Here is a 144,179-nt window from a genome sequence, read left to right as displayed (position 1 = left end):
CACAAGGCGCCACGCACCGTCGCCGGCGGAGAGGACGCTGTAGAGTCCCATGAAACGTTTTCGCAGTTGCGAATATGGAGAACTATCGGCTGAACAAGGGAATAACCACAATGTAAATTTCTGCCGGACTCGAACCCGGATATCCCGGTTATCGCGAGCGGTTGCCTTACGGTCTGGCTGTCCGAGCACAACTCACGGCAAGACCCAAATTTCTATCATGTGTCTACAAACTGTACACGTACATTCATTATGTATATTCCTGTAGAAGGTTCAAATAGTTCAAATGGCTCTAAGCACTAGGTCATCAGTACCCTAGACTAACTAACCTAAGGACATCACACACATCCATGCCCGAGAGAGGATTCGAACCTGCAACCGTAGCAGCAGGAATGAAGCGCCTAGAACCGCTCGGTCACAGAGGCCGGCGCTGTAGAGGGGAGACTATCCAAAGGAACTTAGCATCTTAATTCGCAATAACACAGGCACTGCAGTATCAAATGTATTAACAATCTAAGATGGCTGCCCAGGTTGTCTATTGTAACATTTATACAGTTTAGGAACAGCAGAGGGCCTATCACACTTCCATGGGGAAGATCAGATAGTACTTCTGCTTTACTCGATGACACGCCGTCAGTTACTACGAACTGTGACCAATCTGATTGGATATCACGAATCTAGTCGTTCAAATGAGACGATACTCCAAAGCCACACTATTACATTAGATTAATTGGTAAACTCTTACTTTGTTCACTAAACGAAAGTGCGGAATCGGTTGGGTGATGCGGGGGAGGGGACCATACAGCGAGGTCATCGGACCCGTCGGATGAGGGAAGGACTGTGAAGGAAATCGTCCGTTCCCTTTCAAAGGAACCATAGCGACATTTACCTAAAGTGATTTAGGAAAATCCCGGAAAACTTAAATCAGGATGGCCGGACGAGGGCTTGAACCGCCGTTCTCCCGAATGCGAGTCCTGTGTGCTAACCGCTGGGCCATCTCGCTCGGTGTGTATCGAATGGTGGTTGAGAGGAAGAACAGGTGCGAAACAATTCCTGCCTCTTCCATTCCGTGCCGTGATGCTAAATGAGCAACTGCTGATGTTACGTGAGACCACAATCTCTTCGGGTTTTTAGTCAGATCCAATAGTCAAATTTTCCTTTCTAGCTCACTGAACGCTTCACGCATTGCTCTCTTTTCACTCGGTTTGGCTTCGTTCACCTTTTCTTTGTCAACTAGACTGTATTCAGTTAAATCTACGAAGGTGCGCTGAAAAGTAATGCCTCCGAATGTCTTGGGGAAACCTCTTAAAGCGTTTTAATAAAACAATATTATACATCTTTATTCTTCGTGTCTACATCTTTATTTTACACGTAGTCACACTGGTGACGAACACATTTTTTCCAGCGTAGGACCAGTTTGTTGAAATCGTCACTGTAGAACGTTTGTCTTCGTTGGCGGAGTCATAACCTCACCTCTGCTTGCACAGCTTCATTATTATGAAACCGAAGTTCTCGAACATGTTCTTTAAGGTTTGGAACCAGATGAAAACAGGATGGGGCCAAGTCGGGACTGTATGGGGGACGATCAAAGACACTGACCCCAAAGCATCGGATTGTTGCAGATGTCGCAGCACTCGTCTGTGGTGTTATTGTCGTACTGGAGGAGAGGGTGCTCCATGTCTGGAAGAACTCTCCTAGTTGGAAACTCGATTACAGGACGTTGTTTCTCTCGAACCGACGTAATTACGTCAATACCGCCCTGTTACACGCAACAATTCTGAGCGGTAGATGGCTGCAAATATGTAGACTTGAATAATAAATTTTAACGTTAGTTTAATTTAAAAGCTTAAAGAGTTTTCGCATAAAAATTAGGAGACAGCACTTCTCAGCATGCTCTCGTATAGTGAAGCTCTCTTTAGTTCAGTAATGATAATCTAACAGAGTTGCTATAACACAGTGTATGTCTGGCCTCCCTATAACCTACCTCGGCACGTACAAACATCAAGAAAAGTTTTGCATCATCCCGGTTCCCAAAACTCCTGAAGACAGACATTGACTGTGGATATTGTATCACAGAGACAGTCCCTTTGACTGCTCAGAGATGTCACTGAACCCATGCATGAAAGATGCAAACAACCATGTATGAGCAGCGCCTATTGGACTGACGGGGTCCGGCAGCCGATCAATTCCACTCATTCCTCCAGGAAGGAGGTACACGGCTCGTGTTGTCTGTAGTTCAACCATGCCTAGACTGTTAATACCGCGGATCGCTCGCGTCCGCATTGTTAGTTGATGCCAGGAAGGGCTCGCAACAAGGGAAATGTCCAGGCGTCTCGGAGTGAACCAAAGCGATGTTGTTCCGTCATGGAGAAGATACAGAGAGACAGGAACTGTCGATAACATGCCTCGCTCACGCCGCCCAAGGGCTACTACTGCAATGGATTACCGCTATCTACGGACTATGGCTCGGAGGAACCCTGACAGCAACGCCACAATGTTGAATAATACTTTTCGTGCAGCCACAGTAGGTCGTGTTACGACTCAAACTATGCGCAAAAAGCTGCATGATGCCCAACTCCACTTCAAACGTCCATGGTGAGGTCCATCTTTGCAACCACGACACCATGCAGCGCGGTACACATGTACCCAACAACGTGCCGAAGGGACCGCTCAAGATTGGTGCCACGTTCTCTTCACCGATGAGTGTCGCATATGCCTTCAACCAGACAATCGTCGGAGACGTGTTTGGAGGCTACCCGGTCAGGTTGAACGCCTTAGAATCACTGCCCAGCGAGTGCAGCAAGGTGGAAGTTCCCTGCTGTTTTGGGGTGGCATTATGTAAGGCCGACGTACGCAGCTGGTGATCATGGAAGGCGCCGTAACGGCTGTATGATACGTGTATGCCGTCATCCGTCCGATAGTGCAACCATATTGACGAGGCATTCGTCTGCATGGACGACAATTCGCGCCCCCATTGTGCACACCTTGTGAGTGACTTCCTTTAGGATAACGACATCGCTCGACTAGAGTGGCCAGCATGTTCTCCAGACATGAACCCTATCGAACATGCCTGGGATAGACTGAAAAGGGCTGTTTATGGACGAATGACCCACCAACCACTCAGGCATCTAAGCCGAATCGCCGTTAAGGAATAGGACAATCTGGATCAACAGTGCCGTGATGACGTTGTGGATAGTATGCCAGGACGAATACAGGCATGCACCAATGCAAAAGGACGTACCACTGGGTATTAGAGGTACCTGTGTGTACAGCAATCTGGACCACCACCTCTAAAGGTCTCGCTGTATGGTGGTACAACATGCAATGTGTGGTTTTCATGAGAAATCAAAATGGAGGAAATAATGTTTATGTTGATCTCTATTCCAATTTTCTGTACGGGTTCCGGAACTCTCGGAACTGAGGTGATGCAAAACTTCTTGATGTGTGTATATGTCTACGACATATCGTACAATTCTTCTTAATTTTAGTCCTTTTGGCTTCACGTCTTCTTCCTCACAACATAACATTTCATGTCGACTACTCACAAAGTGTGTCACAGACGAAGTGGTCAATATTCAGGGATATGACAGGAATGATCATTCGAAACAAGAAGTCCTTTTGACATGGGCTCCAAAGTGCACACTTTAAGAGCTATGAGCATTTTTTTTTTCATCTTCACTACGGTGAAACACATCTCTTCTATTGAATAAGTGAACATAGTTCTAAAAGTATGCATTGAACACCTCACGTTTACTATAAAATATTTTCTTGTTTTACTCCATACCATACTACCTCCTTCCAAAATATGGAAGGCAAAGAGCTTGCAGTATAAGAGATTTGTTTCACAGAATCGAAGATGAAGTGCTCATGGCTCTTAAGGTGTGTATTTTAGAGCCTATGTTGACTAGGTTTTTTTTCTTCTAATGATCGTTCCTGTCACATCCCTACATCCCTCCTGGGAAACCCTTTATAATCTGCATTTTGTATTCTGTCACTCTTGACAGCAAAAATGTGCAAATCTGTTTCCCCACATTTCCTAACATCCTTTGTAACACTATCACTTCCTTGTGATGACTGATAGTGCGTTAACTGATTTAAAAAGCTCAGTTAGTTATTAGGAGCTGTGAGATTGCTTTAGGAGCAGAACTTCTCTTAAGATTTCGTTACTGGAATTCGTTGTGGCCATTTACAGGGCCGGCCGCGGTGGCCGTGCGGTTCCGGCGCTGCAGTCCGGAACCGCGGGGCTGCTACGGTCGCAGGTTCGAATCCTGCTTTAGGCATGGGTGTGTGTGATGTCCTTAGGTTAGTTAGGTTTAAGTAGTTCTAAGTTCTAGGGGACTTATGACCTAAGATGTTGAGTCCCATAGTGCTCAGAGCCATTTGAACCATTTACAGGTCGAATGCAAGAATCACCATAAAAAACCACTTACACGCCTTAGCATTTCTGCAGCGAGATCCGAACCGACGTCTACGGATCAGAAGTCAAACGTTTACTATTAATCCACTAGTTTTTTAGTTATTAGCCCCTCGTTTCACTCATCGTATCTCTCCTTCTCATGTACTTAGCTTCTCTGAAATAAACTGTAACATTTTACACGTAAAGGATTCTTCTGGCATGGTAATTACCTCGTATGCTCTCGTTTCTTTAAGATAAAATTATGTGCTGAGCTTGACTGAAATTCCCCTTTTTTGTCAGTAAAATATCACATTCGTAAATCCATCTTCTTTTTGTGCTAGGTAAAGAAGTCTTCTACTGCACAAGGAGCTACTAGAGAATAATTTTCGCTTTTATGTTTCTTCTTGTGTTGTCAACAACGATAGGATCCGTTATTTCTAGACAAACTTGCACATCTTGCAGTGCCGGTGAACAAACAACTGATAGCATCTACTCATGTACAGAAAACGGTGATAGGTGCCAGGTTCGCATACTGGTCACGAAAAAGATGTGGTTTCGAAGCCAGATATCTCAAGTGAAGAAATTCAATAACTAACATCTGATTGTACTTCGATTACGTGCTGAGTTTGCATCGCCGTCACAAAACATGCATAACGGCATTTCAGTCTTACATAAGTGTACACTTTGCTACTTGTGAATGAAACTACGATGGCTATTCGGAAAGTTCCGGTTGGTCGCGAAGTGGAAACCACTGTGAAAATCCGATGAAGTTTTGCACAGATGTGTTGGTTAGTGTGTCTAGTATGCACGGCGATCGCAGCACGTCGCTCTTTTCAATTTAGAGCGCGCAGTGAGCACGTAAAGATGCCTAGAGAATAGTGTCTCCCGCCAATTATAACGGCCGATTGGGAGATTTCACCCGATGCCATGCAGCCAACATAACATAACTGTCATGCATTTCGTTCTTCGTGACAATTCTCTGCCACACTATGCACCAGCAATGAAGACGTTCCTCCAGCTTTTTCGATTGGATGTGTTTGATCACCCACAAGTCGGAGCGGCGACGATGTAGAGGATTAGCTGCAAGATGTAGCTAACAATTGCAAATAAAACATTTTTTTTAAATTTTCGTTGTGTATCCATTTCACGATCGATCGAAGCCTGATTTCTTAATTGTCCTGTTATATTCAACATATTTCGGACTTAGTTAACAGACAAACGAAGGTCTCGATAGTATTCCCGGTTCAGTACAAAAATTTTAGTAATTTATTTCAAAATCAGATTTGCTAAGTTATACTGATGAAAACTTCGATACTTTATTTCTCTTTATAACCTATTCCGCAATGACGATCGTCGTCATATTCGTGTCTCGGTCTGACACTAAAGCTTCGCTTAGTTAAAAATAGCTACAGGTGCTGGGTTTGAATGTAGATTCAGGAAACAAAAATGTTCGTAATATCATTTAAAAGTCCGAACATGTGGACAGATAACAGATAACTTTTCATGAATTATGAGTTCAGTGAAATTACTCTTGACGTTTCCATAGAGGGTTTGCTGCTGTTCATCGCGCTTGTTCAAAACTTGCTACTCAGACAACCAATTAGGCAAAACCATTCGCCACAGGAACCGCGTTTAGCAAATGTAGGAAGACATCTTAGAGAGAGATGTTACATCGAATTGCTTTAGGACTTAAGGACTCCCGATAGTTTCTCAAAATTTCTTGTTCATAAAAGCAGTTAAGTTTACCTAAAGATTACTGCTTGATCTATATGTGACAGTGCTCATGTGCTTGAAATATCACTTATTCTAATGAATTTGTGTTTAAAAGTGTTAAATACTGTTTAATGTCTTGATAACGTGTTTTCTGTTATTTGCAGTATCGTGGCGTTAATTTGTATCGGGACTGATTGCCATAAAGAACAGTTTTCTACAGTGGTCTCTGTGTTATCCGCTTTGCACGAAAGGCTGTACCGCAAAGGGATTAGAGGACCTCCAAGACAACTATGTTTTGCGCGCTGCATACAACTCCGCTGGGACGAAAATCAGGTCCCCCGCTTACTTCTGAGAATGGTAGTAATTTAACATAAGGCAAAAACATCCAAAACATTTAATTTAAATGTCACTTGATTAATTTCTCGTCATTAAAGAGTTATGTTTGCCGTAAGGGAAGGAGTCATAATAAATATCTTAGTGTTTTTCAGGATTATGACTATGGTGATCAAGTAGAGGTGTTTCAAAATAGTGTACCCTTTCTCTTCTTTCAGGATCTGTTTCTTTATAAGTAAACAAAATGTACGCTGATAAGTTACCGATTGAAAGCAGTGAATGTACTTACGGATTGGATATTTAATATGAAATGGTATAGAGTAAAAGTATTTCAGATCTCCCATTTTAATGAAGTATCCTTGACCTTTGTGAACGTAATAGCACTGGTTTGAATCCGTAGTTGATTGATCAGCGTTGCTGACTGCCATGCAGAGGGGGGTTCGATCCCTAGCAGTACCAAGGACTTTTTCTTGGTGGAAGGAATGGAACGACGTGCTCTCAGCCTGGTGATGGCAGACTACGTGACAGAGTACTAGCCGCTATGGGCCACGAAAACAGACAATGCCCCCGAGAGCTCTGTTCTGATGCCAAGCCACTCCATACCGCATCAATAACGGAGAATGACACTGCGGGCGGTACCCATGTGCCCGCCAGTGTCTATAGACTGACTATATGTTAACACAACAGCACTAAAAGAGCCTTATGTATTTAACTAAACAACACGGACATTTTCAGCTGAAAGTATGTAATGAAGTTGTATGTTCCTCAGAGCAGTTTGGCAAGATTCTGGGGTGCTGGGTGCATTGTTGTGCTGAAGGTATAAGATACCCTCAGGTAGCTGTGAGGAAGCAAATCGAATCGAGTGGTACCTATACCGTTAGCAGAAGAAAGAAGGTTGAATTTTGTCCTACAAATAAAAGCACTGAACCCCCCCCCCCCCCCCCCAAACAGCAAGCACCCACGTCTCGTGTTGTTACCTGTATGCCATCTTTTTAGGGGTGGTTGCGGTACTCAGCTGTTTAATAGCAGATACCAACTTAAACACCTTTCAGCCGTCTAGTTTCCCACCTTATTTTATTTGGCAACGAGTTTCAGTGTTTTACTATGCAATTCTCAGGCCCCTGACCGACTTGAGATCAAAACAGGGGCAAGCAGTTCTGTTGTTAGTAGATTTTTGCTATAGTGATTACTTCTACCTTCACCTGCCGTCTATTAGATAAACGTTTCCAATAAGAGCTTTTGTTTCACATCTAATTCCCTTGCCGACAGGACATTAAGGCTTAATAATAATTTTTTTGTAGCTTCTCATCGACGTGTACCAAAATGTACCGTTACTCAACAGTGCTAGCTACACATTTTCATTCTTGCACAGCCTACTGGCTGTCTTCCCGCGAGAACGCTAATCTTAGTACCTTGCAACCTGATCTGACAAGAGGTCCACGTGTGTGAAGTGATTAGAGGTGGAGATCAAGAAGTGATGGGGAAGGGAACATCGAAGCATTTGTATTACGCTATTTATGAAACACAAATCTGGATGATCTAACGTGTAATTGAATTTCAATCTTCTCCAGTGGCGTAACTAGGGTATTAGGATATGGAAGTCCAAGAGCGCGCGTCCTATGCGCCCACTTTTTGGGGACGCGTTTTTGTGAAACGGGGCTGGAAAAAGACGCATAGAAGAGGGAAGGTGAAGTAGCACTAGTAATAGGATGGCCGTAAGATATCTAGGAGCAACTATCCAGAGCGACCTTAAGTGGAACGACCACATAAAACAAATTGTGGGAAAAACAGATGCCAGACTCAGATTCATAGGAAGAATCTTAAGGAATTGTAGCTCATCCATGAAGCAAGTTGCTTATAAGGCAGTTGCTCGACCGATTATTGAGTATTCCTCAAATTTCTGTGATCCCTACGAGGTGGGACTCATAGAAGAGTTAGAGAAGATCCAATGAAAATCGGTGTTATTCGTCACGGGATCGTCTGGCTGGCACCAGAGCGTTACGGAGATGCTCAAAAAATGCCAATGGCAAACGTTACAATAGAGACATTGTGAATAACGGAGAGATTTACTATTGAAATTTCGAGAGATCACTTTCCAGGAAGATTGAAATGGCTCTGAGCACTATGGGCCTTAACATCTGAGGTCATCAGTCCCCTAGAACTTAGAACTACTTAAACCTAACTAACCTAAGGACATCACACACATTCATGCCCGAGGCAGGATTCGAACCTGCAACGTAGCGGTCGCGCGGTTCCAGACTGCAGCGCCTAGAACCGCTTAGCTTCCAGAAAGAGTCGGACAGTATATTACATCCTCCAACATACGTCTTGCGTAATGATCATGAGGAGAAAATTTCAAGAAAATGGAATCAATATAGACGCTTACCGACGATCATTCTTCTCACTTACTATTCTCCAGAGGAACAGGGTTGGAGGCCTCAGTTCGTGGTCCAAAAAGTACCCTGCACCACACGTCATTAGGTAGCTTGCGGAGTATGATGTAGATGTAGATTTTTGTAACAGAGATGGTGTAAGATACAACAGAGCTTCAAAGTAAGTACTATTCACACTTAAATCGGTCTGTGACGCTTGCCAAGTGTCACAGTGTTGATTTTAGGTCTAAAATATCTGCAAAAATACGCCAAAAACTTATCTCATGTGTCACACACACACACACATTCGGCCACACAAAGACACACGGTGGAAGACAAACAGGCGAAACTCGTTTTTAGGAAGATGGGTTTTGATGATTTTATTTCATTGCGATATACCACTTAAACTGCATATTTTCTTAATATGTTACAAAAATTTTGCTATGTTTTCATTCAACACAACACAGCTAAAGACGGCGATGGAAGAAGACAGAGATAAAACGTAACTAAACACAATGGTGCAACCATACAGACGAAAATAAAATATCTCGAAAGTAAAATCTTTGCTGCCGAATAAACTTCTTTCTTATTATTTACTGACTATAAAACACATGCCGTTTGCTTATCGTTATGCACTAGTATTAATACAGATCTTTAATCCCGAATGGAAACTTAAACTGTGAGCTAAAATAATGTTGTATTATTTCTCAAAGTATACAATTGCTAGCACTCCATTGAGCCAGGTGCTTTTCATGTTTCCAATTGACTGGAACAGATAATGATACAGGGGGAAGCATGTTTCAAGAGCTTTACCATCTCCGAGATTTTCGATGGACAATTGCCATTTGAGATATCAAGAAAAATAATTTGTTGGTGATAGACATTCTGATCACATGATCAGAATTCCAATCACCAGCAAATCCTTTCCAAGCGTCGGAAGATGTATGGACGAATTGTAAAATAGCTGAAACTGCTTTTTCCAAGCATTAAGGTGTCTCCACTACTAACACGGTTTACCTCGCAAATTCTCATTGACTGCACTTGAAGCTGTAAGTTAGATCAGTAGCAGTACCCATATCTGTCCTACAATGTTAGAGGATGACTTATATGTATTCATCTGAATTTAATGAGCAATAGAAGCAGAGCAAAGTTTGTCTACTAACATGAAATTTATTTCAGTAGTGCTAATATCCAAGCTATGTATATTTTAATCTCGGACAACAATCAGTATCGACAGTAGTTCCATGTTTGTTTTCTGATAGAAATCCTTTCGGGAAATAATAGAATTTTATTTGGGGAAAAGTTTGAAATATTTCAAGTTACAACCTATACGCAATTTATTTGGATAAATATTATTGAACAGATGCAAAAATTCAGATCGTATGGATAATTTTGTCCCCGATTTTTTTGGATAAATGTTTTTGAACAGATGCAAAAATTCAGATCGTATGGACAATTTTGTGCCCGACCAAGACGCCTGCTCTGAGGCTACCCTCTGATTTCTTTTTAATGCTCACTAAAATATTACGACGTGATAGACTTTCTCTCTTTAATACTATTGTGATATTGTCTGGGAAGGGTAGGTGGAGGAGGAAGGGATGGGGATGGTGTCCAGAGCATAGCGTGTCTAGATTCAGGTTCTCGTATTTTTTTTAAAATCTCCCACCACCACTGCCACCTGCCATTTTTTAAACTTTCTGACCACGGCATCTTGCATTTTCGGCTGTTTCTAATAGCTGTGGAAACTTGAATTATGTGCCAGGCTGCCCATGGTACACCATTAAAGGTACAGTCTTGATTCCAGTGCACGTGAGAAACCATGCCTGCACTCCTGTCCTTATGCTGTTGTACATGTCAGAATCTGTTTCCAAGATAGCTTCTGTCCTGCCTTGAGAGGATGGGCTGATCTTCTCCTCATCTTAGTATATGACTTGTAGCTGTGCTGACCTCAACGGTGTAAGGACTCGTGGCCTTCTGTGACGGTAAGTCTCTTCCAACACCAACAAAAAAGACCTTGAGGGACCTTGACGAGAATCAGCTGTCGGCAGGAGTGCTCTGGCAGTGTGTGCAGGAAGTGGCCAATTGAACTTCCTGCATTCGGCTCCCGAAGCTAACTGGCAAGACGGCCTGAACGTAAAATAATTTCGTGCAGCGGGCTGGCGCTGGCGGCAGGATGTCGCTCGAGGCGCTTGAGTTAAGTTTTACGCTGCCCCTCCCGGATGTGGAGCTGCGCCGTGTACCTGTAATTCCGTTGTCAGTGCTCTATAAACTTAGTCTGTGGCGGGGAAGAGTTCGCAAGGTCAAGGTCATATCACATGCCATTTTATAAGATGAGTGCTGCAGTTTATTGGGAGAGCGCGGTGGGGCGGAACTGCATGAGCGATGTTGCGTATTTGTTGACTGACGTTTATAACCATGTTAATTACATCTCGTAGAGTATGGAGGACTTCAGGTTGATCAGTGTTGACTAAAGTATGTTCACATTTTATCAATTTCTCCGTCACGTATTACAATTTAGCCTCCTCGTTATGGAATGGTAACAGTTTGATTTCCGCTGGTTGCGGTGTATGCAGCAAATTATTCACACATTCAAATAAAACGCCTGATTGGAATTTCTGAATGTGGAATGGCGGTAATCTCACGACGGTGACTAAGAAAAAAATAAAGTGCCGTACCTCTTCCTCGGGAACTGGGCAGAAGGTAGAAATCCACACAGTAGAAAATAGTAGTCAATGCGAGACGCGAGTTCAGAGGCTGGTTGTGTAGTCACATCGGCGACAACAGACACGACTACCTAAAAATCTACATTCACAACAACTAACATGGAGTCGGAAATGCATGTCATTCAGTTTGTTGACAGAAACGATGTAGTTAATTACCTGCGTCCTATGTTAAGAGTGTTGATAGGCAGGTTTCGGCAGACAGTGATGACACTAATTTACAACCACTCGACGATCATTAACACGGGCGCACGAACGTTCAATGACGGAGTCATCGGATACAGGAACCTCTGATCAGTTACTTTTGAATCAAGCACTTTTTCTGTGAACTAATGGCTTTAAGAGGATACTCCTATCATGCGACTGTGAAAGTCTTTGACGGTAAACTCCAGATATCATAGAAAATCAGGATCAGTGTTTGTAATTCGAGCTGCTCGGGGCAGAATACAGTTTCCAATACCACTGGTTAATCAGTAATTTAATGTGAATTTTCCCATAAGCTGAATTGGGGCTCAAGCTAACAGATGCAGAGTTCAGTTTAGTAATTTCTTTGTGGTCATTGTGTAAATGGCTGAGAAGGACAATTTTCGAATTAGCTCAAGATTGGTGATTTTCCATCCAAATGAGATCTTCACAGGCAATGTTTCTATTCAGCACTACTGAAGCTTGGAATAACGGCAATGAATCTGCAATAAAAACAATGTAAATTCGGGGAGCATTAGTGTAAATAACGAGTTGTTAAGTATGTCGATATTTTTGTGTCAGAAGGCAAGTAAGCAATAGAAGTTCTCAGAATTGGACTGGCGACTGAAACTAGTACAGATTATAACAGTCAGCGACCAATTTACGGAATATGAGGCATGGATCGATATCATCGGATCACATGAAGAGGGAGAAAACTCTTCCGAAGCTTAACACACCTTTGTATTAGGGGAGGAGAAGAAGTATGCTTGACCCTTAATGCAGGAATAGGTTGAGGTGTCCAGTGGAGTCCACAAGAAGCCGATGTGAAATATGACATGATATTTGTTGAGTTATATCGTTAGTGTAGTGGACGAGAACTTGCGGAACAGATAAAGAGGTTGTAAGCCATTCCAAAGGATGTCCACGCTGTGTGTGTGTGTGTGTGTGTGTGTGTGTGTGTGTGTGTGTGTGTGTGTGTGTGTGTGTATGGGCCAGGTTGATATGTTGTGTTAATCGCGCACTATGTCAAACTCAGTGCATTTACGTAGAAACGTGGGAGCCCTAGAAAGCTGAGAATTCTAGTTTAAAATAACAAAGTAAGATTGGCAGCACGCGGCACAGCAATGAGTAAATGAATATCTACCCATAGGTAAGAAGCATTTTAAGTGCTTCTGAAGAAAGAGGCCTACATTGCAATACAACACAGTGATACGTGTTAAAAACAAAAAAAGTGGTTCAAATGGCTCTGAGCACTATGTTACTTAACATCTGAGGTCATCAATCCCCTAGAACTTAGAATTACTTAAATCTAACTAACGTAAGAAAATCACACACATCCATGCCCGAGGCAGGATTCGAACCTGCGACCGCAGCAGTCGCGCGGTTCCGGACTGAAGAGCCTACAACCGCTCTGTCACCGCGGCCGGCTGTTAAAAACATTGATCATGTGAAACGTTATCATAACAATAGGGGTGACTCAGCATACCCACTAGGTGTTGACTACATAGTCAAAGGCAATGTTTTATGCTTTGGATAGTTTGTGAGTAGTGGCCGCTTGCAATTATGAATGCTGGAGGCTCTGACACATAGCACCGTTGCCTGAATCTGTTTTTTATCCCACGAGTTGAGAAATTTATTACATCGCATGTAGCGCTCAGGTGACAAAAGTGCATCCTAATGACGAACTGACCGATACCAACGTACCTTGAAAAGAAATCCAAACCCAACAGCAGAGTTTGATGACCGCAGAAGGTCATGGTAGACATCGATACTCCACACGAGTAACACGAAGAGGAGATAGAGAGCAGAGAGAAATCTTGAATAATTTGTACTGGCAGTGCCATACGTAATTGAAATTAATCATTTCTGCAAGGTAGCAGGTGTCAACTTATGCCAACAGGATGGCTCAGCATGTCCATCAGGTGCGCCGGTCTGTGTGGCCGAGCGGTTCTAGGCGCTTTTTTCTGTAACCGCGGGACCGCTACGGTCGCAGGTTCGAATCCTGCCTCTGGCATGGATGTGTGTGATGTCCTTTGGTTAGTTAGGTTGAAGTAGTTCTACGTTCTAGGGGACTGATGACCTCAGAAGTTAAGTCCTATAGTGCTCAGAGCCATTTGAACCATTTGAACCATCAGGAACTCCAAGGAACAACTGCAAATATTATAAAATTATTGGTGAAAATATAAAGATAGAAAGTCGTTGGGAGGACCAGCACATAAAGTATAATGTTCGGATTTATCCTTCGGTCAACGTCATTTTTAAGTATATATGTGTGAATAAGATGTGATATCGGCAGTGACTTAAAGAAATGCAATTGTGTTATTCAAACTGTTACAGCTGCAGCAAAGATTTTCGTAACATGATTACGCCTCACATGGCGTCACGGTTGAAGATGGTAATAACTGTAATAAACTTAGGTTGACCGTAGTAAATGGTTCAAATGGCTCTAAACACTATGGGACATAACTTCTGAGGTCATCAGTTCCCTAGAACATAGAACTACTTAAACCTAACTAACCTAAGGACATGACACACACCCATGCCCGAGGCAGGATTCGAACCTGCGACCGTAATATCGAGGAACTGGTTGTACGACTGAAAATCTACTATTTGTCAATTCAGCGATTGATTTTTGGGGTATTCGTTCATGTACGAGTAGGTGCCATGCATCGTCGCTTCACTGATTAAGCTTTAAGAACATGGATAGTGTATATTGATAGGATGCTTCATGATGGGGGAAGGGTACATTAGGGTACCTAAGTCAGGAGCTGTAGATGCTCGCAACTAGTCACTCGGTCACTAATCGATGAAAATATTCTGTGAAACAAGTGTGGTGAACGTCATTGACAAACGCACAGTACGCCATTACTTGCTGCGATTCAAGCGTCAGTAATTATCTGGTATTGGTGTTGATACGATGTTCTATCGATAGTGACCTATATCACAGGTATCTCATCAACAGCACGATCGCTTCCGGTAAATCCGACAGCAATAGGCATATTTCCTTGGACCACGGTACGGGTTGTGGTCGAAGATGTTAACAGAAAAAAAGTGCTGTTGGTATCGAACACAGCTGATAAGGAAGTAATTATACAAATCTGCAGGGCAGAATGTAATAACTGTTCTAGAGACCACCGTAGTACGGGCGCCTCTAGACGCAATGCGAACGGCTGGCCCCAGGTGCATTGGAGCCGAGCTCAGGTGATAGGCAAGAAGGTTGCAACCAGGGTACAAGGTCCAGGCGCTACAGTCTTAGTCCGAGTTTCCAACGAGTAACTCACCTTGAATGAAAAAGGGAGAGAAACTGTTTGCCATAAGCGGAGAGTGTTGTGAGTGTCATTGTAGTGTTTCTGTATCGTGGTTGTGTAAATGTATGGTAAGTGATGACAAAATTCGAGTACACTTGATCCAGACAAATAAACTGAACGTTCCAATCTCAAGACAGGATAAGACCGTAGCAAATGCGAGAAGCAGGACACGGACTGCATGACGTGCAAGCACAAACACACCTTGTAAAAATGTCAGTATGTGGCAGCAAGTGTGTAGAACTTTACTGATCTCTGTTAAATTATCACGACAACAGTTTCGAAGCATTCACATCGTAACTGCGCCCACAACGAACTCGATTTATGTGTACTAGCCACATATTAACATGTTTAATCGTGCCTTGGGCCATGTGCAAACAGAGGTTGTAACGAAAGTATGTCATCTTGTATGTAAGTGTGTTGACTGAATCATAAGATGCAAATGTTGTGGTGGACGTAGTGCATTCTGTTAAATGGCTGAAATATTTCTCCAAACGGGAAACCAATCTAATATCTTTTGTCCAATGTGAAAGTCACGGCGCGTACAAACCTGTTTTTGCTCTCTTCTCCGGCCGTCTGCGGCACGTTTGATGTTGTTGAGCGCAATCTCAATTGTTTCATGGTGGCGTAGTCGACGAGATGTAGGAAAGGATACTAATTCTTTAATTTTGTTAGGTGGTTCAACATTTTTCAATATAACAGTCGGAGATAGCATAGTAGATTCATTTGGTATGGAGTTAATTACATCCTGGAATGAGAGTATGTGTGTATCCCAATCAATGGCAGTATATTCTACAAAGTTTACCAATTTCTTTCATCAATCGTTCAGAAGGGTCCGAAGAAGCGTGATACCTGGATATATAGATCGGAGAAATGTTTCTAGTTCGTAACATACGTGTCCATATCGCAGATCGAAATTGTGGTCCATTGTCGTAAATTACTTTCTATACATGCCCTACATGAAATAAAAAATGTTTTACAAATGAATTCGAAATAGATTTAGCAGTAGCTTTGCGCAACGGAGTGAAGGTAACAAATTTCGAAGTGAGTTCAACAGCGACAAAGATGTAGCAAAAACCTATATTAGTTCTGGGAATCGGTCCAAAAATGTCTACAGCGGCCATGTGTCTCAATTTAACAGCTGTAATGGGATGTAACGGATGAATATGTGAAGTCGTGTCTGATTTAGCTTTCTGGAAGATTTTACATGACGCTAAAACTCGTCGAATACGTTTCTCCATATTGGCGAAATAACAGTTCTGTCTCAGTATAAGAAAACATTTTCTGGCTCCATAATGTGCGTAACTCAAATGAGTATACCAAATTAATTTGTTAACAAGTTCGTCAGGAATGCATAATAACTAGTTGTTGCCGTCAGGGTGAGAGCGGCGAAACAGAATGTTATTGCGTACCGTGTAATGGTTTCTAATGGTAACGTTATTCGTATCTTGGAAAAGGTGTTTAATTTCTTTCCACACGTTGCCTTTGCTCTGCTATTGTGCTATGTCTCGTAATGACGATGAAATGAAATTTTCAAATTCGACTTGTTGAATATACATGACGCTAGAATTTGCTTGGCAGAAGTTGGTTGCGATGTCTTGCTGATTGTTGCTGAGAGAACGGGATAGTGCGTCTGCTACAATATTTTGTCTACTGGGAATGTGAACAACTGTAAAATCAAATTCCTGTAAATAAAGTTTCCATCTGCTTAACCTGTCGTGTGAAATTTTGCGCAAAGTAAAAACTGTATAGCTCTATGATATGTGTAAACGGTATGTCTTCCATAAAGAAAATGCCTAAATCTCGTAAATGCTCATACAACACATAATGTTTCAAGTTCTGTGACAGAGTAATTGCGTTCAAGAGGTGACAGAATGCGACTTGCAAAGGCGATGTTTTTAATTACTGTAGTACCGTCTTCTTCAATTTCCTGAAAAATGAGTACGCCTAAAGCTGTGTTAGAACTGTCGGTGGCAATGGAAAAATTTCTAGTGAGATCTGGGTGTGATAAAAGTGGTGCGTTCAACAAAGCTTGTTTCAGATTGACAAATTCAGACTGTGCTTGGCTATCCCAGGACCAAATAGTGTTTTTACCCGTCAGTTGGCATAATCTAGGGGTGTCTAAAGCAGAGTAATGAATAATTTACGGAAAAAGTTAATTAATCCCAAAAAGCTGCGTAGTTGTTTCTTCGTCGTTGGAACAGTAATGTCACGTAAAGCTTGAAGTTTTTCCGGGTCAGGCGCAATGCCTTCTGCTGAAATTACATGTCCAAGAAATTTTATGGAAGTTCTGCCAAAGTGCGATTTGTTAAGATTAACTGTGAGTCCTTGTGCACGAAAAGTTTGCAACAGTTGTTCCAGAATCAGACTATGTTCAGACAAGTTAGCTTCTGCAATAAGAATGTCGTCTACATACGTTGTGATTCTGTCTTTTAATTCTGTCGGAAGTATAGTATTCAAACCGCGAATAAATGCTGCTGAAGAAATTGTTAAACCGAACGGTAATTTGCAAAATTGATAACAGTCACCAAAACAGAGAAATGCTGTGTACTTTCTGCAGTTCGGATGGATCTGAATTTGCCAAAATCCCGATTTCAAATCTAATGTGGAATAAACAGCAGTTCCACGAAATTTCTGTAGAAGTTCTTCTAGTGTTTGAGGGCGGTCTGTTTCATTAATAATAATGTCATTGACATGACGCGAATCAAGTACGAGTCGAAGTGATCCATCCTTTTTCTTAACAATATGGAGCGGGTTTATGTACGGACTAACTGCCGGTTCAATAATACCTTGGTTCTCTGTGAATATACGGAATGGGATAATGTTTGGCTTTAAACGTGTCGTACTGTTTAACTTGAAATTCATACATGAAACCGTACATAGTACCAGGGATGTTGTCAAAAACTGGAGCTTGCTGTAAAAGAATATTGTGTAGTTGAGTACGTTCGACGTCTGTATTTGCACTGCTTTGTTTTACTTTATCACAAATCATCTGCATAACGACATAGTGTATTATAATTGTGTACGTACGTATCGGTGAACAATGTCGAATGACAGTCTATGTTACGCGATGTAGAAATGACCTCTGTTCGATTAATTGCCTTTTCGTCTGCAGATAAAGCGTGCTGAAATTCTAATGCCAGTTGTACATTTTCATCCTTTAACATTAAATAGGAATTTTGAAAGTCAATAACTGCGTCGTGTTGTACCAAAAAACTCGTGCCTAAAATAACGTCTGTTGTCAATAGGGGAACAATCCAAAAATTTGAGTGGAACGTATGACCTGCAATACAAAATGATAAGTGTGTCTGTAATTTTACATCTACTCCTTTACCAGATACTGCTCCTTTTACTTTAGTTTTGCCTAATGGTAACATAGGATAAATATTCTCTTTGTTACATTCATTGAAGGTTTCTTCATTTATGACTGACATGGGTGATCCAGAATCGATTACTGCTGAAAATTTGGATGATCCAATCTTTACTTCAACGACAGGGTGGGAAATGGTTTTTTGAATACCTGGTTTTTCCTGCAAAAGAGTGTCTCGGATGTCGTCAAAAGTAATGACGTTCTCGCGAATAACATTCTGCGTGTCAAAAGTAGTGCTTACATTGTTGGAAGATGCAACCTGTACTGTATCTAGTCAAATTCTTTCTGACGTGCTGTTATTTGCGGGAGGATGCCGTGGCATCTCGACTATTTGTACTGTTCGGTTATTTCTTCCTGACGTATTAGGTTCGGGATGATACCGACTGTCAGGTTCATTCATGCTAATCTGTTGTCGCGGATGATTCTGCTGCTGGTAAGACCGACTGTTACGCTGAAAACTGTGCTCATTACTTTTAGGTCTGTCATGATAATCGTTGCTATATGGCGCGTTGCGATACGAGTTGAAATGGTGTGTTTTCTGTACATAGTGATTTCCTTGTTGCTGTGCGTTACTATTTAGTGGAGCCGACGCTATACGTGTAGGCGGCGAAACATTAAAGCTTGGTTGACCTTCCAGACTACATTGTTGGTTTGGTATGCTAACCGGCTGCTTTTGATGCTGTTGCGGTGAAAACCCTATATTGTTCCCAAAATGTGTTTGCGATTGCTGATAATTTTGGATATACTGATGATTATAATTTTGTTTGTCATTAAAATTCTGGTGGTTATCATTTCTGGAGCGTATAATGAAAACTGTCACTTTCGGTAAAAACTTGTCATGTCAGGTTTTCCTTACTCATACCTAATCCTATATAGATCGATAGTTGAAGAGTTGTTTTGATAGATATAAAGGATAGTAAAAGAGTAGGCAGCAGTGCAGAAAACTAAAGCTGAAATAGAACTACTACGGCTCGGGGCCCTGTGCACGCTACGGCACATATTCATCGAAGTGTAATGAAACCCCTGAGGTCTCTTACGCGCTACAAATAAATTTTAGTTTCTGCGTTACAGGCAGTGCCGGTGAAAATTCAAAAGCAAATTGTTGTATCCAGTCCAAAGAGTGTGTCTGTGTTCTGTAATTCTTAAATAACTTAAACTTTCTCAGCGATATAGAGTGCTTGTAATTAAAATTATCGTCTCTGAATGTCTGAACTGGTTCAGGATTGTATGATAATCCGTTTGTCTGTGTCTCTTCGGATTCTAAGTCACGTAGTCTCTGTAAATTACCTAACTTACACTGGCTGTGTGAGTGTGACAAATGTTCGGAATGTGGCATATGCTGTGACGTGTTAGAGACTGAAACATTTTTCATTTCCGTCAATTTGGCAGTTCTGTTGTTCAAATTTCTTATCGACATCCGCATCCAGAGTGCGTGAAACTTCTACTAACATTAATTTAAACTAGTCGCGTAACTGTGTTACGTTTTCAGAACATTGTTTAGCTGATGCACTAATTTCATCTCTAAGTAAGTTCGTTGTGACTGCATGTGTATTACTTAATTCTTGTGCAACAGATCTAATTTCTTCACTACTGTTCGTAGCACAAGCCTTAATTTCCTCAGGTAATTATTCTTTAGTATAATGTCGTTGCACGGCAACGGCTGTAATCTGTTCACTAAGTTGTTTGTTCTGTTCATTAAGGTTGCCGTGTTTTTCATTCGACTGTTTGAAACTTTCATTAAGTAGTGTGTTCGATTCATTAAGTTGTTTATAATTGTTGTCTAGTTTTTCAGTAAATTGTTTGAAATTGTTGTTTAGTTTTTCATTCCACTGTTTGAGATTTTCATTACTTTGTTTGTACGATTCATTAAGTTGTAGCAGTAATGCGATAACTTGCTCCCAGCCAAAATTAGCGGTTCTATTCTCTGTACTGCGTGATGGTGTATCTGCATGTGTCACGTTATGTGTCAGCATTTGGTCATTGTCTGACTCGCGAAAAGGTTTGCTAATTGGATGAGCACTCTTGGTCACTACATCGGAATCAAACAAATCTGACGTATTTTGAGTACATTGTTCATCTTCGCTAGAAACATTTGTCTGTTCACTGTGTAAATTTTGCAAATCAGGTGTATCAAAATGGGCAGCGTTCACTGTAACGGAACGTGCCGCGTCATCAATTGTGGTTAAATTTTCAGAGGACACAATTGAATTTGTTTGCTCATCATTACGATTAAAATCACTACTAGTGGTCGGTACGCACTGATTATATGTAATTAGAGGATTATCACTATTACACTGAGTATAGCTAGTCTTACCGGTCAAATTATTCGAGTCGGCTTTTTCACTCATTGCACATCGCGATGTACTGTTAGCAGTTTTTCGCGGCATTTTCACAGATCAAAGCTAAGCACAAAATCAAACAAAGACAAAGCAAAATGGAACAAATACAATTACAACAAAGAGCAATAAATTGCCGATGATCTGTGAAAGAAAGAGCGACAAATTAGTAAATGCGTTGCGCAAGATGCTAATTACTTTTAATATTAAGTAAATAAGAGCAGATATATAACTGACTACTTCTCAGAAATTCACAAAAATACGATCCTGGCCGGTTGTCGAAAAGTGTAACCTCCCCACAAAATAAAATAATATGAATAATATTCTCATTTAGTGTAACCTCAAAACGGAAAAATTCCTAAACCTCTCAACAGTAAAAAATATAATTATGTCGTTCACATTCAGTATAACCTACCAACAGGAAAATTGCGTAACGTATCAATAATAAAATGTGAACAATCTCTCAATAATAAAAAATGTGACTCACTTATAACCTTTCAATAATCACTCTGAATTTAAACTGGTAAATTTAGGACGTCAACAGTGCTGCGTCATGGCCCTTAACATTCATTCTGAATAAATTGAAAAAAAAGTCTTACCTCAGTTAGGTCGCCGGATAACGCGTATATATCTGCTCCTATAAGAAATTTTTCTGGCGCAGCTAAGTGCAACGCTGGCCGATACATTTGTCTTATATAAAAGGAAAGAACTGATTTTTCTTTTCAATAATCGGGATGACCAAGGATCGGAGAAATTAGTAAATTCTTTAAATTGAAATGAATGATTGTCAAAAGTTACTTTTTATGAGAAAGATTATTACGAAGAGATTTTTTTAGAAACATTTACATGGATCTTGATGTAACAATACTACATATGCGCGAGGCTGCTTTTACCTTATACTACAACGCTCAGGCTCCGCCATCGCTGCACACGACCGGCCCAGCCAACACGATACACCAGACTGCTGGCAACTACTTACTGCTACTGCCACACAGTTCCTACTGCAGTCAACACTGCTCTTTGGTCTCAGATTCTCTTACAGCTTACATATCGCAGGCAGCACGTGAGCAATCCATCGAAATTACATAAGCTCGAGTGCGCTGGCAAAAAATTCTTTAATCATGGACCTCTTACATGCTGTCTTCTTTGAAGAAATTTTATTCGGTTAGGTAAAAATAAGCGTTTTAGTGCTTTGTGTTGGCTGTGCAGTTAATGTAGGTACTTGACGATCGCTGGCTTTCATCTGACGTGATACATGTGCCTTTTAATTTTCTGGAGTGTATGATGTGTTGTGTTGTTTGCATCGAAAAGCAGTGTTTCTTCCGTGACTAGATTTCGAATACCTTAGAGGTTTATATAGCTTTAAAGAAGGCAAAGAAAATATTAGACTGTATTGGTAATCTATACACTTGAACACAAACGATTTTATGTCTCACACTCTAACGACTGTGAAAAAGAAATTTCTGTTCTTATAAGCACGTAGGCTAGTGTTTGGTGGCGATTTACATTGTTATTATATGTGTATGGTTAGTTTCGAAAAAGAATACAATAAAGAACTATTTTACTTCCATAAAGAGATCGAAAAAGCTGGAAGTTAGTGATTCAACCCTAAACAGTGACGGGGAAACGTCAACAATGCCATGTGGAGATGCAAAAGAAGATCACAACAAAGGGCATTCAACCATGTGTAACGCTGGGATGGATGGCGTTCCGGAATGATAGAATTTGGAGAAAAACCAGGAATTTTGCAGTAAGTTCGAATGGTCGGTTTTTAAAAATTAAAAACTTGGCTACAAAATTTGTAAAGAATTTGGAGGCCTGGGAACTGAAAGCACATTACGAGGGATAAAAATTTGACGGTAGTGGGTTTCAGTTTCTGTTTGTGTAGCTGGTGGAATTGTAAAGAAATCTTAGCAACTGCTCTCTCTTCAGAACAAAATATTTTTAAAAACAGAGAGGTCAGCTCATCAGGCTGCAGTTAAAACGCTAAAACTGAAAAACTGAAAACTTCGGAAACTGAATTAATTAAAGATTTCTAAAAATAAAAGGAAGTAACTGTCAATGCCTTTTGAACATCTTACGAAGTACTTGAGAGAAACGAAGCCTTCCACGATTACGAAATGAGACACTTAAAGTAGTAAATGAGTTTTGCTATTTGGGGAGAAAAATAACTTTTGATGGTCGAAGTAGAGAGTATATAAAATGTAGACTGGCAATGACAAGGAAAGCGTTTCTGAAGAAGAGAAATTTGTTAACATGGAGTATAGATTTAAGTGTCAGGAAGTCGTTTCTCAAAGTATTTGTATGTAGTATAGCTATGTATGGAAGTGAAATGTGGACGATAAATAATTTAGACAAGAAGAGAATACAAGCTTTCGAAATGTGCTGCTACAGAAGAATGTTGATGATTAGATGGATCGATCACATAACTAATGAGGAGATATTGAATAGAATTGGAGATAAGAGAAATTTGTGGCATAACTTGACCAGAAGAAAGGATCGCTTGGCAGAGCATATTCTGAGGCATCAAGGGATCACCAATTTAGTATTGCAGGGCAGCACGGAGGGTACAAATCGCAGAGGGAGACCAAGAGGTGAATACACTAAACAGATTCAGAAGGATGTAGGTTGTAGTAGGTACGGGAAGATGAAGAAACGTGCACAGGATAGAGTAGCATGGAGAGCTGCATCAAACCAGTCTCTGGACTGAAGACTACAACAACAACAACAAGATTTCAAAACTGAAGGTGAGGTGCAGGAGATGAATGACGTTAACATGTGCAGCATTCTTCATTCAACTAACGGATGCATAAATATTGCTTCTCATACCGCAATAGAATCAGGAACAAAGTAGCAAAATATGATAGTGCATGATAATAGTGCGTGCCCTCCTAATATATTGAAGTACCACACTGTCAGCTGTCATCATTAATAGTGTACCTGAGGACGACACTTCCAGATGTGGATCAGACAGCCAGCGTGTTTTTTGGGAATTACTAATTTACAAGATGTCACTACTGAAGGTATGTTTAGTGCATTGGTGACTTGTCTCGGAACACTGGTGTACAATGATGAGTTTCTGAATCAGAATCTTGTTGCAATCTCATCATGGAGAAATGTAAGGTCCCCCTGAATAGTTCAGGCGTGCACTACACGCCGGAAGCAGCTACGAGGGTAGCGGAGTACGTGTGGAGTGCACATGGGTTTTTTTTAGGTTAGAGAATTCCCTCCCTAGGCCCGACAAGACGCCTCCTGAGACGCGGCAAGGCAGGAGTAGGCAAAATGCAACAGGGAATAACAATATTAATGTGCTATTTGTAAACTGCAGGAGCGTCTATAGAAAGGTACCGTTGAAAAAGAAAAATGAGAGCAGTTGCTCTCATTAATAAACGGTCACAACACCCATATAGTACTAGGGACAGAAAGTTGGCTGAAACCACATGTAAACAGTAATGAAATTCTAAACTCAGATTGGAATGTATACCGCAGAGACAGGCTGGACAGTGAAGGGGGAGGCGTGTTTATAGCGATAAGAAGTGCAATAGTATCGAAGGAAATTGACGGAGATTCGAATTGTGAAATGATTTGGGTGAAGGTCACGGTTAAAGCAGGCTCAGACATGGTACTTGGATGTCTCTATAGGCCCCCGGGCTCAGCAGCTGTTGTGGCTCAGCACCTGAAGGATAATTTGGAAAATATTTAGAATAGATTTCCTGACCATGTTATAGTTCTGGGTGGAGATTTTAATTTGCCAGATATGGACTGGGAGACTCAAACATAAATAGAGATATTAAGAAAGTTAGGAAGATTTTTCTGTTTATCAAAAGTGACAAAAAGCAGATTACAGAGTACCTGATGGCTCGACACAAAAGTTTTGTCGAAAGTACAGATAGCGTTGAGGATCAGTGGACGAAGTTCAAAACCATCGTACAATATGCGTTAGATGAGTATGTGCCAAGCAAGATCGTAAGAGATGGGAAAGAGCCACCGTGGTACAACAACCGAGTTAGAAAACTGCTGCGGAAGCAAAGGAAACTTCACAGCAAACATTAACATAGCCAAAGCCTTGCAGACAAACAAAAATTAGGCGAAGCGAAATGTAGTGTGAGGAGGGCTATGCGAGAGGATTTCAATGAATTCGAAAGTGAAGTTCTATGTAGTGACTTGGCAGAAAATCCTAAGAAACTTTGGTCCTATGTCAAAGCGGTAGGTGGATCAAAACAAAATGTCCAGACACTCTGTGACCAAAATGGTACTAAAACAGAGGATGACAGACTAAAGGCCGAAATACTAAATGTCTTCTTCCAAAGCTGTTTCACAGAGGAAGACTGCACTGTGCTTCTTTCTCTAGATTGTCGGACAGTTGACAAAATGAAAGATATCGAAATAGACGACAAAGGGACAGAGAAACAATTAACATCGCTCAAAAGAGGAAAGGCCGCTGGTCCTGATGGGATACCAGTTCGATTTTACACAGAGTACGCGAAGGAACTTGCTCACTTCTTGCAGCGGTGTACCGTAGGTCTCTAGAAGAGCGAAGCGTTCCAAAGGATTGGAAAAGGGCACAGGTCATCCCCGTTTTCAAGAAGGGACGTCGAACAGATGTGCAGAATTATAGACCTATATCTCTAACATCGATCAGTTGTAGAATTTTGGAACACGTATTATGTTCGAGTATAATGTCTTTTCTGGAGACTAGAAATCTACTCTGTAGGAATCTGCATGGGTTTCGAAAAAGACGGTCGTGAGAAACCCAGCTCGCGCTATTCGTCCACGAGACTCAGAGGGCCTTAGACACGGGTTCACAGGTAGATGCCGTGTTTCTTGACTTCCGCAAGGCGTTTGACACAGTTCCCCACAGTCGTTTAATGAACAAAGTAAGAGCATACGGACTATCAGATCAATTGTGTGATTGGATTTAGGAGTTCCTAGATAATAGAACGCAGCATGTCATTCTCAATGGAGAGAAGACTTCCGAAGTAAGAGTGATTTCAGGTGTGCCGCAGGGGAGTATCATAGGACCGTTGCTATTCACAATATACATAAATGACCTGGTGGATGACATCGGAAGTTCACTGAGGCTTTTTGCAGATGATGCTGTGGTGTATCGAGAGGTTGCAACAATGGAAAATTGTACTGAAATGCAGGAGGTTCTGCAGCGAATTGACACATGGTGCACGGAATGGCAATTGAATCTCAATGTAGACAAGTGTAATGGGATGCGAATACATAGAAAGATAGGTCCCTTATCATTTAGCTACAAAATAGCAGGTCAGCAACTGGAAGCAGTTAATTCCATAAATTATCTGGGAGTACGCATTAGGAGTGATTTAAAATGGAATGATCATATAAAGTTGATCGTCGGTAAAGCAGATGCCAGACTGAGATTCATTGGAAGAATCCTAAGGAAATGCAATCCGAGAACAAAGGAAGTAGGTTACAGTACCCTTGTTCGCCCACTGCTTGAATACTGCTCAGCAGTGTGGGGTCCGTACCACATAGGGTTGATAGAAGAGATAGAGATGATCCAACGGAGAGCAGCGCGCTTCGTTACAGGATCATTTAGTAATCGCGAAAGCGTTACGGAGATGATAGATAAACTCCAGTGGAAGACTCTGCAGGAGAGACGCTCAGTAGCCCGGTACGGGCTTTTGTTAAAAATTTCGAGAACATATCTTCACCGAAGAGTCAAGCAGTATATTGCTCCCTCCTACGTATATCTCGCGAAGAGACCTTGAGGATAAAATCAGAGAGATTAGAGCCCACACAGAAGCATACCGACAATCCTTCTTGCCACGTACAATACGAGACTGGAATAGAAGGGAGAACCGATAGAGGTACTCAGGGTACCCTCCGCCACACACCGTCAGGTAGCTTGCGGAGTATGGATGTAGATGTAGATGTAATGGGGCTGCAGGAACGCCAAGAAAGAAGGGTGTAATTATTTCTACTTTATTAAATTTTCTATCGTTTTGTTCTCTCATTGCGTCAATCACGGACTACAGATATCCATTGATTAAGTTGTGAGTAGTCGGCCGCTGCGGCCGAGCGGTTCTAGGCGCTTCAATTCTGAACCGCGCTGCTGATACGGTCGCACGTTCGAATTCTGCCTCGGGCTTGGATGTATGTAATGTCTTTAGGTTAGTTAGGGGACTGATGGCCTCAGATGTTAAGTCCCATAGTCATTACGGCCATTTGAACCATTTTTTAGTTGTGAGTAAATATTTCCCCTCACATGGAAACCACTTCAAATCTTTCATACATAAACATGTCATGGAACTGTAATCTCATGCAGAGGAACTTGAAACTGTAGACAAAAAAATTGAATTGCTTCTAACTTTTCAGCACTCTCAGCTGTGCAGAAAAAAAAGGTTTAGTGGAACATTTCAAAAGTGCCAAAGATGACACCAAAATAGTCAAAACACAACAAGTCAAGTATGTAAGACTAAACACGTAACACATTTCAATGTTAATTATTAACGTTTTTGTGTTTTCATGCTGTAGCTTGGGTACCCGTCATTCATTGTATCTAGCAGAGGGTGGTCGGCGGTCGAAATATCAAGGCATTAGACTACGGAATTACTGGTCCGTATTCGTTTCTTGTTCGTGCCTTTGTTTTCATTAGATGCTTTTTTTCACTGTATCTGATATTCTGATAATGGGAATACCTTCCTTTCCGTTTTTAAGTAAGACATCTGGAGTTTTCATCAATAATCAAATAAGAATATTTATAACATCATAAGTCAAGATCGCTTGCTGTGAAATAGTTGATTCCATGACCAGTTACGACAGTTACTAGCTGTTATGCTCAGATTCTCAGGTTATAAGTATATATAATTGCACGTCAGGCTCATTGACATTCTGAGAACATGCTCCAGTTACAATAATACAGTTCCACAGTGGTTTTTCATATATAGAAAACTTTTAAAGAAAGTATCCGTAGCACCAATAAGGGTGAGGAACAAAATAAGTACATCGGTAAAGATGATGCGTCGACGACAACTTAGGAAGTACATATACTGTATTGACAGTTATTTTCATTGTGATACATCACGAGCTAAGTAGACTTTCGTGAATTTTGATGCTCAACCGACTTGCTCGGTCAGAGTGCTAGCACCGAAATGTAACTCTTTGTCAACCGCGCGACCTTTACATTTTCTAACAGGTAAATAATTTCATCACACGACTTCAAAATTACGCGACATCACAGCAGAGCAGAGTATTACAAGATAGGGCGGATGCTATCGAAATTCATGCATTGGTCGACATCCAGTTGTCTACGCCTGTCTTTCATTATATGCTTTCGCACGCTTGGTACACGTCGAAATAGCTACCTGACAGATCTACTTTTGCCAACATGAATCAGATACGTTTTCCACGGACAATGTACCGGAAAACATGTCAATGCGGCGAGATTTAGTTTGTGTGATGTGCATGGTGGGTAAAATATTTATGTTTTGCCTGTTTCCGTGATGAGTTTCACCCCACTGATTGTGAGACCGCTCACGAATGGACGCTCAGTCGCGATTATGCAATAACATACTTTGTGTGTAGTTTTCTACTTAGTATCACAATGCAAAGAAGTCAGTACATTGTAACATGTATTTACTTGATTATTAATCACACCTCCCGAAGTTTACTTGGAGCCAAAGGCAAGGAGAGGTAATCCGATTATCAGAATATTATCAGAGACACCAAAATAAGTATTGAATGAAAAAATGCCACGAGCAAGAATCGAACACGTGCTAGCAACTTGGCAGTCTAACGCTTTCACCGCTCGACAGCCGAGCTCCCTCTGCTAGACACATTGAACAACCATTACCAAAGATACAGTATGGAAACACAAAAACTTTAATAATTCGCACGTTATTAACTTTGGAACCCATATTGCATTAATGAAAAATGTTTGCTTTTAGATGATTTTTTGATGCGTAGCACTGAAAATACGATTTTTCGTCATCAACTTTGACTTCGATTTTTCAAAAACTACGGATTGTCTAGCATAAAACCTGAAACACATGTCTATTTATTTTCATTACAGTAGTCCATGCAAAACTTGAGCAAGATCTGTGGCCCATATGACAGAAACTCTCCTAGTTAGTGTTGACTTGCAAGCTCGTGACATCACAATTGATGCAGCCCTTAAGAAATTTTGGCAGCAAATTGTGTTTCCTGAGAGAAAGACAAATCGAGATCCGTACTACACCGAAGCCTTGGAAGCAGAAGCACTGTTACAATTCACTGCGGTGAATCTCGAAAAAAGGAACACTAAATAAATGGAATCACATAGATGCTGCGACGTTCTATGAATCCTGGACAGGAGTATAGAGAACCGCCTTTTAAAATCAGCAGATATTGAAATTCCAGAAGTGGCTACAGTTTAGGACAGTGCCACTTGACCGGAATGTGTCTTACGGAGTAGCGAAAATAAGAAACTTGTGTAAACATTTTAAGTTCCATTTTAAGACAAATCTTAAGAGGTTTCCGTGAACAACTTGCTGAGAAGAAACGCCCAGTGTCTATCCTGTCCCTTGTTAACACTGTGGACAAAAAATGGTTCAAATGCCTCTACGTACTATGGGACTTAACATCTGAGGTCATCAGTTCCCTAGACTTAGAACTACTTAAATCTAACTAACCTAAAGACATCACACATATCCATGTCCGAGGCAGGCTTCGAACCTGCGACCGTAGCAACAGCGCGGTTTCGGACTGAAGTACCTAGAACCGCTCGGCCACAGCGGTCGGCTCACTATGAGCAGCATCCCAATTTCGACAAGTGAATGTGGAGTATGCTTCTCACAAATGAACTTTATCATGGCTCCAACAAGATCGTAATTACACCTTAATACAACAGCAAATCTTACGTTTTTCAAGTTGGTTGACCCTCCACTAAGAATTTGCAAACCTGTGGATTACGTGGACTCATGGTTCCTGAAAGGAAAATACGTGGCTGTTGTGGTCTTCAGTCCTGAGACTGGTTTGATGCAGCTCCTTACAGTAAAGCTGCAGGCCCCCGGGAAAAATTACGGCTGTAGTTTCCCCCTGCTTTCAGCCGTTCGCAGTACCAGCACAGCAAGGATGTTTTGGTTAGTGTTACAAGGCCAGATCAGTCAGTCATCCAGACTGTTGCCCCTGCAACTACTGAAAAGGCTGCTGCCCCTCTTCAGGAACCACACGTTTGTCTGGCCTCTCAACAGATACCCCTTCGTTGTGTTTGCACCTACGGTACGGCTATCTGTATCGCTGAGGCACGCAAGCCTCCCCACCAACGGCAAGGTCCATGGTTCCTGGGGAAGAGATACGTGGCAACCAATACGAAAAGCAAGGAGCAGGAGCATGACGATACCAGCAATCAGTCCCTTTTAACAGTGTGAAATTTACTGTTATCAGGCCAGCAAAATGACACTACCACTGTTCTTATATTTATATGTTCACTAGATTTTAAGATGTAAAATGATTAGAAATACTGAGTGCAATTACCATGTTCACGTAGCGTAGCAGGGGGCCTATAGTAAACTTGATAGCTGAGAGAACGTGTCCAGGTACTTACACAACAACAGACCACAAATTATAGGAGGGACCCTGGGTGGCAACACTGGGTCTGGTTCGTTTCTCTGTAGATTAAGTCGACTAGAGCAGGCTAGCCCCCTATGGGCTTGGCGCCGTGGCTATTATTCACTGTTTTACAAACACCAGACAGCACATGTGACCCACATATGCAACATCAGAGGCGTATTCGGTCATCACTCCACGGAAATGTTCTTCCAAAACGGGCCTGCATTTTCCAGCTAGTTCAACGATTACAAAATCAAAACACAAAACCCTAATGTGGGACTCAAGGAAACCAATTAAATGTGTGTGATATGTGTGTGATAACACGATCATCTGACCTACTAAAGCAGTCAAACCACGATTAACCTCTGTTCCATCTCCACTCTACGTATACCTGCTAGTACTACTGGCAGCTTCGAGTGACAAATTCCTAAGTAGGTGTTACGCTGTCCAGAAAAAACCTAGTTCTGCTACCCCATGGGTGCAGAATAAGCACAGTAGCGTCAAAATTAATGAGTATGCTTCTGGAGTATTAAGTCAGAAGACGACGCAATCAATATACGAAGTTTGTCGTTACGTAAATACGGGAAGGGTGTGGAATATGCATTCGCAGTATGGGTGTTCAACAGGTGTGTGTGTGTGAGTGTGTGTGTGTGTGTGTGTGTGTGTGTGTGTGTGTGTGTGTGTGTGTGTGTGTCTCATTCCATTCAGTGGAACCAACGGTAGACAGACACGTTAATACAAACTATATACGATTTTAACTAAAGTAGTTGGGAGTGTCAGCGCTCTTACTTGTGATAAATACGTATGAATTAACAGTCACGCTCGTAAAATACCATTTATTTAAAATGATTTGTACCGGTACACATATAACTTCATACTTTATTTGCACGTCATAAACATTTATTCATAAAGTAAGATCGATCTGGATGCAGCTGACGTAACGCAGCAAATTGGCAAGCTATTAAGCACTATACAGCCACTAGCCGGCCGAAGTGGCCGAGCGGTTCTAAGCGCTTCAGTCTGGAACCGCGCGACCGCTACGGTCGCAGGTTCGAATCCTGCCATGGGCATGGATGTGTGTGATGTCCTTAGGTTAGTTAGGTTTAAGTAGTTCTAACTTCTAGGGGACTGATGAACTCAGCTGTTAATTCCCATAGTGCTCAGAGACATTTGAGCCATTAGAACAACCAGTAGCAGCACGCAACTGCTCAGCACGTCACCAGCTCCAGCAAATGGGTAAAACATCACGCCTCTTCAGTTTAATCTTTGTACATTTTGAAGAAGATTGATTTCTCAAATTGCCATCTACTTTTATAATGTTTACAGTTCAATCAATCTGTAGATGGCCTACTGTACCGAAACAAGACATTGTAAATAAATGATCTTTCACGATTGTAACTGTTTCTTCATAAGTAACAAACTATTCTTCATCATCAAATTAATCCGCAAGTCAGATGGGAAGTCAAAGTAAAGCAGCAGCATTCATCTTACTCTACGGGCTGTTCGGAAATTCTGATTACAAGTTTCTACGGCTTGTAGAGGGGGGGGGGGGGGGGGGAGTACATAAAGTACATAATATTTTGAACAGGAACCCATGTACGGAAACGTCATCCAAAGACGCTACAATGCGTCAAAGTTATAGGCGCTGGCGCCTGTAAACCTATGTACATAGGGGGTGATTCTATGATGATGTTACAAACTTTCTAATATGATGGAGAAGGATAAATGTATCAATTGGAGGTAAGGGCCCGTGAAACGAACGAGTTGAGAGTTGTAAACAAAAACTAGTACACTTGCCTAGTACCGTGTAGGCCCCCCGCAAGAACGCAGAATTGCCGCAACACGACGTGGGGTGTGCTTGACTAACGTCTGAAGTAATGCTGGAGGGAATTTACACCATGAATCCTGCAGGACTGTCCATAAATCCGTAAGAGTGCAAGGGGTTCGAGATCTCTTCCGAACAGTACGTTCCAAGGCGTCCGAAATACGCTCAATAATGTACACGTCTGGGGAGTTCGGTGGCCAGCAAAAGTGTAATTTCAGAACAGTGTTTCTGGAGCCACCCTGTAGCAATTTTGGACGTGTCGGGTGTCGCATTGTCCTGCTAGTATTGCACAAGTGCGTCGGAATGCACAATGGACATGAATGGATGCAGGCAAGCAGACAGGATGCTTACGTACGTGTCACCTGTCAGAGTTGTATCGATACGTATCAAGGGTTCCATATCACTCCAACTGCACACCTCTCATACCATTGCAGAGCCTCCACCAGCTTGAACAGTCACCTGCCCACATGCACCGTTCATGGATTCATGAGGTTGTCCCCATACCTGTACGCGTCCATCTGCTCGACACAATTTGAAACGAGACTCGTCTGACCAGGCAACATGTTTCCATCATCAATAGTCCAATGTTGGTATTGATGGAGCCACGCGAGGCGTAAAGCTTGGTGTCATGCAGTCACACCAGTGGGCCTTTGGCTCCGAAAGCACATTTTGATGTTTCGTTGATTAGTTCCCACACTGACACCTGTTGATGACCCAGCATTGAAACATGCAGAAACTTTCGGAAAGGTGCACTTCTGTCACGTTGAACGATTGCCTATAGTCGTCGTTGGTCCCGTTCGTGCAGGACCTTTTCCCGGCCATAGCAATGTCGCAGATTTCATGTTTTACCGGATTCCTGTTATCCACAGTACACTCGTGAAATGGTCGTATGGAAAAATCCGCACTTCATCTTCATCGCTACCTCGGAGATGCCATGTCCCATCGCTCGTGAGCCGACACCACGTCCAGACACTTAAATTTTGATAACCTGCGATTGTAGCAGCAGTAGCTGATTTAACAGTTGCGCCAGACACGTGTAGTATTTGAATACGCATGACTACACCAGTTTCTTTGGAGCTTCAGTGTATGTACTGCTACTGTTGTTGCTAAGATTATAGGGTAGGAGACTACCTGCGGTGGTAGTATTGACCAAAATGTGTGACAGCTCTCTTGGACGGCGGCGCGTGTCACACCACCAGCTACACACAACAGCCGATAGGGTGCCGGCATTCCAGTCCCTGGTGGGTTGATGGTTCGACCATCTGAGGCCAACGGGAGCATTCAAGTGTGGCAGCTCACCTGGACGGCGGAGCGTATCACACCGCCGGGCTACTTGCAGCAACAGATGGGGCGCCGTCGTCCCAGTCCACAGTGGGTCGTTGGTTCGACCCTCTGAGGCCCCTGTGGGACCCGCAGACAGCCAGGGAGGGCCACTCCTCGGCTCGCAACCATGGACAGTCGTCTCGGCTCCCGATAAACGCCAGACACTTCCCAACGCGATGGCTGCAGATACGGACTCCGGATAGTGGGTGCTTCTTGGTCCCCACGATCTCAGCCACGCCAGCAAGGAGGACGCAGCTGGCCGCCTGCGACTTACACCGAGCAGCGCTGAGTTGGCTGCTGGTGCAGCTATCCTGACGTCCTTGGAACTCAGCGGACCGACCAAGGCCGGCAAGACAGTGTTTCGTTACACAGGCCGCTGGGGTGCTTCCTCAGCACTGCACGGCCTGTGACGCAGTCTGAGATGAATAGAGCACTGCAGTGGAAGCAAATAAACCGTTTGGAAAGTTCTCACCGAGTTTTAATACGGCACCTCCTGGCACCCATCCACTACATTCGGTGTCTTCACTCCACATTTGGCGCCTGATACCACAACAAAAACAAGAAAAAATGTCCAGGAAACATGAGCACTAAAATGCATATCTTAACAGCTATGAACACTTGTTCAATAGAGGAGATGTGTTTCGCACCACTGGAGATGTACAAGTGCTCATACCTCTTAAGGTATGCATTTTAGGGCCAATGTTTAGCCGACAATTTGTCCTTCTTTTTGTCCATACTACCATCTCTGGAAGTTGCCTGTCCTACGGTCGTAGCAGAAACAGTACCAGTACATATACTGCACTGTCAGAGGTGTCAGAACGATTTTTTCTCATAACTTTCGGTTTGTCCATTTCCGGTACAGAGACCCAGAGTTTCCATCTCCATCAACCTATTGAGTTTGTAACATTGTCACAGAATCACCATGTGAACACATTGTAAGTAGGCTGTTTAGGTTTTTTTATTGGTAACGCCACCGCCACGTAGCGCTCTGTATGAAAATCACTGGCTGTGCCGTGTGCAGTCTGTGGCTGGTTTGCATTGTTGTCTGCCATTGTAGTGTTGGGCAGCGGCAGCTGGACGCTAACAGCGCGTAGCGTTGCGCAGTTGGAGCTGAGCCGCCAGCAGTGGTGGACGTGGGTAGAGAGATGGCGGAGTTTTGAAATTTGTAAGAATTGGTGTCACGAACTGATATACACTCCTGGAAATTGAAATAAGAACACCGTGAATTCATTGTCCCAGGAAGGGGAAACTTTATTGACACATTCCTGGGTTCAGATACATCACATGATCACACTGACAGAACCACAGGCACATAGACACAGGCAACAGAGCATGCACAATGTCGGCACTAGTACAGTGTATATCCACCTTTCGCAGCAATGCAGGCTGCTATTCTCCCATGGAGACGATCGTAGAGATGTTGGATGTAGTCCTGTGGAACGGCTTGCCATGCTATTTCCACCTGGCGCCTCAGTTGGACCAGCGTTCGTGCTGGACGTGCTGACCGCGTGAGACGACGCTTCATCCAGTCCCAAACATGCTCAATGGGGGACAGATCCGGAGATCTTGCTGGCCAGAGTAGTTGACTTACACCTTCTAGAGCACGTTGGGTGGCACGGGATACATGCGGACGTGCATTGTCCTGTTGGAACAGCAAGTTCCCTTGCCGGTCTAGGAATGGCAGAACGATGGGTTCGATGACGGTTTGGATGTACCGTGCACTATTCAGTGTCCCCTCGACGATCACCAGAGGTGTACGGCCAGTGTAGAAGATCGCTCCCCACACCATGATGCCGAGTGTTGGCCCTGTGTGCCTCGGTCGTATGCAGTCCTGATTGTGGCGCTCACCTGCACGGCGCCAAACACACATACGACCATCATTGGCACCAAGGCAGAAGCGACTCTCATCGCTGAAGACGACACGTCTCCATTCGTCCCTCCATTCACGCCTGTCGCGACACCACTGGAGGCGGGCTGCACGATGTTTGGGCGTGAGCGGAAGACGGCCTAACGGTGTGCGGGACCGTAGCCCAGCTTCATGGAGACGGTTGCGAATGGTCCTCGCCGATACCCCAGGAGCAACAGTGTCCCTAATTTGCTGGGAAGTGGCGGTGCGGTCCCCTACGGCACTGCGTAGGATCCTACGGTCTTGGCGTGCATCTGTGCGTCGCTGCGGTCCGGTCCCAGGTCGACGGGCACGTGCACCTTCCGCTGACCACTGGCGACAACATCGATGTACTGTGGAGACCTCACGCCCCACGTGTGGAGCAATTCGGCGGTACGTCCACCTGGCCTCCCGCATGCCCACTATACGCCCTCGCTCAAAGTCCGTCAACTGCACATACGGTTCACGTCCACGCTGTCGCGGCATGCTACCAGTGTTAAAGACTGCGATGGAGCTCCGTATGCCACGGCAAACTGGCTGACACTGACGGGGGCGGTGCACAAATGCTGCGCAACTAGCGCCATTCGACGGCCTACACCGCGGTTCCTGGTGTGTCCGCTGTGCCGTGCGTGTGATCATTGCTTGTACAACCCTCTCGCAGTGTCCAGAGCAAGTATGGTGGGTCTGACACACCGGTGTCAATGTGTTCTTTTTTCCATTTCCAGGAGTGTATATATTATGACTATTAAGGTAAATACATTGTTTGTTCTATATTAAAATCTTTCATTTGTTGCATTAATTGCAACAATAATGTATTAGTGTCTGGAATCTTTTTTTCTATGCTTTTTGGCAGTGCATTTTCACCAGCAACATTTACATTTTGACAGGCAGAAAATGTGTCTTTACTCATTTGAGAAAACTGTGAGGACCCATAACCTAAGTCTACAATATTTGCAATTTTGTGTTCTGTCATTTCGGATTTCTGAGGCGAGCTGTTGCCGACTGATCGATCGATAATTGTTTCCTGTTCACTACTTGTTTCATTGTCTACACCATTATTTGCCGCCCGCTCCATTTCCCTATGCACAATTAACAAATTACTACTTCGAATGTCTGTTAATTCACTACACATTGGTGCTGATAAGCGACGCTCGTCGTCACTATTATTTCTCAGTTTACTTTGGAGGCTAGTGTTAAGTTTTTCACACGCCGTTATTGTCACAATATTTCACGCGATAACACATAAAAGCACAATTTGAAGAGCAAAAAATAAGAGAACACATTAACATTGCACTGAAAATAATATCTAGTTAATTGCAAGCGAAGCTGCGAAATACTTGGTGCAAATCTACATGCATGCCACAACTGTTTTACTGTACAACAATGAAAGACTGCAACTACAAAGGAAGTTCTCTCTATGATTACGCGCTAGCAATAAACAAAGGCTACACTAACTACACAAACTACAAGAAAAAATCAGAAGATTCCAGTGAGGTATCCTTGGCTAAGGGTCGACATATGAAACGTCCCCTTAGAAAAATTATTGAATGACTGTGCTTAAACTGACACACAACATTTTTGGCGCAACGCAATCTGACTTCCAAAAATCCCTACGAAAGAATGGCCCTGACTAACATTAACCTATACGTTTCACAGATCACTTACCTCACAAAAATCTTCGTTACTCAAGCTATTGCAATACAGCGAGCGCCACTACTGCCAGCTAAATAAAAGATTCAAACTACAGAAGGCACTATCTACTGATAGGCATAGTTAGCAAATGAAAGATTTTAATACAGAACAAACAATGTATTTACCTTAATAGTCATAATATATATATCAGTTCGTGACACCAATTCTTACAAATTTCAAAACTCCGCCATCTCTCTCCCCACGTCCACCACTGCTGGCGGCTCACCTCCAACTGCGCAACGCTACGCGCTGTTAGCATCTAGCTGCCGCTGCCCAACACTACAATGGCAGACAACAATGCAAACCAGCCACTGACTGCACACGGCACTGCCAGTGATTTTCATACAGAGCGCTACGTGGCGGCGGCGTTACCAATAAAAAAACCTAAACACCCTACTTACAACATAAATTGACAGGCGCCAGTGCCTGTAACTTTGACTCTCTGTAATGCCGTCAGATGGCGTTTCCGGCCATGGGATATTATTCAAAATATTATCTACTCACTCCCCTCCACAAGTACCACAAGTGCCGGGTGATCAAAAAGTCAGTATAAATTTGAAAACTGAATAAATCACGGAATAATGTATACAGAGAGGTACAAGTTGACACACATTCTTGGAATGGCATGGGGTTTGATTAGAACCAAAAAAATACAAAAGTTCACAAAATGTCCGACAGATGGCGCTCCATCTGATCAGAATAGCAATAATTAGCATGACAAAGTAAGACAAAGCAAAGATAATGTTCTTTACAGGAAATGCTCAATATGTCCACCATCGTTCTTCAACTATAGCTTTAGTCGAGGAATAATGTTGTGAGCAGCACTGTAAAGCATGCCCGGAGTTATGGTGAGGCATTGGCGTCGGATGTTGTCTTTCAGAATCCCTAGTGATGTCGGTCGATCACGTTACACTTGCGATCTCAGGTAATCCCGAAGCCAATAATCGCACAGACTGAGGTCTGGGGACCTGGTAGGCCAAGCACACGATGTTCACCAAACGACGCGCGCTAGAGATCTTTCACACGTCTAGCAATACTGGGTGGAGCGCCATCCTGCATAAACATCGTAAGTTCCAGCAGGTGTTTATCAGCCAGGCTGAGGATGATGCGATTCTGTAACATATCGGCGTACCACTCACCTGTCACGGTAGCAGTTTTGCTGTCCAGCTCCATCTTTCGGACATTTTGTGAACTCTTTTTTTCTAATAAAACCCCATATCATTCAAAGCATGTGTGTCAATTTTTACCTCTCTATCTACATTGTTCCGTGGTTTATTAAGTTTTCAAATTTATACTGACTTTTTGATCACCCGGTATGTAACGGGTATTTCCGAAGACCCTTTATAAGATGACTATGGACATCTACTCTGATTGACAACGTGTAAAGAATCTTCATCACAATCTTATATGTCAGTCAACAACTTTCTCGGGTGTGGTCCTGCTGACTAACTGTCAAAGAGCAGACTCTGTGCAGCTAAACCGCACCGTAATGGCGCACACAATACGGAGTGTTCCAATACCTAGCGAATGCTTGCGTATTACTTCCAAGAGCGACCAGCAGCCCCATCCGAGAAAAAACGACACCATAAACGATATAACCCTACGGCAAGGAAACGGCCTCCATGAGAGATTGTCGGCAACCCCTGCGTCGTTATATAAGGTATATTGTTGAGGAATCCATCTTGAAATAAAGAAATTCTCGCTTCCAGATGCCGGTGATAACGAAACTGACAGGTGAGAAACATGTGTCTACTATCGGTGCGTACTGGTACCCGTTGGTGCAGGGGTCGAGAGGGGAGGGTTGAGAAGGCATTAGCCCCGCCCCCAATGATGGCCGCTGCTGCGCAATAAAATAAATTAATAAAAAAGATAGCTTGAAAATTCCGTATCGGAAAATGCTAACACGGTTGAAAGTTATCATTTCAAGCAAACTGCGTAATTTATGTACTGCGTACGCGGAAATTCTTTCCATGGCACCGGCCAATGCGTTTATTCTGTCACACTGAACGTAATTACGGAGTAGCTTTAAATGAGATTGTTCCTTTAATGTTGATAGAACTGAGCGACGTGTATGCAGCGTGTGCAAGGCATGTGAAAAGCTGGCATGTGAAACCATTGCTATCACGGATAATTGTTTTACTCTGATTACAGCTAAATGAATACAACTAAATAGATATGTTTAGGGTATCACATTTGGATCTGTTCAACTTCATTTTGGAAGATCTAATACCCATAAAAAAATGGCTCTGAGCCTAATGGGACTTAACATCTATGGTCATCAGTCCCCTAGAACTTATAACTACTTATACCTAACTAACCTAAGGACATCACACACATCCCTGCCCGAGGCAGGATTCGAACCTGCGACCGTAGCAGTAGCGCGGTTCCGGACTGAGCGCCTAGAACCGCTAGATCACCGCGGCCGGCTCTAATACCCATCCCCAGAATTTATTTTGAGATTTATAGAATTAAAGTACGCTTTAGTTGCTAGTAAGAATAAGCCACGGTGAACACAAGACGTCGGATTGTTGGGTCGGGATGGTTTGTTTGGGGGAAGAACCAGACAGCAAGGTCATCGGTCTCGTCGGATTAGGGAAGGACGGGGAAGGAAGTCGGCCGTGTCCTTTCAAAGGAACCATCCCGGCATTTGCCTGGAGCGATTTAGGAAAATCACGGAAAAACTAAATCAAGATGGCCGGACGCGGGATTGAACCGTCGTCCTCCCGTATGCGAGTCCAGTGTGCTACCCATGCCGAATAAGACCAGGATATACTAACGTAGAAGTACTATGGGGTTGACATACTAAAATTAAGGTTACAGTTGTGGGAAGTGGTGTCCTCACGTGATAACGAAAAAATGAATACGTTGTGACCGGGCCAGTCAGTCATTGGGTCAGACCCACGTCAAACAAATGCATGGCACTAGAACAAAAGCGCCAACTTTGGGGAGGATTCCGGACACAAACAAAATCAATAATACTGTAAATAAGTAAGTAACTGAACTCACGCATAGGACCAGCAGCCGTAGCTCCCGCCTGGATAGTAGGACACGGAAGCAACAAGTGCGGACGGTTCTGACGCCAGCTGACCGCGGCGCCAGAAGCGACTGACGTAGGAGCCAACAACGTAAGGAACTGAAGCAAAGAGCCGCAAAAGAGCGGGAAACTGGGCTTGACTGGATCACAACAAACAAACGTGGAGAATCGGCAGAAATACCTACAAGCCAACGTTACAGAGTACATCAGATTCAAGAGATGTAAGATAAAACTACAAATAAAACCATGGGTACAGATGATACGTAGAGATAATTTTAAAAGTTGAGGTGAGGAGTGGTGGGATTAGTACCCATGCACAGACTCGTGGTCACACAGCAAAAACATCTTAGTATAAAAACGTTAGTAAGGCTCAAAATGATAAACACAACAGGAATAACAATGATTGACTGGCCCGACCGCTACACATTCCCGTTCTGAAAATCACGTAAGTACACCGCTTTCCACAACTGTAGCTTTCATTTTAGTATGCCAAGTCAACAGTACTCGTAAGTTAGTAACCTATCGTACTGTTCACAGTTGATGGCACCTGAAGATGAAGTTTTAAGCATCGAAACCAGTCGTTCAACAAATTAAGAAAATAATTACTAGCAACTGGAGCGGATTGTCTTTTCTATAAATATGTTCCTCAGTTCCGTATGTTCATGTGATAAAATACTTTGGCCCATAATTCAGGTATGGTACTAGGTTACAACAGGAAAATATGGAACTGCAGGAAGAGGATCAAACACAGAAAACGGCTGCAAACACGCGTGTGAAGCCCACAGGAGAGGCAGTCAACAATATGACGTCTATTTAGGCACTAGGGCGCTAAATACATAAAATGACATATAGAACTTTCTACAAGTGTTGCAGTAAGCGGGCGGATAACTTCTGCGCACTTTCCCCGCATATGCAAACTTGATAAAGGCAGGAAATGAAATACATATAATAAAATTCATACAACTGCATACAAGCTCAATGGCGTAGCCAATCGGCGTCCTGGGCAACAATACTTTATTGGTGCCTCCTCCCCCAACCCTCCTCGGCACCCAGAGTACGAGACAACACTTTATTGGCGTCCCCCCCCCACCAGCCCCAGAAACCCACATTGTAATATATTGAATATAGTCTAATAATAAATTTTTCGGAAAATATTGTTTGTTTGATCAATGTACATGACCCTGTTCTAGAGAGATCAGGTAGGAGATCAGGTAGATCAGGACTCTCAACAGTACAATAAATAGTTTTCAAATTATTGTTGTTCCATCACGGCTCAAACTGAGGCGGCTAAGGGTATTATAATTGTAACTGTACACTGGCAGTTAGCAAAACAGCTACCGATGGGAGAGTGTGGAAAGCAGTTTATCCTGCACCTCCAAAAACAGTGAAGCTGTGTATCCCGAGTGTAAATTTCTGCTAAAATCATGCCAAGGGAACGAGAGAGAGAGAGTGTAGAATAGATTACAAAAGAAGAGTATACTAGAAAGAACTGTTGCAATCGGCTCGGAATCTCGTTGTTTGTGAGGCACGCCTCACCAATTGCGAGTCTCTGGAAGCTCTTGATTATGTGCGATAACCGTAGCTGTATTGGTAATATACTGCTCCTAATCACGTAACCATAGCGTGTGAGGGTGTCGAGACTAGACAGCGTATCTAGGCCGTGCCTGTGGTGGCGGAATCTTTTGCGTCTTCCATGGCGCTGTTCTAGCAGTCGTTGGCTTGACTCAGGCCGATCTGTAAGAAATGCAGGCTGCGGCGGCACGACATTCCCTTGATAAGGTTTTACCCTTTCAAAACTATCACACTACGATCTGGTAGCTGTATTGCTACTTGGAAAGCGGAAGTCAAACGTATCCACGCAAATTCTACATTTACATCTACATCAACATCTACGTGATTACTCTGCTATTCACAATAAAGTGCCTGGCAGAGCGTTCAATGAACAACCCTCATGCTGTCTCTCTACCATTCCACTCTCGAATGACACGCGGGAAAAACGAGCGCTTAAATTTTTCCGTGCGAGCCCTGATTTCTGTTAGTTTATCGTGGTGATAATTTCTCCCTATGTAGGTGGGTGCCAACAGAATGTTTTCGCAATCGGAGGATACAACTGGTGATTGAAATTTGCATGGGGGCGTAATTATAAAAATGAAAATATAATTCTAGTAGTTGTGTATCCGGTTACGAAGTCTCATAACCGGTTGCCCCTGAGTAGTATTAGTATGCAATCTGACTGCATAAAATAACAATAAAAAATGAAAGGTAATTTTCGTTAACACAATTGATTAATTAAGTCCGCTGCAACTATAAAAGCTACGAAACAACAAAGCACAAGTGTAACTGTTCTGTGTGTGGTAGTGTGGTTCAACGTACATGTATCTGGCACGGTTCTTCCTCAGTACGACAAGAAAATTTAAACACCATTTATAATAAGCTAATTGAAAAACCACAAATAATATAATTGCCCATAGAAACCAGAATTACAAGTCTAATACATGAACACGAGCCAGATGCTTTGTTGACTGAACCTGTGACCAAGAGGCATTGTTATTTAGGAAATTTGAAATAATTTTTTTTTACCTTCGTATATATTGACGAAAAATACACTGTGATCATTGCAACATCTTCCATCTATACATTACACCAACCGAACAGTATCTGCTGTCTCGCCCAACAGAACAACTGCACACGACATCCTCTCAACAAGCACTGCCCACGGCAACCTCTGAACTACAACTTCCCTCGACATTCTCTGAACAACTACTGCCCACGACAACCTCTGAATTACAACTGCCCCAGTGGAAGCGGCGGAATAATACTCTTTGGCGCACTCTCTGGCGCTGTGACTCTGTGTAGCCACCTTTCAAATTTCATGGCCGGCCGGTGTGGCCGAGCGGTTCTAGACGCTTCAGTTTGGAACCGCGCGACCGCTACGGTCGCACATTCGAATCCTGCCCCCGGCAACGATGTGTGTGATGTCCTTAGGTTAGTTAGGTTTAAGTAGTTCTAAGTTCTAGGGGACTGATGACCTCAGATGTTAAGTCCTATAGTGCTCAGAGCCATTTGAACCATTTGAAATTTCATGAAGAGATCCCGTCGCAACGAAAAAAGCCTTTGTTTTAATGATTGCCACTCCAATTCACGTGTCATGTCTGTGGCACTATCTCCTCTATTTCGCGATAATACAAAACGAGCTGCCCTTCTTTGTACTTTTTCGATATCATCTGTCAGTCTCACCTGATGCGGATCCCACACCGCACAGCACTACTCCAGAATATGGCGGACAAGTGTAGTGTAAGCAGCCTCTTTGGTAGACCTGTTGCACCTTCTAAGTGTTCTGCCAATGAATCCCAATCCCACAATGTTATCTATGTGATCATTCCAGTTTAGGTTATTTGTAATTGTAATCCTTAAGTATTTAGTTGAATTTACAGCCCTCAGATTTGTGTAACTTATCGCGTAATCAAAATTTAGCTGATTTATTGTAGTACTCATATGAATAATTTCGCACTTTTCTTTATTCAGTGTCAATTTCCACTTTTCGCACCATACAGATATCTTATCTAAATCATTTTCCAATTCTTTTTGATCATCTGATGACTTTACAAGACGGTAAATGACAGCATCATCTGCAAACAATCTAACACGGCTACTCAGATTGTTTCCTATATCGTTAATATTGATCAGGAACAATAGAGGGCCTATAACAGTTCCTTGAGAAACGCCGGATATTACTTCTGTTTTACTCGATGACTTTCCGTCTATTACTACGAACTGTGACCTTTCTGATAGGAAATCATGAATCCAGTCGCACAACTGAGACTATACTCCGTAGTCACGCAGTGTGATTAGAAGACGCTTGTGAGGAACGGTGTCGAAAGCTTTCTGGAAATATAAAAATATGGAATGAATTTGACATCCTCTGTCGATACCACTTATTACTTCATGAGTATAAAGAGCTAGTTGTGTTTCAGAAGAACAGTATTTTCTGAATTCGTGCTGACTATATGTCAATAAATCGTTTTCTTCAAGGTACTTCATAATGTTCGAAAACCCTACTGCAAATCGAAGTTAGTGATATAGGCCTGTAATTCAGCGGATTTACTCCTATTTCCCTTTTTGGGTATTGGTGTGACTTGAGCAATTTTCCACTCTTTAGGTACGTATCTTTCTGTGAGCGAGTGGTTGTATATATTTGTTAAGAATTGAGCTATTTTATCATCATACTCTGAGAGGAACCTGACTGGTATACAATCTGGAACGGAGGCCTTGACTTTATTAAGTGATTTAAGCTGCTTTGTTACACCGACGATATCTACTTCTATGTTTCTCATCTTGGCAGTTGTTCTTGATTGGAATTCAGGAATATTTACTTCGTCTTCTTTGGTGAAGGAGTTTCGGAAAACCGTGTCTAATAACTCTGCTTTAGTGGCACTGTCATCAGTGACTTCACCGTTGTTGCCGCGCAGCGAAGGTATTCATTCTGTGTTGCCACTGGTGTGCTTTATGTATGACCAGAATCTTTTTGGGTTTTCTGCCAGATTTCGAGACAAAATTTCGTTGTGGAAATTATTGAAAGCATCTCGCATTGAAGGACGCGCCATATTTGGAACTGTTGTAAAACTTTGCCAATCTTGGGGATTTTGCGTTCTTTTAATTTGGCATGCTTTTTTTGTATAAAAATGGATGTACGTATGTAACCAGATATGTACACATTTCGCTTTTAACCTGCCCCTGCTTGCCAGTTAGGCAGGTAGACAAGCTGTTGCTCCTTATCAGCTACTTAGTATACTTCTTGGGCTGGTAATGCTTGTCCTCTTTCCTTAACCCTCTTTCTGGAAACGGATTCCTCATTCTCAGCTGCTTCTTGCGTGCTGGCGAGTGTAGTTGCCTTCGGTATCGTTACATCTCGGTTTCTAGAATTATCTAAACACAAAGAAATTCATACGTTATCTCCCATGGATTCTGCTCTGCACAGGCTTCGTTTCACATGTACTTGCATTTTATCGAGGACGTCATCCGGACTGATTGGGCCAATAACAATATGGTCCATATAGTCTCCTGCATTTTGGCAGTCAACGTGATAAGTTCTCTGGTACCGCCAGTTATTTCCACAGAGATGACTGCTTTCAACACCAACACACGTGGTGTGTCAGAATTTCGGGGAATGGGCCCCTTCCCCCAATTATTTTCACATCTGTGAGGTGCTGTCACCACCAAACTGGTGAATTGCTTCACCGAATTTGACAGTGTGCGACGAACAACCAGTAACGCCCTGAAATTGAGGCAGGAAATCATTTGTCAGTATGACGTCGAAATCAAACTGACTCTGCCTTATCGTTTCTACCTCAAATTGATATTAACTTTCAGCTGAACTGTACAATCTCCTGTAGGATTTATAATTTCATTACCCAACCCACTAACACAACATTAAGGCATTTTCAATTGCCACTTGTCGCCAGGAGAAAGAAACGATAAACATCATCTGGGCAACTGTATCCATTAAAATTCGGTCTGGTTTTCCTCGTATTTGTCCTCTGATAATCGTGTTCGCCACCTCCTTCAATAATTTAACGGGTTAATTGACTTTACTGGGGACAGGATTGACTGGTTGAGCCTACCCCCTGTCATTTTCCTGATTATAACACACATTTCCCCGGCCACGGGGTTGACAGCCACAACCACAACCACTTTTCGGTTCTACTGGCAGTGCATTACTAAATGCATAAGCCGTCGTCAATTAGGACAATAAGGCATGTGTCGTATGCATCTATGACAAATCGATTCATTAGTAAACACGTGGTACGGATCTCTGGTAAACCCTGGGGTGGCAACTAAACGTCCAGGTTCTTCATTTAATAATACCTTGTTGTCGTGGGACTAGGGCCTCCCGTCGGGTGGACCGTTCGCCGAGTGCAAGTCTTTCGATTCGAGGCCACTTCGGGCACTTGCACGTCGATGGGAACGAAATAATGAGGATTAGGACAACATAACACCCAGTCCCTGAGCGGAGAAAATCTCCGACCCAGCCGGGAATCGAACACGGGCCCTTAGGATTTACATTCTATCGCGCTGACCACTCAGCTACCGAGGGCGGACACCTGGTGGTCTGCTTAATGGAGTGAAGTAGGAGAGGCGACCTAAGCCTCTCCACCAATTTACGAATTGATGCTACGGACGAAAACATCTACCCCACACGCCTCAGCTTCTTGGACAAGTAAATCATTGTCGATTATATCTTTAGTAGAATTGCATTTTACCAAAATTATGATTTGGTAGTGAAACGTCCCCTTAGAAAAATTATACATGACTGTGCTTAAACTGACACACAATATTTTTTTTAGCGCAACACAGTCTGACTATCAGTAATCCCTACAAGAGAATGGCCCTGACTAACATTAACCTATACCTATCACAAATCACTTACCTCACTAAAATCTTCGTTACTCGAACTACTGAAATACAGCGAGCACCACTAATGCCAGCTAAATAAAAGATTCAAATTACAGAAGGCACTAACTACTGATAGGCATAGTTAGCAAATGAAAGATTTTAATAGAGAACAAACAATGTATTTACCTCAATAGTCATAATATATACAGCAGTTCATGACATCCAGTCTTACAAATTTCAAAGTTCCGCCATCTCTCTCCCCACATCCATCACTGCTGGCGGTTCACCTCCAACTGCGCAACGCTACGCGCTGTTCACATCCATCTGCCCAACATTACAATGGCGAGTATTACAACAATGCCAACCAGCCACTGACTGCACACAGCACAGCCAGCGAATTTCATACAGAGCGCTACGTGGCGTTACCAACATAAAAAACCTAAACAGCCTACTCACATAGCCCCCATGCTCCCCACAAAAAAATTTTACAAATTGTTTTGGGCACTGGCCAATACAGATTTGAAAAAAAAAATTCATAATTACAGTAAGAAAGATATCAAATGCACACACATATTAATACAATGTTGGTCAAAAGCTAAAATTTTCTCACAGTCCATAAAGACAGTTCTGATCATTCATCACAGTAAACCTGTCGTTTGTTTTCTAAAAGTGTAGGCAGTAAAAGACAATGCACACGGAAGTAGTGGATTTCCATACAGTCTTGAAGAAGTAGTGTTGTCCTTCCATCTGAAAGACAGTGCTGACTCTTGACATGCTGACAGGTAATGGGCCACAACAGAGCAAACCCACTGCAGAGTCAGTAGAAGTTTTGAAGAATATTGGTAGGTAGGTCATCACAGAACAGACCACTGTAGTCTTGTTAGAGATTACAGTATTGGTGGGCCACCAGAGGGGCAGACCCACTGCAGTCCTTGTAAAAATAATGGTGTTGGTGAGTCATCAAAGGTGTATACCCACTGTAGTCTTTGTATAGATGGACAGCAACCATCCGTTGCGACTGTGCAGGTGCACAATCACCTTAGAAGAGTCTCGTGGACAATATAGCAAGTCCATTGACCACCACTTGTGCACTCAAAATTTTTTTTTGAAATGTCCTTTGAACCAGCAATGCTGTTATCCAGTCCCTTGCTGAATTATTAAAACACGTGCAAATACTATCAGCCCCTACTTCTCACATATTGTCCATATACTATGACCAACAGAAACGTGTGCAGTAAAATGTAACTTACAAGTAACTTAATTTGATGAACTGGTGTCAATTACAATTTTATAACATAAGAATACAATAACAAAGGTACAAAATACATCATTAAAACATAATAATACAGATAACATTTGTAGTAATACAGGCTTTAAAAAAGAATCGAACTAACATATACACCAGTGTTACAGGAATTATGACATAAGTAAATACATAAAAGCTCAGAATAACTTTTGAAACATCAACTTCACACATGAGCATTAAAATAAAGCAGAATAAATAATGTCTGAGCATCATTCAAGGTAAATAACATATTACCAGAAAAATTCTACAACATAAATCTTATTAGCTAAAGACATACAGACAGGAAAATCACAAATTCACATAGTGTAATAACACAAAAATACAGGATAGGGTTTGTTTTCAGTGTAACATTTGGTACTGCAGTCCAACCCAAAACTCCATTCCATAGATCTTTCATCCTATTTCAACATTTGTTTCCACCAAAAATATCCTATCCAAGCATGCTTTCTGTATTTATATGTTCACATATTTCTTACCTCATTATTTATTTTCCTGTATCTTACCTCATCATTTATTTCCAAGAAAATCCTACCTTTAACTGCTTTCTGTACTTTTTTCGTATAACTTCTCAATGCATTTCTTCCAATTCATCGCAACTCATTCTCTTATATAGTCTACCCCCTCTTAAGCTAACTTAAATGTACTGAGCTCAGATGCTGAACTAAGGGATGAGGCAATGCAGCAGCACAAAACAAATAATACAAACAGCAATGGAAAAAATGGAAATTGTCAAAGCAAGCAGCAGCAAATGCAGTAACTTATATCTAAACATGACAATACTCAAGCAGAAAAAATATTACAGTAAAAATGGCCATGTGTAATACCTATGTCACATCTTAATAGTAGGGTGATACATCACGAGAACTTACGCTAGCAGATAAGTTACCAAATCGTAAAAAAATTATTTATGCAATTCCTGTGAAGGGAAATGTCTATTTATGTGCCCTTGTTTTCTTGGAAGTAGATCATAAATTTATTATTGACTGGATCTGTAGGCATAAAATAAGTATATTAGTACATCTATTAAATTTTATTTTAACCAATGCTGCAGTGCAGCTAGAAACTAGATATTAAACAAAATTAATAAATAAATACATAAAGCAAGCCATATGGCATTCCTCTCAACTAGCAAGACAATAGCCGTGAAATGTTTCTCATCGTTTCATTAGGCATTTTAGTAAATATCATAAATTAAGAGCCCCACAGTATAATCATATGTTTTCAAGTTTGAGCGTGTCGTATTTGTGATGCTTTCTACAAAGGAATGTCAATAGTGAGGATAATGGCCTCTATTTTTTTCTCCACCTGTGTCTCTGAAAGGCACACACTAATGCTTTTTTCCAGGCAACTGTCGCGCAGCTGGGTGCCCATGACGCATTACGTGCAGGTGGTCACCTAACGTTCTTACAGAAATATTTACGACACCAGTTTGCACTACAGTGACAGTCTCATACAAAAATTTCACAGGTCGAGAATTTGTGTTTCAAATCTGTAGAAACAAAATCCTGTAAATATAACAGTGTTCAAAAAAATTTCGCCAACATAGTAATACATTCACGCATATACACACATTTCATAACTCTTAAAGTACGATTCTCGGTTTCCAAGATCTTTTTCCAGAAATCAGAGTCCCTAACCACTACTCATTGTTCCTTTACTTATTATACATATACATATTCGTCGACACTTCTTCAATATTTCATCATAAGAAATACGTAGCATAATAACATTTCTGATATACGGTTGCATCATCTTATTGATAATAAACATATCTCAACAGTATAATACACATCGCCGTCGTAATAATATGATAACATCTCAGTCAATTCTCAAGATCGTCGTAGCTTCCTCCAATAATTTCAAAACCTAAAAAAAATTCTCTGCTCATGTCAAAAGTGTCATCTACCTCAAACGTACTTTAAAAATCATGATCCGATACCAAATACATCATTCAAAGCACTCATAGTATCAGAATGGTTCCGAAAAAATATGAACATTTCACAAAGTACAGACAAAATACAATTTCATAAGTGTGAAGTTATCCAACTGCGTAATTACGTAAACATCTGTCACTGATGTAGTAAAATAAATATTTGTCTCTGTCAGTTAAATGATCAGATAGCTGTGTAATTCCGTGTTAGAGAAATATGGTACTGATATGTAAAGTTGTATAAGCAAATACCATGCTAGCTAGGGCTCCTTGTGCTTGCCATACACATGGTACACAAAGTAAGCGTGTACCCCCATGAGGATTAATGTAATTATACCCTCAGGTGTTACAGATTACAGCAATGGAATGAAATGTATCACGGAAAACCTTGGTATCATTGTACTACAAATATCTTTAAAAATAAATGTCTTAAGTACAAAATTAAACACTCAAATACGTGTACTGTAGCTCTAAACTGTGCGTCTTGTTGTAAGATAATCTCTGTGGAAGTGTCGTAGTTATCGTCCTCCGAAAGCTACGTTCTTCAGAAGTCAATGTACTTACCTCATGATAAACAAAAGTGAAATGCTTTGCGTATAGATATCTTAGTTATTACGCTTATTGCCGTGATGAAGAAAGTACTGTGCTGTAACGTATTGTTGTGCTACGGAAAAGGCTGTCTCCTTGTAGCTATACCACAGAAGTTACTACTAAAACATGTTTTAGTTTCCAGAAGAATTCAGAATAACTGTGCAGATATAAAACAGAAACACCGCAAAAGCAACATTGCAAATGGTCACTCATTAGTAGCGTCGTGATAAAACCGTGTAGCTATCAAAGAAACCAAATATTAAGTCACCGTTAAGCTCACCAAATGTACTTCAAATAAAGAGTATCTTTCCAAGTACCAAAATGTTGCATTAAAATCTTATTAGCAGTACATGTTCTAAGTATGTAAGCCTGACAGCGTTACGTAATCGTGCAACTAACAAGCAAGAATGTACAAATAACAACACTGTGTCGTCTGTTCACTATAGCAATGCATTCTTAATTTCTGTTTAAATAAGTTCTCTTGGTTCTTGGCTGGTTATTTAACTTCAAACATTGTTGCATGGTAACAGTTTCTAAGTCTGACAAAGCATACTAGTAACGTGAAGTGAAAATTTTTTAGGCAAAGACTAAGTTATAAAGCAGATTATCTTTCAATAAACGGTTTTGCATGTGAAATTTGGTGCAATCTTTTACCCTTTATAGTGCGCAGACTTTCAGTTTCAAAGCAATTATCATGTGGTATACGTCGCTAAAGAATGCTAAAATTGTTCTCAAGGTTAGCGTCTATGTTATTTTTCTCTGAGCCAGCCGGCGCACGTGGCTGTCTGCGGTGCGAGTCATTGTCTGTTTCTTTGTCGTCGCGCGTCGTTATTGGGATTAGGAGACCTAACTTCTACAAATTAACCTTGTCGAGAGTGCCCTGATCTGTAGGAATCCCGCCAGTTCTGATGCAATTCAGGTCTGTCGTTATGATTATATCGTCTGTCGTCATGTCGATAGTTCCTGTAGTTTCTTTCTTGTCGGTTAAGTGGTGGAGAATTTCTCCCTGAATTATCACTGTACTGTGGACCGTTACGTCTGAAGTTATTGTGTCTCCCGTGATAATAATTGTTCTGGTTGCCATATTGTCTGTTTCTATGATTGTCTCTGTCATATTCATTACTACGGAAATGCGATCTTTCTCTGTAACTATTACACTGCCATTGGTTGTCATACGGGTGGTGTCTGTTTTGGTCACGATTTGTGTTGTGAGAATAGCCTCCGTGTCCAGTTATTATTTCTTTCATCGCGGAATTGCGACGGATGTGACCTGTAATTGTTGTGTTCCTGTTTTCGCGTTCCGCGATTGTCAGTGTCAATTTCTAATTCTTGTAAGAGCCCCTGAAAAGCTTCAATGTCGTCTTTGCAACATCCTGCCAAAATAATATGTCGTAAATGTTCAGGTAATTTGATTAAACAAATGCGGATGAGTTCTGAGGGGCTGTATGGGTTTGACAGGTACTGATTCTTGTGCAACATGTCTTCAAAATGTTTCACAAGATTGGAGAATTCTGATTGTTCGAAATGTTTCATCATTATGATGCTATGTTTTACTTGGTCTTGTGTAGCTTGATACCATTATGCTGAGAGGAAGGAATGATAAAATTCTCCTTCACTGTGGCAATCGTGAATGACCGATCGCATTCTTACAGCTGGTTCATTCTCTAAATAGCCACACATAAATTCTAATCTGTGCTCTAATGACCAGTTGGGAGGAAAACAATGAGAGAATTGATGAATCCATGCTCGTGGATGAATGTTGTTGCCAGAATTCTTAAATGTTTTGAATTTACGTGTAGTAATAAACAGCTTATAGTCAAAATCATCATGTCGGCGAGTCGCATATCGGTCATTGTTACATCGTTTCGGCGGTTCCATTTCAAAATTCGGTTCACCTTGCCAATTTCTTTCATAATTTCCGAAATGTGCTATGTTATTATTTAGCTGCTGTTCCGTATTTCTATGTCCGTCTTCCCGAATTGGAGCGCGAGTGTCCTCTAAAATATGTAATTCTTGTATTACCTGTGTCCACTGATCTTGTACTTCCCGGATTTCTCTTTGGTGTTGCGTATTAATTTGATTCTGATTTTCTTTGAACTTCCTAATTTGTTCGCAGTCTTCTGTGTCATTAAAGACTACCGGTTTTGTGTCATTCAGATTATCATCTACCTTTGTAGATAAGTTAGTGAATTGATCTGAAAGTTCGGCTACTTTATCCGATAATGAAATTATTTCCTCTGAGTGTTTTTCTGAACCAAGTTTCAGAGTGTCCATTTGTGTTGAAATCGTATCTACTGTGTCCTTTAAGTTTTCCTGAGTTTTTGCAAGTAGCGTAACCGAATCGGTAGATGCAAGTGAGTCAATTTCAGCTTGCAAGGTGTCGTGATTTTCATGAGCAATAGTTTGCAGTTCTTTTATGGCTGCTTCGTGATTCTGTAATGCATTTTCAAGACTCGAAAAAGTATGTTGGAAATGCTCACAAATTTGTGTTTTTACGTGATTACAGACTTTTTGACATTTCGATTCGATTTTAAGTAACTCATCAGTTAAACCTTCACGTGTTTGTTCAAGTATGCTATCTAACTTTCGAAGATTTTCTTCCACTGTGTCTAACTTTTGAAGATTTTGTTCCATTGCGTCTAACTGTTGCTGTGTTTGTCTCTGATTTTGTTTCATTTGTCGCATTAATTGCAATAATAATGTATTTGTGTCTGGAATCTGTTCCTCTATGCTTTTCGGCAGTGAATTTGCACCGGCAACATTCACATTTTGGCCAGCCGAAAATGTGTCTTGACTCATTTGAGAAAACGGTGAGAACCCAAAACTTGAGTCTACAGTATTTGCAATATTGTGTTCTGTCATTCCCGATTCCTGAGGCGAGCTGTTGCCGACCGATCGATCGATAATGCTTCCCTGTTCACTACCTGTTTCACTGTCTACACCATTATTTGACGGCCACTCCATTTCCCTATGCACAGTTACCAAATTACCACTTTGAATGTCTGTTAATTCATTACACAGTGGTGCTGTCGTCACTGTTATTTCTCAGTTTACTTTGGAGCCTAGTGTTACGTTTTTCACACGCCACTATTGTCACAATATTTCACACGATAACACAGAAAAGCACAATTTGAAGAGCAAAAATAAGAGAACACATTAATATAGCGCTGAAAATAATATCTAGTTAATTGCAAGCGCAGCTGCGAAATACTTGGTGCAAATCTACATGCATGCAACAACTGTTTTACTGTACAACAATGAAAGAGTGCAACTACAAAGGAGATTATCTCTACAACTACACGCTAGCAATAAACAAAAGCTACCCTAATTACACAAACTACAAGAAAAAATCTGAAGATTCCAGTGAGGTATCCTCGGCTAAGGGTCGACATATGAAACGTCCCCTTAGAAAAATTATACATGACTGTGCTTAAACTAACACACAATATTTTTTTTTAGCGCAACACAGTCTGACTATCAGTAATCCCTACAAGAGAATGGCCCTGACTAACATTAACCTATACCTATCACAAATCACTTACCTCACTAAAATCTTCGTTACTCGAACTACTGCAATACAGCGAGCGTCACTATTGCCAGCTAAATAAAAGATTCAAACTACTGAAGGCACTAACTACTGATAGGCATAGTTAGCGAATGAAAGATTTTAATAGAGAACAAACAATGTATTCACCTCAATAGTCATAATATATATAGCAGTTCATGACATCCAGTCTTACAAATTTCAAAACTCCGCCATCTCTCTCCGCACATCCACCACTGCTGGCGGTTCACCTCCAACTGCGCAACGCTACGCGCTGTTCACATCCAGCTGCCCAACACTACAATGGCGAGTATTACAACAATGCCAACCAACCAGTGACTGCACACAGCACAGCCAGTGATTTTCACACAGAGCGCTACGTGGCGTTACCAATATAAAAAAACCTAAACAGCCTACTTACAGTAGTTTTGGTACAACAAATAAATAACGTAGTAAATGGTAGGATCATAGGCAATATTGGTAGAATTAATAGGGAAATAAACATAAATGAAAGTGTAAGAGAGGGACGGGGAGCCGATGACTTGCCTTTGTTTTTCTGTTTGTTTTGCACATAATTAAAAGGTCACATCATACAGTGTTAGTCCATTGTGTATTTATTCCCTTACAGAAAATAAATTGCATTTTATAAGTAACTTCTGCCCATTTAAGTAACCAAAGAATTTTTTTTGTTGCAAGTCCAGTTTAAATCAACAAACGTAAAATATAGACAATTTTTTGTTGTTATTTTGTACTCAATAGAACGTTGTTCATCATGACCAAGGTCAAGAGCTTCCTGTTATTACTGACAAACGCGAAAGCTGTTTACGGAAAATCTCATCTTGTATAAGTTAGCCGAAATACTGAAGCGATGTTTGACTTCTTTTTATTTTTCGGTTTTTTATTTTACCTCTTGCTCAGGAAATTGATTTTTTTAGAGCTTTACGATAAATATGTAGTGTTTTCTTTATTTTTATTACAACATCCTTTGTTTCACGTTACAGATCAACAATTATCGAATAAAACCTAAATTAAACATTGACAATTTCGGTTTTGCTATAAACTGACCTTTGTATGAGGTTGGAAATTTTGTCACAGTAACAACTAACACTACACTTGGCAGAATACATCACTGTTAAACCTTTTGCCGGGATTCAAATCTGTCAGCGTACTTTAAAGTGCCAACACATACTACAATGATGCATGCATCACTGGTTAACTTCAACGCACATTTAACCAAGTACAAATGAGACCCACAACGTGCATATTCTGCAGAATCATTTCCACATTTTTTTGTGGGTTGTCCCAAGAAGAAGGGAGTAAAATTGACAGAAGAAAAACTGCTGGCGATAGCGGACAGGGTAGATGAGGCAGTGGCTAAGCTATTTTCGGTTCCTGTGCCTTCACCTAGGGTAGCATGAACATTGAAAACTGTTTTGGGTCGGGCTGTCCTACCTGCTAGGCTTCGAAATTCAGCATTTTTCTGTTCGAAACACATATTTTTCACCAAAGCATCATTATGACTTCGATGCAAGGAATCAATAAGGTCTTCATCCTTGTTCTCCAAGGCGTTTCCATCCCGAGGACGGGTTTTTGGAGGCATGGTTATAACAAATGCGATCTATAGTAAATTATACTGTCTCAAAATACACTATATGATCAAAAGTATCCGGGCACCCCCAAAAACATACGTTTTTCATATTGGGTGCATTGTGCTGCCACCTACTGCCGGATAATCCGTATCAGCGACCTCAGTAGTCATTAGACATCGTGAGAGAGCAGAATGGGGTGCTTCGCGGAACTCATGCATATAGAACGAGGTCAGGTGATTGGGTGCCACTTGTGTCATACGTCTGTACGCGAGATTTCCACACTCCTAAGCATCCCTAGGTCCACTGTTTCCGATGTGGTAGTGAAGTGGAAACGTGAAGTGGCACGTACAGCACAAGGGCGCAAAGACCGACCTCGTCTGTTGACTGATAGAGACCGCCGGCATTTGAAGTGTCGTAACATGTATCAGGCAGACATCTATCCAGACCATCACACAGGCATTCCAAACTGCATCAGGATCCACTGTAAGTACTGTGGCAGTTAGGTGGATTGCGCTCATAAGCCACACATCACGCCGGTAGATGCCAAACGATGCCACGCTTCGTGTAAGAAGGGTAAATATTGGACGATTGAACAGTGGAAAAATGTTGTGTGAAGTTATGAATCACTGTAAACAATATGGCGATCCTATGACGGGGTGTGGGTATGGCTAATGCCCGGTGAACGCCATCTGCGGCGTGTGTAGTGCCAACAGTAAAAATCCGTGGCGGTGGAGTTATGGTGTATTCGTGTTTTTCATTGAGGGGCTTGCACCCGTTGTTGTTTTGTGTGGCAGTATTACAGCACAGGCATAAATTGATGTTTTTAGCACTTTACCACTGTTGAAGAGCAATTCGGGGATGGCGATTGCATCTTTCAACACGATCGAGCACCTGTTCATAATGCACGGCCTGTGGCGGAGTGGTTGCACGACAGTAATATCCCTGCAATGTACTGCCCTGCACAGAGTCCTTACCTGAAACTTATAGAACACCTTTGGGATGTTTTGGAATGCCGACTTCGTGCCAGGCCTCACCGACCGACATCGATACGTCTCCTCAGTGCAGCACTCCGTGAGGAATGGGCTGCCATTCCCCAAGAAACCTTCCAGCACCTGACTGAACATATGCTTGCGAGAGTGGAAGCTGTCACCAAGGCTAAGGGTGGGCCAAGACCATACTGAATTCCAGCATTACCGATGGACGGTTCCACGAAGTTGTAAGTTATTTTCAGACAGGTGTCCGAATACTTCTGATCACATAGTGTAGCTCAGAAAGTAAAACAACCCAATTGGGCAACGATTTCCTAGTCTTGAGAGTGATAGGCTTGGCTCTGAGCTCTATGGGACTCAACATCTGAGGTCATCAGTCCCCTAGAACTTAGAACTACTTAAACCTAACCAACCTAAAGACATCACACACATCCATGCCCGAGGAATGATTCAAACCTGCGACCGTAGCAGTCATGCGGTTCCGGACTGAAGTGCCTAGAACCGCACGGCCACCGCGGCCGACTATAGTGATAGGCAGTACTTATATTCTCTGGCACATCGGCTACAGGATGCAAAAGTAGAGACACATAAACGGTATCACAGGAAGACGGCAGTGACGACGGCGGTGGTGGCAGCCCCATGTAGCAATAGGGCGGACAGCGCGCGGACGGAGCGGCACGGATACGGCAGCGAGGTAAGGACAAGGTGCGGGTCCAGTCCGGGCACTTCACGACAATCGCAGCAAAGACGGCAAGCGCAATCCGGCGAAGGGCACTTCGCAGGCAGGTAGCGGCCGCTCACAAGTAGGACAGGACCCTAGCAGTGGCAGGCCGAGGACTGTAGAGGAAGCAGCCCAACCCCAGATAGCCTGCACACGGTGAGATGGTGCACCCACGCACACACGTGTGAAGTGAGCTGAATGTGTAATGTTGGAGATCTGTGGCCCAGCGAAAACACAGTCCGCTCGATTCGCAACCCACTGCGTTCACGTAAGATACTGGTGGCAATTAGTCACAAAAGGACTGCTATTTCAGACCAGATGATGAGACATATCCAACGAATATGACGCCAGAAACGTGCAAGTAGGAATGATGGGAGATCAAATAATCTTCAATAGGTTGATAGTCAAAAATCTAACCCCTCAGAGATTTATTTCCGAAAAAGAGCTTACATTTAAGCTCAGAGATGGGATGAGGTGACCACAGGGATCCAAAGTACATCTCACCAAAGCTTAATTCATTGCATGAGGGAACAGAATATGGGCGTGTTAACAGGACAAGCGCCAGCGGACAACATTAAAGCCACGCCTCCGTGAAGTCCTTTGCACGACCGCATCTGAAGCACCGCGTCACGCCTTTTACGGCACCCCATTGGCCGAGGAGGTTGAGGAAAATTCGTTGAAGGCGCCCCCGTCCCACCACCCCTCACTGTGAGAACACTAACAAGTCAACATCCCACACGCTGAAGGCGTGAGATCGTGGGCGGTTCCCCAGTGTCGAAACTAGTTATCATGACTCAATAAAGAGTGATTATTTTCGATGTTTGGCTAACAATTTATGACGTGTGTCCTCTCCAATTCGGGGGTGTCCATACACTAGTATGTGTATAGCTGAAACGTCTTCCCGCTATTCACACCTCTTCGGCTAGTTTTATGTATCAGGTCACTGGTAATTCAAAGAGAGTTGGCTGAAAACATTTCTTTGAGCAACTGACTGACGTAGCACTCGTATTATAGGTACCAGTGCCTTCACAGAGGTAGGTAAGAGGGCGAACATATCACAGACTTACCATTGCAGCCCTTTCTCTTGTGAAGAATGCTTTAATGTTTCTCCGGGAGGAAGGAAAATTTGGGACAGTAAATACTGTGCATAAGCCTGGATTGGAGATAGGGAAGCCACAGAAAATCTAAAGGTGGATGGCAGGTGGGACATTTGAACTGCCGTCCTCTCGACTCTCCTCCAGTGTCTCACCATTGCGCCAGTCCTGGACTGTGTGGCTGGTCCCGTCGGAGGTTCGAGTCCTCCCTCGGGCATGGGTGTGTGTGTTTGTCCTTAGGATAATTTAGGTTAAGTAGTGTGTAAGCCTAGGGACTGATGACCTTAGCAGTTAAGTCCCATACGATTTCACACACATTTCTGAATGTTGAATGCGCCTGATCGCTTGGTAGCTTTTCCTAACCAGACACATTTCAGGCGAACGATAAAGTAGGGACTGACTAGTGAAATTCTATTGCTCAGAATCTGCCTAAAACTGGAGAGGATGTTGAGACTTAAAAATGCGAAGATAGTACTAAAATAGAATGGACATATTTTCGTTGTCTACCTGTACGTTATGCAGTCGTGGTAAGCAAGCTGGTGGTAAGCAGTAATAGCAGCTTGCACGTATACGTTGTGACACTGATTACTAGTATTACTTTTATCGACGTCTAAATGGCATCAAAAACAGTTTTTGTATTTCGTGTTTAGCAGATGGAAACGCACAGAGACCACTTGTTTGTATGCAGTGTAAAGCCACCACTCTCTTTCGGCGTTATGGAATGAACTGGAGTTCTACTATGGCTGTTGCAAAAGGGGAGTGGGAACCCGCAGACGCAGAACTGACCAAAACACCATTACGTCAGATGCAGCAATACGAGACTCACGAGAAAGACAGACCGTGGGGGGTTCCTCACAGCACGTGAGGTAGGCTCGTGTTATGAGTGGCAGCAGCCGCGTCCGGCGGGCAGTGAACAACTCTTTCAGACGAGTTTAATAATTCTTGATAGTGTGCTTTGATGCTCGATAGAACGCGTCAAAATTAATGTTTTTACTGGGTACCTTTAAATATCGAGTCCCCGTAGGCCCTCTATAGAAGCCGAGCATTTGCCAAATGTGTTGGACAAGCCAGCCAGTGTGACGTCACAAGTTCGTGCCGGGCCTGTATATCTCGTTGACCCCACAGCAATACCATCAGCCTTGTCACACTGCAAGCCAGAAGCTAGTGCTGGCAATACTGACAACACAGCAGAAAGCCGGAGTGACTAAGACAACTACGCCTTCTAGCCGCCACTTTGTGTTGTTGCACAACAAGTAGGCACTGAACCTTCATTTCTAGCCAACGGTGTCTCAGTCAGCCAGCACCATCACTGTACACTTCTGGTCGCAAGAGCGGATACCACTGCTGTGGCCTGTCTTCCTCTAGAAGAATGATGGCGGGCTTACGTGTCTACCGGCAGGCCCTGCCCTGAGTTGGGGCAGTGCCAAGACAGAGCACGTGCTGCCGCGGGCGTCAAGCGTCAGCATTCCGGTGCAGCCGTCGGGAGCCCGCTGGGCGCTTCTTGCATTTGCTGCTGTCAGCACGTGCCAAGCGGCCGTTATAGCTAAGGCACGACGTTACGAGTGCTGTTCTTGTTTTCTAATAAAATGTGACTGTTGAAAAGTCACAGTTCTAAGCAAAGAAGGGAAAGCAGAAAGGTGGAAGGAGTATATAGAGGGTCTATACAACGGTGATGTACTAGAGGACAATATTATGTAAATGGAAGAGGATGTAGATGAAAATGAAATGGGAGATATGATACCGCGTGAAGAGTTTGACAGAGCACTGAAAGACCTGAGTCGAAACAAGGCCCCGGGATTGGACAACATTCCATTCGAACTACTGACAGCCTTGAGAGAGCCAGTCCTGACAAAACTCTACCATCCGGTGAACAAGATGTGTGAGACAGGCGAAATTCCCTCAGACTTCAAAAAGAATATAATAATTCCAATACCAAAGAAAGCAGGTGTTAACAGATGTGAAAGTTACCGAAATATCAGTTTAATAAGTCACAGCTGCAAAATACTAATCCGAATTCCTTACAGACGAATGCAAAAACTGGTAGAAGCCGACCTCGGGGAAGATCAGTTTTGATTCCGTAGAAATGTTGGAACACGTGAGGCAGTGCTGACCCTAAGACGTATCTTAGAAGAAAGATTAAGGAAAGGCAAACCTACGTTTTTAGCATTTGTAGACTTAGAGAACGCTTTTGACAATGTTGACTGGAATACTCTCTTTCAAATTCTGAAGGTGGCAGGGGTAAAATACAGGGAGCGAAAGGCTATTTATAATTTGTACAGAAACCAGATGACAGTTAGAAGAGTCGAGGGACACGAAAGGGAAGAAGTCATTGGGAAGGGAGTGAGACAGGGTTGTAGCGTCTCCCCGATGCTATTTAATCTGTATATTGAGCAATAAGTAAAGGAAACAAAAGAAAAGTTCGGAGTAGTTATTAAAATCCACGGAGAAGAAATAAAAACTTTTAGGTTCGCCGATGACATTGTAATTCTGTCAGAGACAGCGAAGGACTTGGAAGAGCAGTTGAATGGAATGGACAGTGTCTTGAAAGGACGATATAAGATGAACATCAACACAAGCAAAACGAGGATAATGGAATGTAGTAGAATTAAGTCAGGTGATGCTGAGGGAATTAGATTAGGAAATGAGACACTTAAAGTAGTAAAGGAGTTTTGCTATTTTGGGAGCAATATAAATGATGATGGTCGAAATAGAGAGGATATAAAATGTAGACTGTCAATGGCAACGAAAGCGTTTCTGAAGAAGAGAAATTTGTTAACATCGAGTATAGATTTAAGTGTTAGGAAGTCGTTTCTGAAAGTATTTGTATGGAGTGTAATCATGTATGGAAGTGAAACATGGACGATAAATAGTCTCGACAAGAAGAGAATAGAGGCTTTCGAAATGTGGTGCTACAGAAGAATGCTGAAGATTAGATGGGTAGATCATATAACTAATGAGGAGGTATTTAATAGAATTGGGGAGAAGAGGAGTTTGTGCCACAACTTGAGTAGAAGAAGGGATCGGTTGGTAGGACATGTTCTGAGGCATCAAGGCATCACCAATTTAGTACTGGAGGGCAGCGTGGAGGGTAAAAATCGTAGAGGGAGACCAAGAGATGAATACACTAAGCAGGTTCAGAAGGATGTAGGCTACAGTAGGTACTGGGAGATGAAGAAGCTTGCACAGGATAGAGCAGCATGGAGAGCTTCATCAAACCAGTCTCAGGACTGAAGGCCACTACAACAACAACAACAACAATGTTTTCTTGAGCCACCAGTTATGAATCCGACAGGGATTCGGGCTCATCGCTTAGCACGGACGTGGCGATGTCAGAGGTACTAAATCCTTCGGCACACAGGACGAGTTAGCTAACGTTGACGTGGCGTTCTACGAGTTTTCTGATTTCACTTCCTGCTATTTCACGTTTAAGAGCCATTTCGCAACGTGAAACAAAAAATTAGTTCCGCAGTATTTCGGCGACGTGTCACATAAGGTAGAACCAATAGGAAACAAGAACGCTCCGTATTTCAGAAGCAGAAACCGTCAGGCCCACAGAAATCAAGACGCAATATTGGATTTGTCGTGTTCCGTAGGAGTGAGTCTCATGTTATACTTAGCACCCCATGAATATATGGTTTTTGTAAGTACCAGCATATTGACTGTCTCGAGAACGAATCGTTATTAGTACGACTGGTTATAATAAAACGACCGGAAACGTCATATTGCTGGTTATAATATTTTCATATTTAGTTATTATTGCGTTATATATCTTGTGTTATGAGAGCAGTTTTAAGGCAACTGCACGTTGAAGATAAATGAAAAACGTATTTTTCTTGTTAGGATTTGTTATAATTTTCGGCTATCAATGCCTGTTGAAGATAATGAGATCAAATACAAAGCCATCTGTCGTAAAGTTACAACACACGTTATTCAGTAAAGGCACCACATAATGGAATGGAGGCTCGGTCAGTAGAGGGTTCCTATCCAGCTACACATATATTTTTTTCACCTTTACGTTTTCTGAAAGGTTATGGGACATTGTTATTAAATTAAAAAAATTGTCAGAAGGGGATTTGTTCGATATGGTGACCTTCATAAGGTAAAGTCCTTGCTGACTGGAGAGATGTCTAGCTTTTTCTTCTTATTGCATGTCCACAGATATGGAAGTTTTTATTTGTGTATACCACAGATGGAACACTATGACTTGTATCTAGGCAATGGAGGTAATCTGCATTTTAGTAAAACTAAAATAGTAGTGTTAAGCGCATCCATCTTCGTGAACAAACTGTATTGTTTGCGAGCCAAATAAAGACAACTGCCTCTGAGGGGCACAAAGAGCGCAAAATCACGTTAATCAGCACGTGCCGTATGTTGATGGCGCTGTGTCTCGTGACGTAGGATATTCCGTCTGCATGCACGTCGATGTTACCTGATTGGTCCCGTGTGCCAACTGCTTACCACTGCTAGAGGCGGCGGCGGGCCGCCGTAAAGGGAGCCATCGCCGAGACCTGGGCGTAACGTGGCGCTACCCGGTGGCGACTCTTTCCCGCTGACCCTGTGGCTCGGCACATTCCTTACTGTACTTGGTAGCTGTTCGTATCACGCCCCTGCACAGCCAGGTTACTTCGTTTCCGGTCTCGACTGGTTAATGATTTGGAAGTATTGTGTCGCTACTATGACTTCACTCCTCCCGGGTTTGTTAGTGCTTTCTCTATTGAGAACTTTTTGGAACATGCCTTTAGTTCGATTTACCCACTGGAGCAAGTGACGATAAACAATTTCTGCCCACGACACGCAGGATAGCAAAAGCAGCGTTCAACACCGTGACAACACACCGCCTCAATTCAGCTCTGGCGGCGGAAAGGCAACCCAGCCCCGGCCTCTACAGTGGACAAAAGACTAATTGGCCTTTGTTCGGAAACAGCAGAGTGTGCGTTGGCCACGGGTGCCAGAGTTCAGGACTCTGCTCCAAGCTTCAGTAACCTTGGGGCACCAGTGGTGAAAGTTGAGACACACCTGGAGCCGACGGAACCACCAGGCACCTACGATATAGCTGTTTTCATATGCGCAGCATCTAATTAATCTGTCCTCACTAGTGGTGACTGTCGAGAAGTAGTAATTTCGAGTATCATAGGGTGGAGGGTCAACGTGGGAACTAACTGATGACTGTCCCCTTACACCTTAGCAGAAAGTCCGATGTGCTGCCCTCTCTTGATAACATATCTGAGTGGCCAATTTTGTTAAGACTAGAGTCGATTTATTGGTCCTTGAGAACTCCATAGGCACCATTTCGTAAATATGAGATGCTCTCCCGTTATCGGCAACATATTTGAAAAACTGTTATGGAGAAGAATACAACATCACAGACTGAGACAGGTGATGAGCCCTCACTAGTACGTATTTAGAAGAGGCAAGTCAACTGAAGACGCAATTAATAAGGCGATTTCGTTAGCGACAGAGACTCATTCTACGTACGCTCTATCGATGATGATTGATGTTACTGGCGCTTTCGATAACCTGTGGTGACCGTCTTTCTTTGGTCGCCTTCGGGATTTGAAGTGTCCAGAAGCACTTTATAATTGCCTGAGACACTATCGCCTCACAAAATAACGTACCTCCTGTAGAAAGAGAACCTAATAAGAAACCCTAAAATAAAATTAAATGATGTAACGATTAGGAGAAGCGCAGTAACGATATATCAGGGGTATTTCTGGACGAACGTCGTAGCTTTGCACATCATGCAGAGGAAGCAGGCAGGAAAGGTGCCAAAGTAATGAATAAAATTATAACCATTGCAAATAGGCAATTTTAGGTTCACCTGAATACAATCAGAGTATACTACCGATCTATATCAGCATCAGTCATAGGATATAGCGAGAGCGTCTTGGCTCATAGACTGCAGCTAGTGCAGCCAGCCTCAATAACTAGCGCCTAACGCATTACCCCGAATGATGCTTTATTAATAATTATAAGAATATGTCCACTGCACTTCAAAATTAGGGAAAGTTGTGCCTTCTTCTTGTTAAAGAAAGGCAATCAAATGGAAGTACTAAGGGTGCTTGGAACTCAGGCCAATTCTAACAAAGTAATAAATGATCGCATTTTACAACTGTGGTAAAATGAATGGGACATTTCAGGCACTGACAGGAGAACATACGAATTTCTCCCTAGCGTCAGGGAGGGATTAGAAATAAGATTTCTTAACTTATCCAGTAGACTGATACACCATCTGACTGCCCGTGACCCTTACGCCACGTGTTGTTGTTGTTGTCTTCAGTCCAGAGACTGGTTTGATGCAGCTCTCAATGCTACTCTATCCTGTGCAAGCTTCTTCATCTCCCAGTACTTATTGCAACCTACGTCCTTCTGGATCTGCTTAGTGTATTCATCTCTTGGACTCCGTCTACGATTTTTACCCTCCAAGCTTCCCTCCAATACTAAATTGGTGATCCCTTGATGCCTCAGAACATGTCCTACCAACCGGTCCCTTCTTCTTGTCAAGTTGTGCCACAAACTCCTCTTCTCCCCAGTTCTGTTCAGTACCTCCTCGTAAGTTATGTGATATACCCATCTAACCTGCAGCATTCTTCTGTAGCACCACGTTTCAAAAGCTTCTGTTCTCTTCTTGTCCAAACTATTCATCGTACATCTTCCACTTCCATACATTGTTACACTCTATACAAATAGGCAGGTCGAGATAGCCGCGAGGTCTAGGGCGCATTGCCACGGTTCGCTCGACTCCCCCCGATGGAGGTTCGAGTCTTTACTCGGGCATGAGTTTGTGTGTTGTCCTTAGCGTAAGTTAGTTTAAGTTAGATTAAGCAGTGTGTAAGCCTAGGGACCTATGACCTGAGCACATGGGTCCAATAGGTACTTACCACAAATATCCAACTTTTCCTTACAAATACCTTCAGAACGGACTTCCTAACACTTAAATCTATACTCGATGTTACAAATTTCTCTTCTTCAGAAACACTTTCCTTGACATTGCCAGTCTTCATTTCATATCTTCTCTACTTCGACCATCATCAGTTATTTAGGTCCACAGCTCGTGGTAGTGAGGTAGCGTTCTCGATTCCCGCGCCCGGGTTTCCGAGTTCGATTCCCGTCGGGGTCAGAGAATTTCTCTGCCTCGTGACGACTGGGTGTTGTGTGATGTCCTTAGGTTAGTTAGGTTTAAGTAGTTCTAAGTTCTAGAGGACTGATGACCATAGACGTTAAGTCCCATAGTGCCCAGAGCCATCAGTTATTTTGCTCCCCAATAGCAAATCTCATTTACTACTTTAAGCGTCTCATCTCCTAATCTAATTCCCTCAGAATCACCCGATTTAATTAGACTACATTCCATTTTCCTCGTTTTGCTTTTGTTGAAGTTCATTTTATGTCCTCCTTTGAAGACACTGTCCATTCCGTTAAGCTGCTCTTCTAGGTTCTTTGCTGTCTCTGAAAGAATTACAATGTCATCGCCGAACCTCAAATTTTTCATTTCTTCTCCATGGATTTTAATTCCTACTCCGATTTTTTTTTGTTTCGTTTACTGCTTGCTCAATATACAGACTGAATAACATCGGGGAGAGGCTACAACCCTGTCTCACTCCCTTCCCAACCACTGCTTCCCTTTCATGCCCCTCGACTCTTATAACTGCCATCTGGTTTTTGTACAAATCGTAAATAGCCTTTCGCTCCCTGTATTTTACCCCAGCCACCTTCAGAATTTGAAAGAGAGTATTCCAGTCAACATTGTCAAAAGCTTCCTCTAAGTCTACAAATGCTAGAAACGTAGGTTTGCACTTCCTTAGTCTAACTTCTAAGATAAGTCGTAGGGACAGTATTGCCTCACGTGTTCCAACATTTCTACGGAATCCAAACTGATCTTCCCCGAGGTCGGCTTCTACCAGTTTTTCCATTCGTCTGTAAGGAATTCGGATTAGTATTTTGCAGCTGTGACTTATTAAACTGATATTTCGGTAACTTTCACATTTGTTAACACCTGCTTTCTTTGGTATTGGAATTATTATATTCTTCGTGAAGTTTGAAGGTATTTCAACTGTGTCATACATCTTGATCACCAGATGGTAGAGTTTTGTCAGGGCTGGCTCTCCCAAGGCTATCAGTAGTTCTAGTGGAATGTTATCTACTCCGGGGCCTTGTTTCGACTTAGGTCTTTTAGTGCTCTGTCAAACTTTTCACATACTATCAAATCTCCCATTTCATCTTCATCTACCTCCTCTTCCATTTCCATAATATTGGCCTCAAGAACATCGCCCTTGTATAGACCCTCTATATAGTCCTTCCACCTTTCTGCTTTCCCTTGTTTTCTTAGGACTGGTTTTCCATTTGATCTTCTTGATATTCATACACGTAGTTCTTTTTTCTCCAAAGGTCTCTTTAATTTTCCTATAGGCAGTATCCATCTTACCCATAGTGCTTCTACATCCTTACGTTTGTCCTCTAGCCATCCCTTGTTAGCCATTTTGCACTTCCTGTCGATCTCAATTTTGAGACGTTTGAGTTCGTTCTCGCCTTCTTCATTTCCTGCATCTTTATATTATCTCCTATCATCATTTAATTCAATATTCCTTCTGTCACCCATGTTTTTCTAAAAGCCCTTGTCTTTTTACCTACTTGATCCTCTGCTGCCTTCATTATTTCAACTCTCACAGCTACCGATTCTTCTTTTACTGTGTTTCTTTCCCCTGTTGTTGTCAATCGTTCCCTAATGCTCTCTGAAGCTCTCTACAACATCTGGTTCTTTCAGTTTATCCAGGTTCCATTTCTTAAATTCCCACCTTTTTGAGGTATCTTCAGTTTTAATCTACAGTTCATAACCAGTAAATTGTGGTCAGAGTCCTCATCTTCCCCTGGAAATGTCTTACAATTTAAAACCTGCTCCCTAAATCTCTGTCTTACCTTTATATAGTCTGTCTGAAACCTTCCAGTGTCTCCAGGTGTTGTCCACATACGCGAACTTTTTTCATGATTCTTAAACCATGTGTTAGATATGATTAAGTTATGCTCTGTGCAAATTTCTACATGCGCTCTCCTCTTTTATTCCTTACCCCCAGTCCATATCCACCTTCTACATTTCCTTCCCTTCCTTTTGCTACTATGGAATTCCAGTCACCCATGACTATTAAATTTTCGTCTCTCTTAACTATCTAAATTCTTTTATTGCATCATACATTTCTTCAATCTCTTCATCAACTGCGGACCTAGCTGGCATAAAAACTTGTACTACCGGTGTAGGCTTGGACTTGGTGTCAACCTTGCCTACAATAATACGTTGATTATGTTGTTCATGGTAACTTACCCGCGTTCCTAGTTTTTAAATTCATTATTAAACTTACTCCTACATTCCCCATATTTGATTTTGTATTTATAACCCTGTATTCACCTAACCAGAAGTCTTGTTCCTTCTGCCACCATACTTCACTAATTACCATTACAGACTATGTGATTAAAAGTATACGAACACCTGGCTGAAAATGACTTAGTAGGTCGTGGCGCCCTCCATCGTTAATGCTGGAATTCAATATTATTTTGGGCCACCCTTAGCCTTGATGACAGCTTCCACTCCGCAGCCATGCGTTCAATCGGGTGGTGGAAAGTTTCTTGTGGAATGGCAGCCCATTCTTCACGGAGTGCTGCACTGAGGAGAGGTATCGATGTCGGTCGGTGAGACCTGGCACGAAGTCGGCTTTCCAAAACATCCCACAGGTGTTCTATATCATTCGCGTCAGGACTCTGTGCAGGTCTGTCCATTACAGGGATGTTATTGTCGTGTAACTACTCCGCCACAGGCCATGCATTATGAACAGGTGCTCGATCGTGTTGAAAAATGCAATCTCCATGACCGAATAGCTATTCAACAGTGGGAATCAAGATGGTGCTCAAAACATCAATTTAGGCCTGTGCTGTGATAGTGACACGCGAAACAACAAGGGGTGCAAGGTCCCTCCATGAAAAACACGACCACACCATAACACCACCGCCTCCGAATTTTACTGTTGGCACTACTTACGCTGGCAGATAACGTGCAACGGGCATTCGCCAAACCCACACCCTGCCATCGGATCGCCACGTTGTTTGCCGTGATTCATAACTCCACACAACGTTTTTCCACTGTTCAATCGTCCAATGTTTACCCTCCTTACACGAAGCCATGCGTTGTCTGGCATTTACCCGCGTGATGTGTGGCTTATGAGCAGCCTGTCAACCAGGAAATCAAAGTTCTCTCAGCTCCCGCCTAACTGTCATAGTACTTGCATTGGAGCCTGTTGCAGTTTGGAATTCCTGTGTGATGGTCTGGTTAGATGTCTGTCTATTACACATTACGACGCTCTTCAACTGGCGGCGGTCTCTTTCAGCAAACAGACGAGGTCTATCTGTATGCTTTTGTGCTCTATGTGTCCCTTCACGTTTTCACTTCACTATCACATCGGAAACAATGGATCTAGGGATGTTTAGGAGAGTGGAAATTTCAAGAACAGACCTATGACACAAGTGACACACGATCACCTGACCACGTTTGAAGTCCCTGAGTTCCACGAAGAGTCCCATTCCGCCCTCTCACGATGTCTAATGACTACTGAGGTCGCTGATATGGGTTACATGGCAGTAGGTGGCAGCACAATGAGCCTAATATGAGACCTGGTGTGCTGTCCGGATACTTTTGATCACATAGTGTATCTAACTTTAACCTTCCATTTCCCTTTTTAAATTTTTTAACCTACCGGCCACGTATCTGTATCAAGTCGGTAGCCAGGTGAATGATAGCTGCGCCTGCGACAGTGTGGGCACACTAGAACATACATTGTGGGACTGCACGCTCTACGAAGATGTAGTGGGTAATGGACGTCAGGTATTAAGGGTAATGGATCCTAAAGCAGCATTAAGGAGCGAGTCGACCTCGCATATCTTGGACGATACTGCAGACGCACTATCCAGGAAGTCCAAGGAAGGCTTGACGAGGCATTCAACCATAAGTCATCATACTACCTTCCAGGCTAGACGACATACTCTGCAGATGGAGAGAAGATGACTGAGGTCGACGACCACCGAGTGAAATATTGCCCCAAGAATCAATGTTGCGTTGGTTCAAGTGATCATGGAAGTACGGACCTTAAGAAGTAACATTGATGAGCGGAGTTACTCGCTACAGTGGAAACGCTGCTGTCGTGTTGCCCGACGCCCAAGGAATTCAGGAGATTATGGCCGTTGACTGTGATATAATGACGGCGGATCCATTAGCGGAAACAACGATCTAGAAGTTAAATGCACCGAAATACGAGTAAATGTACAAATAGAGAACAAATTCCGTAGCATTTCTCATAGATTAGTAGCTAGGTAATTGGTTAGTTTTGTAGAACCAGAAGTACTACAAATTACGTTTGTTTTAAATAAAATTAAATATCAGAAATAAATAATTAATCCATAACTTATAACTATCTAAGTAAATGTAATTTGTATGGCGTATTTTAGCTGTTTAGATAATATGCTGTAACTATGAAGAATAAATAAATAAATAAATAAATAATGCTCTCCTGTCTTCCACTTCAGTGTTAGTATACTGCACTTGAAGGATGTACTTAAATTTGTATATCGATAGTATTGTAAGATTCTTGTGCGTACACTCCTTGACACAGTTACAATTTTTCCACAGCACCCTTGTACACATACGATAGTATCATAAATAGCTGTGCGTAGATTGCAAGGTTTGTCTTCATCTTATTACTGATTGTTTACGGCTTTTGAACTGTGTGTTCTTGTAACAACCATCACTCCAAAAATTTTATATTTAGATCATGCACTTTGGCACCTGACCTTCATTTCACGAGGATGATGTATCTTCATCTGCTATAGGCATTTACTGTGTTTGAGAAAACACTACATCCTCTACTGGTGACCATATATTTTTATTGTAACTTTAATCTGTTGTTTTATGTTGTTAGATGCATTTGAAAATGATCCACGCTTTAAACTAGTAATGTTTAATATAGTACAATTTTAAAATACAGAGTGGTGGAACGATGTATTTCTTCATATTTATGCTATGCCAATACATGAACTGAGAACCCTGGCAACAGTACCAACATTAGTTTTTGCGCGAATTGATGGTATGCTTCCTTTAAATTGCACCATTATTCTGCTAGCGTTATTAATGACAATTTTTCTTCCAACTATGAATTAGATGTCAGTTCAACAAAAATTTCGTATTCTTGTGCTGAAATGATCGAACGTCATGCATTGAAAGCAGATGAGATTTTAATTAACAATGTATTTTGATATTAAGTTTATTGTTAACTTGGAAAATACTGCCTAAAATTTACTAAAACTTTTCAACTGCTGGATAACTTTTTACTTCAAACCTTTCCTCTCGCAAAAGCATTTTATTGTACAGAAGCAAGAAAATTCATTGGAGTGGACACAAATTGTCCAAAATTCTTAATGTTTCTTGAAATTAAAATTTTTTGTCCCCTATAAATTCATCTGCTCGTTTACCTTGAAGTACTAAATTAAGTGAACTTATATTTGTAAATGTGTCCCTTAAATAGGCAATCTAAGGTAATCAATTTGCATCAAATACTTGACTTTTCAATTTGCAATTCGGGTCTAAAAAGAAAGCACGCACGTCACCCCTCTGCTCTATAAAGTTTAGTACCTTTTCTCAAGATGACCGTCTAATCTCAATACGCAAAAGAGGAGGATGTGTACATTTCCCATGTCCTCAGAATGTGTTTTTAATAATCGATTACCTAGCGACCACGTTTTATGTGGTTAGTGGTTTTGCTGACCTCTTTAAATAATTGAGGGACAATTTTTTGCAGCATGAGCCTGCCTACGAATCGTACAGTCGTTACTACAACAGTTTTTGGTGATATTTTTCATAAGCTGTATTAATTATGCAACTCGTGGCGTTTGCCCCATCGCTACAAATATCGCAGCAGCAGCCCACTGGTATTTTCTCTGAGAGCAAGGAATACACGAGACCAGTTATTTCAACTGCCGTAGAACATGTAACTAGATATTTGCATAAAACAAGATGCTCCACTAAGAGTTTTCGAAGTAATACCTATTACAACTGTAACTGCAGTTCCTACTATATCGTTGGATTCTTCTATTTCCAGTGAAAATTTGCGTGATTTAATATGAAAAGCAAATTCATTCCATATATTGGTTGCTAAATTTCTGACGCATTATGTTACTCTGTCATTCTAAAAGGGTATCTTAGCTATTTCTTTTGCTGATATTTCACGTAACATAAATTTTACTTCTTCACGTTTCCCGACGATATGTTGACATATTGAATAATCGGGTTTCTGTCGGTTGTTCGCGTTGTTCTCGCTTCTACAGTATGACTCGCTGCCGTCTTCAGTTGCTTCCTGAGATTCAAGGAGCAGCTGTAGAAGGCAGTGAGTCACGCTGTCGACATATCTTGTGAGGACGACCCGAACAACAGGCAAAAGACCAGATTTTTCAACAAGTCACAGATTTTACTGTCTCCATAAATGATGGCTTCATCACGTTGAGATACTTAATATCCACGTAAGCAAGACGCCGCGGTTGCTGTTTCACTCGTCATTTCTGTGATCTTAATTATGAACGCTTTTAATTATAAGAGATCTTCACGTTTAGAAGAATGAAGAACTCAATATTTTTCCTTGAAATTCGTCATGAACAGATTCCAAATGACGACACACTTCAGCTAGGGCCGTAGAGTTATTTGGGAGAACTTTTCAACGTGCAACACTCTGATGATTATCGTTACCACTCATGAATACCAAAGACGTATACAGGGTGTTTCAAAAATGGCCGGTACATTTGAAACGGCAATACAAACTAAACGAGCAGCGATAGAAATACACCGTTTGTTGCAATATGCTTGGAATAACAGTACATTTTCAGGCAGACAAACTTTCGAAATTACAGTAATTACAATTGTCAACAACAGATGGTGCTGCGGTCTGGGAAACTCTATAGTACGATATTTTCCACATATCCACCATGCATAGCAATAATATGGCGTAGTCTCTGAATGAAATTACCCGAAACCTTTGACAACGTGTCTGGCGGAATGGCCTCACATGCAGATGAGATGTACTGCTTCAGCTGTTCAATTGTTTCTGCATTCTGGCGGTACACCTGGTCTTTCAAGTGTCCCCACAGAAAGAAGTCACAGGGGTTCATGTCTGGCGAATAGGGAGGCCAATCCACGCCGCCTCCTGTATGTTTCGGATAGCCCAAAGCAATCACACGATCATCGAAATAATCATTCAGGAAATTAAAGACGTCGGCCGTGCGATGTGGCCGGGCACCATCTTGCATAAACCACGAGGTGTTCGCAGTGTCGTCTAACGCAGTTTTTACCGCCACAAATTCACGAAGAATGTCCAGATAGCGTGATGCAGTAATCGTTTCGGATCTGAAAAATGGGCCAATGATTCCTTTGGAAGAAATGGCGGCCCAGACCAGTACTTTTTGAGGATGCAGGGACGATGGGACTGCAACATGGGGCTTTTCGGTTCCCCATATGCGCCAGTTCTGTTTATTGACGAAGCCGTCCAGGTAAAAATAAGCTTCGTCAGTAAACCAAATGCTGCCCACATGCATATCGCCGTCATCAATCCTGTGCACTATATCGTTAGCGAATGTCTCTCGTGCAGCAATGGTAGCGGCGCTGAGGGGTTGCCGCGTTTGAATTTTGTATGGATAGAGGTGTAAACTCTGGCGCATGAGACGATACGTGGACGTTGTCGTCATTTGGGCCGCAGCTGCAACACGGCGAATCGAAACCCGAGGCCGCTGTTGGATCACCTGCTGCACTAGCTGCGCGTTGCCCTGTGTGGTTTCCGTACGCGGTCGCCCTACCTTTCCAGCACGTTCATCCGTCACGTTCCCAGTCCGTTGAAATTTTTCAAACAGATCCTTTATTGTATCGCTTTTCGGTCCTTTGGTTACATTAAACCTCCGTTGAAAACTTCGTCTTGTTGCAACAACACTGTGTTCTAGGCGGTGAAATTCCAACACCAGAAAAATCCTCTGGTCTAAGGAATAATCCATGTTGTCCGCAGCACACTTGCACGTTGTGAACAGCACATGCTTACAGCAGAAAGACGACGTACAGAATGGCGCACCAACAGACTGCGTTGTCTTCTATATCTTTCACATCACTTGCAGCGCGATCTGTTGTTGAAAATTGTAACTACTGTAATTTCGAAAGTTTGTCCACCTGAAAATGTACTGTTGTCCCAAGCATATTGCAACAAACGGTGTATTTCTATCGCTGCTCGTTTAGTTTTTATTGCCGTTTCAAATATACCGGTCATTTTTGAAACACCCTGTAACTTTCACCACACTTCCAAATTTTTTTAGTAAATGCCATGGGTTGACTTTTTGTACATTCATGAATTGACCTAACATCTTTTGAGGCGATATCATTGTTACCACTCACAACTACAATAATTATACCCTGCAAAAGAGCTATTTTTGAATATAAAGCAGAAGAGTCGGGTTCTGCTGAGGAAATTTCTAGAGCGCCCTTTTTAGGCTACCTCTCTATACTGGGATAAACTCTCGATAGCGATTTTAAGACTATGAATACAGTAGCAGCCACCTTTAAGGCCGAATAATGTCTGAATAGGTATGTTGATAATGTTAACAGCGTGGTATAAATCGCAAATTAGTTTAATAATATTAGGTTAAGTCAATTATTATCTTCAAAGTAGTTTTATTGTAATCAAATAGGAAACTTACAAGAACATCATTGTTTGACATAGACTCCCTGCGTTTAAACGCAATTGGTCCATTGTTGTACAAGCTTCCTGATGCCCTCATAAAAAAGGTGCTCTGTTGAGCTGCGAGCCAGGAATGCACTGCTTTTTTCACTGCTTCATCCGAGGCAAATCGACGGCCCTTTAATGCTTGTTTGAGTGGACCAAACAAGCGATAGTCAGGAGGGGCAAAATTGGGACTATATGGAGGATGATCCAGTACTTCAAATTTGAGTTTCTGGAGCGTGTCAGCAGCGTAGGCATCAGTATGTGGACGGGTATTGTCGTGCCACAACACAATACATTTTGACAGCAATCCTCGGTGTTTGCTTCGAACTGCAGGCTTCAGCCTGGCAGTAAGCATCTCACTGTCACTTACACTTATTGTTGTGCCCCTTTCCCGATAATGTTTCAGTAGTGGACCTTGTGCGTCCCAAAAACGGTAAGCACCAGTTTTCCTACAGACGGCTGGGTTTTGAACTTTTTCTTGCATGGCGAATTTGGATGTTTCCATTCCATATTCTGCCGTTTACTCTGCGGCTCGCAGTGATGGATCCATGTTACGTCACCAGTAACGGTCCTGTCTAAAAAGTTGTCCCCTTAGTTACCATAGCGATCCAAATGTTTTTGAAAATGTCCTAGCGCGTTTGTTTATGCAACTGTGTGTCTTGTTATGGGACCCATCTTGCAGAAACTTTATGGAACCCAAGTCTGTTGTGGATGATTTCGTAGGCAGATTCATGACTAATTTGCAGACGATGTGCCACTTCGCCAATAGTTAATCGTCTGCCAAGAGAATCATTTCACGTGAACGCTCAATGGTTTCTTCATTTGTGGCGGCAAACGGTCATGCGGCTCCTTCATCGTGCGCAACACTTGTGCGACCATTTCGAAATTTGCAATCGACTCGCAGACACTCCGTTGTTGCAAAACACTGTTTCCTTACTGTACCGAAAGTCTTCGATGAATTTCGGGCCCTGATACACCTTCCGACCACAAAAAAAAAAAAAAAACGGACCGAGCGAGGTGGCGCAGTGTTTAGCACACTGGACTCGCATTCGGGAGGACGACGGTTCAATCCCGTGTCCAGCCATCCTGATTTAGGTTTTCCGTGATTTCCCTAAATCGCTGCAGGCAAATGCCGGGATGGTTTCCTTGAAAGGGCACGGCCGACTTCCTTCCCTAAGCCGATGAGACCGATGACCTCGAAGTTTGGTCTCTTCCCCCAAATAACCATCACCACCACAAAAAACGGATCACTGAACGTTGCTCTTCTTTGGTGCAAATAGACAGCGGAGCAGCCGTGATTAACAGCACAGCAGCGTTAACGAAACTAAACAGCAGCTCGAAAACTGCAAAGATATAACAGCAAATAAACAAAGCATGCTTCAGCTACGTAAAACGAAAGTACTACTAAAATACACAAAATATAACTAAATTGCTGATAATAATTTAACTTACCCTCTCACAAACTTTTTAATGCAGACATTTCATGTTATAGAATTCGTTTAAAGTGAATGGAAAAGGGTGGGGTAGTTGGAAATTTTATGTACACAGTCTTACCTCGTGTAGTTGTTCTAAACATCGAGTTGGCCGTCTGAAAAGTCACCGCATGATTTTTGATAAGTATAGCCTTCTTCCCTGCTGGTGTGCCATTAATACCAGCTATCAATATGAAAAATTGGTAGCGAAGGTTATTTGTTATTCTGTATTTTTAATTTCTTAGAGACAATTGCCGGCCTGGGTGGCCAGGCGGTTCTAGGCGCTACAGTCTGTAACCGCGCGACCGCTACGGTCGCAGGTTCGAATCTGCCTCGGGCACGGATGTGTGTAATGTCCTTAGGTTAGTTAGGCTTAGGTAGTTCTCAGTTCTAGGGAACTGATGACCTCAGAAGTGGAAGTCCCACAGTTCTCAGAGGCATTAGAGACAATTTTTATTCTCACTGTCTTGAATGTTGAGGAAAAAGGCTCGCAAGCTTGGCGAAATCCTTGAGTGATTTCCACGGAACCCTAGGGTTTAGTTTAAGAAAATTCGATCTAAACGAATGGCTGAATTAGCGAAGACAGCTAGCCTCGGCCTGCTGTGTAGAAGCACAGCTCACTATTTGGAGCATTGGCTTAGTCTGCCCCATAGCTGAGTGGTCAGCGCAGCCGCAGCCGATTCCTCCGCATGTGCGAGCCAGCAGTGCGGTACGGCGCGTCGTGGTGAGGCAGTATGGATTGCGTAAAAAACTATTACTGTGCGAGTATATCGAGTTCATTGTGCAGCCATCACATTTTTAGGCAATAATAATCGTTGTTCACCATCTTAGTGCATCGTTCGTGACGCGGAGCTTCCACATCGCAACTGTAAATCATGTCCATGAATACAGTCAGGAAAAATACTTTTAGTTTTGCAATTGACAAGAACTAAGATCTTTGCAGCTAGAGCCTTGGACATTCATGACTATCTGCATGATAATTTCGCTATTTTTGGTGATAATGCTAAGTTCATTCAAACAGACAACGAGAAATAGTGTATTTTTGTTAAATTTCGCAGTTCTGTTGAGTTAGGCAAAATATTAATGAAAACTCAGGGCAAATTGTAATTCTGTCATCGTGATGAATCCGTCAGTTCCACTGATACAAGCAACGCTAACAGCGAACTGAAAACTGTCAGGGTAATACATCTTCCTCCACAGCTAGACAAGAAGAACTTGATACAGTTACTTTCTAAAGACGGACGGGTTAAAAGTATCGAATTCGAAAAGTGGTTTAATAGATACGAAATTCAGTGCTACATTGGGGTTAGATTTGTACGAATGTTTGTTACGTCCAACATCCCGTCCCACATTATTGTGGGTGGTTGCAAGGCAGACATATTGAGTATATCGGACTCTTGCTTCAGAAGTGACACAACCCGAAATGTCAGATTGCCCATAATGTCACTTTTAGTGCCTAATCGGACATGTAACTCTCGATCATTTAGAGTTCATCACTTTCGTAGAGTAAAACCTATACTTGTCACTTTTGAAGTTCCATTTGTGCTTATTAACAATGTTTTATTTCTAATTAAGTCGTACATTGTGTAAGACAGATTTTAACTAGTGGGCTTTTGATGTCCACTGCTGCAAACATATAATTAACAAAACCTTTCCGAAACTCAGAAGTCAAATGAAAGTATTGTCATGTCCAACAGTTGTCAGACACTAATATGATGTAATCATAATGAACTGCTCAAATATTAGAATTGTAGTAATTCTTTGGAATGATATTTTTATTGAGATGTGCAACACGATTCTTCTTGTCTTCACAGAGAGGAAATTGGTTAAAGTAAATTTTAAACAGTCTATTTTCTGATCTACACGCAACAGTGTAAATATCACTTCTACCGCCATCACAACTCGTAGCAGCAAGAATTGATCCCATTTCATTATATGAATTCATTATGGGTGATTCACTGCCATGACAGTGTAGTTCATGGAGTATTTTATTATGTTTGTCCTTTGCTACCTCATCATTTGCATTAGTTTCATGGGGTTCTTCTCATATAAGCAGCATGTGCATCCTCCATATTATCATCCAATATGACAAGCGAGCGCCGTGGTGACAGTATCATTATTCTGCACGAAAGGGAAACAGAAAAGAATGAGTATACTACTGAAAAATGACATAATTCACAATATCCTATTCTACTCCTTCAAAACCGTTACAACTGAGAACGTTAGAAAATATCAACTCAAACTAATGATACATCATTAGATATAATACTATTCACCCTGGGATCAAGGGTATCACGTTTACTTGGAACAGTTAACAACCGTCAAATTACAACGAACTTTTTATGACAAAAAACCAGAAATTGAACAGTTATTCACTAAAACTAATTTAACGCAAAATTCCATGAAAAGATTCTCCAGAGCTCTAATGATCCAAATTATTTAACCGTCTTACGCTTAGTCTGGCTGAATAGAAATATCGCGTTGCTTTTTTTCTAATTTCAACCAAACACAACCACAAAACTAAACATAACACTGTTTTGAACATCTTAACAAAGCTGCGTTCGTCATGCAATTCATTGCTCAACTAACAATGCAACGCTTTTGTTGTTATGAGCTGTTCCTACTCCAAACAATTAAAATGACACAACTGTTCTCTAAGGTTGCATTATCAAATTACAGGAACACTCTTTTGTTGACTGGTCAAGAATCATTTCTTCAACTCTCTCATAGTAACAACTCAAAATCGAAGATTTTGTAGTTGTCACTTTTGTAGAAAGGGTTCGATGTCTTGGTCAAACTATCACATGAGGCGTGTGGCATGAACCAGGACATCTTCGAGAAAACTGCCAACAGCGCGAAATTATTCTACGAAATAACCTGCACCATCGGACAAAATGGTGCAGCGGACAAGATTAATGACACAAGAAACCATTCTCTCAAATACTGCAGCGCGCGACACCATCCCCTAGTTTAATTGAAAATGAATTCCCACTCTTGAGTAAGAAATAAGCGAGAACGAAGTTCTAGAGGATTCATCCACTTGAGTGCTAAAAGGAATCCGTTAAACTTCGGTTACACGATAACTCAGTCAAATCTAAAGGCCGTAAATTCAACTAAATACCTAGGAATTACAATTGCGAACAACTTGGAAGGAACACATAGGAAATGTTGTGGGGAAGGCTAACCAAAGACTGCATTTCATTGGGAGGATACTTAGCAAATATAACAGATCTACTAAGGAGACTGCCTACACTGAGCTTGTCCGTTCTCTTCTAGAATACTGCTGCGCGGTGTGGGATCATTACTTGATACGATTGACGGAGTACATCGAAACAGCTCAAAGTAGGGCAGCACGTTTTGTATTATAGCGAAATAGAGGAGAGTGTGTCACTGAAGTAATACAGGATTTGGGATGGACATCATTAAAACAAAGGCGTTTTTCATTACGGAGAAATCTTCTCACTAAATTCCAATCACCAACTTTCTCCACAGAATGCGAACGCTGACCTACATAGGGATAAAATTCGGGAAATCAGAGCTCGTACGGAGAGATATAGGTGTTCGATCTTTCCACGTGCTATACGAGAGTGGAATAATAGAGAATTGTGCAGGCGGTTCGATGAACAATCTGCCAGACACTAAAATGTGATTTGCAGAGTATTCATGTAGATTTAGATCAACAGGATGAAACCGGTAAAAACCAGGCTACAACTACTTTCCGTGAAAACGGGTACAGAGTCTATGAAATTTCATTTCAACACCAAGAAAACGAAACAGACATGAAAAAAATAGAAGTCCTTCTTGTTGTCTTCCAAAACGAGAAACGGCCACTAGCAAAGGGCATTACGAGCTCTGAAGAAGTGCCTGAAGAGAAATCGGGACAGCTACCAAGAAAACGGAAGTCCGATAACGTTCCAGTAATACGGGGAAGATCCGAGATGGAGACGGAATCTCACGCGGGTACAGATGTTTCTCAGTCCCGACTGAGCCGGTCCGCTATCGATAGGCAAAGATCTGCAGCCGCGTTCGACGCTGCGCTACCCCGCCGCCTAGCTAGGTGGCGTTCGATGCGGGCCAGTCGGGGAAAGGATAGCACGCAGCCCGGCTGAGTGGAGAGTCCCTGAGTGTCTTGTCTACGAGGATCTCGCCTAGTAATGCCCTCTCTGGCAGCCGTTGTTGTCTGCTTTCGAGAGAAGAGATAGTGCGGGCTGACACTAGCTGATGGACATGTGGCTGTCGATTGATGATCATCTAGGAGGTGACCAGTCTTGCTAGCCGTAACATACTGTTGGCGAAAACGTTAATGCATGTGTTATGGTGTGCGATCCGGCAGATCTGACGGAGCTGCCAGGCACTGCCTCTACTAGTTGCAGACTGTGGATGCCTCTCGGTACATGACACAGGGATTCTTACAACGGAGAACAAACAACACTTGAGTGTATGAAGTCGAGAGCGCTATGTTAGAATGTAAACAGTTTTGACTTACGTTGGGAAAAGTGACCCACTTCTTTGCTTGAAGGTGCGGTGCTTAGATTTGCCTTCAAGTTTTGTATATTCAGTGGGCACAAAGCGCCCACATCCCTAGAAATTTTATCTGTTTTAATAATGGCAGCAAAACCTCTTCGTCTTCCATTATATGGTTTTCTTAGTCTAATTTTTTTAAATGTTCATTTTCTGGCTCTCTTACTTCAGTAGCGACTGTTTTTCTGTAACGTCACTCAGGGTGATGAGAGTTAAATTGATTGTTCATCATAGTGTTTTGAAGTAAGTCTTACCGAAATATTCTAACCAATAAAGAGCTGAGGAAAACGCACCTACGTTGCAGCTGGCAAGGGGAGAACCGCACCGGAAATGCCCACGCAGAAGCCCTTGGACGCTGGCGCACCAGGTGCATATAATCAAAGGCCGCTATCGGCAATGGAAGTAAAGCTTTGACATTGCCAGCCTCTTGTGTTGGCGAAACGTAAGGAAAATTATCAAACAAAGGTCGGTCGTAGAACCCGAGACAGAAGCCAACAGGCAGTTTCTGATTCTAGCTAAGTTGTAAATTGTGATTAGTATGGATCGGATGATTATTTTGAGCCTTGAATAAGAGCTAATATCTTTTACATTTGCTTAACCTTAGTATTTTAAGTTCTGCTATAAAGAAATCTATCTTAGGATTTCCTGTTTAAATAAATAAAATTTTCTTCTAAAGGTCACGGTACTGATACCCACAGTTCTTTTGGTAAATATGTGGCTCCATGCGCGAACTCAGCGTAGTTAGCAGTTTAGTTCAGGGGCATTGAATTAACAGATCACTAACAACCCTTTGAGAGGGCCACAGCAGGAAAGTTGACACCGACCATTCCTGAAACTGCTGCAGAGGAGTGTACTCTTGTCTAGATTCTCAGTGGTACTCCGTTGAGGTCCAGAGTGACGGCAACGGTTGAGACGGCCGTCATCCGCCATCCCTTTCACCCACACAAACTGTAGATCTGCTGTACCCTAGGGAACGGGCAGTACATTGAAACAATACCCATCTTCATGAAGTACAAGAATACGACCATTAACAGCTTTATGCATCTAAGAACTTACTTAGAAGTCAAGAGGAAACATAGCGCCGTACAAGGCGGAGAACACTACGTTGGCCGCAGAAGTCAAACTCATTCCAGACTACGAGCCTTGAAAAAGATTTGATAAATAAGATCCCCCTTTTAGACGGATGCCCTTTCTCTGGTTCCCTCAGACTCTCTAATCTATAAAACCGATCAGTCCCTTCCATACAGCTCCCGCTACCTTTGCAGCCACTTCCTGTGTATAGTGGACTCCTGACCTATTATGCGGAACCCAAAAACCCACCACGCGCTGGCGCAAGTCAAGGAATCTGCAGCCTACACGGTCACAGAACCAACTGAGCTTCTGATTCAAACCCTCCACTCGGCTCTGCACCAAAGGAACACAGTCGGTTCTATCGACGATGCTGCACATGGTGTGCTCAGCCTTCATCTCGCAAGAAAGAATGGCCATCTTTACCATTTCCGCTAGCCGCCCGAAACCGAAGAGAATCTCCCCCCCCCCCCCCCCCCCGCCAATCCAAAGCGACACATGTCATTGGTACCGACAAGAGCCACCACTTTCAGTTCGTTGCACCCTGCACTCTACATGGCATCTGGAAGCACCCTTTCCACATCCTCACACAGAGGGCAGACTGGCTTCCTTCCCCTCCTTGGCAGCCATGTTCTTAAGGGGCCCCATTATATGCTAACTTTGGAGCTGCCAACTACCAGCAAACCCACCCTCTGTGAATGCCCAGGCCTTGCAGACCAAGAAGCTTCCTCTGGCACAGGGTGTACGACTGCATCTGGCTTAGAGACATTGTCAGAAACAGATAACGCTCGAAACCTGTTCGTCAAACAAACTGGGGAGTTCCAAAAATCGGCCCCTCAGTAAGTTTTTCGCTGCTTGCCAGATTTTGTAATTATCTCCCACTCGACCATGGGTGAGAGTACCTGGGGCGGCCACAGCAGTGGACCGATCAAGGAACATGTGGGATATGCTCGACGTCCCTCGCATATCTGCGTCCGACCCCCCATAGTGCTGCCCCTTGGCAGCAGCCTCAACCTGTGTGACAGAAGCCAGTGCAGCCTGGAGCTGTGAGCGAAGGGTCGCCAACTGAGCTCGCATCTGTACACAGCAATCACAGTTCCTATCCATTAATGCAGTCGCTCCTGCTTGAAGCTTGTAAAAATATGTAACAAACGACGGTGTACTCGCCTTAATACCAGCAGGAACAAGAGGTGCTCTGTCTCTGACGATCTATCCGTGTGTTCTAAGTAGTCATACTATTCCAAACATCTGCGTATATGGGTTCCAATATTCTCTGCAGGTAGGCAAGGACAAATAGTGTCCATTAGTTATCATATTATTAATACAGCTCAGTGTGAGGATGAACTGTCCGCAGCTCGTGGTCGTGCTGTAGCGTTCTCGCTTCCTGCGCCCGGGTTCCCGTGTTCGATTCCCGGCGGGGTCAGGGATTTTCTCTGCCTCGTGATGACTGGGTGTTGTGTGATGTCCTTAGGCTAGTTAGGTTTAAGTAGATCTAAGTTCAAGGGACTGATGACCATAGATGTTAAGTACCATAGTGCTCAGAGCCATTTGAACCATTTGAGGATGAACTCATCGTTTGGCTCATAATCTTTTTGAAGTTTTAGCACTATTGCAGCCTTATGTGTTGTACACGGTTTCAGCTAACGATTTCCACAGCAACAGGAACTCAAGATACATCTTAGGCAAGATATTAGACGAAAAGATCGAACAATGAAGTTGGTGGTATGAGCACACTGCTTGTGTCGGTATGACGTTGGGCTACCTGCAGCGTGAATTGGTGAAGGGCAAGTTTACATCGGGCATATACGGAACTGAAAACCACGCCACTATTAAATTTTGTGTATGTATGAATCGTGTGCACATGATATGTTACACTGTAGTTATAGAGAACAATAAGTCAACAACGTATTTTCCACAGCACTAGCAAACAGTCTTCGGTACATCAGATTAATCAAACTGGTGTTACAAAGAGTTAGAATTTCTGGTTAGCGACTACCTGTCCAGTCTGCCTTTGGTGGCGGTCGTGTGCCGACCTCCTCTGTGCGGCCATATCACTCAATCGCGGTATGTCTGAGCGCTTATTGCTTTCCGATGTGGTTTTCGTGTGAGTATTACAATATGCAATTATGAGTAAACCAAATAGATAAGACACTTTGAAGTTCACCTTCGACAGGAATTTTGTTAGGCCAAACTCTTCCGAATCAGAATCTTTTCAGGAACAAGTTGTGAAAATAGATGGTGAAGATTTATTTGACATCTATTCGTCGAACGTGAATAGTCTGGTCCATCTCATACTGAAAAATACCGATCTTTGTGATAAAATTGTCGAATCAAGTGGAGGAACATTTAAATTCAAACACTTTTATGGAAACATTTGAGACGTTAGTGTTACCCGAGCCGGTTTTGGTACAAGAATAGCAAGGATTTTCGATTTACCATCTACAGTCCCAGGTGATAAAATGAATTCAGTAGCATCGTCTTACAGGAAAGTGATAAGATATACTCCAGAAAAGTAGTCGAACTCACATAAATCTCCGACGCTGAATTGTATCAGACACCTTAATGTCGAATTATAGAAAAATGGTCCACCTTATATTAATGTGCGAAGGTACAGACCTATTTTCATGTGTGAAGGGCAGCTCAGAACGTGTGTAGGTGTGGCTCAATGGGTGACTTGCCTGCCCACTGTATGCTGCGGGGCGTGACCAGCTGCCATCAACTGAAGATGTTAGACCTGTACAAAATGCTCACATGTGTGAGAATTCATAAGGGACTAAACTGCTGAGGTCATCGGTCCCAAGACCTACACACTACTTACACTAACTTATGCTAAGAACAACACACACTTATGACCGAGGGAGGACTTGAACCTCCGGCGGGAGGGGCCGCGCTTTCCGTGACATGCCGCCTCAAACTGCGCGGCCACTCTGTACAGCTGTTACGCCTGTAGCTATGCCCTGTATGGCGATAACGTATATAGCAGCGGTAACTCGACTGGACTGCCGCCGCCATTCCGGTCACCCCTCGGACTGATAGTTTGTGTGTTGTGTGTCATAGCAGGCCAATATTTACTTCAGAAATATGTCGAGCTGTTACTACAACATGCATAAAATATTAGTTCATTTTATTATAACTCTGTAATATAGAATACTTTGATGCATTCCAAAATGGCTCTGAGCACTATGGGACTTAACATCTGTGGTCATCAGTCCCCTAGAACTTAGAATTACTTAAACCTAACTAACCTAAGGACATCACACACATCCATGCCCGAGGCAGGATTCGAACCTGCGACCGTAGCAGTCGCGCGGTTCCGGACTGAGCGCCTAGAACCGCATGACCAACGCGGCCGGCCGATGCATTCCATGTCATATATATATATGACACACCGGTTAGCGATATGTGCACCCACCCCAGTGGATGTAAAACAAGACACAAGTGCAGCTCTCCACCAAAGTGTCGTAGAAATTCCCTTTGAAACCAGGAAAACTATGGGCAGATCTTCGGATCATAAACACTGGATTGATTCGACCTTGGAAGACAAATAAAAGGCCGGCCGCTGTGACCGAGCGGTTCTAGGCGCCTCAGTCCGGAACAGCGTGACTGCTACTGTCGCAGGTTCGAATCCTGCCTCGGGCATGGATGTGTGTGATGTTCTTAGGTTAGTTAGGTTTAAGTAGTTCTAAGTTCTAGGGGACTGATGACCTCAGAAGTTAAGTCCCATAGTGCTCAGAGCCATTTGAACCATTTTCAACAAATAAAAGACAGAAACTCCGTTACCATTCACAGATGCACTGCCAGTCTCCTGTAACGATCAGTTAACTCTTGCGGACTAAGTGGAAAAAAGTGGATATATATTATATATTTACTAACTACTTAATACTGACTGCTGATGATAAAAATGTCGAACTTATAAAACGTAGTACGTTATGAAACCGTCTCAAGCCTACAGAAGTGCAACTTTGAATATAAACAGCATACGCAGTTCACTGAAACTAAATAGCTTGAAGGATTCTCTGAGTGCAGCAGGTTATATTATATTACTTCAAGAAGTAAGCACTATACAATATATTCGGATATAACGCTGTAATTAATGCAGAAACTAGAATTGAACTGGAGACAGCGACATTCTCGAAGGAGGGTATAATAGTCAATCACATTGAAAACTTCACAAACAATAGAGTGATCGCTTGTACTATCCGCAACATACAGACAGTTATTACAGATGCTGCATTTGTCCCCCTCTTAGGTGTGTATCATGATAATATCAATTTAGCATCCGATTTTCACTGTGTCCTACTTCCCACAGATCAAGTCCCTAATTTTAAATTTATACAATTTACACCTACCTTTTTTATCGTTGTGTCTTTAATCGTTGCGGACGTCGCAAGACATCCTGTTCAAGTTCTGTGGTTGATCCTTCCATTCAGTTTTTTTATTACAGATGCCAACCGGCTCTCTGACCGAACACGCTGAGCTAGCGTGCCGGCGCCTAAAGAGGTCACTTTAATTGACACGTGGGAGTACAAAGACGGTGATGCACCTTGTTTTGCATTCGACGCTAATTGCTCAGCAAATACATATCTAACAACTTAAAGACTACCAGCCTTGCTGACCACAGTTTTATTTGTGCACAATTAATTTCGAGAAACAGGGCACTTACACTGAGCTAGAAGTTACCGGAATATTAGCGTTGAAAACTTTGCAAGATGCCGAATGCGACCCGCATCCACAAAACTTGCCAGGAATGCGAAAGTAAATTCATATCTTACAATTCTGCTTTGGGCTGGTAGCTAAATAGGGTGAAACCGAAATTGAATAAAATGTTAATCTGCAATCCGCAGGGAAAAAGCTTTTGCTAGAGGAAAACAGAAGAATTTTATTCCCAGTGCCTGCAGGACCTATAACAACCGGACGCGTCTCTCTTGAAAATTATAGAGCGATCAAGAGAATCGAATACAAATTTTGATTCTGGAGCCAAAACAGTTAGAGGGTTTGCAAAATCGTGCGAGAGCGCAGTGTACTGTTTTCCGTGAAGAAATTTCTATATTGCATATCTACGCGAAAAGAAGAGAGGATGGCGAACAATAGTTTGAGGAATTAAAATAACTGACGAGACTGATCTCACAACCCAGAATGACATTAGAAAGGAAATCTATGACCATCTTGCTATATGTCCTGCAGAGATGTTCTTCCGAAGCACAGGGAGACCTGTTACAAAATCTTCAAGTCAGGCTTACCACTTCGGCATCTGAGAGTCTTATAGTGGAGATCGACGATTAAGATCTGGTAACAATAATTACGCAGAGTCCCAAAATACAAACCACGGATCCTAACGGTCTTCCAGTAGTGTTTTACCACATTTTTTGGCGCAAATGAAATCGAAATTACTCCTCACACGTAATGAAAGAACAAACTCTGAGAGGGAGTTGTCAAAGGAATTTCTACAATACGCGCTAATACCGAACCACACACACACACACACACACACAAAATGCGCAAATAAAAAAAAAAACATTAGACCAATTACTCTGCTGAATAGGGATTACAAAATTATGGGGCGCATTGTTGCTCGAAGACTAAATATGATAATGCGTGACTCAAGCGGCCCATACCAAACTAGAAGGATCAGTTATTCAAAGTGTGTTCGAATATAGGGACATCATAGCGACAGCAGATTTTCTCAGACTTCAGTGTGCTATAACGAGGCTTGATTTCGAGAAGGTTTTAGGTTGGGTAAGCCACTAGTACCTTCTCAGTACAAAGACCGCAACGGATTTTCCCTAATATTTTATCAGCTTTTGAATCCGCCAGAGGTGGGTGCCGAGGAATAAGTGGGTGCTTAAACAGAAGGCAGAAATAATTAGAAGCAGACGTAACCTGACACCGGTGTTTATTTGACTTTAATGCAGCCAGTCCAATTGTATTCCAAAAATCCATTAGTCAGAGCCTGGTCGTCAGAAACGACGATTAAAGCTGCTTATGCACTCGAGGAACTTCGCTATCAAACTTCGCGAGATCGGTGTTGCGTCTTCCTTTAAGCCGTCTCAGTGGTGGGGCTGGTGGCACGTAAAACAAGAGGTGTCGCCCGCGGATTAGCGAGGCCGTCACATGGTTCACTGCCAACCTCGCGATACTTGCTGCCTGGTGTGTTATCGATGACGTACGACACCACATCAACATTACTGGTAGAATTTTTAAGAACAGCGTATCGAAAATCATGATTACCTGTCAGTTAGCCAGACAACTTGGGGTCACGAGCTCTGTGAGACAAGGTTTTCCTACGTCGATGGCCTTGTTTGCCATTGCCATTGAGACCCTGCTAGCCACTCCGCAGAAACAGCAGGGCTGTGTATATACGGCCAAATTTCATTTGCAAGGCATATGTAGACTGATGTGGTTCTTGTTATCACCAGTGAAAGAGACGTGCAGAAGACAATGCGCGCCATTAGCATATACGGACTTGCATCGGGTGCGAACTAAACAAATAAAAGCATCATGAATGTAGGATATAAAATACATTTGCAAAACGTGGAAGGACTAAATATGGTCACCTATATGCAAATTCTAGATGTAGGCTACACGTCCAAAAGTCACCCTTTCCAAATATGTGCAAGCCGCGCGGGATTAGCCGAGCGGTCTCGGGCGCTGCAGTCATGGACTGTGCGGCTGGTCCCCTCGGAGGTTCGAGTCCCCCTTGGGCGTGGGTGTGTGTGTTTGTCCTTAGGATAATTTAGGTTATATAGTGTGTAAGCTTAGCGACTGATGACCTTAGCAGTTAAGTCCCATAAGATTTCACACACATTTGAACATCTGAACAAATATGTGCATGGTTTCTAAAGTGGACTATGCGACACAGGTTTTACCCATACAATCTGACGCAGCAGCAAGATTTTTCTCATCTTTAGGTTACTTCGTAAAACGTAGTAACATTTTGAAAGTCAAGTCTGACGCGTTGACCCTCTTAGCCGATAACGGGGGACTTAATTTCACAGACATTGGAAGAATGTTAAAAGCTTTAGTCGTGTGTATTACATACGAACTGTGGAAGGAGACACCCACCAGTCTCACGTCCCACTTAATAGACGAAATTATTCAGACTCTCTTGAGCGCACACACAGGTGTGCGATATGTTTCCGATCACTTTTATGATTTTAAACTACACTCCTGGAAATTAAAATAAGAACACCGTGAATTCATTGTCCCAGGAAGGGGAAACTTTAATGACACATTCCTGGGGTCAGATACATCACATGATCACACTGACAGAACCACTGGCACATAGACACAGGCAACAGAGCATGCACAATGTTGGCACTAGAACAGTGTATATCCACATTTCGCAGAAATGCGGGCTGCTATTCTCCCATGGAGACGATCGTAGAGATGCTGGATGTAGTCTTGTGGAACGGCTTGCCATGCCATTTCCACCTGGCGCCTCAGTTGGACCAGCGTTCGTGCTGGACGTGCAGACCGCGTGAGACGACGCTTCATCCAGTCCCAAACATGCTCAATGGGGGACAGATCCGGAGATCTTGCTGGCCAGGGTAGTTGACTTACACCTTCTAGAGCACGTTGGGTGGCACGGGATACATGCGAATGTGCATTGTCCTGTTGGAACAGCAAGTTCCCTTGCCGGTCTAGCAATGGTAGAACGATGGGTTCGATGACGGTTTGGATGTACCGTGCACTATTCAGTGTCCCCTCGACGATCACCAGAGGTGTACGGCCAGTGTAGGAGATCGCTCCCCACACCATGATGCCGGGTGTTGGCCCTGTGTGCCTCGGTCGTATGCAGTCCTGATTGTGGCGCTCACCTGCACGGCGCCAAACACGCATACGACCATCATTGGCACCAAGGCAGAAGCGACTCTCATCGCTGAAGACGACACGTCTCCATTCGTCCCTCCATTCACGCCTGTCGCGACACCACTGGAGGCGGGCTGCACGATGTTGGGGCGTGAGCGGAAGACGGCCTAACGGTGTGCGGGACCGTAGCCCAGCTTCATGGAGACGGTTGCGAATGGTCCTCGCCGATACCCCAGGAGCAACAGTGTCCCTAATTTGCTGGGAAGTGGCGGTGCGATCCCCTACGGCACTGCGTAGGATCCTACGGTCTTGGCGTGCATCCGTGCGTCGCTGCGGTCCGGTCCCAGGTCGACGGGCACGTGCACCTTCCGCCGACCACTGGTGACAACATCGATGTACTGTGGAGACCTCACGCCCCACGTGTTGAGCAATTCGGCGGTACGTCCACCCGGCCTCCCGCATGCCCACTATACGCCCTCGCTCAAAGTCCGTCAACTGCACATACGGTTCACGTCCACGCTGTCGCGGCATGCTACCAGTGTTAAAGACTGCGATGGAATTCCGTATGCCACGGCAAACTGGCTGACACTGACGGCGGCGGTGCACAAATGCTGCGCAGCTAGCGCCATTCGACGGCCAACACCGCGGTTCCTGGTGTGTCCGCTGTGCCGTGCGTGTGATCATTGCTTGTACAGCCCTCTCGCAGTGTCCGGAGCAAGTATGGTGGGTCTGACACACCGGTGTCAATGTGTTCTTTTTTCCATTTCCAGGAGTGTATTTTTAACCGATCTCAGTTACATCCAGAGACCACTCGTCGAATATGGTAAAAGTTAAGGACGTATATTAGGTGAAATTAATGAAAGACAAAAGCAGAAAAGCCGCGCGGAATGGCCGCGCGGTTTGAGACGCCATACCACGGACTGCGTGGCCGCTCCCGCAGGAGGTTCGAGTCCTCCCTCGGGCTTGGGTGTCTGTGTTATTCTTAGCGTAAGTTAACTTAAGTAGTGTGTAAGACTAGGGACCGATAACCTCAGCAGTTTCGTAGCTAAGGAATTCACACACGTTTGAGAAGTAGAAATGTGATGAAACACAAATACCTGCTCTACAACTGGAAGGCCATTTGGAAAAATATCAGCGCCTGTCACCCACCAACAAATGTGAAAACTATTTGATACAACGCAGTAAACAGAAAAGTCGCAAAAGAACCGAAATTTCATTTCATTCACCTGGAGCAGTCGCCAACGCGTAAGAATTGCGGCCTAATGGATGTGGAAGAACATACGTTTGTGTGCATGAAAATGAAGGACATCTAGCAGATTATCAGACAAATATTAGCCACAGCAACCCAAAGAGTATCCGCAAACATCTTGCCTACTGATTTTTTTTAAATCCTAGTGATATACCATACCCATACACAAAAAGAAATGTCGTAAAATGGCTAAGAGGTCAAACAATATACGAGGGTTGGTACTCTAACAGTGGCAACTATTTATTTACAGTTCGTTCAAAATAGATACGTGTTTCAAAGTTTTATTGGCCTTCAAAGTAGTCACCAGCATTGCATATAACCCGTTTTCAGCTATGTGGAAGTCATAGGATACTCTTAGCAGTGCCAGTTCTGTTGACAGTTCGAGCGGCGCAGTCTGTTGCCCGACGAATTTGTAGCAGTTCTGAAGCGAATGCCATGAATTGTTTCTTTCAGTTTAGAAATCGACTTGAATCCACGAGGGCTGAAGTCATGGGAGTGTAGTGGGTGGTATAGCACTTAGCAGCCTCATCAGTGAAACAAATCAGTAACAGCTTGCATTGTACGTGCTTGAGCACTGTCCTGCAAAATGACGGTCAGGTCCTGCAGAAAATGTCACCACCTCTGTCTCTGTGCTGTTCATTTTTGGAACACAACCTACGACCAGCTTAGAGAAATGCTTAGTATTGTCATAGAACTTCAGGAGTCCACATAACGTCTCAAAATCTTGTGTTCACAAAAATATTTTACTTGCATAAGGATTACCGAATGATTCATGTGGCAGAGTTAGTTGTCGCATATTGTAATGAGTGTGCCAATAATTTAAGATGTCACTTTTTGCAATGACGTTGAGCTTACAAGCGTTAAAGACCGTTTCATCTCTAATAACACATTTTCTAGTATTTGCAATATCAATTTACTAATTCATGTCTGGATTGACTGCCATAAAGAACATTGTTCCCTAGTGTCTCTTGTGGTAGATTTGGTAGTATATGTGTATTGGTAGTATTTGTGGTAGTATATTAGAACGACTGTACCACAAGGAGGGTTAGGGGACCTTCAAGACAGCGACGTTTTGGCTGCATGCAAATCAGGCGAAACGCAGTTCAGCTAGTTCGGGTATTTTTGAGCATAGTAGTACATGTCATAACACACTTGAGTACCAAACGCAGAAACGCCGTTACAACAGTATGTCAAAGGAAAGAACATAAACTTGCACACACCGTGGTAAACAGAGAAACATATCACAATTTTTAAAAGCATATGCTCACTGAGGTGAAGTTGAACAAGTACTGAATGCTTACAAAATGACCTGCTGGCATAGCGTAACCCGCAGTGCGCTCGGATGCGAAATAGGGAGGTGAGCCAGACGCGGATCTAATCAGGGCGGCGTTTCAACGACCGTGGATAGGTACACCTGCTAGGCAATTTCATAAGGTTGTTTAGACAAATGTTGGGCTGGTTCCCAGCTTCCGCTTCAGAGAATACTATTCATAAAAACTGTTCAAATACGATAAGACAAGGAGCAAAGTCTTTCCTCTCAGGTTAGCTTGACGAGTGTAGCACCAGGAAGGGCATCCGAATACAAAGCTAAATAATAAGTTAAAATTTTCTAAATTCTTAAAAAGCCGACCCAATACGAGACGGGATAAATGCTACGAGAGAGAAGAAACAAAACTGAAACGTTACAAACTGAATTTGTACATTGCAAAATGTATTAATAAAAGCTGTTGGAAATTTTGAACTGGAATTTCTTTACGTTAGCTAATGTGCTGCCGCATCGATACTTTACACATCTCGTTCGGGATCCTAATACAGATATAGTGATTCAAGGTCAAAGAATCTTCAGAAAAATTATTTTTAAAAACATGTTAACAGAACTAGTACAATTGTCAGTCAATGTTCCAATTCAGTTATTACAGAAGCATATACACTATCTTAGTGCGATGAAGACGAGCTGCACGTAGCCATGAACTGGCGCTGGTATTGCGCAGCCCCATCGCCAATGTGACATGCGATGGACAGATAAGAATTATAGGAGTTTTAATTCTTTATCTAAACAAGAACTGACCTGCTGGAATAGGCAATAACGGGCCTTAAACTCCCTTAGCAGACCTACTTACATGACATCAGTTAAATAACACCTAAGTGAAAAGTCTACTAGTCGTCCTCTATGATGGAACGCGGGACATTAAAGAGATCTCCTCAGCGGAGGCAGGCTGTACGTGTATCTTGTACGTGAGGCAAGAATTGTTGCAAATAATCTAATTTAATGTTTTTCTTTTGGACAGCAACTTTTATGGCGTCCCTACTGATGGCCGCAAGCATAACCGTAACCCACAAGATCCAACGCAATACCTTGTTCTGAAGAACCTGGGGGGATTATAATTGAGTAGCGGACGCTGTTCACGATGCATTATTCCCGTACACAAGGACCGAAACAACGGTTGCCTTGTAGAGTCGCAGTTTGGTGGACTGGTGAGTTCGTGGCTGACGAAAAACGGAATCAGCGCTCCAGCCATTTGAAGGCACTTCCTCCGCTTGTCCTGTGTGTGGACATCGAAAAAGGTAACATCTGGATAGCGAACAATCTTCGACCATGGTATTTTGCGGCTATCCACTCGGACGGAGTCCACCCTCGCCTGTCGTCGCATAAAAGAAATATTCGTCGTCTTGTTTGCGTTTAAGTGGACTTTATTCAACCTGCACCAGAGAACTACCATGCCCATCTGCTGGTCTGATGCTACAGTAGAGAGGCGTTAGCGAATGTTGTCCTCCGCTCGCGAAGAACGCCATATCATCAGCATGTCGAGCTAGGAGACCGGTAGCTTCGCGGGGCAAGTCTTTGAAGTAGATCTACACTAGATGTTAAAGAGTGACGTCGAAAGAACAGATTACTGGTGAATTCCAGCTTTGAGAGTCTTTGTGCTTGACTGTTGCCCCTGAACAGAGACAACGATACATCTGCCTGCAAGTAGCTGACGATGAAGGTAGGGCGTTCAGGGATTGACGTTTGCATCGCCAGTTTCTGGATCAGACGTCCATGCTACACGCTATCATAAGCTTTGTACCAATATAAAAATTGAGAGCTGCAACTTTAGAAGTGCTGAGGTTGCTAGAGATATGCTCCATCGGGTGGATGACTTGCAGACCACCACACAGTTTCCATTCGAAGCCAAACTGTTCCAATTGGTGGTGCCCTCTACGAGCAGTCGTTGATAGATGCATGATAGGATGATGTGTTAGGAAACCTTGCTCATGGTGCTGAGCAAGCTGACAGCGGGATAGCTGCTCGGTTGTTGAGGATCCCATCCTGGTTTTAGGAATGGGATGATTCCGACATGATGACACTGTCACGGAAAACAGTGCAGACATATGCTGAAGATACTCGCCAGCAAGACCAGTGGCTTCTGCAGAGCTGTTTCACATGGTTTTTGGTAATGGGGTCGATGCCAAGTGGAAAACAGTATTTCAGTTGGTTGAGCATCATTTACATCTCTGCAAATGTAGTGAGAAGAGGTGAGCTGATCGCTGGGTGCTGCTTAAAAGCAGTGCTGGACTTCATCGTAGGTTGTTGATTGTGGCGTTCTCGATTATTAAGGACATATTTCGGGTGGACGTTCTGACACTCTGCAGAGGTCTCTGAAATTTGGGGCGGGCGAAAATCAGCCCTTGACCATTACCATTCAGATACGCACTGCCAGTCTCCTCTAACGATGGTGCAAATGGTTCAAATGGCTCTGAGCACTATGGGACTCAACATCGGAGGCCATCAGTCCCCTACACTTAGAACTATTTAAACCTAACTAACCTAAGGACATCACACACATCCATGCCCGAGGCAGGATTCGAACCTGCGACCGTAGCAGTCGCACGGTTCCGGGCTGAAGCGCCTGGAACCGTTCGGCCACAGCGGCTGGCTTCAACAGGAGGAAGCTTTGCCTTACACAGTGGGTAGTAGTGATGTTGCTCGCTATACGTCCATTGATCATGACTTGCGAAATCGCGCCACACACAAGGCGCATGCCGGTGTTTTTAGGATTGTGGAGGACCAGCTGCCGCAGCATCTTCTCAAGATAGTCGTGATCTTCCTTATCGGAAGCGTGCTCGAAGTCCACTGGCACCAAGGCTCCATGCACGCGACGCACCTCCGCCAGTGTGATGACATCACGGTAATCACTGAGCGTTGTCAGGATGTTGCTTTTACTGCCAAGAAACGTCTTATCTGTAGAGACGACCTGGTGTGGTGTACTCTGAGTGTAGGTAGCCATAATTAGAAGGTTTGAGGACCAATATAAGAAGGCTGTCAGCAATGACAGATGGCATCTGCAGTGGAGGGTTTATTAGTTCTTGGTACATCATAAACTATTGGGGCATTATGACATCATGGAACGTACGATAAAACTCTATCAGGAGACCATCAGGGCCCAGTGATTTGTTGGCTGCACCTTTGCAAGGGGTGCCGGCAACGTCCTCCGCCATTATGTGGTCCCTGAGGGTCGCCACCGCGTATCCGTTGTGGGTCCGAAGCAGTAAGCGGATGACGTCATTCGTCTCTGTAGTGTCGTGGACTTCTGCTGCGTAGAACCGCCGCTAATGATCCAAGAAGGCGTTAGCGGTATCCTTTTGGGCTGTCAGGTGTCGGCCATCCGGCAAATACAGCACGGAGATCAATGCTCCTCTACATCAGCGACGTCCACGAATAATGTGATGCTTGGCCAGTGTTTGACCCACGATCCTGTCTTTACTACGCACGCACACAAGCGTGTAGTCGAGACACTGTCGTACAAGTTGAGTTATCTTTGCTTTCAATCGCCAAACCTCAGCCTGAAGTCTTGGTGACGCTGGTTAGTCAAATATCTTGCGCGGTAGCATAAAATGACATTCCATGGTGTGCTGTAGCCAGCTCATAGCCCATCGACCGTAATTCATTGTCACACAGCGCAGTGCAGGTTTTGCGCGATCAAACCCCCAATAGCTATTGGAAGGAAACGTCGGATGCCCCCTCTCACAGTCCCTTCAGGTCTCTGCTACCCTCTACTGACACTCCAGATCCTTACATTCATCTTCCATAAACACGTGCTCCGCGACACCCTCTGTCGTGAGAGGGACGTGGTGCGAGGTAGGCATAATGATCTGTAAAGGCCGTCGGCCTTATCTCAGCATCAAGTGTCTCCACCATAAGTCCCTGCTAGACATAGACCCAGTGAAGGCGACTCGCCAAATGTCTGGTAATGTATGAGTATCCCTGTCTGGCGCCATGAACACTCCGCCAGGTATCGACGAGGCGAAGGTCTTGTATCAGGCGTTGCAGCTCCCTACACGAGCTAAATTGTGATGTTTGATCCTGTAGTGATAAGCAACAATTAGTCACCCCCTATGATTATATGATCGTAGCGTCCATCGAATACGGACGCGACCTTCTCCGCATGAAATCTCGACCGGCCTCTCCTCTTGTCTCAGTGGAGAGGGCGTACAAATTCACGATACTAAAGCCCTGATATGTGATAGCAAGTCATCATGATGATGGGAAGTAGGTCACACCATCGATCACAATGCCTTTCTTCACAAGAATGGCTGTACTCATTATCCATGAACGGCGGCTTGTAAACGTCGTATCCATAAATAGATGGGAAAAGGTTGAAGCCACACTTTCTGGAGAAGTGAGAAGTCGAGATCTGCCGCCCGCAAAATGTCACGAAACATCTGCAGCTTGACTTTGGAACTGCTGGTATTGATGTTTATGGTGCCTACGCGGTAGGCCTGGCACATGGAGGCAGGATTGTTGGCGCCCGATGGGTGAGATACCTGCAGAAGGCCCCGGCATCAACAATGGGCCCCATCCTATGTCCATTGGCATTTAACTATAGTGATGTGAAGCAACTGCAACCACTTTAGCTACTGTACCAGATGTCCCGTCCTCGAAATCATTAGACACGCAGTTAGGCTTGTGCAGCGACCATCCCTCGGAATTAATGTGGCGGTTGAGTTTTGAAGCACGTCCGTGACGGGATCAGATACCGAATCCATCCAATGTCCATCATCGAGAAGCGTGGTACTGAAAAAAGGTCTCCTTCGAATCCGCAGCCGATCAAATCCCATTGGGGGGGGGGGGGGGGGGGGAGGGGGGGGGGAGACTGTCGACGACCATATTTTCCTCTTGGGGAAGTCGCCACCATCGAGATCTACGTCTTCAGTAGACATCGAATTACAGGTATCGGATGGTGCCAGTCGACGTTTCTTCCATCTCTTTGTAGCCCACCGTTTTCAGACATGAGTGTGGGTATCTGACAGCACTGTGGGTCGTTACCATAAGAGACAAAAGAGTCACCATATATGCCGTGGTCAACCCCTCCTGCAGAACTGTTCCCCTTCACATCCTGATTGGGGGGTGGGAGTGCTCTCAGGCAGTGCAGAATGTCGGCAGTCGATGATCAGATGGAACACACTGAAGGGCCTCCACGTATGTCAACGGGAGCATCGTCAGAGCGGGCGACATCTTCTCCTCCTACGTCGGCAGTTGATCTGAGATGTGCCTCCTGATCCAGTCTTTAGCTGGCCGTCGTAATTACGATGGCACGACATCCTCCGATGTTAAAATAGCTCAGTAAATTTTTAGGAAGTTCTACGCACACCTAGCGCACCCCGTTCGGAATTGGGAACGTCGTAAAGTGTGCCCTATTTTTCCGCCGATTGCCTTATTACATTACCATAACGTCTCACTGCCGCAGCTCGAACACATAGACCATTTTCTGACCGAGACTTGTATGTTCCACTATCACAGGGCCAATGTTCCCACCCGAGTATCTGAACTGAAGGTCCCTCGTCTTTTTGAGAGTACTTTCACAAGCCGCGTTGTCCACCAGTTTCACGTGAACCACGCTACTCACGATGGAGAGGTGCATCCTTATTAGTTCATGATAATTGATGCGAACGTTATCTCTTAAAAACTTTTTAATTTTGAAATGCTTCTGGTCGCGTATTCTCAGTCCTGTAACTGAACTTCAATGTCGATTTGCGCTATGAGAATGTCATGGCGTGTCCAAGTAAGCATGCTGCACGCAGACGAATGTAAGTCACAACACGGCACGCGCCAAGGCGTCAGGGACGTAAACAGAGCGGCATCCCTGCCGAAGAAAGACTGCTGCCTCGTTCATCAGGACACGCTTTCTGTCGGACTCAAATTCCCCACTTTCCGTACGCTACACCATAACGACCCACGCCTAATAGCCCCCTTCTCTCAGATTTCTGATTCCAGTAGGAGTTCGGACGTTAGCTCTACACCAGCATTGAAACTTTTTTCATCAAACAGTCAGAGCCTCCATATAATTATAGACATGAGTCGTAGGCACCACTCATATCTATAAATCAACAGAAATGAATCATTTCGATACCCTGCAGTAGCTACTGTGTGAAATAGCGTGAGTATTCCCCATATCCATTACATTTGTAGCTCAACAACTAAGTTTGTAATGATGTGCAGAACTTACTTTAGTCTCGGTAGTCTGCATCCCGTTTGACTGCTGAAACTGTGGTTAGCTTCAGGTGTTGTTATCAACTCAGGTATTTCGTTATAAATGTAATACATCGACGGTAAATGGCTATCGCTCTTTCAGCCAGCAATCGTGCCAACAGTGGCCTGCGTCCGTGGCATAGCAGATGTTTCGAGCAGCCGATCACGTAGATGACGCTATAACCGAACACGGCGATCGACTTGGTCCAATAAAAAATGTAATTCATCCGACCTGGTGACACGTTTCCACCGACCCAGACTCCAATCTCCATCCTCCCGTGCGCACTGCTGCAATCGTAATAGGCTGTACTGTTGGCACAAAATCAGAACACGTTTTGGATCGGCTGCTGCGGAGCTTCATGCACAGCGATGTGAGTTCAACGATGTCCTCTGAAACCGCTGTGGCTGGACCTGGATTGTACTCTGTTATACGATCTGCCACAAATCGCCGCCAGTCTTTCTCCACAGTGCGTGCCGCCACTGTCTTCCACGTTTTGCGACGAGGCGCGGACGTCCAACGACTTCATGCCAACTCGTGGTTTCACCTTCCTTCAAACGCTTTCCGTAAATGCTCAAGGCTATAGCAAGCGAACAGCACAGCAGCTTCGCCATGTATGAGATGTTCGTTCCCAGGTGCCGGTCCTTAAATATACTCTGTGTCAAAGTGGCCTATAACAGTGGATATACCCATTTGTGGTCCGTATCGTCGCTAAAATGACTTCCCCATTCGTGTCTGCTCCGTTTATAAAGGGTGAACGAGAACTCTACGGACAAAATTTCGGAGTTTGGTCGGGGACACTTTCCAAGTATTTTTGTAAAAGTGACCCGTAATCTCCAGTGGCACAGAGTAATTACATTATCTTCCATTTCTTCCATTGAAAATACCTGCACAAGAGTGCAGTATGCGTTTGGCGTCTTGCTGTTCCATTCGCTCACGGTACTTGCTTTTTTGATAACAGTAACATCTACTTTATTCTTCGCCCCCAAGCTTGCATTCATTTCGAAACGTTCATGTCTCGGATTTGTTTTTCCGGCAGAGGTACTTGTACGTTAACAGTGAGAGCAATATGGATAGGTTCACTGATCAACAGTCAGCCGATATGCATCTCGTCTATGGGTTCACTGAATGAATAAAAACTGCGCGACGATATGCTCAGCTGTCTCCGCAGCGACGACAACCACATCACAGTTTCTTACGGTGGAGCTATGGTTGACTCTGCATGACTCCCTTACCGTGTCTCACATCCGCAAGGACACCAGCGGTTTTCAGTCTTGCTGTGACCAGCGGTCTCAGTGTTATGTCTCATCGGTGTAAATGGTGCAATGACGTTCCCTGCTGTTAACGTTGACCTAGAATCTGAAATACAGCGCCGGCGCTTGGACAGACCAACGGAAATTACCGGAAATTCCACCGGAAGCATCTCTGCTAACCAGTTTTGATTTCAGGCTCAGTGGCTAAAGGACGCCTAATTAAGCTAATTAGCTGGTGCCTAGTGAAACTAAATGAACAGGGCAACACAGACACTCATTGAATGTGGGACAGAACAAGCAGCAAGTAGTCTTCAAGGAAAACTAAGCAGGGAGTAGTAGGTAGTAACAGTGGAAGCACGGAATGAAAACAGCAACTCAAAAAGCGGTAGCCGATACATAAGAGATAGACCTAGTGGCACCCCGGTGAAATGCACAGCCCGTTCAAAACTTGAAAATAATGTCTTCAGTCATTGTACTGGTGGTCTAATAGAACAGTGACAAGGCATTCACTTACAGAATGTATATGATACACAATGAAGGACATCATCGTCGAAGTAGTACATATATAATCTTTACAATTTACTCAGAACATGCTACAGTTAGTACCTCGGTTTGAGTAGGATCGGAAAGAACAATTACCCTTCGCAGTCGCAACTGCAGTAGCTGCCTACAGTGTATCGGCTAACCCGCTGAACATGTTAAAGCCGGCTTTTCCTAAGAGCAGAAATTGTGCTCTGCGTAGCACGTAAAGCGCCAGTATAGTGCGACGTCCCCTCGACAAGGACATAATTTTCAAGGTGTTTTCAGACAGATTGCTGTGCCTTGTGCGCTAGCGCTTTACATCAGGTGTGACATGCCATCTGGTTCTTTAAGAGTCTAACAAGTTGTACGCTGTGTCGTAGTTAGCAAACTGCTGAAATTCAGGTAAAGTTCTTCTGCAAAATGGCGACAAAGTTTGCTAAGAAGCTACATTTCAGGGTCGAGGAAGATAAACTCTAAATTGCCGAGCAAGCTGAAGACGACTTAATTTGAGTTGCGCTGTTAATCTTTCTTTTTCGTCAATAAAGTGGTAGTTAATCAATATGTTTCCACATATCCTCATGCTCATTGTTCAAAGCCATAATTCTGACAGTTTTTGCGCTTCACGTGAGTCCTCTTCATCGTCCATACAAGGAGTGATCAAAAAGTTTCAGTTCGAAGGCGGTACAGTCCAGAATCGGTATGCCAGTCAAGCAAATCGCAGTGAGCATTTAGGCAATCGTTCCACCGACGCTCCATGTTCAATATATCCGTTTGGTAAAACACGGTGAAATGCTGCGTAAAGCAATCTGTAACTGCCTGCTGCACATCCTAGTATGACAGAAATCGTCGGCCCACCAAGACCCACCGAAAGTATGATAATCGGGTGTGGAGAGACCAGAACTTCAGGGCGGGAACTCGAGTGTCTCCCACTTGACACTTTATTAATAAATCGTTGGACCCCCATTTGCGCATAATATAGCTGCGACTCTTCTTGGAATACTGGCATATATTGATTATACAGTCTCCAGTGGAATGCTATGTCACACTTCGTTCAGAACCTCTTCTAACTCCTGTAGTGACAAGGGAGGCAGAAATCTGTTTCGGAGTCTGCGCTCCAATACCGCCCACGAGGTTTCGATAATGTTCAAGTCTGGGGACTGTACTGGCCACGGAAGATTCTGCATTTCAGTTGCATGCTCCTCACATCACGACTGTACTGTCCTGGTTGTGTGAAGGGGTGCATTATCGTCCTCAAATGTGGCATCATTGTTAGGGAACGACATTTGAACCATGGGGTGCACTCGATCACCTAAAATGTTGACATAATCATTTGCTGTAGCACGGCCTTTGAGAGTAATGATGCGGCCAGCAGAGTACTATGATCTGTCTACCCACACCATCACACTTCCACCGCCATGCTTAACCGTTGCAATGAAGCAGTCAGGATTGTAGGGTTCTTTTGACGTTCTCCAGACGTAAATCCGGCCCGATGTTGGAAATGAAAACGTTGACTCCTCTGACCATATGACGTGTTTCCACTGATCAGCCATCCAGGATTTATGCTCCTGACACCATTTTTTAAGTTTCTTTGGGTTGGTTGTCGTCACTAATGGTTTCAGTATATCAGTTCGTCCATGAATATTCGATTTATGGAGTTTTTGGCGGACAGTGTACGGGGTCTCGGAGGTGGCTATTAAGCTCTACAGTCACTTTAACCGCCGTAGTTTCGTCTTGTTTTGGCACAATTTGTGTTAGCCCACTACGATCTCTGTCATTTAGTTTTGATTTACTGCCACTATTACGTTTACACGATGATTTCTTTCCGTGATTTGTGTAGGCTCTCATGATTGTTGAAACAGTGCTCCTGAAATATTCAATAAGTTGGCTGTCTTGGTTACTGATGCTTCAGCTGATCGGGCCCTCACAATCTGCCCTCTTTGGAACTCTGTTAGGTCTTTCACTGCACGTCGACCTCGGCCTCTGAATGCAAAAACGAAGTGTGCACTACTCGTAAACAACCTGCACTGATGCTTCGTCCGTACTGAACACGCACAGTCCAGCGCCACACTTGCCTTACCTGTGTTGTTGACCGTCAAACACAACCATCCCATTACTACCACTGTTCACATTATTTTGCCTATCCCCTGCACATTGTGCGTTACGATAGATGCGATACAGGGACGTGTGTTATCATGAAGCAACAACACCCGTTGTCGCAATTTTTTCCGGATGTTTCACCTTAATTGCACGGCTTGATGTCTCTGACGTCGCTCAGTATCATTCCCCAATGATGGAGATATCACGTTCCTTGAAGTTAATAAGCCTTGGGCCCCGGTAATCAAAGTTTAGTGTAAGCATGGCCTTTACCGCAGATGGCTGACTCTTGATCTTCTTGGGACAAGGAGGTGATGGATGACACCACTGCATCGTCGACGCTTTCGACTCCGGTTCCCAGTGGTGGCACCAGTTTTCGTCCCCTGCAGCAATGCCCTCAAGTTACGAGTTTCCTGCAACACTGAAATGCATCAGGTGCCTCTGACAAACGACCACCTGGTTTTCTCTCTGTTCTGTATTCAACACCCGGAATATCCGCTTCCTGCAGTGCTTATGCTAGCCTAACTCATGCCGGAGCTGATGTCGAGAATCTTTACTAGCGGACGACTGCATATGCGCTGGTCTGCCGTAATGGCATCGTCAGCCACCTGCTTCTTGTTGTTCGTGTTGAATGAGACAGGTCTCCATTGCGTCGAATTAGGACCAGCATGGAACTTGGAGCACCATTCCACAATGGTGGTTTTCAGCAAACATGCTGCCCCATAAAAATTCTTCACGTTACCGGTGTTCATCCTTCGGCAGCCAAGAAAAGAACAACAGCTTGTTGGCCCTATGTGAACGCATTTGAAAATAACGTCGAAATAGTTCAAGGTTCCGCATTTACCGCCCACTCATTGGAAAGATACGACAGCTACACTAATCCTTTTTCCACATATCGATACTTATATACCCACATCGTAGTCCAGCTGGGTTGCATATAATCTTTAGCCACGTCCTCAAACGGAAAGTTTTTTATCTCACCCTGTATGTTTAGCTAGAACCGGAGACAGGAGTTTCTCCTCGTTTCAACCGTGCACTCCACCAGTACTGCATACCATATTAGAGCTTTGGTTAAGGTAACAACACTTTCCTTTAACACACTGCCCAGACTTCACATGCAGGCTGAATAGTTAATGAGCGTGCTGTTTCATTACCTGGGAGTACAGAAAAGAGCGACGTATTTACATTTACCGTCTTTACCGACGGAAAGCGCCCAGTCTTGTTATCGTGGCGCAAAAATTACTGCTCTTAGGAAAACCCAGCTTTACAGCCGTAACGACCAGCTGGGTGGTAGTATCAGTTTTGCAGAGGACCAAACAGGCCCACGAAGTGTCACATTCTCTGCTCTCAGGGAAAGTTATAAACGTTAATCAATGTTTTGCCTTCCACAGCGTGATTGGGGCTACTTTAGCGGACGTCGCAATATTAAGAAATGTATTGCAAATATTTTTATTAACTTCCTCAAACTTGCCTCATAGCCTGTAAAATTTGTTAAGTGGCGTCATTTCTGCTTTTTTTACTGTAATTATTAGGCAAAATGTTATAGATTGAATCACTCCAACAAAGTGTCTCATGCTGTTTAGGAATATTTTCTGGGTGTACTCTTATAAGGGACCTATGCACACTGTAAGCGTGAGTCCCTAACTGTGACCTTTACGACTTCCTACCTAAGTTTATTTTATTTCTGTGAAAATTCCTTCACAATAGGCGATCAATCTTAAACTGAAGGATTAAGTTTCCTGCAAATGGCTATGTAGAGTTGCAAAAGGACTGTGATATGGTTGCTGTCATTGTGGAGCAGCTCAGCATAGCTTCGTTGTATCGCTGTTTCATTGCATTCAGTCATTCAGATCATACAGGAGGTGCATATTGGTAACCCTCAGTGTATCTACCGGTACTGTCGAGTGTCGCTGCAAAGGTATAATTAACAATCCGGCAAAAACAAAGGCGAGAAAGAACAGAGCAGAACTGAATAGAAGCTTGAGGACGAAGAATAAAGAGGGTATTACTGTTGTCAACAGCAAACCCCGTGAGTGCGTAGAATACGTTTGTCCCCAAATAAGACACGTAGTACATACCGTCGACATCTGTACCAGTCTTCATATACTAGGTGATTTTGCTGCCGCTACCGACCGTATTATGCAGCCTGCAATGCCTTCAAACACCACACCCACGATTTTCATACTCTCTTGCTCGCTACGCACCGACTAGTAGTCCTTTAGAAAAAAAATGGACAGGACTTTTTGTAGAAAATTTAACGTTATTAAAATTTTTAAAAAGGAATACATTATAGGTAAATGCCGTAGTTTTTTAATTCTTCAAGAAAATCTTACAAAAGTGACCTTCAAACGGGTTTTTCTAGAATGACTCTAAAACAGTGGCTAAAAGAGAAAACGTATTCCAGTACAAAATTTAATTGCGTTAAATTTTCTACAATAACGACCTTTCCTTTTTTCTACACGACTAATAGTCTGAAGGTCGTGAGCACGAGAATATGAAAATATCGTGTGTGCTATTTGAAAACATTGTGAGTTGCCTAAAACCGATGGGTAGGGGCAGCTGAACCAGCCTGCATGTTCACTGTAATTCAGATACAAAGATAAATAAGCGTAGTAACTCCAAAATACTCATAAAACATCCCTGATAGTCCTCCAACATTTTGTTGGTACAGTTCGAGCCATCCAGTGTATTGGTGCCTATGTGAAAGTGAATAATCGCATGTTAGAGCGGAAGAGTGACCGTATCATGTATGTCACAACACTGTATCTGAAAGAAAAGTTTTGGAACAGACCGATCACAATCGTACCCCCAGTATTCGGAACATTGCACGAATCCTGAAAAACTGTTTTAAAGCATAATATGAATAACAATTGAAGAATGGTATTGTCAAACGTTCTAAGTGTCATTTTTTCACAAAACGCTTTTTCAGTGCTACTGCATTCTCGGTACACTGTTACGTGTACCTCTGCTTGTTGCATGTACAATATCATGGAGAAAATATTTCAAATTGTCATTACTAAACAGGTGATGGTATTTGCGCCATGCAGTGCCAGGCGTCAAGATCTCCTCCATTTAGCTCATGTACAATTTGTGTTGAGCAGAGAGTATGTAACCTTTTATTTGTATCAGTGAAACACCTTTGTAATGGAGTGCGATTATTTGTGTTTCAAAAAGAGTAAAAGAAGCTGATGACGTGAACAGGCAAACTATGTGTGTCTGGAAAACGTTATGAAATGAAAAATAAAATAAATAGAGATTCCGATACACATCCATCGAACAACGACGATTCAAAATCATAAATTTCTGCTTTTCCCTCACTCAGCTAACATATTGAAGTTAGTATCTGTGAACTCGCACTTAGTGTTTGAATTCTCTTATCGCTGTGATTACCTGGAGCAGTTTCCACAGTATAGCTCATATTATTGCTTTAGGTTTCCTGCAAATGCAGTTACAAATGTAATTACAAATGCAATGATACACCGTTTCACTGGAAACCTAACTTTTCAGTTATTGTCAATGAACAATTAATTAAAATAATTTTTTTAATATTTCATAAATGGCTTCTCTTGACTAAATTCCACTGGTCAGAATGTTACTACCACATTCTGTAAGTGTATTGTCACAAACAAAACGTCGTGCCTCAGTATTAATAACACTGGAAACAAAAAATTTATTGGCAATTATAACCAGTCAGTACTCTGATATGGCATTTATAACGTTCATAACAAATTATTTATTTGCTAATTACTAACATTATTTTTTGCAGTGACGAGGCGAGAAACATAATGCTGTGGTATCGAAATACCTTCTCATTTTTTTTATAGAAATAAATCATGTACAAAAGCAGATGTCTTTTTTTTTTATTCTCCTGATAGATGGTAGATGTGGCACCTTACAACGTTTGAGAGTTCCACTCTTCAGTTGTTCCCGTAATATTCACAGAAGGAGCATTCATTGCAGTCACTGGACATCCATGTCATATGTAGTTCACAACAGCAACAGCACTATAGAAACGGATTTGTTGTCTTCAGTCCGAAGACTGGTTTGATGTTGCTCACCATGCCAGTCCATACTGTGCAAGCCTCTTCGTATCTGGACAATTACCGCACCCTTCATCAGCACCAGCATGCTTACTGTATTCAACCTTCAGTTTACATCTTTTACATCCAACACTTACGTTCATCAAGAGATAAACAGTTCCTTGGTGCCACAGGATGCGTTCTGTTGATCGATCCTTTCTCTTTGTCAAGTCGTACCATTAATTTCTTTGTTCCACAATTCGATTCAGTACTTCATTTCATCTTCGATCTATTTGAACTACTTATTGTTTACATTTGGCCTCCACACTCCAGACAATTAACTTCAGAAAACGCTTCCTGCCACTGAAACTGATATTATGTGCATACAAATTCCTGTTTTCCAGAATTTTTTCTTGCTATTGCCAGTCGGCATAATTCAGGGTTTTATGGATATAGGTTCAGATGCTATGATCATTGGTACCAATGGTGACAGAATTAAAGGGAACCCTCGCCTATTCGTTACGCACAACGGCAAACCTTTACTGTCTGCTCCGGTACGTAACAGGATAGGAGAGACAATGCTTCCAACATACTGGCACTCTCACGTGTATCTCGTGTACCAAACACGAAACGAAATCTGATAGGAAAACGAGCAAAGCAGCCAGTAGAAACAACTCGCAAACTTGTTCCTGCCACATGAAGTTGACGTCGGAAACGGAATTTCAGACTGCTTTGAATTTCCTGTCCCACAGTGTTTTGAGCTGTTTACAACTGACACATTATTTTCTCCGTACTTTTTATCACAGTTTCAGTGAACGAAGACACCAATAAGACTTAAAACTGCTGTTCAGGAACATTATTAAGATATTTCTTACACATTAGAATGGAAAAGGTTCTTACATATAATTTATTTCCGTGAATTAGATGACGGGGAACAAATTATCGACAGTAGCTAGTGCTTAAAGTAACACTGATCACACCAATTGGAGTTTGGTGGGTGCTATACCGACACGCTTGCTGGACCCACGCAACAACATTGATTCATATAAAAAGCCAGATAAAAGGGATCCTGTTATACATTCTTTGTTATGAATCGCTAGGAGCCAAAGAGCATCGCCATGGTCGGATCAGCCGTGTTTCTGCCCAGAGGATCTGCCAGGCGCTATAATGGCGACAACTATCTGGCGTGACGGATAGCTAACGGTTTTCTTGAGTGTAAAGGTTTCATTCTAATTGTCGTCTCCAGCGCGTTTCAACATTTCCGGTTGGCATAGCAAGTGAAATGTTAATGTTAATGTAAGAAATGTGAATCACATATGTTACCAATAATGACAATTCCTTCAACAAATAAGTTATTCATACAGTGTGATTCGGCTGTCCCTATTGCTGTCGTTTTATGCAACCCAAAGTGTTATAAATATCCTTCATATATAATACGCAAAATTTTCATATTCTCTCGCTCGCTACGCCCAAATTGCTCTGGTTGGCAACTTCTAAGGATGTGACACATTGCTGCACAAGAGTAATCATAGGCAGTGATGACGACATGAAGTACAACACATACATAACAGAGGTGGAGTGGCATATTTATAAAGAAAAATAGTACAGATTTCATCACATGGGAAAGCAGGATAATAGATACATACAACTTTCATGTTTGACACAGGTCAGACTCCCAACATAAAGATCGATATCGTCCTCTCAGTAAGGACTATGCCTTTCTCTGCCACTAATGCACATTTTTCACCTGGTTCTCATGCTGGCTAACAATTGTTGCGGAGTCCTTGGGGATATTGTACCATTCCTCTCTCATGGCGGTGCTCAGTCCCTGCACAATTCGTAGATGGAGTTGTCAGAAACAGGAAGTTGACATACCGCACCCCTGAACAGACGGACATGGCCCACAATAATCTCCCTGCAATACCACTGTGCTGTACCGGTACCTCGCCTAAAGATATGTAGCTATGTTCGGGCTTTGTGCCTACACCCTAACGCCTAGGTCATACTGAGTACTTTCATGATCATTCCGTGGTGTGTAACGTGTTCCACGATCTCTCTAGACACTAAATGGTGGCCGGAAGCACTTGCCACACTCAGGCGGCATTCGTCGGGGAACATCGCGCTGGAAAATGTTGCTGAGCTCAACCACCATGCTCCCTACACAAATGAATTCTTTCTGAACGATGTCGTGATTGATGTGGGATGCATTTAACAGGCTCCCTAGTATACAAACCGATCTGATTTAATCATCGCGAAATGTTTCTAGCAGCGACGTGTGTACGTTCTAAGGACTGTAGTTATCAGCCCACGAGAGCGATTTCTGTTTCTTTTCGCCACTAGGGCTACGTATTGAACGTTTTGCGGAGTGGTAGTCCAGGTGCGACCATCGACATGGTTTCGCATGACTTTTTCACCTTTAGCGACCTTTTCTAATCGTGAGATGACACTTTTGGTCACACGCATTACTGGGACCGCGGCAGTGGCACTTTCACCGGCTTTCAGCTGTCCATCTACTCGTCCACCATCTTAAGCAATCAAATGACGTATTGCAGACGTGTTGCCGTACCATAGATTATATGATACTAATCGAGTCCACAACAACTTTCGTCAAACACTATACTACATGAAATATCGAATACGTACAGGGCGTCGGTATACAGGCTTCGCTGCAGTTAAGACGTCCGGCCTTCGACATTTCCTTTTACTATGATTGGTTGGATGTTCCGTAGAATTTGTCGGTTGTTTCGTGGCAACTGGGAGTTGTTCCGTAGCAAGTGTCTGTTATTCCTTAGCATTTGTTAAGCTATCTATTAGTCCTACAGAAATAATGAGCAGGACCTTTTTGTACGAAATTTTAATATATTTAAATTTAGTAATCAGATACGTTTTGGCTGGAGGCAATATTTTTCGAGTTGTTCAGGGAAACGTACTACAGTGACCTTCAAACGCCCTTCCACCCCACACACATCCCACACCAGACAGAATTTGAAGTATGCTATTCGTGGCACTACAGGGCAAAATTTTCCGACTACACGATCTACTCCCGATATTAGACCTTTTTTTGGTCTTTATTGATATCACTATTACGCCACCAGCATAGTCGGCTATTTCATTAACATTATTAATTTAAATGTGCCCGTGACGGTAATGAATGAAAAACTACTTTTTTGGACGTTACGCTAAACCTAATTATATTGACAATTCAGTCCAAACTTAAACCTTATAAACACAGTGGTTTCGTCGCCAGAAGGTCTGACAAATACAATGATGCAAATGTTTATTTTATGCTGTTAAAATCCACAAATTTGTTAGGTGAAATTTATGTAAAAGTCAATTTTAGAATTTTTAAGTGCTCGACTAATTCAGTGGCGTAATATGGCTACCCAATGAAGACCGAAAAAGGTCGCACGTGGGAAATAATTCGTGCAGTCACAAAGATTTGTGCAGTGGAAGCAGAGAGTATCATGAACAACATACTAGAAAGCTTGATCGGTGGCTGCTGAGTGTGGCTGTGTTTGAAGCTCACCTTTGTACGTTTTTTTGCATCGAAAATTATGGCCTCTAGAATAAAAAATTAACGACATTTAAGGTCCTATAAAAATGTCCTCTTCATTTTGTTTTGTAGGACTAATAGTTTGCGCGAAGCGAGAGAGAGAATATGAAAACCTCGCGCGTGGTTTATGAAGGTCAGCTATAATATTGCGTCATGCATAAAACGCAGCGGTAGGGGCAGCTGAATTGCGCTGTATAATGAGCTACCGGACGTCGAGAATCGATCTCGAAACAAGAGTTCTAACAGTACCCGAAGAAAAATAAACCACTGAACTGCTAGCTACAGTGGTTATTAATTTTAATGATAGTGTGTCTTCAGTGTACATGTAACTGAGAAACGAATTTTGTAATTTCTCGAATAAGAATGGCGAACTTAAGTCCAGTTCTTGTTTGATACCCAGAGGTAAAAACCTGGACAATCTACTGTGGAACCAAAGACTTCCGACTAACTACTTCAAACTTTGTATATTATTGAAATAATTAACGACAAGCATATGATAACATATTGAGGCCTTATCTTAACACATACTATTATTTGAAACGAAAAGGCAGAGATCAGAGTTTTGCTAAAAGTATCAGCTTATTGGTTAAGTTTCACTGATTGACGTACCACTGGTAAGCAAGCGACAGCTAGAGAACTGTCTTGCTCTTGTCTTTCTACAGACTTCTCATTGCGTTTCTTTTGTCACAAAAACAAATGCACAAAAAATTTTTAATAATAATGACAATCGCAAACATTATGGCGAAATAGCCTGGAAACAATCTATACAGTAATAAAAAAATCATCTGCAGCAGAGAAATACACCAATCGAATTTCTCGAAGCCATCGTATGCAAACAGGTAATGACGATTTTATTTATTATTTTTCAGTAATGACAAAAGAACTACATTTTGTGAACTAATAACGTAAAGAATTTTAAATGGCCGTGACATCCGCATCTACCCTGAGTTCACTCCAGTCGGTAGTGGGAGGGCATCATGTTTGACGGGAATTCCGAGCAACGGCGAGCTCGACATTCTTCACTTTGTACTGCTAGAGGTGAAGGAGGTCTTTTTGCGTGACTTACCAACTGAAATCGGGACTCATCTGTGCAGGCGACAGTTTTCCAGTTGTGTACGAGCCAACCGATATGATCACGACCCCAGGACAGGTGTTGCACGCGATGTGGTGTTGTTGGCAAAAGCACTCCCGTCGCTCGTTTGTTGCCGTAGCCCATTAACGCCAAATTTCTCCACACTGTTTGAACGGATACGTTCCTCGTACGTCACACATTGGTTTATACTGTTAATTCACTCAGTGTTACTTGTTTGTTAGCAATGATAACTCTACGCAAACGCTGCTGCACTCGGTCGCTAAATGAAGGCCGTCGGCCACTGCGTTGCCCGTGATGAGAGGTATGCCTGAAATGTGGTATTCTCGGCACGCTGTGCATCTTGGAATATTGAAATCTCTAATGATTTTCGAAATAGAATGTCGTGTGTATCTAGCTCCAACTACCATTCCGCGATCAAAGTCTGTTAATTCCCGACGTGTGGCAATAATCACGCGGGAAACCTGTTCATGTGAACCATCTGAGTACAAATGACCGGTCTCCTAATGAACTGCCCTCTTCGTGTATGCAATATTACCGCATGTGTGCGTATCGCTATCCCATAACGTTTTGTCATCTCAGTGTAATACCCGCCGTTTGTCACGATGATGGCTACTGGGCAATGCCATTAAAGGACATATAGTTTGTGTATCAAAAAATTATTTACCCCTCAGTAAGTGTAAACATTTGTGATGGAATAGGTAGTTCGATTGTAAATATTATTATGACTGCAGTTCGTAATTTTTGATACGGTGTATTGCATTCCGTTGTTAACTTATTGCTCATGCTTTTACTGTACGCGTCTTCCTGCAATCACTTCAGGTTATTAAATTATGGTCCGTCTGCCGTACACGGCATTTAGGGTCAAACTACCTGTGATACAGAGCGGTTGACCCTCGCAGTACCTGCTCATTGGAAACCATTTCCAACCTTCAAACTTTCTGTTCGTATTTACTCCGACTTTTGTCGCTTGTGAGCATCGAACGCGACACCTTTCGCATATTATGCAAGCCTTCAGACCATCTTTTTTTTTTAGTAGCCACGTGTCACTTCCGGCGATAGTTCACATGCGCTTTACACCAATTTTTTCTTTTCAATATCCCTCAAACGCCATATATACGTAACAATACGACTGATATTGCGAAAAAAAAAACACACACACGCATACACACATGCACACACTGCTGAGCAAAAACCTAATGATCCCCTGTTTAATGGCTTCTTTGTCCGTATTTGGAACGAAATACATAATTGAGTCTGCGTATCAGGAATCCAATAGTTTCTTAGAAGTACTTGGTATTAGGTGTCTACGCAAAAGTCATGTAATTGGGAGACATAACGGGCCGCTGACTTGCGTGCCCGTCGATGGCACCCGATAGCAATCCAGATGGGTTCCACTGGATTTATATTGAGTGAATTCCACATTAATTCGCAATTGCGAATAAGAACTACCATTAGTTGTAGAATGTAATAACGACAGTGAAAATTTGGTTGGATCGGGACTCTAACCAGGATTTCCCGCCTATCTCAAGCAGTCGCCTTACCATTTGGCTATCCACGCCGTAGAGGCATGGTTGACGACGTACTGTATGTAAGTTTGGGTATGGTTGTGAGTCGTGTACGGATAGCCAAGTGGTAGGCGACCGCTAACGATAAGCGGGAATTCCGGGTTCGAGTCCCGGTCCAGGACAAATTTTCATTGTATTCATTCCATTATATAGCTAATGATACTCCTTATTGGCTATAGCGTATTCATGTGATGTATTTCACAATGGCTGTGGTCGCCGCAGTGCCTATTCCTTTAGACATGAATGCATGTCCAAAGGAACTTTACATCGTAATCAGAAAAACACAGGCGCTGCAATATCGTCAAGTGAATTTGGTGGGCTAGATATCAATGTGGGTTCACGTTAATGCTCCACAAACCATGTAGCACGGTTCTGTCTCGGAGAAATTGATAATTATACAGTTGAAAATGATATCGCCATAGCGGAACATCAAGCATGAAGGGATGCAGGTGGTTCGGAGCAATCAGCGTTTTTCGATTACTATCACAGGTCCCATGCAAGCGCAGTAGAATTTCTCCGATAGCATAATATTGCTTCCACGAGCCTGTATTCAAGGGGCACTGTACGTTTCGAACCGTGTTTCTCCTGCATGACTGCGTTTGTGGAAACGACCATCGGCCTACTCAATCAAAAATAAGACTCACCCCCAAGAGCCGTCACGTTTCTATTCATCGACGGTCAAATTCCGATGATCCCATGCCCACTGCAATCGTATTTGTCTCTGTCATTGGGTCAGCGTGTGAACACGTAACAATGGCCTGCTGTGGAGCTTCCTGTTCGACAATACGTGATGAATGGTGTGCTCTGAAGCACTTGCAATGGGCGCCAGCATTGTGTTCCTTTGGCAGAGATGACACAATCATCATCTATCGTACATCACAGAGCAGACAAGCCTCCGAAACGTAATAATAATCTGCCCTTTGTCAGTGTCACTGGTCTCAATTGATTTCCCCATTTGCAAAAATGGCTCTGAGCACTATGGGACTTAACATCTGAGGTCATCAGTCCCCGGCCGGCCGGAGTGGCCGTACAGTTCTAGGCGCTACAGTCTGGAGCCGAGCGACCGCTACGGTCGCAGGTTCGAATCCTGCCTCTGGCATGGATGTGTGTGATGTCCTTAGGTTAGTTAGATTTAATTAGTTCTAAGTTCTAGGCAACTGATGTCTTCAGAAGTTAAGTCGCATAGTGCTCAGAGCGATTTGAAGCATTTTCATCAGTCCCCTAGGCTTAGAACTACTTAAACCTAACTAACCTAAGGACATCACACACATCCATGCCCGAGGCAGGAGTGGAACCTGTGACCGTATCAGCAGCGCTGTTCTGGACTGAAGCGCCTAGAGCCTGTCGGTCACAACGGCCAGCTCCCCATTTGCAGCCCATATCTTCTTTAGGGTGATCCCCGTCCGTGTCTCCTCCGCTTACATACTTCTTACATACTTTTTTTTTTACCGGGCCACGTGCCACCAGGAGACACCCAACGTCGCGGTGGGAAGTGATCATAATGTTTTGGTGTATGTGTATTTGGCTTATCAATGTATTACGATGACTATTCTGAAAGTAAGTTCCGTTGTGAAAATCCGACGATGTTTTGCGGCACGTCGCTCTTTTGAATTCTGAGTGAGCAGCGAGCGCGTAAAAATGCCTAGGAAATAGTGTCTCCGGCTAAGTCTGAGGGCCTGGAGAAAGATATCGCCTGATGTCATGCAGACCACATAACACATATGTGTTTCATTCTTCATGACCATTCTCGGCCGCACACTGTAAGGGCAATGAAGATGCTCCTGCAGCGTTTTCGATGGGAAGTGTTTGATCACCCAAAATACGGCCCGTAATTGTCTCGTCCTGAGTTTCACATCTGCTCGCATGAACCGCTCTGGCTATGAAGACAATATTTTGCCGCTCACAACGAGCTTTAGGCGAGAGCAGAGAATTGGCAGAAAGCAATGGCGGCTACCTTGTATGATGAAGGTATTGGAAAGTTGATACAATGCAACAACAAATTTAAATCGGAGCGATATCTATGTAGAGAAATAGCTAAATACTGCAAACAAAACAATTTTGATTTTCACAGTCGTTTTCATTTCGCGACCGATCGGATCTGACTTTCCGCATAGCCGTCGTATATATATAATATCCAATTACCAAAGAGTCTCAATGCTAGTTTTTTTTTCTTTTTTTCTCTGTATAAATGGTTCAAATGGCTCTGAGCACTACGGAACTTGACTTCTGAGGTCATCAGTCCCCTATAACTTAGAACTACTTAAACCTAACTAACCTAAGGACATCACACACATCCATGCCCGAGGCAGGATTCGAACCTGCGACCGTAGTGGTCGCGCGGTTCCAGACTGCAGCGCCTAAAACAGCTAGGCCACCTCGGCCGGCTGTCTCTGTATATATAACAGAACACGATCGGCGAAACATTTTTCCAAACATAGAAATGAGAAATGATAAGGATCATATACACGATTGGGGGGGGGGGGGGGGCGTATAAGGCGGTGGCGGTGGCGTATAAGGCAGGCCACACCTGCTGACCAGTTTAACAAACACCCAGTCTCGTAAACGTCAGATTTAATATGTTAGCAAAATTGTCCCGATATCGGGGCAATTGTGAGGAGTCCGAAAAAGCAGTAAGCATGAACTGCTGAAACGTCAAAACTTCATACCACTCCCGCCACACCAGTGTTAACAAAACGTAAAAAAATGTGCAATTAACCACGTCACGGAATTAGTCTTCGAATTCGGAAAGAAGGAGGAATCCAGCCGAAGGATTATGTCGGTCATGTGAGCAGTGTTCGAAGTCCTGGTGAGGAAATGAATTTCAGCCAAAGCCAGGTCGTCAGGTGACCACTGCACGTAACTCTTTGTGGAAGCAACAACATGTAGCCGTGTCACAAAGTCTAATTCGGTGTAGACACTCAAAAAATGTTTAAACGTGTGTGAAATCTTATGGGACTTAACTGCTAAGGTCATCAGTCCCTAAGCTTACACGCTACTTAACCTAAATTATCCTAAGGACAAACACACACACCCATGCCCGAGAGAGGACTCGAACCTCCGCCGGGACCAGCCGGTAGACACTCATTAATAGGTAATAAAATAGTAATGACGCTGCAGCAAGAGGAAACCATTTCCATCGTGAGAATCGGAAGACTGATAAAGTTCCAAACTAGCTTCAAACGAACGCACGGTGATAACATTTCAACGGGATTGATGTAGACCACCACGTCCCCGTTACCAAGCAGGAACTGTGTCGCGACCACTTGCCACCTCACGATGTCGTTACACAGAACGTGACGCAATTTGACGTGAATGTGACTTACGTCAACGCGCGAAGCAAGACTCATTCACTGTGCGAGAGTGCAGACTCGTGACGTGATAGTATGCAATTCACCGCACCATGAATTGGACATACAATGCAGACGCCTTGCTTCTGACATCTCAGAAAGAAAAGCTCTCTTCCGTTCGCGTCTCCGTCAGAATCTAGTAACATAGTTTAAATATATGACGCTTCGATATAAATCGGCAAGACAGTTGCCGAAAACTCTTCGTTACCATTTTGAGAATGGCACAGATCTGCTCGATGTAATATACCTTTCGCAAAACAGAGGTATCCAATATTCTACTTCTTGCAAAATGGTAAGTAAGCGTCGCTCATGTTCCAATAAAGCACCCTACATTAGATCAGTAACAAATTTCTAATGCAAAGCCGCTATATTCAGTTGCCAATGATCTACAGCAACCCCCAAAGATGTATGCCTATCGACAAAACGTGCCTTAAAAGCACAGCGTTCTCGAAACCGCATAGGTTGAGGAATTTGTATTTGTCTTCATTTAAGTGCGCACCAGAAGTACGACAAAAATTAAGTATCACTGAGAGCCGAACAGCTACTGGCGTCAACAACGGTTCAAGAGACAGGACAAACAAAGACATACAGACCGAAGTGCCCTGAGACACTAACGACAGAAAAAAATCGGCGAAATCAGCCGTCCATTGACGACTGCTGACGCTGACATATTGTTGTACAAGCTAGAAAGAACGACACAGGCAGGAGCACTAAAGCCAACGGTCTCCAACAGGCGATAGAGATACGCGTGACTATGCGATCAAATGCCTTAGCTAAATCTAAGAAAACGAAAGCACAATGAATAGATGTAACACCCACCTATGTAACCACATCCATATATTCTCCCACCGGAGTAGAAATTGTACGGCCAGGGAGGCAACATTGATGTTTATCATTCACGAACAAAAAATAAGGACAATCTGCTGTTCATAGCCTGTGGAACAGTTGTATAACAAAAACTGAGTAGCGTGAGGGTACTAAAATCTGCCGCTGTTAAACCTCCATGATGCTTACGAATGAGAAAAATTTTCCCCACCTGAAAGCTTGCAAGTACACCTTTTCCCCGCAAAATCATGTTTAAAATGGAAGTAAAAGTAGAGACCAAGAGATGCCACAAATGTAAATAAAGTTCTTTCGGAGGGCCGCCCGGACCACGGGAGAGAAAAGTTGGTAAACGATATTTCCTGAAGTAATATAGTGTCTACACTACAATCATAATTAAATAGACGGAGAGCATTGAGACTTAACTCAGATTCAATGCGATTGACACTGAAAGCAACAAAGGTGTATGCCTGAGTCATCTGCCAAAGTGAGACGAAAGTAACGTCCATCTATGCCACATTCCAACCACCAATCTCCTTTCAAGATCATAGACGAGTCAGAGGGAGGGGGCTGCTCGAGACAGTGCGATCCAGTTGGACACGCAATGTGCGCCGGCCATGAGGCAAAATCACCTCACCAGCCCAAAGAGTAGGATGATTAGGCACAAGATCTGAATCTACTCATAATGGACAACCGCAGTGGTTGATCCGGCATGACAGAAAGGGAAGGAACAACAGACGCAGCAGGCGACGAGACTGAAACAACCTTTGGGTGACTCCTTTAGTATAAGATGCAACGGCGGAAGCTCCGAAGATTACGCAGCCAAAGTGCCGTCCACGGCTGTCGGTCGATACGGAAGTGTCGAAGTGTGCTGTTCGTCAGACTGCGTTATCCGAAGGGAAAAGGGGGAGGAAGGGGGCGCAAGAGGGACGGATCAGACATCAGACACATCGGATTGCTGTCGCTACTCAATAAGGTCCACGCCAAAGGCTGAACGAACACCCGAATCCTCCGTCCCGACAGCCACCACAGGGGGACGTGAGGCTACTACATAATTTGTATCACCAAGAGAGACATTTGATGCAGGAGGGGGTAACACAGGGGATTCCACATCGGAAACATGCTTATCCCGGGTAAGACGTCGCTTACGTTGGCGCACCAGAGAATCGGCACGGTTCGTAGACGGCGCACAATCCGTCGTCAGTGTTAACGGGGGCAAATTGCCCGCGTTTAAACTCAGATCGGGCTGTGGATTGCTACTTCAATCAGCACCAGGCGTAAGGAGATCTGATACCTTCAATTTATGTCACTGCTGAAGAGAATTTTTGAAAAGAAAAAACTGCTTCACACAACTGAGACGTTGGTGATCTTTCTCATTACTTAACAAGCATGTCCCCACTTACCCACTTTAAGCAGCATAAACCTGAAGATGTGACGGGACGTTTTGTTTAATATACATCTGGAGCAATGTCCAGATTGCATTGACAGAGATGTTGTCTCGGCCAACGTTCCTAGCGAATGCCCTTAACATCACTTAATTTAAGCAACACTTCTTTCAGATATTGGACATCTACTTCCGGCGCCAGATTGAAAACCCAGACTTGGGTATATTCAACAGTAGCATTGTCGGGGAGTACAGTACAAGCTGACACATCTTTATGCCTGAAGGAACCGTTATTGCCGTGTTGAAGTAACAACCTGCCTACGTGGAAGGCGAATTTTACAAAGAACACATAAAGCTTAGTGTCAAAATATGCGGTGTGAACACCAAACGTTACCGCTAAATGACCATGAACACCCTACCTATCGATGGTACGTTAACCACTAATCTCCTCCTCGTTAATCGATCAAGAATTTCGAAGGAACTTGGTGTACATTATGGGTAGACTCGTCAAAAGCAAAACTAACAGTACCTTTATCTGGAATCACCTTGGACGACATACTGACACGAAGCGGTTGGAACCACTACGAAAACAGAGTTAAATTAACACAAAAGACAATGCAACGACGAATACCCACTCAAAGAATTACGATATTCCATGTAAACGACGAATTGTTGTAGCTCGAAATGCTGCAGTGAAGCCGAAGTGTAAACACGTCCCGCCTGTTCGGCGCTCCTAGCGGAGCTGGACCATCCGTACCCACCAACAGAAAGGCCAGAAACCAGACTTATCGACCATTGTCTTACGTTGAACTCGGACATTTTTCCAAGAAGCAGGCACTGATTTGTTACTGTGAACAGGGAACCAAAGGTGTTGAGTAACCAGTGAAAAGTTTTCGACTGTCTTCTTCGTAGCGGAAATCGTACTGTGTGGAAATAAGAATAAAAACGAAAACAAAAAGTAGAGGGTTAAATGATTCGTATGCTGAATTCTTCGATTTAGAAAACAACAATTATTCTGCCTCTGACGCTGATAGAGAAGATAGCACTTACGCTGTGATGACTATCAATTAGCACACAGAAATCAAAACCACAGTTTCTCTTCGGCGACCAAAATGTTAGTGGTGTCTACATGGCCTCTGCCACTTTAGCATAAATAGAAAAGTTCGAAAATCATTGATGCTAAGTTATGTGTCTTTCTTCTTCCAGGAGAGGGGATAGAAGTTCTCTCATCCGCTCTATCCTTCATGACCTACACTTGATATAGACAGAAGTATAAAATACCATTTCGGGCAAATCTCAAGAAAATCGCGCTCAGAAAGTCTTAACATTCATGGTGGTGTCTGTTTGTTCTATATCGTGTCTCCCTACCACTTTCGCGCAACGACGCTCTGAGCGTGTTTTTTAGGGAATTAACTAGTTTGAACCTGGGACCTGTTGCTGTTAAGGAGACGCCAGACCACACATGACATGTTGAATTCAGAAGAGTTCAGTGAGACTAGCGATGATATAACCAAATACTAAATGATCTCAGCATCAGCTCCACTGCACTCCCTGTAAAAGAATTTTAATACTAACTAAATTTACTGAAAAGGGTTCAAGGCTTTCCTATTTTTAGTTAGCTGGTAAAATAACGTCGAAAAAGCAGTTAAATTTACCATTGGAAATCTTATTCTACTCACAAAACATCGTTTATAAATTGCACTATTGATAAAAGGAAATGTTTTAATACAGGATGGTAAAAACCAACTGCGTTCAACAAAAATGTGAACGAATATTCCCTGAATGGGTTTCCAAGTTCTACAATCAATCGAAGGATGACCTATGCCATATCACATCTATAATCTAGGTTTAATTTAAGTTTCACAAAAGAGAAAACTATCAAAATGGGCTACAGTGACCCTCAATTATCTTTAATTACTTATCTAACCTGTCGTAAATTACAGTGGCTGATGTGGCTTCTCAATAACTATAAAATAGAAAAATCATCGCGTTTCAGATCTTTACTTCAAGTGGCAAATGTGAACACCATGAGTTTTAATTAACGATCGACACTAGTATTACGCAAAAAAGGGGTGTAACAGATGAGTCTTCTGCAGTTCTGAGTGAAGCCTTATGCGCTCAAAAATGCGGCATGGCGTGCGTTCATTACCTTGTCGGTGTTTAGGCAGCGTCAGGGCGACAACGGCCGGCGCACCAGCCATCCAGCTCGCCGTCTCGGAACTAACTCTCCACTAACTTCTCCTTACTACAATTTACCGAAATTGGCTTAAAAAACTATCTGGCTGTATTTTCATCTGACCAATCAGGGTCTCAATGATAACCTTAAGCTCCGCCTCCAAAAATTCTGTCTATCCAATGAGAAGCGTTATACTTTTCGTGGTGGGGCAATGTTTTTAAAGTTTGCAACGTAACAGAGACGCTAAAAAGTCTCACACTAAAGCCTGCAGCTGGTGTGGTCCTTTTAGCGTTATCGTAAGATCTATACGGTTCTTCTGGAGGGCTCTATCTTTTGACATGGGATGGAGGTGGTCCTTGACGTACCTGAGACACGAAAAAATCTCACGCAAAAACTTGCGGGTGGTAGTGGCCCTTTTTGTGCTTTCGTAAAATCTATACTGTTTTTCTGGAGGGTTCTGGCTTTTAACATGGGCTGGGGGTTGTCCTTGACGTACCTGAGACGCGAAAAAGTCTCACGCTAAAACGTGCGGGTGGTGAGCCCTAGTGGTTAGCTGGAGATGTGGGTGTCCGTCCCTTATCGTAGGGCCTTCTAGCTTAACACGGTTCTGCTCTCGGCTTCTGTCCTCGTTTCTCACCTTGGAACTGCGTCTGCCTCACGGTGGGAAGGTACGACATGCATTTAGGCATTCTTGTGTTAGTCTGTGGTATTCCATTTGCTCACTCGTTACTCGTATTACTTTGGTTAATTTAATGTCACGATTTATTCCGAGCTATGTGACATACTACTGGATTTGCTTATCATGTCAGGGTTTTCATGGAAGGTGTTGGATTTGCCTGACACCTTACAAAAGTATCGATACTGTTATGTGTCAAATAACCGTATTTGAAGGGAATACAGCATCAGAAAATTCGAATGGTCCATTCCAAAAATTCATACCACTTTTCAAGGGAATATAATATGTAAGAATTTGAACTGTCCACGCAACCATTTCATGTTATAAACACTATGAGAACTGTTTCACGATTAACCAAATTATTCTTTTAAATTAACATGAAGTTGTGTCCTTACTCAACTCCCGACCAGCACTAGAAGTTGTGTCCTTACTCAACTCCCCACCAGCAATAGAAAATCAGTTAGCTCGCAGATGTTCTATGCAGATCATCATTGCCACGAAAAAATTGGAACAGTGATACTATCAGTCATAGTACGAACGTGTTCCACGGACAGATCTTAACGTATGCTGAATATGGGTTATGTGGGTCGAATCTTAAGTGAGAGATCGCAAGCCCTCTTTAGTAGCAGTGAATGGGGACATCTATCTCTTTAAATTGATAAAAACTGAAACATTTAGCTGCATCTACCAATGCTGAATCTACGAAACAGTTATGGATCTAAATTTTTAACTGGGACATGATTCCCTCGATGTTTTATCTCGCGTGTGAAAATTCATCTATAGCGGAAAACCCGTCGCGTTGCAAAACACTCAAAAGTAAGTTCTTGATATGTCGAGGTGTCCGTTATACTGCCATGTGGTACTGAATTCCATCGACTACAATGACAACGAAAGAGTTATTTGTTTATAAATGAAGTGTGTAAAGTTGACACATAACTGTGTTCACATATTACGTCACTTTGAATTAATATTTGAAAGTTTCATATTACCTTTAAACCAAACGCAATAAGCATTTTCGAAACGTCTGAGGCTAACTGAAGAACATTCTGTGAATTTTAGCTGCAGTAGGTTGCTGTTGTTTATCCTCGCCCGCCGTGTAGTTAACTTTCGCAGTTATTCGTTCTCTGATACTGAGTTATCGCCGGGTGTAAGTACCAACTCGACAACGGAACATGCCCTTTCGATTGAGTAGCGGGAAGCATCGCCATACCTCGATTGTTCACTGACCTGTTTCGATATTGCGTTTGTTATACTGATGTTTCCTTCAAGCGTGCCAGTTTTTTCTTATAATGGCCTACTAAAGGGTTCTGACCCTAGTTTTCCATTACCGTGTAATGGACCTTGAGCAATGAATTAAACGGGAAATGTATATTTTGCTATTTTCAGATAGTCTGCTCTCTAGTTACCATGTTGCGCGATAATGCTTTCTTTCGATGCTGAACGACAAATTTAGAATGCATCTACAACTTGGTAACATCAGTAAGAAGCTGTGATGCCTTAAAAACCTTGTCTACGGTACGTTAAAATTGTATTATGTAGAATGTGTAACACATGAAACTCGAAAGCTGTGACCAATCGCAAGTTTTAAATGAACATCATGCATTAATTATGACACGTGGGTTACATACTGATTTGATGGAATGAAGGAAGATTAGGACTTTACATCCCGTCCACATCGAGGTAATCAGAGATGGAGCACAGGTTCGGATTGTGTCAAGGATGTTGAAGAAAATTAGGCGTGCTTTTTAAAAGGAACCATCCTGGCATTTCTCCGTAGCGATTTAGGGAAATCACGTAAAACCTAAACCTAGATGTCTGGATATCGATTTGAACTGTTGTCCTCCCGACTGCGAGTCCGATGCGCTAACCACTGCTCCATATTGATGTGAACATCACGGTCGCTTGCTGCTTTTATAGTCTTTTGCTTCATTACATTCAGCTGTAGACTAACAATGTAAGTGCATGGAAGCTGATAATGAAACAAAGTGTGATGTTGTAAGGACATTAAGTACAATAGGCCGCAAAGTAATTATTATAACGTCGCTATATATCTGATAGCTCGTTCAGAGGTGCATGTTGAAGGCGACTTCAAACAGAATAAACCTAGTAAAAGTTCCATCATAAGAAGACGAGAGTTGGTAGACATTACCATTTAATACGTCGCTAGACTAGAGATGGTAGCCGATATACGAGTGCAAAGGGCTGTACAGCCAGGTTTGAGAAAACATTATTTGACAAATTCAAAACTTTTCATACGGTACGCACTGCTTAGCGCTGTGGTTGATAAAGATTAGGACAACCCATTGACTGTGGAATTGGAGATTTTGCATGGATTTCTCAGCTACTTATCCATTCAAATTACCATTGTACGATAATAATGGAAATGTACCTAACAAAAGTAATTAAAAAAATCAGTTAGCTGTTTTACGCATTCTATTAAAAATCGGACTTCCATTGGTGTTTATTAACACAATTAGTCATTTACTGTTTGTACTCGATGGTGCTCACTTTGGCCTGCAAGTATCACCTGCGAGCCGGGAAATCATTTTGGTTTTCATTGGCGTGAAGCCGCATTTTTATGCCAGGACTCATGAATGTTCGGATTATGGTCTGCACTCTGTGAAACTGTTTCGACATAAAAGTTATACGGAAATATACGGACGATTCATCTACATTGCTCTGTAGAATGCGCACTGTTCAGGGAGCATCTGATGCACCTCAGAAGAATAATTATACAGATGTTTATCGAATGTGTCTTCACATTAGCCTTCGGCAGAGATATGATTAAGATATTCTCATTTATTGTTTCGTGTCAGTTGCTCATTTTTAATTAGATTACATGTTTCAATTACTTATCATCATCTTCAGATCTAAACAGTTGAGTCTGAAACTCTACTTGTCTTCTCAGAACCACATATCATGTTCTGAGTGTTTTCACATTATAATCCATGATTTCATTTTACCATTATGCGTTTTTTATCAGTGAAAGAAGTTAATATCAAGTTCTAAGATATAAGAAACAAATGGAAATTTTTAATTGAGGAATTCACTGTTTAACAGTTTACATTTTGAACAAAATCTGTAGTAGTCATAGCACAACTGAAGAAACAAGTCGAAAGAGGCATTATGGCAAGAAGGCCTGCTCTGTAACGGGTGATGAAGTTCATACAAGAAAAATTGGTAAGACTTATTGTTGAATGTGACAAGTTGTAACTGATATTCCACTTCTCTTCGATTCTTGTGAATTTTTTACAATCCTCGAACTGAAACTGGTATCCTATTGCGTGCAAAGAAAATAATAAGTTTCGGAATAATTTTTGTAACAATACAGAATTTTAATACACAGTACATAGATCACAATGTATTCACAGTCTTTAATCTTATTCTCACTGATGAAAATGGGATTGCAGTGATGACCAGTGCTGATTTCAGCCCATCCAGCTTACGCCTCTGGGTCTGGGCTATACGGGCCCGGGCTAACCCACCTAGAGCCGAGCGCAGCCCGCACATAACGATTTGACGCAGCCCGAAGGCTGTGGCCCTTCTCATGTGCTTCCGCAGCCCGGCCGGCAGCGCACTCTGGTTACTAACTGCTCCAGCACTTCCTTATCTCTTCTGTGTCACGTTCTTACACCTCATTGCAAATGTAACTCACGTCCGGGCTGTGCAACATGCAATTTTCACAAACTTCATATGCTGGGCATCAACTGTAGTTGTCACGCTCGTCACTAGCGCCATTGGTGTTTCTTATCAAGGAAGCAGTAGAGGAAAAGTTGCTTAAAAATAATTTTTTCTTCATTCAAAGTAAATATTTTTTCGCTGTACTTCGTGCACAATCTAACGAATCTGTTGGTTTTGTTCAGTGTAAAACATGTGATGTTTGGTTATTGAGTAAAAAAAGCGTCACCGCCTTCATTGTTAATCGGCCAAGAATATGTTAGAAGTGATATACTGTTGAGACATGGAGACACCCTTCAATATCTTCAAGAACAAATCTACTGCTATTAGTATCTGCGTTTGACCCTGCAGCCAGAACCTACATTCTTATAAAAATGTTAAAGGTGAACGGTTCAGGAACCTACTTCAGGATCTTTTAGGCAGGTTCACAGCGTGCACAACCAGGTCGCGTAACTGTTAGTGACGTCCTTACTCCTCTGTCAACGATTTCAGGAAATGTTTCTGAGGCAGCTGAAAAAAATCAGACCAGACGTCCAACAAACAACCAAAACTTGCTTAGAAACCAATGCATGTGCCATCAAGACGATTTCTGGCATGATAAATACACTAAAAGCAAATACGTTCTCATTGTTGTCTCTATATATTTCCAGAAATGCAGATGAGATTCCACGTTTTATGCATATTAAATTTCCTGCTGAGGATGCTACACCTCTCAACATAACTAGAAAAATTGTATGTCGATTAGAAAGTTACATTTCATGTCCCACATTTAGAGAATGCAATATTTGTAACAGACCAAGTGGCCAAAATCAAGTCGGCACTTTCACCGTTTCAGTGGCTCCCTGTATAGCACAGGGCATTTCAACCATGCTGCGACACATGTTACATGAAGAGAAATAACAATTAATAACGGCTCAAATAGTAAAATTCTAATTAAAATGGCAAAGACATTATAGATACCCGGAGAAATACCGTTTTTGGTTTGGTATACTGTGGAAGATTTGACGAGATCACTATCATATTAAAGGAACGGAAAGAAATGCGTCATTTAGAAGGCTGGAATAGGGAGCTTGCTACAGCTTCGATTAAACTGCTCTCAAAGTTTCGAGCCGTCGCTTAAAAACTTCAAGAAAATAAGCATACGCCACACCATTTTGTTTTGCGTAAGATACCACGATACGTTTGCTCACTCGTCTGCTAGAGAAACTACACAGTCAACGTCATTGAAACTAGAGTTCTCGGTATGTATCGCATATGTTTCCTTACTGACAAGCATTTGTGCCGCTAAAGAAGACTAGTATTCAAATTTTATTTTATATTTTAGATAGAAATCGCACCCAGCATTCTAAATCAGAAAAACGTGATTGTGGAAGAAAGAAAGGAAGTGAATAGTACTGTGTGCCGATTGTCGGCTACATTAAAGGATGGTAATTGTCAGCTGTGCTCTCAGTGTGACACACTACCTTTACGTGAAGGAAATTTGTGCTTATCAGTGTTCTTTCCTATTCTTTTTCGGGTATTTCCTTCAGTCAACAACAAAACAAAAATGGTGACTTTTCCTCAGTTTCACTTAAATAAAGTTATTTGTGCCCCATGGAACTAAAGAAAACGCGATGGCTTAGATGACCCTTGCAATAGGAGTAGAAATACAGAAGATAAAATTTCACGTTATATAACAACAGGTTACTCTGAAAATGAGGATCCAAAGTAGTTGATGACATGGTGGAGAGTACGTCAAAAAAGTTTAAAAGACTCTTTATATTACTTCGATCTATTATAAGAATTGTGAATAAGGAAAGATCGCTGGTATGTCCAAAAAACGTCGATTCTGAATAACTTCTATTGGGCAAGGTCTGCATAATTTTCAGGTGCAATTCTATATTTTTAAGTATGCAATTCTTGTTGTGCCACAAAAATTTGGGGTGTCTGATGTTTCATTATAGTTATCTTTTTTCCTAAGAGTGGCTCTAACAGCCAGGTGGATCCACTCAGAGAACACTATTATACTCGTATATTTCATAGTGCAACACGCTACTGTACACTAAAGGGTTTGTAAGCATAGTGCGTTCAGCTATTCAAATTGGTCAACCTGCATTTCAAAATGTAGTGAAGGTCATCGTTTAAATCTCTGCACAGAACCAGTACCCTTCGTTTCAGATGAAAGAAATCGTCTACCTGAACATCAAAATAAGGTTCTAAATTGTCAGTTCTTATTATGTTAATGAGTACCAGTACTGGATTTTCCCTGGCCGTTCACTCTATTTTTGCTAACGTCTAGATTGCAGCATTTTATATATTTACTTTTCAAGTGAGAACCATGAAAAAGAGCTTTCCCTAAATGACCTACCTTTAACGAAAAAAATGCGAAAAAAGGAAATTGCGTATTTCCCTGTAGTGCCAGATTTTATTTAGTTACAGCCTTTCACAGTATCCGTATATTTTTAAAGAGGGTGTCTGATACCAATAACAACAAAAGAATATATTTAGTGCGACAATATTTTCAAACAACGCAAATCAACCATTAGTAGACTGAATTAAAGGCATCGTACTCTCGTAGAGAGGAGAACCTGATAATCAAAGGTTCAAATGTGTGTGAAGTCTTATGGGACTTAACTGCTAAGGTCATCAGTCCCTAAGTTTACACACTACTTAACCTAAATTATCCCAAGGACAAACACACACACCCATGCCCGAGGGAGGACTCGAACCTCCGCCGGGACCAGCCGCACAGTCCATGACTGTAGCGCCGTAGACCGCTCGGCTAATCCCGCACGGCCCTGATAATCACAGTCTTAATAATCGTCTTGAGGTTGAAGCCCTTATAGCCGTATTTTCTTACATACGGATTGATTTCTGGAGAGGGGCCACTTTGAGCAAAAGAAAATTTTTCTTTTTCATTCGCAGACATATTTCGCTAAAGTTTCATCATCATCAGGATTTTTTTATTGTCTTTCTATAAAACAGGAAGAATGCTCTTTACTGCCAATAGACATATAAATTTTAGTTTTTAACAGCGTATTTACGTATCTGAAAAAGACAGTTCTGTATACATAAACTGGTATATGCGTGAGTATTCAAATAGGGAGATATGTAAACAGACAGAATACGGCGCTGCGGTCGGCAACGCCTATATAAAACACCAAGCGTCAGGAGCAGTTTTTATATTGGTTAATGTTGCTACAATGGCAGTTTATCAAGATTTAAGTGAGTTGGAACATGGTCTTATAGTGGGTGCACGAGCGATGGGACGCAGCATCTCCGAGGTAGCGATGAAGTGGAGATTTTCCCATACGACCATTTCACGAGCGTACCGTGAATATCAGGAATCTGGTAAAACATCAAATCTCCGACATCGCTATGGCTGGAAAACGATCCTGCAAGAACGCGAGCAACGACGATTGAAGAAAATCGTTCAGCGTAACAGAAGTGCAACCTTTTCGCAAATTGCTGCATATTTCGATCCTGGGCCATCAAAAAGTACCAGCGTGCGAACAGTTCAACGGGGCATCATAGATATGGGCTTTCAGAGAAGAAGGGCCACTCTTGTACCCTTGGTGACTGCACGACACAAAGCTTTACTACTCGCCTGGGACCGTCAACACCGACAATGGGCTGTTGATGACTGGAAACAAGTTGCCTGGTCGGACGAGTCTCGTTTCACATTGTATCGAGTGGATGGACTTGTGCGGGCATGAGACAACCTCATGAATCCATGGATCCTGCATGTCAGCAGGTGACTGTTCAAGCTGATGGAGGCTCTGTAATGGTGTGGGGCGTGAGCACTTGGAGTGAATACGTCTAGATACGACTCTGACTGGTGACACCTACGTCAGCATCCTGTCTGATCAGCTGCATCCATTCGTGTCCATTGTGCATTCCGACGGACTTGGGCAATTCCAGCAGGACTGTGCGACACCCCACACTTACAGAATTGCTACAGAGCTACATACTGCGTTTAAACATTTCCGTTAGAGGCCAAACTCCCCAGAAATGTCTGAGATGCCTTGCGTCATGCTGTTCAGAAGAGATCTCCAACCTCTCGAACTCTTACGGATTTACGGACAGCCCTGCAGGATTCATGGTGTCAGTTCCCTCCAGAACTATGTCAGACATTACTCGAGTCTATACCACGTTGTGTTTCGGCACTTCTGCTTCCTCGCGCGGGCCCTACACGATATTAGGCAGGTGTGCCAGTTTCTTTGACTCTTTAGTGTACCTTGTTACCAAATGCTGTGGATTTCGCAGATTGTAATGTTGTTTAATGCTGCAGTTCTGTTTCAAGGGCCTTTACCTCTATGTAGAATTTAATTTCGAACATACAGGGTGAGACATGAATGAGGAAAAATATGTCGAGGACCGCATGCTGCTATGCGTAACACGGGACGCACCGTTGTTAATATCGTTCTCCTCGGTGTACTGTGTACGTAAAACAAAAACAATTGTTAACCACTAAACGAGATACTGACAAGTCTCACGATCGCGACATGTCATTCACCCGCAGATAAACAACACATGACACAGCAATGAGCTGACGTGTATCTGCCAGCGTTTGGAAGATACGAGAAAAAACAAATCGCAACGTAATGTATGTGAAATTGTTTCAGAACTTGTGAATCACACGTTGACGGCGGTAATGGAGTGTGCAGTCCTACGTTAGGGAATGTGTGTCCTTTAAGCGGAAAGAGTGGTCAACGGCGGAAGTAAAACCACGGCGTGAATGGCTTGTTTACAACCCCTCTGCGCTGCTCACTCTGCCCGATACTCGCCGTGTCGACAGCTGCTAACGGCCGCGTCGCGTTGTTACTACAGTACCATGACAAGTTTCACAAACGAGGCATACGCCGACATCCACCTCACCTACGAGCTTGCAGATGGAAGAGCTGACGTTGCAGGGCAACTGTATTACGAGAGGTTTCCTAGCCGGCGCCTCCCAACTGCGAAAACATTTTACTCTGTGGACAGGCGCTTGAGGGAGTATGGTGCATGTGTAGCACCTCCAGGATTTAATGGTCGTGGCCGACCGTCGACGTACAGTGCGGATGACGAAGAAAAAGTGTTACAAACTGTTGCGGAAGACCGAACAATAAGCACCAGGTCTCGCGGCATTGCGGTCGGGATGTCACAATCCACTGTCATGCGAGTACTCCACAGAAACCATTGCCATCCCTTTCGCATGCAGAATGTACAAGCATTGTTGCTGGAAGACTACCAGAGGAGGCTGCACTTATGCAACTGTATCATACGGCGTCAGACCCACGACCAGCATTTTTCACGAACAATGATGTTAACCGACGAAGCCAATTTCACGGAGGACGGTATAGTGAATTCGCATGATTGGCACGAGTGGGCGGAAGAAAACCCCCACAGCACAGTGATACGAGGGTACCAACAACAATGCTGTGTCAATATCTGGTGTGGTATTTTTGATCACCGTCTCATCGGGTCACATGAGCAACCACAAAGGCTTACAGGAGGGCGGTATCTGCGTTTCCTGGATGCTACATTAACGGAATTATGGAAGACGTTAGTTTTGCCTCTCGTATGAATCTGTGGTAAATGCATGATGACACCCCCGCTCAATTCAGCGGCACAGTGCGACGCCACCTGGACAATGCCTCCCCTTCGAAATGGATCGGTCGTGGAGGCCCTGTAGCATGGCCAGCAAGATCGCCAGAACTGAATCTACTGGACTTCTTTTTGTGGGGCCATCTGAAATCTGTGATGTATGAAGGAGAGGTTCTTGATGTCAACACCCTTCAACGCAGGTAAAACATGCCTGTGATATTATGCAGAGAGATACAAATATGTTGGATCGTGTTCAGCAATCCTTCCTGCGAAGAGTTCAACTTTGTCACACACATCGTGGCCGTCGTTTCGAACAGTACTTATAAACCGCCACTGCAGCTTCTGGTCATGTGTTCGCATGTTAGTTTCGATTTGTACAGCTGTATTGTATTCGTTTGTATTAACTGCACCATACCTGTGTAGTTGTATTTTGTATTCTGCATCTATGTACTCGTTTCTTAAAACTAAGTCTGGGACACAAAAACCAAATTACAAAACATGCATGTACAGTAGTGCAGCCCCTCCCCACGTTCCTTTCCCTGTGCCAACTAGCCACGATACATAATGCCGGCCAGCGTAACTGGTACGAGATTGACGTGGGCGCTGTCATTGCTCGCAGTCTCAAGCAGACCGTCGCTTGACGCCGCATGCCTCGCCTTCTCGTGAGCGGCTAGACTACCTACAACACTGGCGTGTTGTGCCGTGTTGCCGAAATGTCGCCTTGGCCAATGTCTGCGCACAGGAACAATCCAAAGTCCACTTCATACATCCAGATTTTTACGATTCTATTGCATTGTCATTTATTGACATAGGAACATGCTGAAAACGAATTTATGTTTGTAGCTCAGTGTGTGACCATTTTCATGTCATATTTTTCCTCATTTATGACTCACCCCGTATATTTACTTTCAAATTTTACAACTGGAAATGTTATGGTTATGCCTACCATGTGTCTGCGTGTGTGTGTGTGTGTGTGTGTGTGTGTGCATGTGTAGGGTGTGAGTTTTATTTATTTAGTTACCTCTTTTTTGTCGGGGCTGTTGGTGCACTCGAGAATTTAAAATAAGTGTTGATGTTTTTCGGGCTGTGTTTCACGTCCATGAGTTGTTCAGCAGACGTAGAATGATACCTGTGCATGTTATTAGCTCTTTTGTGTTGTGTGTATATGGTACTAAAGCTGCTGCATGTTTAACCTGTACAAATTGATTTGCAGTCCTGGTATGTCAGTTGGCAAACACCAGATGTGTTGTGTTTGTCTGTGCTTGATTAGTTGGCTATAGTTTTCTCTCTATTCTTATATGCTAGGGTAGCACTGAGCGCTACTGTGCTGCTTCCTCCACTCGCATAGCACGCCGGCCCGATGTCGAATCCGTCCAGCGGATTAACGACAAGGGCCGGTACGCCGGTGAGCCAGGATCTGGTTTTTAGGCGGTTTTTCATATCCCGCTAGGTGAATACCGGGCTGGTCCCAACGTTCCGCCTCAGTTACACGACTCACAGACATTTGAAAACGCCGGCGGGAGTGGCCGAGCGGTTCTAGCCGCTTCAGTCTGCAACCGCGAGACCGCTATGGTCGCAGGTTCGAATCCTGCCTCGGGCATGGATGTTTGTGATGTCTTTAGGCTACTTAGGTTTAAATAGTTCTAAGTTCTAGGGAACTGACGAAAATGGCTCTGAGCACTATGGGACTTAAAATCTGTGGTCATCAGTCCCCTAGAACTTAGAAGTACTTAAACCTAACTAACCTAAGGACATCACACACATACATACCAGAGGCAGGATTCGAACCTGCGACCGTAGCGGTCACGCGGTTCCAGACTGAAGCGCCTAGAACCGCACGGCCACACCGGCCGGCGGGGACTGATGACCTCAAATGTTAAGTCTCATAGTGCTCAGAGCCATTTGAAAACGTTCGCACAATTTCATGGCTTACACTAGACGCAGACTGCTGATGTACACTAATTCCGTCCCGGGGGGTTCGGGGTGGTGACAGGAAGGGCATCCGGCCACCCTCTGCAACTAACACTGCCAAATCCATAGTAACACTGCCGACCGCGCGTTGAAGCGAGACAGAGGCCCAAAGGAAATGAAGGAAATGATGTTTTTTCTGTATTCTTTGGGAAATTGAAACAAAAACTGTGTTTTGCTCAAGGCAATCCCTTTCCAAAAACCATTGTCTACAGACGTTAAAGTAACCTCTGGCGTGCCACAGGGGAGTGTTATGGGACCATTGCTTTTTGCAATATATATAAATGACCTAGTAGATAGCGTCGGTAGTCCCACGCGACTTTTCGAGGATGATGCTGTAGTATACAGAAAAGTTGAGATTCATTGGGAGAGTCCTTAGAAAATGTAGTCCATCAACAAAGGATGTGGCTTACAAAACACTCGTTCGACTTTTATTTGAGTATTGCTCATCAGTCTGGGATCCGTACCAGATCGCTTTCACGGCGGAGATAGAGAAGATCCAAAGAGGAGCGGCGCGTTTCGTCACAGGGTTATTTGGTAAGTGTGATACCATTACGGAGATGTTTAGCAAACTCAATTGGCAGACTCTGCAAGAAAGGCGCTCTGCATCGCTGTGAAGCTTGCTGTCCAGGTTTCGAGAGGGTGCGTTTCTGGATGAGGTATCGAATATATTGCTTCTCCCTACTTATACCTTCCGAGGATATCACGAATGTAAAATTAGCGAGATTCGAGCGCGCACGGAGGCTTTTCGGCAGTCGTTCTTCCCGCGAACGACACGCGACTGGAACCAGAAAGGGAGGTAATGACAGTGGCACGTAAAGTGCCCTCCGCCACACACCGTTGGGTGGCTTGCGGAGTATAAATGTAGATGTAGAAGCAGTTGACTCATAGTAGGAATCACGTAGCACAAAACATGAATGAGTCATTCTGTCCCCGTAGGGCTCAGTGCGTTGCAGGCAGACGCAGTATGGGCCACAACACAAAACCACTAGCAGTGATCACCTGGTTGAGAGCGCATAGCGCAGCGGCCATCGTGCTGGCTGGTGAGTCGGCAGCTGCCGTAGCGGCATCTCTCTCTCCAGCTATAACAGCTCGCTGTCTCTGGGGCAACTCGTCAACCCGGCGCGCCATGCCGCGAGACAAGGGCTAGGCCGGCGGAGACGAGCGCCGTGCATGACCCTAACTGAGGCTGTTAATAAAAAGAGGAATAACATAACTCTCATAATCTAAGTAGTGAATACAGATGCCCCGCAGATACAAAAGTTTTCTGTAGTAGCAATTAATTGCTGTAACTAAGTTTTGACTAGGTTTCTACGTCACCCATAGTTTGAACCTGGCACTACTCAGTAAAAAGACGTTTTCACAACTGATCAAAACTGGAAGTCGAACAGCCATTTTATTTAATTGCTGCTTTTATTGTGTTTTACGTACACAGCGTGAAAACTTTGGACATCTGCTCGGAAAACGGAAGCTGTCACTTGTCTCATTTCCCATAACCCCCGCCACTCTCCACCATATCGCCTTAACTACTTCAAAAATACCGTTCTTATCTGAATTAAATTTTGTATCCTGGTAGTACCAGCGGAAAACTGCTCCCATAGGAGGAAAAAATAGGTCAATACACTCATCGTTATTAAAAGACATTGACTGAAAAGTTGGGTAGCAGCTGCATCATTCTACCTTCCTCAGTACATTTTAAAAATTTTTCCTAGATATTTTGACATTGAACCCACGTGCGCTCTATTCAACATGCAAGCCACGTCTCACTCCCAGAGGCTGCCATGACTGTAACTCGCTCACACCCACTAGTCCATCGCTGTAAGTCTCTCATGCCCGTGCACTCCCAAATGCCTATGCTCACTCGCTCTTTCGCCCCATCCTATTGTAAATATCCCTATCTATATATCTGTCATAGGCTCCTATCTCACACCCACAGTCCACGTCGCTCTGTCATACTACTACTGTCTCCTCTCAGTGACACTGTCTCCCTTCGTGTTCTCTTTTACTGCTACTATCTGATTCATTCCTTCCCACAACTTCTGTCTCTTCACACTATCACTATCTATTGTTTTCTCGTTGTTATTGCCATAGACTTTGCATCGCATTATGATTGGCTCTCACCCAGTTCCATTTCTTCCTTTTCTTTATTCCTCTACGACTGGCACTGTCTCCTTTAGTCTTTTCCTAGCACTGTCCTATCACTGTCTACTACAGCTATGTTCCACTGCCACTGCGTACCTCTCTTTCACTCACACTGTCATGGTCTCCTTCACTCTTTATATACCATAGCGACTTCCAGAATTTATTACTTCTCTGTCTTTTTCCCATTGCCTTGTCTCCTTCTCTCTCAGCATAAAAAATGCGAACATGTTAGTAGTAAAGTAAGATCGGCACCACCCCAGTTTTGATATCAAATTGATATGCAAGTTAATTAAATTGAATAATTAATTACCCCGATCCCTCCTGGATGACGTCATGTGATTTCCCCAACAGTACATGGGCCCCCCTCTCCCACCAACCCTATTGACGGGAATTTCGAATTTTGTAGGGAATTTCGATTTTTGGCATGAATTCCAGAAATGGCCTCCAAGGCTGTGCTGAATTCCCCGCCCAGCCCCCCAGCCAGATATTGACTTGAAATTCAAAATTGTGGTGTCCTTTTCGGGACTCGAGCCGTGATCCTACTCAACGAAAAGCCAAAGTGTACACCCCAACACAATTACACCACCAGAGGCGCTTGAAATTGGTGGTAACCAATAGGAAAGCAGCATACGATCATATCTGGGATATAAGGTGGATCCAGCAGCTTTGAAGCCTCAGTTGCAGTCAGGCAGTCAGCATGAAGCACCAGCCGAAATCGTCCAGGTCTGCCTAGCTACAGCAGCAGCAGAATGGGAAGAAGCTGCGGAAGAGAAAGTACCCCTTGCTTGATGCCTGTGTTTTCTGTCATGTGAGGAAGATGAAACTTGTAATGGTTTTTCTTCTTTGCTCATCAGTGGATGCGACATACTCCAGCCTATCGGTGTCTACACCATTAACGTGTCCCAGCTTGTCGGCACCCGTAAGTGTGGCAGCACCCTGGGATCGTGTCACGCACCTGATCGCCTTGCTGGAGCAGGAAAATGAGCTGTTATTGTTAGTTGAAGACATCCAGCCAGCCTCTACTAGCAGAAGTGCACCAGGGGTCATAATGAGCGTAACACAGGTCGGTACTGGACCCCACCATTTGTGTCATCACAGAATATTTCAGTGATACAGCACGGACAAAGTGAGGATGTAGTGGATCAGAAGATAGCAATTAATCCCTATGCATCACTACTGTTCACTTCAGTGTATAATTTAACAGCTAGTAGTTTGAAGCGTTTACATATTGGTATAGAAGCATCCACAGAGACTGGCGTGTGGTGATAGAGATGGAGAATGCAGCTAAAAGTGTTAAAGTGCAGTTTATGGAGGTGGATTTGGATGAACTATGACGTGCAAAAGCCTACATCAAGCAGCAGTTGACTGCAGAGTATCATCTGAGCGGTCCTTCTCCAGACATTTACAGTGCTGCTCTAACTCTATCCATTACAACAGTGTACGATGACTCTGCACTGTAAGTGAAATCGGGTGACATCCATTTATCTACCACACTCCACAGTACAAACTTGTTTGGTCTACAGATGTTGCTATCCATCGTGTTCGAAAGCCTGAACAGATGGCTGTGTAGTGTTAAAGCTGTGTATAGAAACACTGCAGAGTGTTTCTGTATGAACAGTGTGCCTGTAGGAGACTTTGAACAGTGGGTCAATGTTGTACCAACAGAAACAAATGTACTGCCAATACGTTTGAGAGAAATACATGCTGAATTCAATGCTTGCAAGACGGCTTAATTTTCTATATTCTGTATTGAGGTGAAGATAAAGGAAGAACTTGTTGATATAGTGCACCCCATGTATGATTACTGAATAAAAATCTATAAGGGTTGAAACTTCAGTAATGATAACTATTTATTTACAGCTCGTACAAAATAGATACGTGTTTCAAAGTTTTACTGGCCTTCAAACTAGTCACCAGCATTGTGTATAACCAGTTATCAACGATGTGGAAGTCGTACGATACTCTTAGCAGTGCCAGTTGTGTTGACAGTTCGAGTGGCGCGGTGTCTTGCCCGACGAATTTTTGTAGTAGTTCTGAAGTGAATGCCGTGAAGTGTCTCCTTCAGTTTGGAAATCGAATTGAACTCAAGAGGGCTTAAATAACGGGAGTGCAGTCGGTGGTATAGCACTTAGCATGCCCATCAGTCAAACAAATCATTAACAGCTCGCACTGTACGTGCTTGAGCATTGTCCTTCAAAATGATGGTCAGGTCCTGCAGAAAGTGTCATCACTTCTGTGTCTATGCTGTTCATTTTTGGAACACAACCTACGACCAGCTAAATAAGAAGTTGCCACTATTAAAGTTCCAACCATCGTATGTAACCATGTACACTCCTGGAAATTGAAATAAGAACACCGTGAATTCATTTCCCAGGAAGGGGAAACTTTATTGACACATTTCTGGGGTCAGATACATCACATGATCACACTGACAGAACCACAGGCACATAGACACAGGAAACAGAGCATGCACAATGTCGGCACTAGTACAGTGTATATCCACCTTTTGCAGCAATGCAGGCTGCTATTCTCTCATGGAGACGATCGTAGAGATGCTGGATGTAGTCCTGTGGAACGGCTTGCCATGCCATTTCCACCTGGCGCCTCAGTTGGACCAGCGTTCGTGCTGGACGTGCAGACCGCGTGAGACGACGCTTCATCCAGTCCCAAATATGCTCAATGGGGGACAGATCCGGAGATCTTGCTGGCCAGGGTAGTTGACTTACACCTTCTAGAGCACGTTGGGTGGCACGGGATACATGCGGACGTGCATTGTCCTGTTGGTACAGCAAGTTCCCTTGCCGGTCTAGGAATGGTAGAACGATGGGTTCGATGACGGTTTGGATGTACCGTGCACTATTCAGTGTCCCCTCGACGATCACCAGAGGTGAACGGCCGGTGTAGGAGATCGCTCCCCACACCATGATGCTGGGTGTTGGCCCTGTGTGCCTCGGTCGTATGCAGTCCTGATTGTGGCGTTCACCTGCACGGCGCCAAACACGCATACGCCCATGATTGGCACCAAGGCAGAAGTGACTCTCATCGCTGAAGACGACACGTCTCCATTCGTCCCTCCATTCACGCCTGTCGCGACACCACTGGAGGCGGGCTGCACGATGTTGGGGCGTGAGCGGAAGACAGCCTAACGGTGTGCGGGACCGTAGCCCAGCTTCATGGAGACGGTTGCGAATGGTCCTCGCCGATACCCCAGGAGCAACAGTGTCCCTAATTTGCTGGGAAGTGGCGGTGCGGTCCCATACGGCACTGCGTAGGATCCTACGGTCTTGGTGTGCATCCGTGCGTCGCTGCGGTCCGGTCCCAGGTGGACGGGCACGTGCACCTTCCGCCGACCACTGGCGACAACATCGATGTACTGTGGAGACCTCACGCCCCACGTTTTGAGCAATTCGGCGGTACGTCCACCCGGCCTCCCGCATGCGCACTATACGCCCTCGCTCAAAGTCCGTCAACTGCACATACGGTTCACGTCCACGCTGTCGCGGCATGCTACCAGTGTTAAAGACTGCGATGGAGCTCCGTATGCCACAGCAAACTGGCTGACACTGACGGCGGCGGTGCACAAATGCTGCGCAGCTAGCGCCATTCGACGGCCAACACCGCGGTTCCTGGTGTGTCCGCTGTGCCGTGCGTGTGATCATTGCTTGTACAGCCCTCTCGCAGTGTCATTATCTGACATAGAAGGTATCATGGCATGGTGGGTGAAGCATCAAGACTTTGTTGTAAGCGAGTGGAGCAGTGATGGCGTGCAACAGCAGAGGTAAAAAAATGGTGTACTCCTTCCCGACAACATACATGCATTACTTGTAAGTCCATCCAACTGCGGCAAGACAAACGATCTCATGTCGCTGCTAACACATTGGGATGGAGGCCGTTTTGGGAATGCATGTGTATTTTCGAAAACGCCGACTATTACAGTAGATATTGCTTCGTGTACACGGTGTAACGTACTTGACATTCCTTGACAGCAGGTATATCATTCCACCAGAAAAAATTAAATCCAAAAACAGGGTTCACATTTGATGATCAAATTTGACGATATTACTGTTTTTGTCGCTATCTAGCTGTTGTGGTATTTTATCTGACTCATACTGACTTCAGAATCCCAAAACAGTTGGTGAGAGATAATGCAAAACAAATTATGGCATTCAAAAAACACAGTCTGAATTTAAAAGACATTTACCAGACTCATGCAAGAACCGATATGTAGTTCAGGTATTTTGTAGAGACATGTGCAGTTTGCTGGAATCGCTCAAAGTATGGGTTCCCCGTTATTGATAAAACAAGAACATTAAATCATGGGAGGTATAGACGGAACTTCCAGGAGTTCATATCCATGGAAAGAGGTGAGTACATCAGTTTAAGTATAAACCATGCATAAACTCGCTTGCATGCCGGAAGCAAAGTCGGCTAGGATGTGTGGGCATAGACAACACATTAGCTTGTACCTGGAGACGAAAATTCATTCTCTAGAACATAAAGTTGGAAGCATACTCAAGGAACTAGAGGCATATTGCCATACCCTTCTGAGGCTGAACAGCACACTGAATGATCGCTTTAATGCAGTTGAAAAGAAAGTAAACGACTTAACTGAAGCGGATGCCTTGCAATGGTCTGTTCAGAAGAGATCTCCACCCCCTCATACTCTTACGGATTTATGGACAGCCCTGCAGGATTCATGGTGTCAGTTCCCTCCAGCATTACTGCAGACCTTAGTTGAGTCCATACTACGTCATGTTTCGGCACTTCTGCAGGCTCACAAGGGCACTTCAGTGTAAGTTGTATTAATGAAAATAAATGAATTTTGTATCTCACAGTATGTGTTTCTTTCTAGCTCCCACTTAGATAGTATGTAGCTTTGCCCAGATCCTACGTCTGTAGCTTTGTTCAAGCACAGGTGATATAATTTCAGACATGTTTGTTACATGTCTTTGGAAGTGGACACGATCACGCGCCCCCTGTCCGCAAAAACCTCTACGTGCTACACGATAGGCGAAATCCCATACAGTCTTCACATATTTTTTGTTTTTATCCATCTTAAATGTCACCTCCCTCGTGCTTCAAACTAATTCCTTGTGCATCTTGCACAGCCTTTATATAGACCTGCAAAGATAGGGATCTGTGAAATTAGAACGAAGATGTGTGGTAAGGAATAACTACTTTTTTTTCAGAGATAAGTATTCACAATAGTAATACAGCTTTACATTCACAAATCTTGTTGTCTTTAAAATACGCGTAGCATTATTGCTTTAAATTCACAGTTCCTGTTACTGTTTGAAAGTTTTTATTCACAGTTCTTGTTATTACAAGTAATACGGCCAGTTAAATTTTTTTTTACTTTACATTGCAGTACTGATTACAGTTATTGCAGAGGTACAGTTTCTCTTACACTTGCACTAATACCATTACTATTACTAGTGAAATTCCACCAAAACAAAAGACTTAATTTATATTTTGAACTGGGCGGCTCCAAATGTTTTCCATCTCAAGCAGTTGAAGTAATTTAATAATACAATTAGGTGGGTGGCCCTGAAATGTTCATCCTAAACAGTTGCACTAAAATGAACGGGGCGAAAGTCGCACTTAAAACTAGTATGACTTGGACAGCTAGCACTAGGTGAAATTTAAAAACTATTCTATTTACATATGCACTCACACAATCACACAGGCACATTAAGTGCAATAGAGAGAAATACAGTAGACTATTTTTTCTTCATTTGCAATTTTTTAACTTTTTTCTTGATTTTAGTCCAATTTTTAATCTTCTTAAAATGTACTGCTCATTTTTAACTCTTTCTAAGATTTTTATTATTTCTTTCCAGTACATGATGCTTATATGTTCATGCATACATAATATGTCACTTACGAAGAAGAAAATAAACAGAACGTACTTACACAAATGCATACATATTTACATTGGCATCCACACTCAAACGCACTCACAAGCACACACACAGGCACACATAAGCAATCACACATACAGGTACACCATACATCACACACATACATTATTTACACAACGGAAAAGGGCTATACTATTCGGCAGAAGCTCACACTCAAGTGGTTCAAATGGCTCTGAGCACTATGGGACTCAACTTCTGAAGTCATTAGTCCCCCAGAACTTAGAACTAGTTAAACCTAACTAACCTAAGGACATCACACACATCCATGCCCGAGGCAGGATTCGAACCTGCGACCGTAGCGGTCTCGCGGTTCCAGACTGCAGCGCCTAGAACCGCACGGCCACTCCGGGCTGCGCACTCACCCAGCCAGTAACTCACTTCTCTCTCTCGTACACATCGTCGGAGTCCCCCACGTCTCTCGCACTTCAAGTAAATAGTGTGAGTACAAGAGGGTTTAGATCCCGTCGTCGCAAATGGCTCTTTTATAGTAATAAGATGAAAATCTGACTTTAGACTGCATCACAGTGTACACCTTATGATCTCCCGATCGAGTACTAGCTTGCGGCGGGGCTCGGCGAACACCATCGTACAGGCTCTGCAAGTAGTCTTCACCATAAGGACACGTGAGGCCACAAACCCTTATCTCGCAACTGGGTGGCTCCATCTATTGTTTAAGTTCCCATTGAAAATAGTGACCCGCTTAAAGTTTGGTCTGGGAATACACTTCCTTACCCCCCCAATGTCCATCTTATTCGGCCCTAATCAAAGTATCGCATTCATTTCTTACATTCTTCATGGTTTTATCGAGAAATGAATCATTCGTCAATTTGTAAAAATCTTTTTAGAAATCACTGGTCACTCCCGCCCTCGTTTCGTTATTTAATTCAATATACTTCAGCCAGGGGGACTGATTGAAGGAGATTGCCCGGGTGATTCTACATAGTTCCATACCTAAGCTGAGGCATAGCTGGAGATTACGATAATTTATAATGTAACTCTGCCTGCGTCCTAAAGTGGTCATCATATTAGGTATAGTGCTTCCTCCCAGAACTTGTTGCTCTGGACATAATGGCAAGTCGCTTCTAAATTCATTCATACTAACAGAGTATATGATGTCTGCCTCCACCACAAACCCTACATCAGACTCAGCCGCCAGACCCATTATTTTTCCACCTAATACCTCAATACGCCTTCGGGCACTCGTTGAAAACCACCAACCGGCAGTGGATGCATCACGGCGTACCTATATGAGTTATTCACATCAAAATATAGAATATATCTCCCATATGTGGATTACTTGCCTTAGCATGTCTATGGACACACTGGCAATATCCTCCACTGATACCGCTCAGAAAGAAGAGAAGCTTACCAGTATGATTCAAAAGTTGGACGCTGTGCCTCGTTTACTTGAGCATTGTGCCCCAGGGTTAGCCAGGTGCCGTGCAAAAAAAGGCGGGGTCCAGAGATTATGTGTCCATGTGCACCCTCTGGAACTTTTCAAAAACATCCATAATCAAGCGCACGTCAGTTTTGTGTATTCACCCAAATTTGGAATGCGGAATTCGCACCAGACAGTTGCAGCACGCTTATAATCTGCGCTAGTTATGGCATCAACTGTGAGAGTAGTAGTAAATGCAAATATGTCAGATAGCCTGGTTGCGTGGAGTTTCGCCTTACTTCTTTCAGAGTCACAAGCTGAAACATTTCTTCATCGGCGTATGCAGATTTGGTGATATGCAAATCCTCCGAATGTAGAGTTTCAGAGCATTCCTGGAATGGAGCCTGCATAAAAGTAGCATGTGAATGAAGTGAAGCATAGTTTTTGGCGTCATACGTTTGGAGAATGAAATATATTTCTCAAGGCTCTCAGGCAGGACACTGTCCTGATTTATCTTCCAGCCGAAATTAGCCAGTTGCTGAATTAGAAAGTGTGCGTCATACCATCTTAAATTATCGAAGAAAATGGGTATGTGCCTTGTAACTGATACTTCAAGTTGCATGTGTTGTGAGCTGAACTGCGGAATTTCCTCGTAAGAAGTGGTACCTACAGGAGTTTCAGCTTTTCTATCTAAAGGTAACCCACAAATATGACAGTTAACAGCAGCGTTGTATAATTTTTTATCCTCCTCCAATTCGGTCATGGAGATGTTGATAATGTAAAGCGTATCAACATCGCATGAGAGTTTTTCAAGCTCAGTGAGCAAACCAACTGCAGGATAATCCACGACATAAGATTTAAAGTGATTAAGAATTAAATCATATGAGCACGCAATTTGGTAAGCTGCCGCATACAGTATATGTTTTTGCATGAAGGTGGTATGCGAGGCAAAGGGGTTCCATTCACAGTGGGTAATAGGGACGAGGAAATATTCGGAGTCAGCGTGTACAACAAATTGACTTAGTTCCTGGTGGTGAGCATTGTTGAAGTTAATGAATCTGTTTCCTTCTGTAGGCATAACAACACTTATCTCTTCCTTAGGTTCACAGTTATTAAGATGATTCTTTAAATACTTTTCTTCAGAAAAGACACCTAAAGCAAATGTGTTTTTTATGTTCATGTTTCAACAATTGTCTATAAAGTAGGCAAGACATGTCTTTGAACCATACGTAAGGCTGATTGTCACCATCAGGGAAGAGTAGCGTGTTTACATGAAGATCATACTAGCCTGCATACTTCGAAAAACAGAGTGCTTGTAATATCATAGCTCTAATGCTGTACTGATTTAGTTTCCTTGTGTTTTATTTAATGTTACATCATTGAGCTTCTGTAAATCTGTTTGTTTAAATCGATAACATAAAATTGTATACTCCTTTCATTGTAAGAGCTTCTGTAAATCTGTTTGTTTAAATCGATAACATAAAATTGTATACTCCTTTCATTGTAACAACTTCGATGTCATGATATGATTCTATGCAATGTAGTGTATCTGTCATTTAAATTCTTTGTCCCATTTGGAGGGAACAAAACTTACTGTATATAATTGTAATTTTGTGTGAATAATTTTTGGTAGAAATGTCAATATGTGCAAATGTTCTGTTTTATTTTTTGTATTTGTTTGCTGTTATGTAAACTGCTGATCCTCACTTAGGGTTCTTAGTTAGTTTGTATGTAAAAGGAGTAGTGATTCCACTCGGGAACGAAACTGTGTAGCGCGCGCAAGTTGTGGTTGGCCCATGTAGAAAAGGTGGAACAAGAGTCAGTCGGGGACGAGGTACCAGTCGGGGACGAGCGACGAGTCGGGGACGAGCTACCAAACTGTGCACTGACATGTAAATGTTGCATACTGTGCTGGTTCCGAGAGAGGCTTTTTCTGCTACTTTCCAATGCCTCGGATAGCTGGATAAATAGCTGGAACGACTCTGGAATTGGTATGCATCATCGCCACCAAGAAAGGCCAGAGTCTAGCAATTCTGTCTTCAAATCCGCCTACCGACTTGCAGTTGCCACCACATTGCGCAATCACTGTAAAGGAGTACTATAATAATGCACAGTGAAGGATCAGCTAAATGGATGTGTTAGTGTGCTCAAATACACTCCTGGAAATTGAAATAAGAACACCGTGAATTCATTGTCCCAGGAAGGGGAAACTTTATTGACACATTCCTGGGGTCAGATACATCACATGATCACACTGACAGAACCACAGGCACATAGACACAGGCAACAGAGCATGCACAATGTCGGCACTAGTACAATGTATATCCACCTTTCGCAGCAATGCAGGCTGCTATTCTCCCATGCAGACGATCGTAGAGATGCTGGATGTAGTCCTGTGGAACGGCTTGCCATGCCATTTCCACCTGGCGCCTCAGTTGGACCAGCGTTCGTGCTGGACGTGCAGACCGCGTGAGACGACGCTTCATCCAGTCCCAGACATGTTCAATGGGGGACAGATCCGGAGATCTTGCTGGCCAGGGTAGTTGACTTACACCTTCTAGAGCACGTTGGGTGGCACGGGATACATGCGGACGTGCATTGTCCTGTTGGAACAGCAAGTTCCCTTGCCGGTCTAGGAATGGTAGAACGATGGGTTCGATGACGGTTTGGATGTACCGTGCACTATTCAGTGTCCTCTCGACGATCACCAGAGGTGTACGGCCAGTGTAGGAGATCGCTCCCCACGCCATGATGCTGGGTGTTGGCCCTGTGTGCCTCGGTCGTATGCAGTCCTGGTTGTGGCGCTCACCTGCACGGCGCCAAACACGCATACGACCATCACTGGCGCCAAGGCAGAAGCGACTCTCATCGCTGAAGACGACACGTCTCCATTCGTCCCTCCATTCACGCCTGTCGCGACACCACTGGAGGCGGGCTGCACGATGTTGGGGCGTGAGCGTAAGACGGCCTAACGGTGTGCGGGACCGTAGCCCAGCTTCATGGAGACGGTTGCGAATGGTCCTCGCCGATACCCCAGGGGCAACAGTGTCCCTAATTTGCTTGGAAGTGGCTGTGCGGTCCCCTACGGCACTGCGTAGGATCCTACGGTCTTGGCGTGCATCCGCGCGTCGCTGCGGTCCGGTCCCAGGTGGACGGGCACGTGCACCTTCCGCCGACCACTGGCGACAACATCGATGTACTGTGGAGACGTCACGCCCCACGTGTTGAGCAATTCGGCGGTACGTCCACCCGGCCTCCCGCATGCCCACTATACGCCCTCGCTCAAAGTCCGTCAACTGCACATACGGTTCACGTCCACGCTGTCGCGGCATGCTACCAGTGTTAAAGACTGCGATGGAGCTCCGTATGCCACAGCAAACTGGCTGACACTGACGGCGGCGGTGCACAAATGCTGCGC

Source organism: Schistocerca gregaria, chromosome X, assembly GCF_023897955.1.
Source record: "Schistocerca gregaria isolate iqSchGreg1 chromosome X, iqSchGreg1.2, whole genome shotgun sequence".
NCBI lineage: Eukaryota > Metazoa > Arthropoda > Insecta > Orthoptera > Acrididae > Schistocerca > Schistocerca gregaria.
The sequence above is the reverse complement of the archived record's forward strand: the minus strand, read 5'-3'. Positions refer to the sequence as shown.